The 142283-nt window shown below is 47.9% G+C and overlaps 2 protein-coding genes across 3 annotated transcripts; one reads left to right on the top strand and one right to left on the bottom strand.

The window, feature by feature from the left end:
- Positions 1–23620: 23620 nt before the first annotated feature.
- Positions 23621–24189, bottom strand: LOC109556566 (small ribosomal subunit protein uS9-like). Its single transcript, XM_070786941.1, has one exon. It carries the CDS (start codon positions 24128–24130, stop codon positions 23693–23695), a length of 438 nt encoding a protein of 145 aa, XP_070643042.1. The 5' UTR covers positions 24131–24189; the 3' UTR covers positions 23621–23692.
- Positions 24190–30903: 6714 nt separating this feature from the next.
- COL6A3 (collagen type VI alpha 3 chain) lies at positions 30904–122054 on the top strand. Of its 2 annotated transcripts, XM_019957961.2 has the most exons (45): positions 30969–30985; positions 31240–31471; positions 48666–48783; positions 50182–50799; positions 55719–56321; positions 60311–60895; positions 62945–63544; positions 64845–65417; positions 67489–68097; positions 70623–71228; positions 73032–73646; positions 75899–76498; positions 77125–77462; positions 78504–78582; positions 79985–80130; positions 81452–81544; positions 82053–82106; positions 83135–83206; positions 83962–83988; positions 84079–84123; positions 84242–84295; positions 84744–84806; positions 85796–85861; positions 86294–86347; positions 88590–88625; positions 89225–89287; positions 90011–90073; positions 91310–91372; positions 92234–92296; positions 94197–94247; positions 94443–94478; positions 95079–95141; positions 96163–96225; positions 97463–97495; positions 97580–97616; positions 97727–97738; positions 97839–98332; positions 100179–100275; positions 101203–101901; positions 103096–103198; positions 106218–106777; positions 108477–108740; positions 109787–109885; positions 119750–119914; positions 121252–122054. In XM_019957961.2, exons 3-45 carry the CDS (start codon positions 48696–48698, stop codon positions 121293–121295), a joined length of 9696 nt encoding a protein of 3231 aa, XP_019813520.2. In that variant the 5' UTR covers positions 30969–30985; positions 31240–31471; positions 48666–48695; the 3' UTR covers positions 121296–122054. The 2 variants fall into 2 exon arrangements, with proteins under 2 accessions (XP_070643040.1, XP_019813520.2); XM_070786939.1 differs by lacking the exons at positions 50182–50799; positions 100179–100275; positions 101203–101901; ... (4 more) ...; positions 119750–119914; positions 121252–122054 and having other exon boundaries at positions 30904–30985; positions 97727–97856.
- Positions 122055–142283: the final 20229 nt, after the last annotated feature.

The following is a 142283-nucleotide window of genomic DNA, read 5'->3' as shown; positions in this document are numbered from 1 at the left end:
AAGTCATCACAAACTTGGTGGCTTCAAACAACAGAAACTGATTTCCTTGCAGTTCTAGAGGCCAGAATCTGCCTGCAATGTAGGAGACCTGGGATCGATCCCTGGGTTGGGAAGATCCCCTGGAGAAGGGAATGGCAACCCACTCCAGTATTCTGGCCTGGAGAATCCCATGAGCAGAGGAGCCTGGTGGGCTACAGTCTATGGGGACGCAAAGAGTTGGACACGAATGAGCGACTTCCGCTTTCACTTTCCACTTTCTAGAGGCCAGAAGACCCAAATCCAGGGGTTGGCAGGGCTGCGCTCCTTCCAGAGGCTCTAAGCGGGGAGATGTCCTCCTTTCTTACAGCTTCTGGGGATCCCAGGCGATCCTTTGTTTGTGGTCACGTCACCCGTCCTCTGCACCATTCTCTCCCCCTCTGCCTCTCTCTCTTTAGTCTCTTATAAGGGCGCTGCTCATGGCATTTAGGGCCCATGCAGGAAATCCAGGATGTTATCCTTGTGAAACCCTTAATTACATCTGCAAAGACCTTTTCCCAAATAAGTTCAAATTCTGAGGTCCCTGGAGGTTAGGATAGACCTTCTGGGGGAGCTGCCAGTCAATCTGGGCTTCTCTGGTGGCTCAGTGGTAAAGAATCCTCCTGCCAATCAGGAGACATAAGAGAATGTGGGTTTGCTCCTTGGGTCAGGGAGATCCCCTGAAGGAGGAAATGGCAACCCACTCCAGTATTCTTTCCTAGAAAATCCCATGGACAGAAGAGCCTGGTGGGCTACAGTCCATGGGGTTACAAAGAGTTAGACATGACTGAGTAACTGAACACACACACACACACACACCATTCAAAACCCAGTAACTAAACATCCAACACATCCCTTTTTCCAGGCTTCATCCCTGTAAGACTCTGCAGAGTCTCACCAGAGGAAGACAAGGGACACAGCCACGTGTTGTCCCTCCAGGGGGCCTCTCTGCTATGTGGCACTAAATGGTGTGAAGGAGAGACGTCTTTTAATTTCTATTTGTTTAGTGAGTGTTGACACTCTGTGTGGTGCAGAGCAGGTAGAGGGGCAGACCAGCTTCTCCTGGATATACAGCTACTGCTCCCTTTGTGTGATGCTGGTGCCTGACTCCTTCTCCAGGCTCGCAGACCCTGTCAAGGCTAGACCTTAACATTGGCCTCGCTCCCTCCTGGGCTGGCCTTCCTCTGGGGTTGACCAGTTGTTTGGCCTTGATATCCCCATGGGTCACTCCTTGAACACCCAGACCCCAGTGAGGAAGCATGGGTTCACTGCGGCTCCAAGGGGGGCATTTCAAGAGCAGAGCCTTCCTCCAGAGAAGGGGCTCCGTTCACTCCAGTTCAGTTCAGTCGGTCAGTCGTGTCCGACTCTTTGTGACCGCATGGACTGCAGCATGCCAGGCTTCTCTGTCCATGACCGGTTCCTGGAGTTTACTCAAACTCATGTCCATTGAGTCGGAGATGCCATCTAACCATCTCATCCTCTGAGAAGGGGCTAACATGATAATTTTAGGCTGGGTAGTATGTCAGAAAGAGTCCTTTTAAGGAGGTAAGTACTCCTCAAATTATAGTAATAAATACATACATGAAGTTTAAAAGGAATGGTAGAAATAAAAGAGCAGAAACAGGATAAAGAGAAGGAGTGGGTGAGAGTGGACGAGAAACACTGCATTATTCCTCAGAAGTGCTGACACTTTCTGTTTGGGGCCTGTTGCTTAGTGAGATTCCACAACTGGGGCGTCATTCCTACTGGATTCAGGCTTGTTCAGAAACCTCATGAGACCAACGGCTTCTACTACTTTAATATATGGGTCAGTGGAAAACGGTTGGAAATCTGGTAGCTGGTTAAAATTTCACAGGCCCGGCCCTGTTTGAATAGACACATTTATACTTGAGTTGATGCTCAAATAAATTACACTGAGAAGCGGTAGAAAGTTTGTCAGAAAAAAGTTTTGGAGGGTGGGAGGAGTGGAAGTCTCAGAGACGTGGAGCTGGGTGGGGGGCCACTGGAAGACCACCAGCCCTGCGCTCCCTCCCCCGCCTCAGGTCTCAGGACCCCCGCTGTCTCCCTGCTGTGACGGAGGTCATGACCTAAGCCCTGCAGCGTGTGTTTTGTTTCCAAGAAAACTTGCCCCCAGCTTGAAAAATCCAGATGGACACAGGGTGAGATCTCCAGCTTGTCCTGAAGAGCCGGAAGCCCTGGCCACCAGGGGCTGGCACGCTTGCAGGGCAGAGGCTCCTTTGGCCCCGGTTGCCACCTCGCCTGAACCACACGGTGCTGTAGAAATGGGTGTGAGAGGGCGTTCTGGAGGAGGGCAGTGCCAGAGGGGGGCGGCATCTGGGAATCGCAGACTGGTCCCCGGGAGGTTTGTGCATGGAGGTGGGCGTTCATACGGACAGACAAGCATGCAAACACACACCTGTACGTGTGTTCACGTTTACGTGTGTGTGTGCGATTCTATCACTGGTCTGTCTGTCTGTCCATCTATCCCACAGGTGTAACTGATATACCTGGAGCCGGCCTGGGAGCCTGGGCTCTGGTGTGTGGCCCCCTTGAGGGGAGCAGAGCAGAGACTGATATCCTTAACCCGCTGGTGGGCCAGATGGAACCTCTGGGGAAGGGAGGACAGGGCCAGTCCCCAGCAGCTGGGCCTTGGCCTGAAATCCTTCAGGGCTCCAGAGAGCCATGGAGTCCTTCATCAGCACCTCCCGAGGGGAAACAGCCCAGTAAAGATTCTACAGAACTGGCTTCTGAGAACTATGCACTATGTTTAATTAAACAGTAAGTTGATTAACCTAATATATTTAAATATATTTAGCCGTATAGTATAATTAGGTTATATATATTCTATTGTGTGTTAATGTGTACAATACATGGCATAATATAATCATCAATCACTTATATTCTGATTTTTCCCAAAAGATATTGAGAGGGTATTCCTTACTATGCACACACATACCCTTTTATAGAAAGTATATAAAATAAGAGAAAAGGCCAGATCAGCTGGAAAAAGGGGTTATAAGATAAAGATAGGGAGAGGTAAATTTCTTTTCAAAATTAGTTATAGAAGGAAGTGACTGCATAGCTTCTGAAACAAAATTCTTGAAGTGTCAGTCTGTAGCAAAGGGTCTCAGTGATGCCTTTTTTTGTAGCTGGGCTCTGAAGATGCTGAGAACATGGTAAAAAAAGGCTTTCTGTGGGGCCAGGCTGATGGAGTTCAGGAAGGTGGCTTCTGCCCCTTGGATTTGAGGTGATGGTGGGCTTCAGACTGGAGCTGCTGCTGCTGCTGCTGCTGCTGCTAAGTCGCTTCGGTTGTGTCCGACTCTGTGTGACCCCAAGGACGGCAGCCCACCGGGCTCCCCTGTCCCTGGGATTCTCCAGGCAAGAACACTGGAGTGGGTGGCCATTTCCTTCTCCAGTGCATGAAAGTGAAAAGTGAAAGTGAAGTTGCTCAGTTGTGTCCGACTCTAAGCGGCCCCATGGACTGCAGCCTACCAGGCTCCTCTGTCTATGGGATTTTCCAGGCAAGAGTACTGGAGTGGGGTGCCATTGCCTTCTCCTCAGACTGGAGAGGGAACCACATATCTGTCACCCCTCAGAGAAATTGAAACCGAAAGTGTTAGTTGTTCAGTCCTGTCTGACTCTTTGCGACCCCATGGACTGTAGCCCACCAGGCTTCTCTGTCCGTGGGATTCTCCAGGCAAGAATACTGGTGTGGATAGCCATGCCCTTCTCCAGGGGCTGAACGTGAGCCTCCTGCATTGCAGGCGGATTCTTTATTGTCTGAGTCACCAAGGAAGCCCACCCCTCAGAAGGGACCTCTGAAATCATCTGCTCTCAGGTAGCTTGCAAAATCAGAGAGGAAATAGCTTATTACGACACTGTAAATTCCTTTTATCAATTGGATACTGAAAGTGAGTTTTAAAGACTTGTATACATTTCATCGCATTTTGCCATAACTCACAGCAGAGTTAATGGAATGACATACGTTAAGGTTCCACCGTTGACCTTGTTCGGTTTGGATCCCATAGCTCTTCGCCTCAGTGGACATGAGTTTGAACAAACTCTGGGAAATAGTTAAGGACAGGGAAGGCTGGTGTGCTGCAGTCCCTGGGGTCGCAGAGAGTCGGACATGACCTAGCAACTGAACAGCATACCTCTTTCTGATCATTTTGGCAAAACAGCTTACAGAAAAAATTTTCTCTTCCTAGTAGAACTGACAGGAAGATGGATCATTTCATAAAGGAAGAGCTGCGAGCTTTTGAGGAGGCGAGCTCTCTGTACCACGGGGACTGTAATGAGGAGGAGGTCTTCAATCAGCAGAATAGCAGACGCCGAAAGTGATTCTTGACGTTTGAAAGTTCTTTCTTCTGCGGGATGTCCGGCTCCTCTCTGACCAAGGGCGAGGGCAGCCCCAGGTGGAGGTGCAGAAGGGCTCTGCCTGGATGAGGGCTTCTCACCTCCTCTCTTCTTTCCTCTTCTTTCCCTTTTCTAAGGCTGCTGTGGTATTTTTATTTAAATATCACCATTACAGGCCCAAAGCGTTTCATCATGCAGATCAATTCTAATCACTTTAGACATCCCTAACCTAAAGCAGAAATGTGCGACAGAAATAACCCAACTTATAGATTCATTTTTGGGGGTCTTTTCCTGTGTTTTGCTGTACATAATGTTCTGCCAGGGCTGGAGCTGTGTCATCAGCTCCTAGCATCTGCTGTCAGATAGGAAATGCCTGGTAAATCCTTAAGGATTAACAATACAGTGTTCAGATGCACCCGCCTGAAATTCCTGCTTTCTGGGATTCCTTCTGTGGATGATCTCAGTGGCTCTGGTGTCTGGAGGAGGTGCCAGCTCTCCTCACTCCTTCTGAGGGTTTGGGAAAGGCAGGACACACCCACCTTGGGGTGCAAATCCAGCCTTCTTGGGAGGGAAACAGCGCCCACCTTGGTCCAGCAGATACAGCCTATCAGGGTCCTAACAAGATGAGGGAGGCTTCTAGAAGACACTCTGAGGTCATTGGAAAAGACCCTGATGCTGGGAAAGCCTGAGGGCAGGAGGGGAAGAAGGCAGCAGAGGATGAGAGGGTTGGATGGCATCACTGACATAATGGACATGAGTGTGAGCAAGCTCCAGGAGACAGTGAAGGACAGGGTGGCTTGGTGTGCTGCAGTCCACAGGGTCGCAAAGAGTCAGACTGAACACCAGCAAGCACTGAGGTCTTTGGAGTCACTGCTGGGTTCTAGTGGCCTGATGGGGATGACTGTTCAAGCTTGGTCCCCCTACAGGGCTTCATTCATTGCTTCCTAGGTGATGTGGGGACAGAATGCGTGAGGACAGACAGACGGGGGCTGGGAACATCCGCAGGGGCCATGAGAGTCTTCAAGTGCGGCTGTTGCAGAGACCAGTACTCGAGAACGCAAACACCACTCTCGGAGAGTTGGAGAACTCAGGTTTATGACACCAGCAGGCCCAGAGGAGTTACCACTCCAAGCTCTGAGCCCCGAGCAAAGGGGCCACAGAGTTGTTATACACGGACATGCATGCTTAAGCCGGTTTGCGGGTTTGCAGGGGCTGGGCAATTGCAAAGAGCAGGACAAGGGTGAGTGGGATAAGCTCCAGTTCCTAGTATTGTGAGTCCCTGCTTTCTGAGACTGACGTGATCCAGACTTTGCAAGGAGCAAGCGGAGTTACAGAGGAAGAAGGAGCAGGAAGTCATGTAAAATTTTAACTTCTCTTCACAGCCAGGACAGCAGCACGGCTGTCCTGGGCGCCGTGAGTCACTCACCCCAGGTCCAGCTCATCCCAAGACCTGCCCCTCCCTCACGTTCCTGCTTCGCAGGAACGCTGGTAGTTCTGGGCACCCGCCGCGCAGCTCCAGGGCTCCCCCTCCTCTGTCACTCTTCCTTTTCCCTGGGATGCCTTCTCCCCGCTGCCTCCACACTCAGAAAACTCCTGTACATCCTTCCAGATGAGGTTTAGGCATCCTCTCCAGGAAGGCTTTCCTGACCCTGCCACCTGGGGTGCTCAAGGATGCAGGTCCTAGAAATGACTGAAGTAGGCATGGTGAGTGGCATTGGTGGGGAGCTAGGCTTTGTAAATAAGTTCCAGATGATTCTGAGACGCAGCCCGGCTTATAATCACTGCTCTGCTCCAAGTGTTGAAAGTGAAGCTCGCTCTGTTGTATCCGACTCTTTGCGATCCCATGCACTACAATCCACCAGATTTCCTCTGTCTACGGAATTTTCCAGGCAAGAATACTGGAGTAGGTTGCCATGCCCTTCTCCAGGGGATCTTCCAGACTCAGGGTTCGACCTGGATCGTGTGCATTGCAGGCAGGTTCTTGACCATCTGAGTCACCTGGGAAGCCCAGTCGCTCGCAAGGGCCATGCTACTTATATGCTTATTTTTTGGGGGTAAGCTTCATCAGTTCTTCAAACTTTCTTCCTGGAAATGAACTTTCAACCTCAGATGGTGGATAAGGCACTGCCAAATGAAAATGCCAGGCGTTAAAAATCGGTACCTGGCTGGTTTGACTGTGATGTTCTTGGGGAGGTGAATGGATGGGTGTCAGGTGCCTGCCTCGTGGCTCAGAGCAGCTGCTACACGATGCAGAGTGAGCAATGGACACCACAGGGGTTTTCTCCAGGCAGGGAGTGTCCCACCCTTGGGCATGTGAATCTACACACACAGTCTGCGTGACACCCTTGTGGGCAAGTATTCCCCACCCCTACCTTACAGAGGAGGACCTGAGACTTGAGAAGAGCAGGGCCTGGCTCTAGGTGACTTGGTCCGGCTGGGATTTGGTGCAGACATTCTGGAACACAGCTGGCTCAGGTCTGACTTCTGGAAGCAGAGGCTGAGATGGATTCTCCCACAAGTGACTGACCGAGGGGCGCCCCCAGGGACACGGGCAGGTCTGGAGGATGGGAGCAGGGGATGGGGAGAAAGGCAAGCCGTGTGCAGCCACGCGGGCTCTCACTGCCGCTTTGGGGCACACGTGGAGTCGGTCCTGCCCCATCTGCACCCCTGCCTCGGCCAGTCTTGTGCTTTTGGCCTCGCTCAGGAGCGAGGACAGTGGGGGCACAACTTCCTGGCACTTCTGGAGAGAATCCTGCAGAGAAGCCTGCAGGGAAACGAGAGCCTTTCTCAGCCACACCTGCAGCTGTATAGGGCTGGGCTCCCCTGACATGACAAGGGGTCCCAGGGGCTGGACAGGGAGCCCCAGGTGTGGCTATAAGAGCCCTACCCCTAAACAGGGTGCAGAAGTGTCATCCACCCCACCAGGTCCAAGCCTGGTCAGTGCACTTCTTGAGAGCGGCGTGCTTCTGGGGTTTTCCCTGGGCTCATGCATCTTGAGCAGGGCAGCCATCAGTAGGTCTGATCCCTGGGCATCTCTTTACTGCTGCCGGAGGGCATCCTTCCCTGGAGAGAATAAGGAGGTGACAAGGGATGTGCTGAGGTTGTTGAAGCCCATCCTCTGTGCTGAGGCCCACTTGGTCTGTGTTTTGTGTCTGTAGCCCTTGGCAGGTCCTGGCATGAGCAAGCCCTTGGGAACAGCTTGCTTGTATGAGTGAATGAATGAATGACTAGATGAGTGAGTGAATGATAAGTGAATAAATGAGTGAATGAATGAATGAATGAGTGAATAAATGAATGAATGAGTGAGTGAATGAATGAATGAATGAATGAGTGAATGAGTGAGTGAGTGAATGAATGAGTGAATGAAGCAATGGTGCCTCCAGCGTCATTGCTATCAAGTTCCAGCCAGGAGGCTGCGGGGGAGGGAGACAAGGTCTTGCTTTCAGCCCCTTCTCAGTGTCTGGGCAGGACTGCAGCCCACTCCCCACCCTCCTGCCTGCCCCCCGCCACTCTCAGAACTTGGCTGGCAGATTTCACGTGTGTCTGTGTCTTTTCAAGTGTTCCCTGTGCTTCCTCAGGATGCTCGGCTGCTGGGGGTGAGGAGTGATGGGGAGCTTTGGCATGCCCGGGGCTCAGGGATGGAGGGGTGAGGCAAGGCGAGGGCGGGACAGAGACCCGCGGGCACGGCCATGGTTACCGTTTACAGAAGCCAGGCTGCAGCAGCCAGTGGAAAAAGGATTTCACCATTGCCTGTAAACCGTGAATCAGGGGCTGCCCTTGCTCGCGGCTTCCTCGGTGAGTATCCCATTCATTCTGCCTCTGCAGGGAGGGCTGAGGGGCACCGAGAAGGGTGTGCCCCTGCCACCCTTCCTATGGCCGGCTGCCTGGCAGTCTGTCTGCTCCGCCCGAGATGCCTCATTGAGCCCAGCCCGCCAGGCCCCTCCCGGTCCGTGGCTGCGGCGGGCGGGCCGGAGGGGAGCTGGCCCTCCTTTGCTGGCCTCCACCCTTACTCACTGCCCTGTCATCTTCCGCTGTCCGCACCCACCCGCTGATCGCCTCCCGGTCCTGGGCAGGGGCAGGGAGCCCACCCTCCTCCCTACGGTCCTCCCATCTCCACCCACCCTCCTCTCAAAGGGTGCCTGGCTTTCCCCTCTCTCAGCGCTGTCAGCAAGGTGCTGGGTGTGGAGGGTGGACCGCCTGGGTCCAGGGCACAGAAGTGACCCCCTGGCAGCCCCGCGTTTGAAATGGCAAAGCTTCTTACTTGTTAGATCTGCTAGAACATCCCGTGGCCTTTGAAACGCTTTGACTTAACTCCTCTCAACCACGATCCACAACAACCCTGTCGGACCAGAAAGATGGGAGAATCCTTCTCATGTTACCAGAGAGAAAACTGGAGTTCTGCTGGAGTAACTGGTTCAAGGTCCCACAGCCAGTTGGTGCAGAGCGTCTGCACTGCAAGCCCCCCGGGCAGGCCGGTCGTGCCCCGCCCTGCGCCCTGCCCCTGCTTGTCCGTGCGCGGGACGTGTTGGTCTGTTCTGTCCTGTTCTCCCCCGCCTCCCCCCAGCCTCCAGCTCTAAGCAACCACTAATGTTCTTGTTTCTGCTGATTCTCCTGTTTGGACAACACGTGTAAATGGAATTATGTAGTATGTGGCCTGTGTGACTGGCTTCTCTCCCTTAGTGTAACAGTTTCAGGGTTAATACAGACTGTAGCACAGCTCAGTATTCCATTCTTTTTTAATGCTGAATAATATTCCAGTGTATCGGTATGACACATTTTATCCACGCACTCATCCGTAGGTGGACAGTTGTGTTCTTTCCACTCTCTGGATATTCTGAATAATGCTACCTGTAACACTGTGTGCACGCTGTGGGCGTGTGTACGTATGTTTTTCCTTGTCTGGTATATACTTAGGAGTGGACTTGCTGGCTTCTATGGTGACTCTATGTTTACCCTTTTGAGGAGCTTCCAGGCTGCTTGCCCAAGTGTTCACCAAACTGGTGGACTTTCACACTCCCACCGGTAGTGTGTGAGGGTTCCACTTTCCTCATACTCTCACCCGTACTTACCATCTAAGCTGCCCCAGCAGGTGTGAAGTGGTATCTCGCTGTGGTTTTGAATCGCATTTCCCTGAAGGCTGTGGTGCTGGGTGTCTTTTTATTTTATACACTTATTGGCCCTTTGTATACCTTCTCTGGAGAAATACCTGTGAAAATACTGTTATCTATTTGAAAATACTGGATTGTCTTTTTGTTATTGAATTGTAAGAGCTCATTATACATTCTAGGTACAAATTCCTTACCAGACAAACGACTTGCAAATATTTTCTTCCATTCTGTCTTTTGACTTTCTTGAAGCTTCTGAAGCACAATAATTAAAAAATTTGATGAATTCAGCTTATCTGTTTTTTTCCTTTGAACCCTTGTTCTTTTGATTATATCTAAGGAACCACTACCTAATCCAAAGTCATGAAGATTTAGCTCTAGTTTTTTTTTTTAATCATTTTAGCTTTTAGATTCATTTTGAGTTAATTTTTATATATGATGTATATGATGTAAGATAGGGATCAAATTTAATTCTTTTGAATGCGGATATTCAGTTGTCCTAATGCCAATGATTGAAAAGACTATTCTTTCTCTTTGGAGTTATTTTGGTGCCTTTGATGAAAAGCATTTCAACATGAATGTAAGGGTTTATTTTTGGACCCCATTCTATTCCACTTATCTTTATGTCTACCCTTACGCAGGTCTCATGCCATCTTGATTACCGTTGCTTTGTATGAATAGTGAGCTTTAAAATCGGAAGGAGTGAATCCTCCAGCTTTATCCTCCCCTTTCCAGCTGGTTTTGGCTACTCTGGGTCCCTTGAAGATTTATATGAATTTTAGAAGCAGCTTGTCGATTTCTACAAAGAAGTCAGCTGGAATTCTGATAAGGATTGCACTAGATGGGTTTGGAGAGCAGTACCACCTCAGTATATTGACTCTTTCAATCCACGAATGCAAGATGTCTTTCCATTTATTTAATTCTTCCTTAATTTCTTTCAATAATGTATTGAAGTTTCCAGAGTATAATTTTGTACTCCTTTTGTTTATTTTTTCTAGGTAATTTATTCTGTCTGTTGCTGCTGTTAGGTTGTTTGGTATTTTCTACTTAGATGATCATGTCATCTGTGAAAGACAGTTTTGTTTCTTCCATCTCAGTCTGTGTATTTATTTCCTTTTCTTGTCTTATTAGACTAATATAGACTTCCATTATAATGTTATTAGGAATGGTAAGAGAAGACATCTTGATTTTAGGGGCAAATTGTCCAGTTTTTCATCACTAATTATGATAGCAATAAACTTTCTGTAGCTTCCTTCTATTCCAAATTTGCCAAGAGTTTTTTCCTTCATGAATGGGTGCTGGATTTTACTGAATACTTTTTCTGCATCAGTTGATATGATCATACGATTTTTCTTCTTCAGCCTATGGATTTTCAAATGTTGAACAGACTTGCATTCCTAAAATAAATCTCACTTGATTATAGTGTATAATTCTTTCTACAAATTGTTAGATTCAATTTGCTAATATTTTATTGGTGATTTTTGCATGTATATTCATGAGAGATATTGGTCTCCAGTTTCCCTTTCTTATAATGTCTTTATCTAGTTTTGGTAATAGGGTCAAGCTGGCTTAATGGAATTAGTTCTGAAGTGTTTTCTCTGCCTCTATTTTCTGGAAGAGACTGTGGAGAATCAGCATCATTTCTCCTTAAATGTTTGGTAGAGTTGATCAGTAAAGCCATCTGGAACTACTGTTTTCCTTTCTTTTTTTGTGAAGTTGTCAGCTATTGATTCTGTTTCTTTATTAGATACAGGCTTATTCGGATGATCTGTTTCTCCTGTGTAAACTTTTGTTCTTTGTTTTTCAAGGTTGGTCCATTTCATCTAAGCTGTCAGATTTGTGGGTGGTGGGAAAGAACTTGTTCAAAGTATTCTCTCATTGTTCTTTCAATGTTAGTGGGATCAGTACTGATGGCGTCTCTTTCACTTCTGAGAGTGACAGTTTGTGTATTCTCCCCTTTTGCCTGATTTCCAGCTTCTAACTGGCTAGAAGTTTATTAATTTAATTTATCCTTTTAAAGAAACAGATTTCTGTTTTGACTTACTCTATTATTTTCCTATTTTCAATTTCCTCAAATTCTGCTCTAATTTTTATTCTTTCTTTTCAACTTAAGAAATAAATTAAATTGCTTTTCTTTCTGCAGTTTTTCAAAGTGGACATTTAGATTACTGATTTTAGATGTTTTTTCTTTTCTAATATATGCATTTAATGATACAAATCTTCCTCTAAGCATTGCTTTTCACTGCATTACACAACTTTTTAAGAATTATACTTTATTTTCATATAGTTTAAAATGTTTTTAATTTCCTTTGATACTTCTTTGACCCATTTGTTATTTACAACAGAAATGTGTGTTATCTCTAAATATTTGGAGATTTTTCCAGCTATTTTTCTGTTACTTCAACTTCTGTTAAAGTTTACTTGTATACTTTACTTGATATGATTTCTATTCTTTTAAATCTGCTAAGATGTGCTTTATGGCCCAAAGTATGGTCTATCTTTGTGAATATTCCAGGTGAATACAGACATTGAGAAAAATGTCTATTCTGTTGTTTTTTGATAGAGTATATCATAAATGTTAATTAGACCACAATTATTGATAGTGACATTCAGGTTACCTATGTCTTTAGCTATTTGATTGATTTATTAATTACTGAAAGAGGGCGATTGAAGTCTCCTAGGAGATCTGTTTATTCCTCCCTGAAGTTCTATCAGGTTTTGCCTAATGTGTTCTGATGCGCTGTTGTTAGGCGCATACATGTTAAGGACTGTTGGCTCTTCCTGGAGAAATGACTCCTTTATCATTATGTAATGCCCCTCTTTATTCCTGATCATTTTACTTGCTCTGAAGTCTGCTTTGCCTGAAATTAATATAGCTACTCCAGCTTTCTTTTGATAAATGTTAGCATGGTGTGTCTTTCTCCTATTACAGTCTGTTTATCTCAGTCTTTAAATGTAAACTGGGGCTCTTATAGAAAATATGCAGTTGGATCTTTTTAAAAGATACTTTCTGACAATTTCTGTCTTTACTTGGCACGTTAAGACTATTACCATTTTAAGTGACTACTAACGTAGCTGGATTAATATCTCCTATGTTTATTAAGTGTTTCCTACTTATTGCACTTGGTCTTTATTTCTCTTCTCCCCCCGCCCCACCCTTTTTATGCCTTCTCTGGTTTTCATTGAGAATTTTATATGATTTAATTTTCTTTCCTCCCTTGAAGTGAAGTGAAGTGAAGTCGCTCAGTCGTGTCCCACTCTTTGCGACCCCATGGACTGTAGCCTACCAGGCTCCTCTGTCCATGGGATTTTCCAGGCAAGGGTACTGGAGTGGGGTGCCATTTCCTTCTCCAGGGGATCTTCCCGACCCAGGGATTGAACCCAGGTCTCCCACATTGCAGGCAGAGGCTTTACTGTCTGAGCCACCAGGGATATCATTATACATTTTAAAAAGTACTTAATGGCCTTTCTAGAGTTCACTATACACATTTACAAATCATCGGAGTCCACTTTCAAGCACTACTCTATCGTTCCACAGACAATGAAGATATCTTACAACAGAGTATTCCCAATTTCTCTCCTCAATCCCTTACAACATTGCTGTTATTTAATTTATATCCATAAGCTATAATCACCAAATGTTTTTATTATTACTTTGAGCAGTTAACTATTATATTAAGAATGAGAAAAATTGTTTTGTTTTGCTTACACATTTATTGTTTCTCTGATGATCATCCTTTCTTTATGAATATATATGTTTTTGATATCCCTGCCTTCTTAAACCCAGGGGATGATCACTGGCTGGTACTAGAAGAGCAGTTAAGAAAGTCAGGGTACATTACCATATGTACACCAGACAGTTAATGGGAAGGTGCTGCATAACACAGCGAGCTCAGCCTGGTGCCCTGTGATGACTTAGATGGGTAGGGTGAGCTGGGGGGTGGGAGGGAGGGTCAAAAGGGAGGGGACATACGTATGCTTATGGCTGGTTCATGTTGTTGTATGGCAGAAGCCAACACAATACTGTAAACAATTATCCTCCAATTAAAAAAAGAAAAGCCAGGTACCATGGAGACAGGAATGGGGAGAGCAGTCAGAGCTGACGGAGCAGAGCTTATGAGCTTCAGTGGGACCATGGGGCCAAGCTTGCCTTGTTGGGTGCTTCTGTCCTGGGACATGGGTGAATTAAGGGTACTGACAACCCCCAGAGTCCAGTGGAGCTATTCAGCAGTCTATGCTGAAAATTCGTGCCAAGTCTGGGACAATCTCACAGTTATTTTGGGCTAATGGAAGAAGAGAATTTTGCCCCCAACCCTGTACTTATTCCACTTTTAATTTTTGTACATTAAACTTGGGCTACCTACATGCTCATTATCTTGAATAATTGTGACCCCAAGTAATTTTTCTTAAAAGCTGTTTTTTCCTTAAAAACGTCAAATGCCTTAATTTTGGGTAGGAACCCAGGGCTAGAAAGCTAGGAAGGAAGGCAAAGGAAATTCTTCTTCCCTGTGAGGGTTGTGACTCAGAGTCACTTAGGTGCTGTGGATGACTCAAGGGAAAAACCAGGGTTGGGTTGTTTCGTGAAAGAAAAATCTCATCACAGTGTATCTTCTGACAAAGATTTAAGCCGGGAAAAGCTGTCTCCATTTGGAGGCTAAAGATAGGCAGAATAGAGAAAAACTCAGTGTTCTTTTCAGGAAGCTTGCGGTGAAGGGTGAGAGAATGTAGCAGCCCACAGGGAGACCTGCAGGAAAACGAGAAGGTCATCAAGACGGGCCCTGTGACTCGCAGGGCTGGGGAACTGGAAGGCTGAGTCCCCGCTCCAGCCCTGCAGCCAGGTCTTCCCGTGGCCTGACAAGCCTTTTACTGCCTCAGTTTCCTCATCAGTAAAATACTTTGTATTAGACGCTCTTTCAGGAGATCGTCCATTCTCAGCGCCCCTAGTTCTATGGACTGACGCATTTTCCAGAAGAATTCACTTCTTTAGGTTTGGCAGTGCTGGGTCTTCGGTGCTGTGGGGCTTTCCTCCAGCTGGGGTGAGGGGGGCTCGTCTTGGCTGCTCAGGCTTCTCACTGCGGTGGCTCCTCTTTCTGCAGAGCACGGGCTCCAGGGGCTCAGTAGTTACGGTGCCAGGCTTTAGTTGCTCCGCAGCTTGTGGGGCCTTCCCAGACCAGGGATCAAACACGTGTCTCCTGCATTGGCGGACAGATTCTTTGCCTCTGAGCCACCAGGGAAGCCTTTGGACTGACACATTTTGACATGAGGTGAGGTTTTTTTCCTTTTTCTGTTGAACAGACTCTTGGGATTAAACTGAAGAGCGAGTTGAGAGCAAGGATTTGTCTCCTTTGCTGACTGACAACATCCAATTAAATTGGGAGAAGTGGTTTTGCTTGGCAGTGCATTTGTTTGCATGCTAGGAATTGAGGAAGCTTGATTTTCTGCCAGCTCCGTTGCAGAACTAATCTCAGCAGACATCAAGATGTTTTAAGAGGAGGGAGAAGTAAGAAGTTTTGAGAAAAAGCTATGAACGGAGAAAGAAGCAAAATAGGGGTTAGGGTTGTGGGACTCTGTCTGAGCCTATCTGACCTCCATGTGCCTTTAGAACTAAACTCTGAGTCCAGGTGATGTCTTTCTTCATCTCCCTCCTTGGAAGAATGTGCAGGGACCAATTGCCTGTGTTCAAATTTCTGTCTGCCGTTGATTAAGAAGGGTGAACTTGGAGAAATGTCTTAATGGTTCAAAGCTTCAGTTTTCTCATCTGTAGATGACAATTATGACAGTAACATCTTATGGGGTCTTGGTGAGGTTAGGGTGGCCAGAGCATGTGATGCTCTTGGCACTGGGTCTGCTTGATGCTGGTCATTATCACCCGAGGATGCAGACCTCCCTGCAAGTCACTCAGACCGTACGGGAGATGAGGTTTACCGACCTTGGGCTCCATTGTTCAGAGCCTGGGCCTCCCAACAGAAACCCAAGAGCTAAGCATATGGTGATGAACCAGGCCAAGGACATAAAATTGGACATGTTTAAGGCAAAGAGAAGGCACAGACTGTCTTCCGCCATCTTTGCAGTGCGTAGTGGTTGCAATCAGACTTCTATGCTCGTCTATTAGTCAGCTCTGCTGTTATAACAAACAGTCCCTAAATCTCACGGCTTCTAACCCTGAGTGCTTATCTTTTCATCATGTTGCATAAACTGGCTATGGGTTGGCTCTAAAAGTCCCTGCGTCCTCTAGCTTGGAGAAGCAGCCCCTGTCTTGGACACGCTGGTTTTGTGGCAGATGGAGACAGAGTCACAGGACTGTAGAGACTGGGAGGCATGTCTTCCATATCGTGTTCTCACACACTCCACTGCCCTGAGCAAGTCACTCGGTCTAGCTTGACAGCGGGATGAGAATTAGAATCTGCACAACCTTTTGCTTCTCCAGGGGATCATCCCAGCCCAGGGATTGAACCCAGGTCTCCCGTGTTGCAGGCGGATTCTTTACCAGCTGAGCCACCAGGGAAGCCCGTGCACAAAGTTGGATGCTGTAAATCAATAACTAATGGAGGGAATGCATAACCTTCTGGGGGAAGAGGGTGGCTATTAGGGGAGCAACAATATACTCTACCACAACAGCACACTTTCCTCTTTTTCTTGTAAACAAGGGAAAAGCAGAGAGTACTGGGAATTTCAGATAGACTTTGCATGGTGGAGCGGGTTATTCATTGGATGGAATCCTTACATTAATGCAATGCCTGCTGCTTGCTAAGTGTTTGCTGAATTAAAGAATGACAGTCTTATGGACTCTGTGGGAGAGGGAGAGGGTGGGAAGATTTGGGAGAATGGCATTGAAACATGTAAAATATCATGTATGAAACGAGTTGCCAGTCCAGGTTCGATGCACGATACTGGATGCTTGGGGCTGGTGCACTGGGACGACCCAGAGGGATGGTATGGGGAGGGAGAAGGGAGGAGGGTTCAGGATGGGGAACGCATGTATACCTGTGGCGGATTCATTTTGATATTTGGCAAAACTAATACAATTATGTAAAGTTTAAAAATAAAATAAAAAAAAAAAAAAAAGAATGACACAATGCAGATGTAGCCAAGAGGATCACATGTTGCATTCTTTAACAGCCGTTTTATGTGTGTTGTTTCAAATATTTTGAAACACAGAAGCTACAGTGAATTTCACTGACAAAACAAGGTACATTTGGGGAACATCTTTAAAAATTATCCTTTGACCTTCTTTTCCAAGCGGGAAAAATTCCTTGGAACACAGAAACGGCAGTTCATTTAGAATTAATGGAAACCAGATATTTATAGAAATGTTTAGAAGGATTCGGAACCCTTCCCTAAATAAGCCTTTTGTCTTAGAGGAAAGACTAAAAGCACTTTTTGAAGGCAAAATGGTATGGCACAGCTAGAACGTCTCAGTCCGTGTAAATCTCAGACACGACTTGTAAACAGCACTGTTCTTTCTGGTGTGCAACCGTGCTCCGTAAGGAGTGTTCCACGCCACGCCATACCCCTCCCCTTCGGATCACCAAGGAGGGGGTTTGCTACTGGTTTGTGAAGAGATTGGACTCTGCTTGACAAAACAGGGTCTGTTTTAATCATGGCAGAGACTCAGTTGTAGAAAAATAGATGAGAGAAAAGCTTCAGTTGAACATTCCCCTTGCTCCTGACTCCTATAGTGCAAATCCTTAATGCTGAGACATCAAGACACAGTGAAATGTCCTTTGGTTAAGTTCAGGTTAATACAATAACCTGCTAAGGCTGTGCTGAAGGGAATTGAGATTTGGATTTTAAGAAAGCATGTCAACACTTCTTTTTTTCAATGATGCAAGTGTATATATACATTTATGCCTCAAAGTTTTAAACTTTGAGCCAAAAAATCCACTTCTCCAAATCAAAAATTAGTACTTGGGGACACATAACTCGATGCGGTTGTTAGGAACCCCTCTCAGAGTTTTCTATCCTTTAATCATCTTCAGAAATTTTGGAAACCAAGTATTAAGCCCACAGCTAAGTTATTTGATTTTCTTCCTGATTTTGTTTTTCTTTCTTTTTTTTTAAAAAGGGACAATTAAAAAAATAAACTAAACCCAGAAACTCTCTGTCCTACCCTTTTTGAAACCATCTGAGCTCTTTTTTCCTTTCTTTGGATGTTTGTCTCCGTCTATGTGGAATACTTACACTGTTATTCTCAGCTTTTTCAGCCACAAGTATCTTCTGACTTCTTCCTATTGATAACTTTATTATGTGTTTGGCTTAAACAGTTCTTCCATGTTTGCATTTTTAGGAGAATTACTAATGACCTCTTCTTTGTGGTGCTAGTCTCTGTACCTATGCATATTTCTTCCCCAAGCCTCTTTTGATAGTCATCGAGCACAACATGTATCTATTATCAGCTTCCGAAGTTCCTGAGAACCCCCCTTTTGGATTCCTACCCCTCTTGTTTTGGTCCTGGCTCGTTGATTGCCAGGCTCTGCACGGGTGGTTGTTTTATATAACCCACCTGCTTCCCAGGCGGCACTAGTGGTAAAGAACCTGCCTGCAATGCAGGAGACTAAGAGACACGGGATCGATCCCTGGGTCATGAAGACCCCTGGAGGAAGGCATGGCAGCCCACTCCAGTATTCTTGCCCGGGGAATCCCATGGACAGAGGAGCCTGGCGGGCTATGGTCCATGGGGTCACAAAGAGTCGGAGACGACTGAACGACTAAGCACTCACACCTGGAAATGCCCTTTTCCTGCTTCTTCTGTTAGATTCCCGTCTCTCAGAGCCCTTGTTTTCCACTTTCTGGTTTTCCTTCTCATTTTGGTGGAGCACATCCTTTAGTAGTCTCCTGAGAAAAGGTACTGGAAAATAATTTTCTGAAATCTCGCCTAACGGTGTCCTTACTCTGCCCTTCGTTACTGTTCAGCCTCTCAGTCTGACTCTTTTTGACCTCATGGACTGCAGCACACCAGGCTTCCCCGTCCTTCACGGTCTCCTGGAGTTTGTTCAAACTCTTGTCCTTTGAGTTGATGATGCCATCTGACCACCTCATCCTCTGTGGCCCCTTTGATTAATAGGTGGTTGGATGTGGCATTTTAGGATGGAAATATTTATTTTTAACAGATTTTTGAAGGCATGGCTCCATGGTCTCCTTGTTTTCTGTACAGCTTTTGAGAACGTCTAATAGTTCTTCCTAATTCTTTGTTTAAACCTTCAATCCCCTTTTTCTCTTTTTGATTTTTTGTAAGTTTTTAGACTCTTTTCTTTGTTTGCAGTGCTTTGTGAAATGTGGCAGAGATGTGCCTTGGCAGAGATCCCTTTTCATTCTTTGTTTCATTTATTGTCCAGAAACTCAGACCCTCCAATTCTGGGATTTATTTATTTATTTTTGTATTATTTATTTGCTAATTTCATCCCTATTGTTTTCTGTTCTTTCATTCTGTACTTCTGTTTCTCAGATTTTGGACCTCTTGGGTGAGCCTGTAATTTTCTTGTCTTTCCTGATACTGGCTGAGTTCTATTGAATTTTTTAGTTTTCCTATAGTATTTTTTTTTTTTGCATATTACCACGATTAAGCTAATCAACACATCCATGACCTCACACAGTTCCTTTTTTGTGTGTGTGTGTGGTGAGGACACTTAAGATCTGTTCTCTCAGCAAATTTCAAGTGTCCAAAACAGTTTTATTAACTATTATCACCAGGTTGTTCATTAGAGCCCCCAGAACATATTTAACTTGTAACTGAATTCTTGCCAACATCTCCCCATCTCTCCCAACACTCAGTGTCTGGGCTTTCTTAGAATCCATATATGAGTTACATTTGCTATGTTATTTTTACTTACTACTGATAAACGCTTTCTTATCCACTAAATATTCTCATTTAAGACGTAGCATCCTTTCCTTGTTTCATGGTTGCACTCTCTCTCCGGGAGCTGCTATGAATATCCATCCTTACTCTGTAGAAGAGTTTTCTCTGCTTCCTACATTGTTTCTCTCTCCTGTAAGTTGAATTTAGTTCATCTGTGTTCAGGATGGGGCTTGCTGAATGATGCTTTCCACAGTGGGCTGAAGACCTACCTATTTTTCTGCAGGACCTCCTATGTATCAGCATCTTCTCACCTTTTTCTCTTTGTCCAGTGAGTTTTTCTTTCTGGAGGAAATTTCTGGTTGTCTGTGGGGAGAGTGTAATGGGTTGAACTGTCTTTCCCAAAAATGGTTCGTCCAAGTCCTAACCCCCTGGGCTTCAGAGGTGACCTTATTAGGAAACAGGGCTCAGTTCAGTTCAGTCGCTCAGTCATGTCCGACTCTTTGTGACCCCACGGACTGCAGCATGCCAGGCCTCCCTGTCCATCACCAACTCCTGGAGCTTGCTCAAATTCATGTCCATCGAGTCAGAGATGCCATCCAACCATCTAATCCTCTGTCGTCCCCTTCTCCTTCTGCCTTCAATCTTTCCCAGCATCAGGGTCTTTCCTAATGAGTCAGCTCTTCCTAACAGATGGCCAAACTATTGGAGTTTCAGCTTCAGCATCAGTCCTTCTAAAGAATATTCAGGACTAATCTCCTTTAGGATGGACTGGTTGGATCTCCTTGCAGACCAAGGGACTCTCAAGAGTCTTCTCCAACACCACAGCCCCAAAGCATCAATTCTTCAGTGCCCGGCTTTGACCTCATTAGGAACCAGGCCTGTTGCAGATGTAATTGGTGAAGATGAGGTCACAGAAGAGTCGGGGGACGCTGATCCGGTCTGACGAGCGTCCTTGTAAGAAGACAGAGGCACGCGGGGAGAAGCCCTGTGACGCAGAGACAGAGGTTGGGTGAGGACTGCCTGGGGCACCATCAGCTGAAGGAAGAAAGGGGGTCCCTCTCCCAGGGGTTTCAGAGGCTGCATGGCCCTGCTGACACCTTGATTTTGCACGTTCAGCCTCTAGAACTGAGAGATGAGACCTCTCTCTTGTTTTAAGCCTCCTGTTCGTGGTGCTCTGTCACAGCGGTTCTAGGAAAGTATTCCAGAGGGCACGTGCCAGCTGCTGCTTTCTGTGGAGGCCGAGGGGGCAGGAGAGGGACAGGATGGGACAGTGAGCTGGGGTGGGGGGAAGACGGGGGCTGGAGCGGGCAGGGGACTGGGAGAGGGGAGGAGGTGGGAGGGGGCAGGGGTCCAGAAGAGGACCCGTCCTCTACAAAGTGGGTTCAGGAGGTGGGCTTTATTTAACCCCACATCCTTTCAGGCTAGTTGAGGGTCGCAGGCGTGCATGTGTGCTCAGTTTCTCAGTCTTGCCTGATCTTTGAGGCCCCATGGACTGTAGCCTGCCAGGCTCCTCTGTCCATGGAATTCTCCAGACAAGAATACTGGAGTGGGGTAGCCATTCCCTTCTCCAGGGATCTTCCCGCACTTGGGAAGGAACCTGGATCTCCTGCATTGACAGGTGGATTCTTTACTACTATACGGCCTGGGAAGCCCAGGTGAGGGTCTGGCCCTTGTCCTGTGCTGTGTCTGCGGGTCCCTGGGCCTGGAGTTCATCGCTGTGGGAGGGAACCTCCTGGTTCCTCTGGGGGTGAGAAAGGCATGGCCCTCATGGGGCAGGGCTGTGGAGCCTGTGTCCTTGTCACTCGGACTCCCAACGAATCCTCGTGCTTTCAGCCTCAGCTCACTCTTGAAAAGCAACTGGAACCTCCCCGTCCTGAAAGACCTGCCTCTGCACGCCGGTGTCCAGGTCTCAAGGCCCACAGCCAGAGGTCATGGCTTCCAGGAATCCCTGAGCCCTCCCGGAAGGAGGCGAGGGCGCCCTCTCCTGGCCTCCCCAAGAATTTGCGCCAGGCTCCCTGTAGGTCCCGCCTGGCCTGGAGGGACGCCTTTCTGTCTGATGCATCCTCCCCTCACGGCACTTTTCCACACAATAATCCTCAGTGCGTGTCTGTGGGATAAATGAATCGATCGAGATGACATTGAAGCTAAAATGAGAAGACATTTGACTTTATGCCTAAGGCTAAGACTGTTAAAAAAAAAAAAAAGAACACACACCAATCCACCCATTCTTTACAGATGGAAATTTATATCTCAAAGCTAAGAAGAAAAAAAAAAAGAGTCAAAATTGGGACTCTGGGTAGTCTGATAATTATAAAACCAAACATCCATCTCCTTGCTGGAATTTTTGAATTCCAATCAACTGCAAAAAGTTTCTTGGCCACTCTCACAGTTGGGTTTGCCATCCTTAAAATGAATCGGCAGAGCATGGTTTACAGCTCACAAAATTCTAGGAAGAATGTTATAATTTTAACTGGGCTATTTACACAGATTTTCCTAGAGCCAGCTCAGTGCTGGCAGGCTACCTCTGCTCCATGCATCTTCTCATTCCCCCAAATGGAGGGGGGCTCACATGTTCTCCCAAAGTTATTTAAGCAAGATAAATAGGAAATTCCTCTCGTTAGGCAATTCTTTGCAAGAGCCTGTATTGTCACGAGGTGTTCCCTGAACCATTAGAGTTGAAGACTCGCCTTAGGAAGCAAAGCCCTCCCCCGTGTCTCGCTGGGTGGATGCTTTGGAGAGATCACTGAATGTCTAATTTTCATGGCAGGCGTTTGAGTCCATGTGACACCCTGTGACAACGCCTTCCTGTCTGTTTGATTAGAAAAAGTGGCTCTAAGAAAACTCAAAGAATTAATGGAAAAGGATCTGAAAAATATATATATAAATTTGTTCAGTATATATCTGAACTGCTTTGCAGTAAACCCGAAACTCACACAACATTTAAATCAACGATAATTTAAAAGAGAAATCCAGGGAAATCAAGACAGGGTCCATCTGTACTATAGCAGAAGTGATCATGGAATTGCCGTGGTCATCATTGCGATGGCCAGACTGATCTGCTACTCTTGGACTTAAATTAGCAGGTTGCTATGTGAAGAGTTTTTATTAATGGATCAGGCAAGACTTCTTTGATCACTGATCTTGAGATCCTAATTCAAATTAGCATTAAAAATGAGTAAGTTTCGGCTCACAAGATCAAAGGGAGACTGCAGGTAGGTAGGATGAGACCAGCCCCGGGACAGGCTCGGGGTCTGGACTTCGGGAACCAGGAAGCTGACAGTATGCTTCTCCTCTCCGGGCGGCTTCCTTCCCTCTCGAAGCCTTCCTCCCCACGGCGGCAAACACGGCCCCTCCTGGGATCCGGAGACAGCGGCTCCAGGCCCGACCTGGAAACCCGGGGCCGGAAGCGCGGAGCCCTGTGGCCCGCACCCTCCCTGGATCGACCAGCGGAGGCGGGGCCGGACGGTTCTGCAGGAAGATTGGGGCCCCTTTGAAGCACGTGTGAAAGCAGGCAGGGCCTTTCCCAGAATGACGCCAGGGCCCCGTCTAGACAAATGACAAAGCGGATGTCCTTCCACTATCTGTGTATGTTTTCCTTCATAGCTTGCTATGCTTAATTAATTTTATTTTATTTTTGTATAATTCTTATGAGAGTATAGTTGATTTACAATACTGTGTTAGTTTCAGGTGTACACCAGGGTGAATCAGTTATGCATATACACATCCTCTTCCTTAGATTCTTTTCCCATAGAGGTCATCAGAGAGTAATGAGTAGAGTTCCCTGTGCTATTCAGTAGGTCCTTACTAGTTATCTATTTTATGTATGCGAATGTGTGTGAGTGCTCAGTCGCTCCAGTCGTGCCTGACTCTTTGAGACCCCATGGACTGTGCCCCTCCAGGCTCCTCTGCCCATGGGATTCTCTAGGCAAGAATACTGGAGTGGGTTGCCATGCCCTTCTCCAGGGGCTCTTCCAGACCCAGGGATTGAACCTGGGTCTCCAGCTTTGCAGGCAGATTCTTTACCACTAAGCCACCAGGGTATAGCTGTGTGTGTATCTCAGTCCCAATCGTCCAATTTATCCATTTCCCCTTATCCCCTGGTAACCATAAGTTTGTTTTTCATATCTGTGACTCTACTGTTTTATAAATAAGTTCATTTTTTTTAAGATTCCACACATAAGCGATATCCTATGATATTTGTCTTTCTGTGTCTGACTTACCTGACTCAGTATGACTATCCTTGGATCCATCCATTCCGCTGCGATGGCGTTGTTTTGTTCTTTTTTAATAGATGAATAATATTCCATTGTAGATATCCCCCACATCTTCTTTAGGTAGCTTGCTGTGCTTTTTTTTTTTAAATCCCACAACATTTATTATAAAGGTGCTGTAAAGGGAAACGCTGGGCTTCATGACGGGCTTATCGGTAGGATTTCTGGTAGTGGGCACGGGCACCAGGACCTCCAAACTTCTTGGATTCGCAGCGACGGGGATCGGCTACCAGCAGGGTCCGGTCATACTGGATGAGGATGTCTTTGATCTCCTTCTTGGAAGCCTCATCCACATATTTCTGGTAATAGGCCACCAAGGCTTTGGAGATGGACTGGCGGATGGCGTAAATCTGGGCGACGTGACCACCACCCTTCACTCGGACGCGGATGTCCACAGCAAATCGCTCCTCGCCCAGGAGCAGAACAGGTTCCAGTAGCTTGTATTGCAGCGTGCGCGGTTCGATCATCTCCAGGGGTCGTCCGTTCACCTTGATGAGGCCGTTACCTCGTTTGCAGTGCGCCACGGCTGTGGCAGTCTTCTTACGTCCGAAGACTTGCACCGACTGCAGAGGGCCCTTGGACGGCATGGCTGAAGGCGCAGAGACGAGATCCCCACTGCGCGGCGCCCCAACCGGAAAAGTGCTTGCTGTGCTTTAGTAACCGAAGGTGAGACGTCATTTAGCTTTAGACCCCAAAACTGCTACAACCGCGCGCGTTCTTTGAACAGCAGACTGAGTCAGCGTGGAGGATTGTGCCAATGTGCGCATGCCAAGTGCCCACGGGGAGCTGGGGGAAGGGGCAGCGAGCCCACTGGGTGTTTCTAACCTTGCTCCAGAGCCTGGGATTGGGTGGGGCTGACTCGGGGTGGAGAGTCTGCGTTCGCAGCCGGGGGCAGGGGAGGAGGAAGTAAAGGCTGGAAACCAGGCTGAAGCAAGTGTGGTTGCTCCAGCCCCCAGTGGCCGGCATCGGTGCTGGACCGTGCTGGACACCCCAGGCACGGCTGCACTCGGTCCGCAGAGGAGAAAGCGGAGCCTCACCGCCCAGGCCTGCGGTTATGAGCCGCCGGGAAGTGGCAGGGAAGAACTAGGGCCTCGTTCCAGCCGGGCGGCCCACTTCCCACTAGGCTGCTCACGGAGGCTGAAAACCGGCGCCGGGATGGAACGAGGACTCCCACCATCCTCCAGCCGCGGGGTCAGAGGAAACCTCAAGTCCCCGCCTTGGTTGGACTCACAACCCTTCTTCTCTTGAAACAGTCGAGTTGCCTCTTGGGTTCTTTAAGCCGACTTTGGAATCTCGCATCTCCCCTTTCCCATGGGATGAAACTCCAACCTCACAACAAGCAAACCTATAAACACAATCGCACAGGCAGATGCTTGCTGTGGGCTCTGAATGCGGGAACTCTGCAGGCGAGCAGAGAGCCCTCTCCAGAGTCTCTCCTCCCCTCCCTACCCCGGACTCTGGCTCTTCTAGGAATTTGATTTTTATCTTAAAGGCAGAAATGCCGGTTAACTTTTCTTCCCTGCTCAGTGTTTCCTATGTGTCAGCAAGTGAAGGATTTAATGCCCAGGTTTGTCTGCACACACCCAGATGAACGAAGGGCCCCTCCAGGCTGCTGTGATGGGACAGCCACCTTGACCGTGTGCCCTGACCTGAGACCCTACCCCTCCCCACTCTCACCCAAGGAAGATGGGACTATTTGCCTCTTTGGTGAATGCCCCAGCTGGTGACAATGTGCTTTTCCTTTTATTTTAGGATTATTACAATCTTTTAAGGTCAGGATGTAACTATGCAGAATTGAGATTCTTCCTTTCCCACAATGCTGTCGTCTCCATGTCTGCCGGTCATTTCTCAAATCTATGGATTCCTGTTGAGACAAGGTCTTCGGTCTTGAGCAGTGTCCTGGGGCTAAAGAGTCTGGGTGCTGGCTGCAGTCCAGAGCAGGTCTTTCCAGCGTGGAGGCCAGCGAGGTACCTCTTGACTTGTCAAGAGACCCTGAGCTCAGAGGGCGAGGCCCTGGAGCACACATCTCTGAACTGGAGGCTATGGTCTCCATAGCAGGGGCTTCTGGCTCCCTTCCACTCTGTTAGTGCTACCAGTGCCTGTTATGGGATGCTGGTTGCTATGGCAACAGGGAATGGGCGTGGTAGTAGAGAACTGATCCAAGGGGATTATTGAGGACACCAAATGGAAAAGGGCTTAACTCACATGCACTTACAGAAGCTCTTTCCTGTGAGCTGGTTATGAATCATTCGACCCCTTGCTCCCAAGGCGTCTGTCAGGGTTATTTCTTAAGATTCTCATGAGCTCCCTGGGGCTCCATGTCAACTGTGATGCCAGTTACAATTTCAGGGTCATGCTAGTGGTGTTATGTACATTCTCCTCCCCCTCAGCATGGACTTAAATGAAAAGGAAGAGACGGCATTGGAGGAGAACACATTTCACATTTCTTCTAAAAATGAAATTGAAACCCATTTAAGTGTAGACTTTCACATGTATGGCTGAGACAGAGCAATTCATTGGAAAAACCTGTGTCCCTGTGGGCCGACTCTGTGTGCTCGATAGTGCAATGAAGTCTGCAAAGGGCAGAGAGACTTTATCAGAAAGAAGTGCCAAGAGAGAAGTGCAAGACAAACAACAGAGCCCGCATTCAAGGGAAGAGACTCACAGGCTGAGAGGCCACTAGATACAGAAAAATCTGTGCGTCACTGAGCCAGAGACTGATTGCATGCATATTACATCTACAGTCCCACTTGGGCATAGCGCTATTTCCTTTTCGTTCAGTCGTATAAAATATATAAGCACAGGCTGCTGGAACTGCAAGAAGCTTCAGAGCTGATGTAATACATCTGTACCAGTCGGGGTTTCAGGCAGGAGACAGAAACCGATCTCCTTACTGTGAGCAGAAAGGGATCCATCACGGGGAATGATCAGGAGGGGTCAGCAGCGTGAGCTGGGGCGGGGCCTCCGGGAGTAATTCCCAGGGCCACCCAGCATCGTCTTCTGGTCCATTCTGGGAGGTGGGGAAGTAGGGTGCTGCACTGTGGAGCCCGAGTTTAGGGTCACAGCCTCAATCCAGGGGTAAGGGAAGGAAGACGGGGCAGGGCAGTCCGCAGCCTACTCCACGCCGTGCTGGACTTTGGGGTTTGGCTGTTGCTACTGCCTTCACAGTATGTGGGTGTGTGTCCCTAAGTTGTGTCTGACTCTGTGACCACAGGGACTACATACAGCCCTCCAGGCCCCTCTGTCCATGGGATTTTCCTGGCAAGAATACTGGAGTGGGTTGCCATTCCTTTCCCCTTCTCCAGGGGATCATCCTGACCCAGGGATTGAACCTGGGTCTCCTGCATTGCACTGGCGACCCACTCCAGTACTCTTGCCTGGAAAATCCCATGGACGGAGGAGCCTGGTAGGCTGCAGTCCATGGGGTCGCGAAGAGTCGGACACGACTGAGCGACTTCACTTTCACTTTTCACTTTCATGCACTGGAGGAGGAAATGGCAACCCACTCCAGTGTTCTTGCCTGGAGTATCCCATAGACAGAGGAGCCTGGTGGGCTGCCGTCTATGGGGTCGCACAGAGTCGGGCACGACTGAAGCGACTTAGCAGCAGCAGCAGCTCCTGCATTACAGGCAGAATCTTTACCACTGAGCCACCAGGGAGGCCTATTGTCTTCACTGCTGCTGCTGCTGCTAAGTCGCTTCAGTCGTGTCCGACTCTGTGCGACTCAATAGACGGCAGCCCACCAGGCTTCCCCATCCCTGGGATTCTCTAGGCAAGAACACTGGAGTGGGTTGCCATTTCCTTCTCCAATGCATGAAAGTGAAAAGTGAAAGTGAAGTCGTTCAGTCCTGTCCGACTCTAGCGACCCCATGGACTGCAGTCTACCAGGCTCCTCCATCCATGGGATTTTCTAGGCAAAAGTACTGGAGTGGGGTGCCATTGCCTTCTCCGATTGTCTTCACTACCTCCCTGTCTTCGCTACCTCCCTGTAACTCCCCCTTGGCACCCAGGAAGCTGGGGTCTCCTTTAGACCCACCACACCCATCCCAGCACCTCCGGAAGAGGCAGCTTCCAGCAGCTGGGGATAATCCTCCAAGGAGGGAGCTGTGGCTAGGGTGGCTGTCCTGGCCTCGGAAGGGGTCTGGGAGGGGCTAGAGCCCCATTCTGTACTGGCCGCCAGGGAAAAGACCAGCCTAAGTAGCAGAGAAATCACCCCCTCACCCCCACACCCGTCTGCAGTATCACTCCAGTGCAGCCTCACCTGGAGCTCTAGCTACAGTGGAGCCTGGGAAACGGGGGGTGCAAGTTTCTAACTTGTGCAGAAGGAGAAGGGAGGAGGTACCAGTGTTGGTTCAACATGGCAGTTACGGGGAAACCAGACTGTGAGATTCGGTGACTTCTGAGTTGCCTTGAGGGGCTGCCAGGCCCAGACCCAGGACCGCCGGTGTTGCGGTCAGTGCTGATTTCTGGGATGGTTTTGGGATGGTTTTGTCTTGGAACCAGGTGACAGGAGGAACTGGTCATTTCACCGAGAATCCCAGATCCCAGTGATTCAGTGAGAAAACCATAGGAGCCACAGTGCTGTCTCTGGTGAGTGCCTTGGGAGGATGTGGGAGGTTTTCCACCAAAGGCTGCCAGCTTCCAGAAGTTTCTGTGACCGCGGGCTCTGTTGGCGAGGGTCTAGATTGTCAATGATTAGTTACAGTTAAATATTACGGAGACCTGGTTCTGATTAAGCAGGGGTTTTAGTTTCTTTATCCTGGAGAAGGAAATGGGAACCCACTCCAGTACTCTTGCCTTGAAAATCCCATGGACGGAGGAGCTTGGTGCAGGCTACTATCCATGGGGTTGCAAAGAGTCGGGCACGACTGAGCGACTTCACTTCCGTTTAGTTTCTTTAACGCTTGTTCTAAATGATGCATTGCCATTACTGTTTAAATAATGTTGATAGTCATTCCTAATACCAAGGAATGTATATTCTCTGTGATTCTGAAAAGAAATAGCTGTATTGGTATTTGAAAAAAGGAACCACTTAATAGGGACACAGAGGCCACACTTGTTCTCTAAACCTCTCTGAGGGGCGCTGCTTGGGACAGAAAGTTGTGAGCGAATGTTCCCTTATTTGCAGCCCATGACGTGCCTGGCAGCAGTGGTTCCTGCGGACCCAGCCAGTGAAGTGGCAGCCTGTGTCCTGGTCCATGGGGCCGAGTCCATGCCAGCACCTCGGAGTGGGGACGCTGGTGGGACATGTGCTCTCCTGTGTGGGAACCCTGTCTGCCCACACGTGACGTGGGCCGTGTTGCTCCTGCTCAGAGACCCCGTTCATTTCTTCTTCCCCTGCAGGAGACAGGCAGGGAAGCACCGCAGTCCAGGTCTTCCTCCCCATCCTGACATTCTTCCAGCCGAGCCCCCGGGGGCGTAGAGAAGGGGTGAGCCTTCCGGTGGGTGAGTGAGGGGGCCCCTGAGCTGCAGGAGGACAGTGGGCACCGTCTCTCCTGTACCATCTTCCCTTCCTCCCTAAATTCAGGAAATCGTCTGCAAAGGAGTTAAAGATACGTTGACTCCCCAGACTTGCTCTGGAAGGATCTCCAAGTGAAAAGTATCCTTCAGATGTCTCGCTTTCTTTTTTTAAAAGATTGTTTATTGAAGTATGATTTAAAATGTTAGTTTCAGGTATAGAGCAAAGTGAATCTGATATATATACATATACATATAGCCACTCCTTTTTTTTTTTTAAGGAAAACAGTTCTTTACAAATTTTATTTTTAATTGGAGGATAATTGCTTTACAATATTGTGTTGGTTTCTGCCATGCATCAACATGAATCGGCCTTAGGTATACAGATGTGCCTTCCCTCTTGACGCTGCTTCCCTGTCCCGCCCCTCTAGGTTTGAGCTCCCCAGTCATACAGCAAATTCCCTTTGGCTATCTATTTTACATATGGTAATGTGTCTGTTTCCAAGCTACTCTCTCAAATATCCCATCCTCTCTCCCTCCTCCACAGCGTCCAAAAGTCTGTTCCTCGTGTCTGCATCTCCTTTGCTGCCCTGCAAGTACGAGCATTAGTGCCGCCTTTCTAGATTCCATACATATGAATTAATATACATTATTTGCTTTTCTCTTCCTGATTTACTTCACTGTGTGTAAAAGGCTGTAGGTTCATCCATCTCATTAGAACTGACTCAAATGCGTTCCTTTATATAGTCAAGTAATAATCCATTGTGTATATGCACCACATCTTCTTTATCCACTCATCTGTTGGTGGACATCCAGGTTGCTTCCAGGTTCTAGCATTGTAAATAGTGCTGCGACGAACATTGGGGTAGAGGTGTCCTTTTCAATTACACTTTTCTCAAGCTTTATGCCCGGGGGTGGGATTGCTGGGTCGAACATTGGGGTAGAGGTGTCCTTTTCAATTACGCTTTTCTCAAGCTTTATGCCCGGGGGTGGGATTGCTGGGTCGTATGGTAGTTTTATTCTTAGTTTTTTAAAGGAATCTCCATACTGTTCTCCAGAGTTGCTGTATCAATGTGCATTCCCACCAACAGTGCAAGAGGGTTCCCTTCACTCTTTTGTTTTTAGATTCTTTTCCCATATAGATCATTACAGATTATTGAGAAGAGTTCCCTCTGCTATACAGTAGGTCCTTATTAGTTCTCTATTTCATATATAATCATGTGTATATGTCAGTCCCAATCTCCCAACTTATCACCTCCACCTCCACCCCCTGGTAACAGTAAGTTTGTTTCTGCAGATGTCTCTTGATATTTCACATGACTTTTCAGCAGGGTCACGTGATAGGTGGGCAGTGAGAAGTTTAGGGCTTCCACGGCCAGAATTCTGATCTGAGCTCTGCTACAAAGCCAGGTTCTTCCCATCTGTCAAATGGGACCATAATCTCACTTAAGAAAACATGACCTATATCTATTTCAAAGGTGGGAATGGTCTTGATGCAAGAGATAACACATATCAAAGCACTGTGAACTGTACCAGCTTTGCAGAAACACAGGTTCTTTCTCGAGGGTCTTCCTGTAAATCTGAGCATGATAACACTTCTTGTTCCCCTTGTGTGTGTCCTGGAGTTGGGACCATTAGCTTCATAATCAGAATCATTATATACAGAATGACCAAAAAAAAAAAAAAAAGGATGTAGCCTTTTTTTCTTGCCTTTTCACTGCCAAACTGAGCTTTGGTTAGCCGAATGCCAAGGCAATTTTAATGGCTGGTTTTTTAATATCTGAAAGGGGAGGTTATTAGGAGAAGTCTCAATTCAGAAACTTCAAGAAGAAGTGGGAGGGTGTGGTGAGGGTGGACGGGGGAGACTGCATTTCCTGTTTTCCTTTCAGATGGTGTTGGGAAACACTGCTGGAAAACCATGGAGACCCACGAAAAAAATTCCAGAATTCATTCTCCTTGCGGCCGCCTGGGGCCCAGCCCCAAAGGTGATGAGTAGAAGGGGTGGATTTTTTTTTTTCAAGAGTTGGGGTTTGCAGGCGTCCAGCTCCGGGCTCATGGGGTGAAGACAGCCTTCCGAGGTGACATCAGCTTGTGGTCCAGGCCAGAAGCGACAGAGCAGGAGTCTGGTTTTCATTTACAGTGTTGGGGCAGGCCCGCTGGGGAGGGGGAGAGGAGGGGGCGGAGGAGGGAGGAGGAGGAGCTGGAGGGAGTCTTGACTGTATCCCTGGGCCCCGTCCAGTTTGCAGCTCAGTCCTCCACCAAAGGCCGCTCAGTTCTCCCGCGCGCCAGCCTCCTGTGAAGACCACGAGAGCAGCTTTCCGCCCGCCCAGGGTCCCCTCTCCCTGCCCGGGGTCCCCCCTCTCCTGCAGAAGGGAAACGAGACGCAGCCCGTGGGGGAAAACCATGCGTCAGAATCGCACATAATTGAATATCGAAGCCCAGGGACGCAGGCTTCTCCAGGTTTGCTCAGGGTAAGTGCCCCTTCGACCCTGTTCCCCCGGTTTGGGGTTTGCGGCCAGAGGGAAGGGCTTCAAACCCCACTGGCCGCGTCTCGATGGCTCTCAGGTCCGCGCCCTGAGAGTCCCTTTTCGGTAGGAGCTGTGGTCTCTGGAAGCCGCAGCCGGTTTTTCCTTTCTCCGTGTGTGCCACCTGGGTCTCCCCTGGTGGGGCCGAGGGCTGGGGCTGCCCTGAGTCCTGCAGTGCAGTCTGTCCTGTCCATCCATCTCTGCTTTTCGGGCTCACGGTTTATTTTATTTGATGTTGCCTCCTCCTTTGAAAGCTCAGCTGGAATCTGAGAATCGGCTTTGTTTGCAGAAGTGCCTGTGCAGGGATCCCAGAGCCACTTTGGGGAGACTCTCTCCGAGGTGGCCGTTGGGGGGGCTGGTTGAGCGCCTCTGTCGCCCACTGGGAGACTGGGGTGACTTTGCTGTCCAGGCAAGGGGCAGGTGGAGGCTTCCTCAGCTCTCACCATCAGGGCTCCATCTTTTCAGGAATCTGAACTCACTGTTGGTGCCTTGGTCCCCTCTGGGGTTCCCTAAAGGAGCTGCCAGGGTCAGAGGAGGAGAAGGAATTTGGTGTTTGGGCAGCAGGCCCGGTGGATAAGGCAGGGCCCCTGGGGCCACGAGCTGGCCTGCGTTGCCCAGATGTGTGGTGTGTGCCAAGCCCGGAGGCCCTGGGGCCTGTTTCCCGGCCGGGAGGGTGGGGCCCCGGTCCTCTCGCCCAGGATGCAAAGTGTTCCCTCATTGTCACCAGTCTACTCTGGGGACCTGTGTCAGGGGCTACTGTGTGCGGTGGGCTCCCTGGGAGGGCTCAGCAGAGTCCTGGGGGCTGTAAACAGAGATTGCATTTCACAGCCAGCCCGAGGAGTGAGTTGAGAGGCTGGTCTGGACCCCAAGAACAAACTGCTCTAGACACAGGGGAGTGTCCTCCACCCACTGGGGACTCGGAGGAGCTGGCCCTTGCCAGCCGCTTCTCTTGCTGAACACAGCTAACTCTGAACGAGAACCACTGGGTCCCACAGCTGCAAGGGTGCTTGGACCCCAAAGGGAGAGACAGTTCTCACTCGGGGATCCCCCATCTCTGTAACTTCAAAAAACTGAACAGAAATGACTTTAAAATCAGGTATTTTTTTGGTTCCTAAGCAAAATGTTATTGAAAACCAGCTGATTGTTGGATGCTATTGGAACTCCTGAGCTCTTTAGGTGGGCTAAAGAGAAAGGAAGAGATTCATGGTCGGGAGCGCTGAGGTGTGGTTCCCTGGCTTTAAAGATGTTCCCGGGCTTTGAGATGCTCAGTTACTTGCAGAGGCCATGGCACCAGTAGGTGGCTCAGAGGGCAGTCCAGTCTTTACCATTTCAGGAAGGCAGACAGTCCAACTGTGGAGGTCCCTGAACTAGCTTGCATCGCGATTTGAAACGTGCCATTTGATTCTGTTCTCCCAGAAGAGAATGCCCTCCTGTCATATTCTATGAAAAGTGATGGGGGAATTGGTGTATGCTCCCCAGGGTTCTCCCAGCTAACAGGGAAAGGAGTGCCAGGCGAGAGAGCTGGTCCCCAGAACAGACCTGGGCTTTGCAACCAGAGCAGCTGAGCAGGCTTCCTGCATTCAGGCCACCTCTGGGGATGGGGCCCAGAGGGATGGGACCTGCATTCTGCTCCGTTTCTGCGTGGGCTTTGCTGAGGGTGAAGGCAGAGGGGTGGGAAGGTGTGGGGTGTTTGTAGGAATTCAAGATCTAGGAATGATCATGTGGTCTCGAGCTCTTCTTTGTTGAGGCAAGGGTTTTCCGTTACCATAAGCTGTATTTTTTTTTTTTTTTTCTTTCTCTACTCACGGCAGTGAGAAAATCATTAAGAAGATCCTGGGTGGAGAGGAGGCTTGGGGAAGAGTCTCATCACAGGGTGGTGAGGGTGGCTCTTCTTTTTCCAGTGGGGTAAATGGAGGGTGTTGCCACCCCCAACTTCCTGGGAGGTGGCCAGGGGAAACCTCTAGAATGTTAGCTCTTGGCCCCGGCTCTTCCAGCACTTGGGAGGGTGTGTGCCCCTCCCCACCATGCTTGTGGCCCTTAGCGGGTGGGATATATGGTGAATATCCACACTGGGGGTCTTCAGGATGCTTTCGATAAAGCCAGACAAGCGTCTTTCTGAAGAGGAATTGTTCTTATCTCTGCACCTCCCTTCATTTTCAAAGTGTTGAGGATTCACTGCTTCTCATTCTCTCATCCTAAGTGCCATCTGTGATTCTGTTCCTTAGAACCTAATACATCACTGATGATAAAGTAGAAAGAAACCTCCTCTGTTCAATGGACAATTGATGATGGGTTTGTGGCTCCAAGGAGGCTCCCCATCTGACTTTGATTTTAAAGCCAGCTTGAAATCAGACCTCCTGCCTTTTGAAAGTTAGCAGAGTTTCGCCCTGGAGGCTTCATCCATGCCCTCACTCAACTGGTTAAAGTGGTCTTTGTCATTATCCAGTTTTATGTGAAATTCCACATTTAGGATTTAAAATCCACTGGGAGGTCCTGAATTCGTGGGAGGCTGTCTTGCCCGCATGCTAATCACTTTAGGCAAACGTTTCATTTGAAAAGCAGTCCCTGTCAGTTTCCTTTTTGGAAGGACCCGGGGATCTGTTATCTCTTGGGGAAGAATCTTGGGCGGGTTCCCATCTGAAGGGGACTTTCTGTCCCAGCAGCCTTTCCACCAAAACCTACAGGAGCGAACTTCTCACTGTGTCTTTGCTGTGGACAGCCCGCTGTAACACCCACACCACTGCTACATGAATAGCTGAAGACCCGAGGAGCGACCCGGCATTTAAAAAAATCCCATTAGCAGCTCTCACTAAGGAAAGGAACGCTCACAAATGATTCAGGTTTTCAAGCAGGGAAGCTTAAAAAAGCTCCTGCTTCTTCAGACAGTCTTGGGCTGTCTTTATCCACTTTTCTAGATACGGATTCTCTCTTTCCAAACATCTGGGAGATGATCCTACCCTTTTAAGAAAAAAAACACTCTTTGTCCCCTCTGAACCAGGGGTGATGACCGTCTGAAATTCAGGGAGCACCCACAGCACCCCGATTTACAAAGAGGAGTTCTTCTGGGGAATTTGAAAACGTAATTTTAATACCTTCTGGCCTCATCTGTCTGTTTCGGGAAGGACATGAAAAGGCGAATCAGTGTCTTCCTCCTGGGAAAGCTTTTCCTGAACGTGCATTCTGCTTTCTGTCCCCTAGAGGGCGACGCATCCCTCTGAGCCCTGCGCGGTGCAGGGAGTCTGGGGGTCACAGGCAATCTGTTGAGGTACATCTCAGCAGAGCTCATTGGGTCACTTTGGGACCCACCTAGAGACTGTTTCCATACCTAGTTTAAAAAAAATGTGACTAATATCTGAAGTAAATGTACAGTTAGGATTTTACTATTTTCTTTTGAGGTGAACAGCTGCTTGCGGTGAAGCAGGCTGTATTCTAAAGTACCTTCATCCAGGGGCGTTAACCAAGTAAGAACTTTTAGAGGAAACATGTTACTGGTATCTACTGAGAAAGTTTAAATTAACACGACGGTGTTTCAGAACCCAGTCTGCTGTATCCGGGTAGGATCTTTGAATTTTAGAAATAGAAGGGATGTTAAGACGGAACTAACCCAGTAACTCCCAAACTTTGGCCCATGTGTCTCATATTTCTTTAAGCTTAATAAACCCCATTGTGCTCCAGGGCGGGGAACTCTGGGGTGGGAGGAGGGGACAAAAATGACTAAGACTCCGGCCCTGCCCTCGCCTTAGGGCACATTATTGACTTGGCAGGCTATGGACTTCCGTTTGGCTACTTGAAATATCCCCAAATTACTACCTTAGTGGGTGTTCTGCCCACACCCTTGACACCTCAGATGAAGAAATGGAACCCAGAGAGGTGAATGGCTAGTCTGAGGTCCCAAGAGTATTAGTTGCTCAGTTGTGTCTGACTCTTTGCGACCCCATGGGCTGCAGCCCGCCAGGCTCCTCCGTCTGTGGGATGCTCCAGGCCAGAATACTGGAGTGGGTTGCCATTCACTTCTCTAGGGCATCTTCCCGGTCTAGGTCCCAAAGCAGAATCAGCATTTCCTGGACATGCCCGTGTGCTCTCACAGGTGGGTGTTGAGGACCAGGAATATAGAGAGAGAATATATCTTCAGGAGTGCATTTTGGAGTACCACGAGAAGAAAGGTGCTTTTTTTGGCCATCGGCCAATCTTTTATAGAGTATCATATTTTATTTAGCAGAGAGGTAATTGTTGTTTCAAAAAAAAAATCTGGAAAGAAAAAAAAAAAGGCAGAAAAATAGGGCAAGTATGAAAAGTTCTGCCAAGCCCTCTCCCGAAGGCTGTTAATCTTTCGTTGGGGCCTGGCTGCGTTTCACATCGTGTGATCCTGCTGTTCTCCTGAATTTTAAGATGTTTCATCAAGTACAGAGAAACATCTGCAAGGTAGGTGTGGCTAGGGAAACGTGTGAAAGAAGTGCTTCTGTCCAGTCCCCCTGGTTCGGCCCATATCTTTGGTTTTCACGGACCCAGGGCATCGAGAATCGGCCACTGGAAGGGAGAGCTTGTGCACTGATTTAATCTCAAATGCAGAGCTGAACAGCAGCTGGAGATGACTCAGGTCTCAAGAGAAGCCATTCCAGGAAACGGGTTTTCTCTTCTGCAATCCTCATCAGTTGATTCAGCAGCCCAGAGCCAGCTCAGCTAAGCCCACAGACACCCCCCAGCCAGCACTTGGTGGGCTCTCTGTTTCTCACGGGGGCAGAAGGAAACCCACCAGCGGTCAGAGCCTAGGGCGACAGATGGAAAAGCAGCCGCAGGACCACTGCTGGTTAGAGCATCGGGAGTAGGCCTCATTCTGCACATAAAGCTGGGGAGGCTGGGAGAGATGAACTGACCTTTACTGACTGAGACGGGAATGCAGTAGATTTTTTCCAGGCTATTGTATTAAATCCACAGTGATATTTTATCAGCTGCTTAAATTTAATTAAAAAGAACTATTTAATTATCTGGACTTGGACATGAATCAAATTAGAAAACAAACAAAACTGGTTAAGATTCCCTTACCATCTGAGGACGTTTTAGCCGCTTTGTTTGAACAGTTCTACAATGGAACCCCATGGTTTGGAGAGGCCAGTGGGCCATAGTCCCTGGCCAGGGCAGGCAGGGAGGATATACCGGCACCTGCCCTGGAGCCGACAGCACCGTGTGTCACGTGGCAGGAGTGGAACGGGACGTTCATGCACTTCCTTTTGAAGCGTCTTCTAAGGCATTCTCTTCTCTTATGTTAAATCTGAACTAGTCTCTGCCTAATGCTTATCACTAGCAAGAAAAACCTCACATTTAAAAGGGTAGAAACTTATTTACGTGTGCATCGTGGTGTCTAGTTTTTCCAACCACAGCAAATGCGGAACTTTCTGCTTCGTGTTTATTATCTTGGACCCTAACATATGTCTTTAAATACATTTCTGAATATCTGGGTGGTTAATCTGGAGGTTCTTCAAGGTGCCTTTATAGGGAGAGAAGGAAGGTAGCCCCAGATGGTGCTTGGCAGAGCCTCATGGGACCTCGTTCTGGGAGGAGGTTACCTGTGAGGGCACAGTCCCACCTTTCCTTTCTGGATTGCTCTATTCCAATGTATGAGCTGCTGAACAGACTTTTTTTCCTTTTAACAGATAGGCACTTAAAAATTGAAGTATACTGTTGATTTACATGTTGTGTTTCAGGTATACAGCAAAGTGATTCAGTTATACATACATGTTCTTCTTCAGATTCTTTTCCATTATGTTATTACAAAATACTGAATATAGTTCCCTGAGCATGCATGCTCAGACACTCAGTCGTGTCTGACTCTTAGAGCAACCCTGTAGACTGTAGTCCACCTGGTTCCACTGTCCAAGGGATTTTCCAGGCAAGAATACTGGAGTGGGTTGCCATTTTCTCCTAAAATAGTTCCCTGTGTTATACAGTAAATCCTTTATCTATTTTATATGTGGTGGTGTGTATCTGTTCATCTTAAAACTCCTAATTTGTGCTTTTCTTCCTTGGTAACCATAAGTTTGTTTTCTGTGTCTGTGAGTCTGTTTTGTAAATAAGTTCATTTGTATCATTTTTTAAGATTCCACATATAAGTGATATCATATGTTATTCGTCCTTCTCTGCCTGACTTACTTCACTTAATATGATAATCTTCAGGTCCATTCATGTTGCTGCAGATGACATGATTTCATTCTTTTTTATGACTGAGTAATATTCCATTGGGCATATATACCACATCTTTATCCATTTATCTGTCAATGGACAGATAAAAGTCTACAGATAATAAACGCTGGAGAGGATGTGGAGAAAGGGGGAGCCTCCTACACTGTTGGGAATATAAATTGGTTTGGCCACTATGGAGAACAGCATGGAGTTTCCTTAAAAAGTTAAGAATAGGTCTACCATATGATCCAGCAATTCCATTCCTGGTGTATATCTGGAAAAGACAAAAACTCTAAATTGAAAAGATACACGTACCCCAGTGTTCATAGCAGCACTGTTTACAGTGGCTAAGACGTGAACAGACATTGTTTTACATGACATTACCAGGGAGATCCAGAGGTCTTGAATCTGATACTCAGTGTCTGACAAGGAGCCCAGGCTGACACTCAAGATTAGAAGAGTTAAGTTTTGCTATCACAGGACACACCTTCAGAGCCTGGGTCAAGGAGATGATTGCTTACAGATGTGTATGCGTGGCTAAGATTTTCTTCTGTAGCACAGTTTCATGGAATGGAAATGTGAGATTCAAATTGTAAAATAAATGGTACAAAAGAAGCTTTTGATGCATTTCTTTGGAGGGGGTCTTCTTACAGTTGTTCCAAATTGCTTGCTTTTGAAGTTTCCCCCAAAGCTCTTTCAGTAGCAATAATATGTTAAATTCCCATGTCCTCCCTCCCTAACTGGAGGATCTAATAAATCTCTTTTAGCTTCCTCTCTGGGACCAGAATTTTCCCCAAGATTCAGAGAATAAAGAGAAGAAGAAAGAGAAGAAGGACAAGAAAGAGAGAGAACTAGGGTGCTACAAGCTGGAGACCCCTGGGGTTTAGAGAAATGTGGCTTTTCATCTCACAGCAGATGGCAGGGCTCTCTGGCTGTGGTCTTCCACTATTCCTGCAGCTCCCACGTAAAATGGGACAGTCAGGAGTTAACAGAGTGCTAGAACTTGATAGGAGGCCCAGCCTGGTTTTAAAAAGCAGTGCTTGGAGAAGACTAAATAAATGACTTCAAATTGGGAGCTCTGGATACATTTAAGTCTTTGTTGGAAAATGATTTCCTTGTGTGCATGTGTGTGTCTCTTTCTTAAAAAAGATTTCCAGACATGGAAAATGAAAAAGCTTTTGAGTAGACTTAATGAAAATTAATTTCATGAAATTGCAAAACAGCTTGGGAATGTCATTGGACTCTGAATGCAATTTTGAGTTGAAGGGCCACGGAGGGTAATCTTCATAATGAGAGGTGTCTTTATAAGTTTCAAGTGGACAGCTATGAAAAGGAAAAAGGCATCTCAAATTCTTTGTAGAATGAGACCAGTTAAAAAAAAAAAAAAAGACTTACTAATGCTCAATAGAAAGAGAAAATTGAATGAAGTCCTATGATTGGATCTATTGCCTTTAGGACATAGAATCTATGGCACAAAGCTGCATAACACCCCATCCAACCCAAGGGTCTCAGGCAGCCAATTCTGACTTTTTCATATTTGAGAGAACAGCAGCAGACAAATGAATTCTGTTGATACAGAATCTGTGGTTTGTCACCACCAAAGAAATTAGGTCTGTTCCCACCCCTGCCAAAGAAAAGACATGGTGAGTTTCCTTGAGATTGGGGCCAAGTCTGGCACAGCCTCTTGGCATTTCCTGCCTTTGGGCTTTGGAAACGCAAACCTTCCTTAGGATTCTGGTTCAATCTTGTTTTTAAGTGGCAATGGACAAAACACTTAGTCTCACCTGGGTTCAGTTTCCCAGCTATAAAATGAAGGAAAACACGGCCATTGGACTGTGGGAGGAGGGCATGGGATCCCACCTCTGAGACAAGGGCTTAGCAAATATGACTTGTGCCCTCCTGCCTCTGTTTCTTGGGCATGGGAGGGAGGGTAAAAGAAGGACAATGAAGGGCAGGGAGTGGCTGCCTTGTTCCTCCTTATTAAAATGGGCAAGCTGGGTGATCATTTGGGGAGATGATGTTTGACATCTTTTAATAATCTAAATGAAAAAAAAGTCTCCAAGATGGGTTGCCAAGAACTTCAGTTTTAAAAAGTGGGATGCCAAGACATGATAAACAATAGGAGAGATTTAACTGCAAACAAAAACATGAACAAATATTCAACAGCTGGGCTGGGCATGCTTGAGCCACATGACTGGCTCCTAAGCACTGCAGCAGGATGAATGTGGGGGAGCTGAAGGCATTCTTCCCACCTGGGAATTCAGCTCAGCCCAACATGTGAGCTCATTAATCATCCATGGAGCCTGGAGTCCTTACCATCCGGCAGACATATCTTCTGTCTTTTGCTGTCAGGGCTGGAAGAGCATCTCCCCCCTGCCCTCTCCTCTCCTCCCCTACGTGTCTTCCCCTCTCTTTCCCTTTCTTCAACATCTGGGTAGATTTTAGGGAAGGCAACTCAACCACACTGTACGTATTTTTCATTTCTTTATGTCCCAATGAGAAGCACTTCATTTAGAAGTCTCCTCGACTAGAGATTAAGATCTCCGAGATAAAAATCTTTACATATATTTTTCAATCAATTTAAAGCTCATTTTCCCTAGAGAATAAAGTAAGTGCTAATTAATGCCTCAGAAGATTCCCTGGTGGCTCAGAGGTAATAATCTGCCTGCCAGTGCAGGAGATGTGAATTCAATCCCTGGGAAGATTCCCTGGGGAAGAAAATGGCAACCCACTCCAGTATTCTTGCTGGGATAATCCCAGGGACAGAGGAGCCTGGCAGGCTACATATAGTCCAAGGGGTCTCAGAGTTGCACAGGACTTAGCAACTAAACAACAACAACAAATCAGACTGGACAATTATTTTAGAATTTGTCCACAGAGACCCCACCATTGTTTAAGATATGGCAGAATACATGGGTTCCACGAAGTTAGATCTGATCCTGCTGTAAGATATAGGTCCATGGAATTCTCCAGGCCAGAATACCAGAGTGGGTGGCCTTTCCCTTCTCCAGGGGACCTTCCCAACCCACAGATCAAACCCGGGTCTCCTGTATTGCAGACAGATTCTTTACCAGCTGAGCCACAAGGGAAGCCCAAGATATAAGTAGGGATGGTAAGAACAAGCAAAACCAGCAAAAACCACTCAACACCCAGTTCACCCATGCTCTCTGTCAAGACTGTCTGCAGAGACGCCTGAAGCTGGCCCCATCCCACACCCAGCAGTGGCTGAACAGGTCTTGTCTCATATCTTATTTTTTCTTCATGGATTACACTGTCCAGTGCTTTGCAATGAGGTCCTATACTATTTTCATGCCCTCATTCCAAAACAAAAATACTACTTAAAATCCTGCATCTTGAACTGGACCTCCCAGAAGAGTTGCATCAGATCTTTTTCTTGAAGCAGTGGTGCTTAAACTTCAGGGGGCATTAGAAGAGATGTGGCTAGAATCACAGGTGAGCATGGACCCTGCCCCCCGAGACCCCCACATACACAGAGAATCACAGGTGAGCACGGACCCTGCCCCCCGAGACCCCCACATACACAGAGAATCACAGGTGAGCACGGACCGTGCCCCCCGAGACCCCCCCAGACACAGGTATGATGTGGTACACATTTGCGGGAGGTTCACAAGTCCTTTGAAATCTGTGGATCCATATTAAAAAAAAAAGATTCTTGACCTATTAGAATATTACAAGTTGTCTTCGAAAGCACAGGCTATATTTCTAGAAAGAATCCAGTAAAATGTAAATAATGTAGGTGCACAAGTTTCCCATAAAATAGTTTTCTAGTAGGATGACTGTTGCTGATAAATAAACCCAATGTTCAATTTTAATGGAAAGAATCAGGAATAGCAGATGTACCGCGTACTTTTACATTGCTCTAAAGAAAGAAAGGTATGGCCAGATGGAAAGGTCTGGAAGATTCCCAGGGTTGAGGGCCCTGGGGCAGTGCTGGGACAGCGGCTTGGTGGGCCATCCATAGTGAAGAAAGCAGAGCGACCAGCCGTGCGCGGGTTTCTACGCCGCCTGTGGCGATTGCCCTGAGCACTGAGCAGGACTTGATTACGACTTGGGGACCCTGTGGAACAAAAGCTCCGGATGCTGGGGAAATCCCTTCTTATATCACACAGATCCCTGTCTAACACGTGTCAACTATTTGAAACCAAGAAGACTGGGCCGTATTTCTGGAATGTTACCATTATCCCCACTGGGTGTCACTTCACTGTGGAAAGAAATATGTGCTCTTGATGGCTGGCCTTCTGATCATCTTCAGAACAACTTTTTCTTCTCACTGTTAACACATTTCCAAAAAACAGTTGTATTGACGGGAGGTTTTGTGTCTTCAAGCTCCTAGAATGTGAATCACAGGGTAAGTGTGTCTTATCACAGGTGATATTTTTGGTCAACTTCCCTGGGACATCCAAAGCAACTGCAGGACTTGGAATCCATTCTCTTGTTTACGGTTTTGTCTTTTTCCGTCCCACCAGTTTGGCAGGCTGCACTGGCCTGGGGCCCTCACTCGGCTCTTGCTATTCCTCACAGCTGGCCCCGCTCCTCCCTCTGGGCCTGACCTCAGGAAAACCACGAGGCTGAGCCCGCTGCATCCACAACCTTGAGTGACAGCCCCAGCAAGGGGCTCTGCTCTCCTTGGCCCTCTGTGCTGTCTTGCTACGAGGCCCATCTAGACACCAGTACCCTGCCAAGGCCACGTCTCTAGCCAGAAGACCTTCCTCTGCTGTCATTAGTTCCATTGCTCTAGAATGCAAACATGAGAACCTGAGACCGTCCTTAACATTGTCTTCATCAGCAGTGAGGGACAATGGGATTCCTGAATTATGTATACAATGGACAACCACCAATGGCATCACCCAGTCCACGGCATGTCCATGGCAAGAGGAAAGTCAAGGTAGGAAGATCAAGCAGGTGCAAACGCTTAGGCCTTAAGTGGAGTGGATTTCATAGCTCTGATGACACTATTAACAGTTGGGACAGAAATAACTTTTGTTCCAGGTCTCAGTGTTTATATCAGATTCTTTTTCACTTTCCTGAGATTCAAGTCCTCTTCCCCCAGACTTAACGTTTTGCTGGCAAACACTTCGTTTCTTCTTCCTTTCCAATTGTTTTCTAGTGCCAAGGAAATGTTATGTTATTTAATTATAGGGGCACATACATATGCTTTGAAAAGATGTGTAGTCGTATTGTTTTCTTATTTTAGAGAAAACTTAGCTCTTAAAGATTGGTGGTGGTGGTTTGGTCGCTAAGTTGTGTCTGACTCTTGTGATCCCGTGGACTGCAGCCCACCAGATTCCTCTGTCCATGGGATTTCCCAGGGAAGAACACTGGAATGAGTTGCCATTTCCTTCTCCAGGGGACCCTCCCATCCACGGATCGCACTCGCGCCTCCTGCACTGGCAGTGCAGTCTTCACTGAACCACCAGGGAAGCCCATCGTAAAGACCATCACATCCCAAAAAGGAGATGCCACATTTTCACCATTCCTGTTAAATTGGTGGCTACATTGTAGGTGTACAGTTCTGTTCAGTCCTCAGTCCTGTCTGACTCTTTGTGACCCCATGGTCTGCAGCACGCCAGGCTTCCCTGTCCATCACCAACTCCCGGAGCATACTCAAACTCATGTCCATTGAGTTGGTGATGCCATCCAACCATCTCATCTTCTGTTGTCCCCTTCTCCTCCCACCTTCAGTCTTTTCTAGCATCAGGGTCTTTTCAAATGAGTTGGTTCTTTGCATTAGGTGGCCAAAGTACTGGAGTCTCAGGTTCAGCATCAGTCCTTCCAGTGAATATTCAGAACTGATCTCCTTAAGAATGGACTGGTTGGATCTCCTTGCAGTCCAAGGGACTATCAAGAGTCTTCTCCAACACCACAGCCCAAAAGCATCAATTCTTCGGCACTCAGCCTTCTTTATGGTCCAACTCTCACATCCATACACAACTACTGGAAAAACCATAGCTTTGACTAGACAGACCTTTGTTGGCAAAGTAATGTCTCTGCTTTTTAATATGTTGTCTAAGTTGGTCATAGCTTTTCTTCCAAGGAGCAAGTGTCTTTTAATTTCATGGCTGAAGTCACCATCTGCAGTGATTTTGGAGTCCCCCCAAAATAAAGTCTCTCACTGCTTCCATTATTTCCCCATCTATTTGCCATGAAATGATGGGACCAGATACCATGATCTTAGTTTTCTGAATGTTGAGTTTTAAGCCAGCTTTTTCCCTCTCCTCTTTCACTTTCATGAAGAGGCTCTTTCTTTAGTTCTTATTCACTTCCTGCCATAAGGGTGGTGTCATCTGCATATCTGAGGATATTTGTCCCTGCAATCTTGATTCCAGCTTGTGTTTATTCCAGCCCAGCATTTTGCATGATGTATTTTGCATATAAGTTAAATAAGCAGGGTGACAATATACAGGCTTGATGTACTCCTTTTCCAGTCTGTTGTTTCACGTCCAGTTCTGTTGCTTTTTGACCTGCATACAGATTTCTCAGGAGACAGGTAAGGTAGTCTGGTATTCCCACCTCTTTAAGAATTTTCCAAAGTTTGTTGTGATCCACACAAAGGCTTTGGCGTAGTTAATAAAGCAGATATTTTTCTGGAACTCTCTTGCTTTTTCGATGATCCAACAGATGTTGGCAACTTGATCTCTGGTTCCTCTGCCTTTTCTAAATCCAGCTTGAACATCTGGAAGTTCATGGTTCACTTACTGTTGAAGCCTGTCTTGGAGAATTTTGAGCATTACTTTGCTAGTGTGTGGGATGAGTGCAATTGTGTGGCAGTTTGAGCATTCTTTGGCATTGCCTTTTTTTGGGACTGGAATGAAAACTGACCTTTTCCAGTCCTGTGGCCACTGCTGAGTTTTTCCAAATTTGCTGTCATATTGAGGGCAGCACTTTCACAGCATCCTCTTTTAGGATTTGAAATAGTTCACCTGGCATTCCATCACCTCCACTAACTTTGTTTGCAGTGATGCTTCCTAAGGCCCACTTGACTTCACACTCCAGGATGTCTGGCTCTAGGTGAGTGATCACACCATGGTGATTATCTGGGTCATGAAGATCTTTTTTGTATAGTTCTTCTATATATTCTTGCCACTTCTTCTTAATATCTTCTGCTTCTGTTAGGTCCATACCATTTCTGCCCTTTATTGAGCCCATCTTTGCATGAAATGTCCCTTGGTATCTCTAATTTTCTTGAAGAGATCTCTAGTCTTTCCCATTCTGTTGTTTTCCTCTGTTTCTTTGCACTGATCACTGAGGAAGGCTTTCTTATCTCTCCTTGCTATTCTTTGGAAATCTGCATTCAAATGGGTATATCTTTCCTTTTCTCTTTTGCCTTTAGCTTCTCTTCTTTTCTCAAGCTATTTGTAAGGCCTCCTCAGACAACCAACCATTTTGCCTTTTTGCATTTCTTTTCTTGGGGATGGTCTTGATCACCGCCTCCTGTAGTGTCACAAACCTCCGTCCATAGTTCTCAAGCACTCTGTCTATCAGATCTAATCCCTTGCATCTGTTTGTCACTTCCACTGTATAATTGTAAGAGATTTGATTTAGGTCATACCTGAATGGTCTAGTGGTTTTCCCTACTTTCTTCAATTTAAGTCTGAATTTGGCATTAAGGAGTTCATGATCTGAGCCATATTCAGCTCCCGGTCTTGTTTTTGCTGACTGTATAGAGCTTCTCCATCTTCGCCTGCAAAGAATATAATCAGCCTGATTTCAGTATTGGCCATCTGGTGATGTCCATGTGTAGAGTCTTCTCTTGTGTTGTTGGAAGAGGGTGTTTGCTATGACCAGTGCGTTCTCTTGGCAAAACTCTGTTAGGTGTACAGAATTACCCATAGTTTTTAAAACCACAGGTAACTTCTGTTTTTTTTTTAGGAATTGTAGTAAAACATTCATGGTGTGAATTTTGCAATCTTAATTCTTTTTAAGTGAACAGTACATTCGTGTTATCTATATGTATCTTGTTTACAACTGATCTCCAGAACTTTTTCATCTTGCCAAACTGACACTCTTTACCCATTGGACAATAATTCCCCATTCCCCTCTCCCACCCTCTAGTAACCACCATTCCATCTGTTTCTCATTTCTTGATTATTTCAGATACTGCACGTCAGTGGAATCTATTGGTGATTGACTCGTTTTTGGCATCATGTCCTCAAAGTTCACTCACGTTGTAGCGTGTGACAAAGCTTCTTCCTTTTATCTAAGGCTGAATACTATTTCTTTATATATACATGCCACATTTCTCTATTCATCCATTTACTGATGGGCGTTTCTTTTATTCTATTTCTACCCTGTGACTAGGTGGCACAGTGGTAAAGAGTCCACCTGCCAGTGCAGGAGATGCAAGAGATATAGGTTCGATTCCTGGGTTGGGAATATCCCCTGGAGGAGGAAATGACAACCCATTTCCAGTATTCTTGCCTGGGAAATTCTGTGGACAAAGGAGCCTGGCGGGCTACAGACCAGGGGATCTCAAAGAGTCAAATATGACTGAGTATGCACACATAGCTGTTTCCATCTGCTGGCTATTGTAAATAACGCTGCGTTAAACTTGGGTGTGAACATATCTCTTCAAAATCTTATTTTCAGTTATTTTGGATACATATTCTGGGTACAGAAGTAGGAGTTACGGGTTATATGGTAACTGTACTTTTAACTTTTTGAGGAACCTCCATATAATTTTCTGTAGTGGCTGCAACATTTTGCATTCACACTGACGGTGCCTAAGAGTTCCAGTACTTCTACATTCTCATCAACACTTGTTTACTATCCTTTTTATAGTGGCCACTGCAATGGGTGTGAGATAATATCTCACTGTGGTTTTGATTTTCATTTCTCTGATGCTGAGTATTTTTTCACATTCTCATTGGCCATTTGTATGTCTTCTTTGGAGAAATGTCTATTCAAGTCCTTTATTTTTAAATCAGAGTTTGTTGTTATCATTATAAAGTTGTGGGTGCTCTTTATGTATTCTTGATGTGAACCCCTTATCAGTTATATGGTTTGCAAACATCTTCTCCCATTCTGTAGGTTGCCTATTCACTCTGTTGATTGTTTCCTTTGCTGTGTAAAAGTTTTAAAGTTTGATATAGTACCATTTGGTCTTCTCTCATTTGGGCTTTCCTGGTGGCTCAGTGGTTAAGAATCACCTGCAGTGTAGGAGATGTGGGTTTGATCCCTGCGTCAGGAAGGTCCCCTGGAGAAGGAAATGGCAACCCTTGTTCCCAGTACTCTTGCCTGGGAAATCCCATGGGCAGAGGAGCCTGGTGGGCTACAGTCCAGGGGCTGCAAAGAGCCAGTCATGATTTGGTGACTAAACAACAATATAGAACCATTTGTCCGTCCTTTCTCTTGCTGTCTGTGCTTGTGGTATCATATGGAGAAAATCATTACCAAATTCAATTGTATGAAGATTTTTCTCCTATATTTTCTTCTAAAAGTTTAATAGTCTCAGGTCTTACATTTAGATTTTTAGTCCACTTTGAGTTAGTTCTTTGTAAGTGGTGTGAAGTAAGGATCCAGCTTCCTTGTTTGTTGTTGTTGCATGTGGATGTACAGTTTTCCCAGCATCATGTGTTGAAGACACTGTCCCAGGCTCCTCCTCTCCCCTCCAGGCTGCTTCGTGGCCTTGGGCAGGGTTCTCTGTGCTGTGCAGTGGGTCCCTGTTGGTTGTTCATTTTGAGCATAGCCATGTGCACCTGTCCATCCCCAACTCCTTTATAAGAGTTTTGGTTTGGTTGGTATTTGTTTGCAGTTTGAACATATCTACTTGGAAGAATGAAAAAAAAACATAACCAATAATTTTGATTGGCACACCCCTCTGCTCTAATGCCACTACCCAAGCCTCTGACCAGGGAACCCCTGACAAGACTGGGTAGGGGTAAGAAGAGTCATTGACTCACATGCACAGATGCAGCAAGAACCAGCTTCGGAATCTGTGGGCTTGGTGCAAAGTGAACATGAAGGGTCTTTGCCCTGAAGTTATTAAGACTTTTAAGCAACACCAAACCATTACACCAAGCATGGGTTCCTGTGAGACTGCACAGGTCAGATATCCATGACCTAAGAAAGAGTCAGGGGAAACCAGAGCCTTGGATCAAGGGGAAGAGAAAAGAGGTGACGTCTTGCAAGGGCACCTAAGTGGAGAAGACCTAGGCCTGTTCTTTGGAGGGCTGTAAGGAAAAGCTTAGCCCCTCAAGCTGAGCTCACTGGAGACTGGAGGGTGATGAAGCTGACTTGAAGGTGTCTTGTGGGTGGGGGTGCAGTCAGGTGTGGGGTGGGAAGAAGGTGGTGTTTGCTTGAAGGGAAAAGGGAGGGTGTCACAGGCTACTGGGCCCATCCAGACATGAGCCTGGCTGGCTGGATGGCAAGTTTGCAGGAAGACTACGCTACAAGGCTGTCAGCCCTCAGGATCGGCTTCAGTCTTGCTAATTCAGTATCTCTGGACATGCTCCACTCTGCGACTAGAACTGGGCACACAGCAGGTTTTTATTGGAGGAAAAGTGGTAAATAGTAACGGAGAATAAAGGCAAGATTCGAAACGGTCCCAGCTGCTGTGGTTGTGTTTTTGCGCACAGTGGGATTCGAACAAAGCCCATTCTCTCCATGAAGTGGAGCTTCCCGGTGGGATTCCTGTAGATGTGACTGACAGGCTGGGCATCACCGACCTCCCCTTTGTGCCTCTGGGTGCCCTTCCTCCGCACCCTTTGTCATTCTGCCACATGCTTCATGAGATGCTATGGTTACCTGCCTTAACTTGAGAGAAAAAAGGTTGAACTGCAGAGTTTTTTAGCTATGGCCAAAGTCCTACAGTCACTAGATTCAGAGACTCCGTGTCTCTGTTTAGCTGAAACTATTTTCCATCCAAGGGATAAATCCTTGATTCACTCGTCAGTAACTGGACAGTCAAAACCTGATGGCTCTCATCTCCCGCTTTCTCTCGTAGGTTCTCACGTGGCGCTTAGACACAATCAAAATGAGGAAGCATCGGCATTTGCCCTTAGTGGCCATTCTTTGCCTCTTTTTCTCAGGCTTCTCCTTTACTCGTGGTCAACAACAGCCAGGTAAGATCCAGAATCACCTCTTCATTTTATTAAGAGGGACAGTGTTCTCTGTTTTAGATCTCAGACATCGTGAGCTGGAGAGACAGCTTAGATAGGCTTGAAGACAGAGCCAAGCCATTGATTACAGGGTGTTCATTTATTTTACAGACTTTCTCATCTCCTCTTTATCCAAGTGTGAGAGAGAGACTTTTTTTAACTGAAACTTGGGTTTGCTGTCTTGGCGGTGGGTTGCAAGTGGTTTGTTTTTACATTGGGTGTGAGCAGGAAGTTTGTATTGAAAATATTTTACCATCGGAAGAGCTTTTCCACATTTCTGGCACTGGTTAGTGTCCCAGCACATAAATCCTGGAGAAGACAGTGATTAGAGTGAAAATTAAATTCTCTGAAAAAAAATATGAAGATAAATACTAGTCTGTCTCTCTCATTCTGGACACAGAAAAACATTTTTTATTTAGAATCATAAAATCTTTAAAAAATCAGTTTCCTGAAACTGTGTAAAAATAGATCCTACCTAATCTTATTAAGAACTTGCAGAGTTTTGGAAAAATGAGGAATGGTGTATTTATTATAAGCTTGGAAGGTTTGACTTGGGTCCCTCTCCTTGTCTTGATGGGGTTCTTCCTCCAGATCTGGTAGTTCTTAGCAGGGAGGTGAGGACCACCCCCAATGCCAGGGGAACATGGGTTGGGGCATCAGGTCAGCCCCAGGTAAGTAGAGTCCAGGAGTCTGCCATGCCTAGCCAGCCTGGCCCAGGACAGGAGGGCACTCCCTAGCCACTCACAGCCTGGAACCTGGAGCCTCCTGCTCCTACTTTTGAGAGACCTGGATTCATCTTTGAAAGGGGTGAATACTGTTCAACATCTCAGAGGGCTTAGATGGCTCTGAAACAAGACTTCTTCACTTAAGATGTATTCATGACATTTACTTTTCTTGCAAATTACCCAAAGCATGGGAGACTAGTTCAGGTAAAAAGTAGTATGTTTCAGTATTCCATTTTGCCAAGGCCCCAGACTGAAGAATGAACTTCTAAGGTGATGTTTGGTTATCTGGAGTAGGATATCCTTCCTGTCTGATCAGGTGGGTCTTGGGGTTCAAACTGCCACAAAGAATCATCTAGAGGTAAAGGACACCCCAGGGAATGTTTGTCCCCACACTGGTTCATGTGTGGCAGTCATCGTATATGGAACTTGGGCCAGTGACGGCACCAGCAGCTGCTGAGTCCATGTGTCCAGGTCCCTGTGTCTCAGGTAAGTCAGTGTCCCCACCTGCCTCACACGTGAGGCGTAAATTATTCAGTCACAGCACCGTAGAAACTGAGTGAGCTGAGGAAGGCTTTGCACTGATGGGAGGTCATTTCTTGAACAGGAGAAACATCTAAACCAATGTCTTCTTTTAAAGATGTCAAAAATGGTGCCGCTGCCGATATAATATTTCTAGTGGATTCCTCTTGGAGCATTGGCAAGGAACATTTCCAACTTGTTCGAGAGTTTCTATATGATGTTATAGAATCTTTAGCAGTGGGAGACAATGATTTCCGTTTTGCTCTGGTCCAGTTCAACGGCAACCCACATACCGAGTTCCTGTTCAATACGTATCGTTCTAAACAAGAAGTCCTCTCCCATGTTTCCAACATGTCTTATATTGGGGGCAGCAATCAGACTGGAAAAGGATTAGCATACGTAATGCAGAACCACCTCACTGAGGCTGCCGGAAGCCGGGCCAGTGACGGAGTCCCTCAGGTTATCGTAGTGTTAACCCATGGACACTCGGAGGACGGCCTTGCTCTGCCCTCAGCGGAACTTAAGTCTGCTGATGTTAACGTGTTTGCAATTGGAGTTGAGGATGCAGATGAAGCAGCCTTAAAAGAAATAGCAAGTGAACCGCTCAATATGCATGTTTTCAACCTAGAGAATTATACCTCACTTCATGACATAGTAGGAAACTTAGTGGCCTGTGTGCGTTCATCCATGGCTCCAGAAAGGGCTGGAGGCACAGAGATCCCCAGAGACATCACAGGTAATGGCAACGCCACCAACCTGCTGCCTGCCTCGCTCTTCTTCTGGAGATAAGCTTGGCAACCGCTGGCATTAAGGCAATCCTCTTGCTAAAAGGCGGTGGGGTGGATTAGGGAAGAGATGCCTGTTCACAGGCCTAAAAACAAAGGTTTGAGTATTCTCTGTCGTCCCCTTCCAAAATAGAGCATTTACTCCCTCCAAGATGAGTTTTGCCTTTGAAACAATTAATATTCCAACTCCAAAAAATACACATCCTGATATTATGACCCCACAGGCAGTGCTTCTTGGACAAAAAGCCTCAGCGTGGCTGGGCAGGACTTTGACAAAAGTCCCTCCATTTGTTCCTGGGAAAGAGTCCATTTCCTTTAAAGAAAGCTCAGGGTCTGAAACAGCTCAAGGGAGAGGGGAAGCGGGCATCCACTTCTGGGTCCAGTGAAGCAACACACAGAGCTCCTCTCTTTGACGCTACAGAATTTATTTCAAAGACTTGATGGACTCAGAATCGTGAGAAGCCTTAGAGATTTGTTGTTTAGTTGCTCAGTTGTGTCTGACTCTCTGCGACCCCGAGGACTGCAGCATGCCAGGCTTTCCTGTCCTTCATTATCTCCTGGTGTTTGCTCAAATTCATGTCCATTGAGTCGGTGATGCCATCCAACCATCTCATCCTCTGTTGTCCCCTTTGCCTCCTGCCCTCAATCTTTCCCAGCATCAGGGTCTTTTCCAGTGAGTCGGCTCTTGGAAGCCTTAGAGATGATCCGGTCCCAATCTATTTTGTAGGAATTGAGTCCAGGAGCTGAAGTCACTTATGTGTTGGCTCTGGATGGGGTTTTCTCACTTCTCCTCCTCACTGACACCATCGTTGTACCCACAGAGATGCTTCTGATTCCAGTGGTTCTTGTCAGTGTCCTGATGATGCAAGGACTTTGGATGTGTGTTCATGTCCAGTGACATGCAGAGAACTAACTGTCTGGCAAGTTACTTAACCAGTCACCTGCATTAGCTTTCTTGCCAGTGACTCATAGGGAAGGAATTCCACGTAAATTTCACACATGTTGCAACACTGCAATTTTGACCAATACCCAGGGCTAGGTTTCCTCATCAGCAACAGGCAGGGTGGAGGGAATTCTAGGAGAATGGGCAGAAAGTTAGGCTGCAACCAAGGGCCCCTTAACTGAGATGAGCTCCAGAAGGAGAGATGTGCATCCCCCAGGATGAAGGGAAAGGAGAAGAAAGGGGTTGTGTAGCTAAGATATTGAAGTGGAAAGGGAAGAAGCTGGGAGAGCTCAGCTTGAGCTGGCATCAGTCATTTCAATAAGAGATGACAAAGCGGGAGACACAGTGGTGTTTGGGAGTGTGGAGTAAGCTGAGCTAATTTTGTCCCAGAAGTTGTGCATAAGATGGTTTCCCCAGGGGTTACCTGTGATGTCAGCTTTGACAGGGGTGGAAGGACTCATGGCGCTACCAGTGGGTCTACTTCTAAGACAGGAGTGAGGGACAGTCTGGATAATTTGCATTAAACCTGAAGATCATTCCCTACTTCAAATGATGTGTCTCACCTCTGCGTCGTGACACTCGTGTCAATTCTGCCAGATTATAGGGAAAGGAGGTGGGACTCCGCGAGCACCCCAAACCAAACACTGCAGGTTACAAGGAGATTACAAGATGGCAAGTCTAATGACCTTCTGCATTCGCTACAATGTCCTCAGCATCAGTAATTCACTAATCATTGCATTTCTGAATTCAACTCATCCATGTCAAAATCAATGAAGAGGATTAGGAGCGAAATGGAACATCTTCTCTTTATTGATGTTTTGGCCAATTCAGGATAATGGATGGATGAGTTTGCCTTTATGTTTAACCATTATATAAATGGATAAACAATTAGATTACCACATTAATGCAAAATAAGCCTTGATATCAACATAGTCTCTTTCCACACAGATGACAAAACCTTTGTTTTTATGCCAAGAAAGCATCTCTGTCTTCTAGTGCCCAAGCCACTAGCAGCTCCAGGGTGGAATATTAATCCATTTATATTGTCTTTCTAATTAACTTCACTCTGCAATTTCTCTTGTATCATGTTCCACTGCGTGTTCCACAGCAGAAAAAAAAATTCCTTTCTTAACGTTTTTGGAAAAGGTAGTCAGGAAGCCATTAGGGAGATAGCTAATACGTTAGGGCCATTCCTTTCCATTTTCTATTCACTAGGTAACTTTCCCCCACCAACATACATATGATCATCACTGTTCTTAATGAACTCTACTCAAGCAAGCCCTGAAAGTTGTGCTTTTAAAAATCTCTTCTATAAATGGACAAAGATATAAAAGCTTATACTATAACAAAAGCTAAAAAGGTGACCTACATTCAGTGAGGACGAATTTTCTTTTCTTTACAAAACAGAGATTTAGAAAACTAGCAAAACCTATCTGCGATTTTGTGTTTGCATAGGAAATACAAATATGATCTTTTATATTTTTTCTTGAAAAAAGGAGCATCCCACTAGCTAAAGAAGGCATTGTGTCCACACCCGTGTGCTCAGGAAAAGTGTTTCCAACAATGTTGAAAGCACCTTCAATTTTTCCATGGATGTTTCGAAACTTTTCCATAGAAAATGCCACTGAGGGTGTGATACTAATACATGAGCCTTAAAAGCAGGAAACCAGACAGTTTCATATGTTAAGTGTTAGAGAGATCTGACTCCTCTTAGAGTTAACATTGGTCCCTGGTGTGCCCTGCTGTACACAAGAACCCGTGAACGCGTGTCTGTCTGAGGCTTCGGCTCTCCTGGATAACAGCATGCCCTGTGTGTGTCCCATCACGTGCGTAAGAGAACAACGTTGTTTTTTCAGTGATGACAAATTATCCAACATTTTTCTATGACCTGCTGCTGTTCAGCTTTTTAGAAGACAATGCTCAAGGGTTTTCCCTCAGTGTTTGTTTATCTTATTTATTCTACTGTGAACTGCAATCAAAAAGGAAGTATTAATAAGGAATGAGTCATCCTGCAATTTAGGGGTCATTTTTCTTCTACTGATCTTAGGCTCAGAGTTAGTCCTTCCTGAAAAGGTCTTGCTTTGGTAATTAAGGGGTAAATCTTCCTTTGTCCCTCAGGGTTATTGGCTTAGGTCCGGGCAGTGTTGAGGAATTTTGTGGTATGGTTTGTGGAGGCTGGAACTCCTGGGACAAAGTGAGCCATCACTATAGTCTGCAGTGTAATTCACACTGCTGGAGCCACATCCTCCCAAAGGTCCCTCGGGAACCTTGTGGTTCCACCAAAGAGTAAAATGCTCTGGAATTCTTAGCAAAGGCTAAGTTAGTATCTTATACGATCTTACAAGATATTTCCACACTAGTATCTTTCCCTATGCAAGGAATTCCTCTGCAAAATTGTTGTTAGGGGTTTTATGCCTGTAAGCAGAGAAAAAGACCAGTTCTCATTCCAGTAATCCTAATTCCAGCCATTCCTGGTTCAGTTTACCCAAGCAGAAAGCTTGGACAAGAACATCTCATGAGACAAGAGTTGCATTTTGTTTCCATTTGGAAATAAAAGGAATTTTGCTAGTACCAGGAAGAATTAATTTTACATATAAAATGTTCAGTCATTACAAATATCAGAATGAATGAGTTTACATATAATACAATTATACTCCAAATATAGCTTCTTAAAATCCAAACTATAAATACTGTCTATGCTTACATAAAATCTCTGCCTATTCCTAACACACACTTAAGTTATTAAAAAAACACTTGCTACAATAATTTTGCTTTTCCTATGGTTTAAATCAGGCTGATTTAAACGTTCCAGCTGAGGCTTTGAAATATTCCACCCAGGTTGGTAGTTTATTGATTGCAATTCCTTGCTCAGTGCTTCTGTGAAACCCCCATTCTCAGTCACAGAATGGACGTTTCATGTTTGCCATCGTGAGGAGAAAAGAGGTCTTGGTCAGCCTTTTTATGTCCATTTGTCCAAGCCCAGAGCTAATTCTAACTCTGGGTTGCCTAGATACGCATGGTCCTGTCAGGCACTTGGTCTATGCTAGGTCTAGGATGTCATAAAAATAAGGTTGGATAATTATGTCATGACTGGTTTCATATCACTCTGCTTAACATTGTTCTGCATTTTGTGATTGAATATAGAGGCAAAGGCAAAAATCAATGAAGAAAACATTCATCCCAACCCCAGGTCTGCATTTGAGTTTTACACAATGAAAACATTATTTGAGAAAAAAATTAACCCAAACGTATCGAATATTTTTCAATAAAAACTGGGGATGTCGTTCTTTTCATATTTCCAAAGTGGAAGGTTCATAGCCATTTTGGTTTCTAAAGAAAAGCAAAGCATAAACAATGGTTGCTCGAGGAATCAAGTATTTAACATACTGGGACAATGAGTCACCGAAGCCTAAATCTGAGATTCTGTTTTCTGCTGTGGATTTATTTGGACAAAGAAAATTCTTGTGATCATTTGAGGATTATAACAGAAATGTCCTGAAATTCAAAATCATCTTTCGACCTTTGTTAGTGTAGTCCTTTATTTTCTCCTGTAGGTCAGGTAAGACACAGTTCTGTGCATCTATGGTTCCCTCCAAATTCAGTAGAAAATTTCAGAATATACCCAAGACTTCTCCCAGAAAAGTAAACATGATCTTTTGAAATTTAACTACAAAGATGGTGCAGAGGAAACTTTGCTATTAAATAAATGCCCCTACTGAACACCATCATTTCTGTTAAGAAGCTGCCTCTTATCCATTCAGAATGCAGAACTAAAAGAGAATTTCACGTTCTTTAATCAACATGTGTTTGTTTGTCCATATTTCGTGTTTCTTATTGGTTTCTCAAGAAACATGTCAGAATACCGAACGATGCATGTGATCACTTGTTCTAATGCTTTCACATTTTTTGCATTTCTCTCTTTTAAAGCACAAGACTCTGCTGACATTATTTTCCTTATTGATGGATCAAACAACACCGGAAGTGTCAATTTCGCAGTCATTCTCGACTTCCTTGTAAATCTCCTTGAGAGACTGTCAATTGGAACTCAGCAGATCCGAGTGGGGGTGGTGCAGTATAGCGATGAGCCCAGAACCATGTTCTCCTTGAACAGCTACTCCACCAAGGCTCAGGTTCTGGATGCAGTGAAGGCCCTGGGGTTCATTGGTGGAGAGCTGGCCAATGTTGGCCTTGCCCTGGATTTTGTGGTGGAGAATCACTTCACCCGGGCGGGGGGCAGCCGAGCAGAGGAAGGGGTTCCCCAGGTGCTGGTCCTCATAAGTGCTGGGCCTTCTAGTGATGAGATCCGAGACGGGGTCGTAGCACTGAAGCAGGCTAGCGTTTTCTCGTTTGGCCTCGGAGCCCAGGCCGCCTCCAAGGCAGAGCTTCAGCACATAGCTACCAATGACAACCTGGTGTTTACTGTCCCGGAATTCCGTAGCCTTGGGGACGTCCAGGAACAATTACTGCCGTACATTGTTGGCGTGGCCCAAAGGCACATTGTCTTGCAACCGCCAACCATTGTCACCCAAGGTACGTATGCTTTTCTCACCATCTGTGTGGTAGTGGGTGTTCTGTGTGTGGTTCTGTAGGAGTCAGGCTGGTGCCTTGCAGAATGATTCACCTCGGGAGAACCTGTAAGTACCTATGGTCCAGTCCTTCCTAGATGAGCTAGCTCTTGGATGTGGTGTCTGGGATGGTTGCCGTGTTCCAGAAAACCCCCAAAGATCTGTGAGTGCATGGAAAGCTCTTGGTGGAAGACGAGTTGTCAAGAAAGTGTGCTTTCATGGCTAATTCAACAAACCTGTTACTTTGAGGTTATTCAACACCATCATTCATTCATTCATTCATTTCAGTCGCTCAGTTGTGTCCAACTCTTTGCGACCCCGTGGTGACATCGTTATACCATCTACTTATCAAGAGCTTCCCAGGTGGCTCAGTGGTAAAGAATCCATCTGTCCAGTGCAGGAGACAGGGGAAAGACAGGTTCAATCCCTGGGTGGGAAAGATCCCTGGGAGGAGGAAATGACAACCCTCTCCAGTAGTCTTGTTTATTTAAATGAAACAAGAATTCCATGGAGAATTCCATGGACAGAGGAGCCCGGTGGGCTACAGTTCATGAGGTTGCAAAGTGTCAAATATGACTGCGCGACTGAGCACACACACGCAGGAGTGATCTCCTCTATTGCACTCGTCTGAAAAATGGATCTCAGTGGATCATTGCGATTATGAGAAAGTTACTGCAGGATAACAGGGTTGAGCGCTGAAAGTCAGACTGTTAGACTGTGCTGTCTTCTGAGAACTGTCTCCCCAGAGTCACTTTAGTGACGGGTAGCAGCAGTGGCACTTCTGGAAGTAAGAAATAACAAAGTTCTCACTTGGGGGTCTTTATGGAACTTTTTTTCCCCTCCTCTTGTTGAACTGAAGAGGAATTCTGTTGATGGAGAGATTCTACACTGAGATGGCGGGCCTTTGGCAAAAATGTCCGATTGGAGTCACGTAACAAAATACATTTCACAAATGTGGGAGGGGGGAGGTATATTTCAAAATTTAAGTAAGAACCCAGTGGCTCTTGATGCAGTGGCAGGTAAAAGTCTGACGGACTCAGGTGCACCAGCTCCCTCCACTGGTAACCTCACCTGTCTCAGAGACTGTATTGCCAGTGGTATTAGGCATATTGTTGGGTGGGGTAAATTAAGATTTGGTGCAAAATTACATCCTGAAAATTCTCTTGATATTTCCAGACACCTGTCTGACTGAAATACAGTATGTTAAGGGTTTTCCCTCGGCTGGCATGCTTTTGGAAACAAATGAACAACTTCCATAGGTTTTGTAAATGCTCAGGAAGTGCCACTGCAGCAGACTGGACCTTTGGTACTGGGTCTTACGTTACCCAGCCGCGTGATCCTGGGCAGGCCACACAGCCTCTCTGGGTTCCAGTTTTTTGAACTGATGACAAAGGATGAAAGTTTGCCCAAAGTTGCCCAAGAGTAGCCTTGAGTCACCCTAGATGGTTGCAGAGGAAGACAGCAGCAAGGAAGGGCTGCGGGGACTGGACATTCAAGGCGACTTTGCTTAGGAGCAAGAGAGAGATGACCACTTCCAGGAGAAGTTTCAGGTTCGTTCTTATCCATGGCAATCCAGGCCCTCATCCCAGCTTTCCTTAGCTAACTCTCACTCCACACTTACAAGAACATCTTTAGTCTCTGCAATTCATTTGTAAACATTCTACAAATATTCTTGGCGATCAGGTATGTGCCAGACACCATGCCAAGCGTTGGAGACCCCAGTGCTGGTGGACCAGACTGATGTGGCCGCTGGTTCATTACAGTGAAATGGGGAGACAGATCACAAAAGATGAAAAAACTACTCCCAGAGTATGCCAGAGGAGGACATTAAAGGGGGCTGTCTTGGAAAGAAGGAGGGAGAGAGCTGTAGGAGAGTGCCCAGGGAAGACTGATCAGAGAAACTGCAGGACAGAGCAGAAAAGAAGCAGAGGGAATAAGGTGCTAGGGGAGGTGGTCGGTCCTGCAGTGAGAGGGAGCCTGGCCCCACCCAGAACTGTGGAGAGGAGGTGGGCTGGAGTTCCCTGATGCCTGGGCGCCTGGAGAAACGTTTGGTTTAGGGGGTGAGCATCACCAGCTTGGCTGAGTCTTCCAGGGGCTTCTGTTTTCTCAGTGAAGCTCAGGGTACAGGAGCATCTGCTTTATTGGAGGTTGGGGTCCCTGAGTCACTGCAAAGAGTTGCCCAAGAGTAGCCTTGAGTCACCCTAGGTGGTTGCAGAGGAAGACAGCAGCAAGGAAGGGCTGCAGGGACTGGACATTTGAGGCGACGTTGCTTAGGAGCAAGAGAGAGATGACCACTTCCAGTCCTGGCTTGTGAGGGCAGAAGGGGACTTGACGTCCTGCTGGATGTCAGTCAACAGGGAGCTGAGGGCTACAGCCGACTGGCTACAGGACCTTCAGGGTCACCTCGACAAGGGGGTTGTGCACAAGCCCCAGCAGAACCTTGTGAAAGAGGAGAGACAGAGCTGCTGGGGCCCTGACTCTCACAGCAGAAAGAGGAAGTCCCTTCCTGGAGCAGGGGGGAGGGGAGGAGATGGGATATAGTCAGCCCGGTGACTGGCAGATGAAGGCATCTGCCTTTCTCTGCATCTGTTCACATGTTCATACATCTCAGTGAGGACAGGAAGCTCTGCATTTATGGTTTCAGCACCTGCACCTACAGTATAGACGGGGCATGTGTGACAGTGCGTGTGTTCAGGTGTGCTTAATGTCTGCGTGTGTCTACAGGCACACACATGGTTACCTGCACAGCTGAAATGTGGCTTTTATGTACCTGTGGAGACAGGGAGAGGAAGGAGGCAGGGGATGTGGCTTCACGTGTCTGCAGCCTCCACGGAGAGTTGGAGGACTCGGGATACACTGCTGACACCACAACTTAATGCCAAAGCGGTGGTCCTCACGTGCCTATCCCTCAGTGCTTTGTGTATATGGTACTTTACATGTTTCTTTTAAAGAAGAGACTCTGGACCGATAATGGCAATGCAGTCAAACGTTAAGTAAACTAGGATGTTACACACCATCCACCTGACTGCATGGAGCAAGGAGGCCTCCTCACGTTCAGATAATCATCCAGGAAGCTGCAGACACACCTGCCTCTGCGGGCACCATTTACCATCTTACAAGTCTCAGAAGCCTGCTCCGGTTTCTGGATCAGGTGCTGAGGTCTGATACGAGCCTTGGTTCCCGAGATTCAGGCAAGTTGCCTGAGAGCTGATACAACAGGTGGACACAAGTTCATAGTCACTTTGAGGCAGTGATCTTGTTGAAGCATTTTTGCTTTGTGATTTGTCTTTGAGTTATCCTAACCTTAACACGTAATGTGGGAACTTCACAACACAGGTCTCTTAAATAAAAATACTTCTGGGCCACTTGCTAGTTTTGACACTTATTTCCTTTTGACATTGATTATGATGCTGAATAATTAGTGTTTTTCTCCTTGACTGCAAACATCAAGGCACAGACCAGAGAAAAGAAGGGACTAGGGTGTTGGTGCTCTTCGAGTTTTGTACTTGATGATAGGTGTTTATGAAGTCAAGGTTGTGAAACACAAGGCCCTCTGAGCAGAAAAGGATCACTTCTTTAATTATTTGAGCCATGGCTTCATCCTCGCCTCTAAAGCCCCAGCAATGGATTTCTGGCAGAAAAGAGCTTTCTGCCTTTTTTAGTGACAACATACTAAATACGTGGTGAATAAAACTACACTGATTTTTGAACGATTGTTTTGTAAAGCATACTAAGAGAAGGTAGGGGGGTTGGGGAACCCCACCTGCCAGCAGTTGGGAAGGACACGGCTGTTACTCATGTGTGAGTTAGGATAAATCCCTCAGGGGCTCCCACGGACTTGACATTGGCAAGAACAACTGGAGCTCCCCTTGGGTGGAATTAGCTATGTAGAGGGTCATATTGAACGTGATGGGCCAGGCCATTCCACTTACCTTGTCACGTTGCTACCTACAGTCATTGAAGTCAACAAGAGGGACATAGTTTTCCTGGTGGATGGCTCTTCCAAACTGGGACTGACCAACTTCAATGCAATCCGCGACTTCATTGCCAAGGTCATCCAGAGGCTGGAGATCAGACAGGATCTTATCCAGGTGGCAGTGGCTCAGTATGCAGACACAGTGAGGCCAGAGTTTTATTTCAATACCTACCCCAGCAAGAGGGAGGTCATAAACGCCGTGCGGAAAATGAAGGCTTTGGATGGCTCAGCCTTGTACACGGGCTCCGCTCTGGATTTTGTTCGGAACAACCTGTTCACGGAGGCGGCCGGCTACCGGGCTGCCGAGGGGGTCCCTAAGCTTCTGGTGCTGGTTACAGGCGGTAAGTCCCTAGATGCGGTCAGCCAGCCCGCCCAGGAGCTGAAGAGGAGCGGCATCCTGGCCTTCGCCGTCGGGAACAAGGTGGCTGACCAGGCTGAACTGGAAGAGATCGCTTTCGATTCCTCCCTGGTGTTCACTGCCACCGAGTTCCGACCCGCCCCTTTGCAGGGCGTGCTGCCCGGCTTGCTCGGGCCTCTCAGGACCCTCACTGGAACCACTGAAGGTACGAGGCTGGGGAACCAGACACGCGATCCGGGGAGACACACATGTGATACGGCGGTCTGTAGGGTGGGGGTGGGGAGTCAGACACGTGATAGGGTGGAGACAGGCACGTGATAGGGCGGAGACACACACGTGATAGGGTGGTCTGCAAGGGGTGGGGGTGGGGAGTCAGGCGCGTGATAGGGCTGTCTCCAGGCAGAGCCTTTGGGGAATAAGCAAATTTATTTTGTGTTAGACTAAGATCAGACTCTTAAATGATGGAAACTGAAGTCACCAACTAGATCTACTTTGAGTTTCATCATACCCTGACTTGACAAAGACAGGACTTAAAATGCCCTGTGCTACAACTGTGTGTCATAAACTGTCATAAAGTAAGAACGTGTCACTTAAACTGTAGGACCAGGGGCTATCTGTCTTTGGCCAAAGCTTTTGGCCGAGGCGCTCACTTCTCAGTCCTGACCCCTCATGAGGTCCCAGTGTTCTGTCTGCACTGGTGACTCTGGTCCAGCCCCCCGTCTCCCAACCACCAAGCTGTAGCCTGGCTCCTCCCTTCCCAAGCAGATGGTCCACTTGTAAATGGTCTGAAGCTGACCAGTTGTAGAGCATTCACCCTTTCCTCTCTTGAAGGAATTCCTTCAATGGGGAAGCACAGTAAGGGGATGAGTATGCAGATAAAAAGCAAGTGGTTCTCCAAACCCCTCCTTTATTATGGTTATCAGTGAACAGTTATTTTTAAAGACACAATAGTGATCTATGAGCTTACAAATTGAATGAGTGCAATTCACCGTCCTTAATGAAGATGGATATCACGGAAACAAGCTTCCCCGGCTCACAACCTTTACCACTGGAAGAATGTTCGATGCATGACCCACGGTGCATGAACGCATGCTCACTCATCAAGCACTCTGGTCTTCCAAAAGCCTCCCTCCCTCTCTCTCTCTCATTTCCTTAAAACTTCTAATCTACACTTTCATAGCTGAAGTTCAATTTGATGCAACAAATAGGCTGAAAGTAGTTGTTAGGTTCCAATTTTAGTGAAACATCAGGGAAGAGATGGGAAATAATTTTTTTTTTTCCAGTGGCTTGTGTTGGGGAAAACACTCTGATTTGAGAAATACTTTTGATTCTTCAGGCCTCCCTGATAGCTCAGTTGGTAAAGAATCCGCCTGCAATGTGGAAGACCTAGGTTTCATCCCTGGGTTGGGAAGATCCCCCAGAGAAGGGAAAGGCTACCCACTCCAGTGTCAGGAGAATTCCCTGGACTGTATAATCCATGGGGTCGCAAAGAGTCGGACATGACTGAGCGACTTTCACTTTTATTCTTCATGAAGGCCACCTCGGCCAAGCATAGCAAAGAGTTTCTTTGCATTTTAATGTGTTTCAGTCATCCCGTGATCTCACTCAGGAGGAATCTTCATGGGCACTTGCTGGATTATTGCCTGGCAAGGCCACGACTCCCCGTAGAGGAGTCTCAGTAGAGAATGAAAAATGTACCTTCCTAGGAATGTTTCAAGATGAGAGCAACCTAATTTTATTGCCTTTTTTTTTTTTAGCCTTAGGGAACTCGTGTTCTCAGGTTAACGTGAGCTAACACTTCTAATCTGTCTGTAAGTGAAAATCTCTGTGTAGATGTGTAGGGGGAATCCCTGGGGGACCCAGTCTCGCCCAGGTAAACCTGTCTCTGTCTGTGGCTGTAAACTGACCGATGCTGAAAGACACAGCACCCTTGTAGCTTTCATTTCCGCAGAAGGAACGCTCCGTTTCAAGGACGCTGATCACTGTGGTTGGTTGCAAACATTCTAGCTTTGGCACTGTGTCACTCTGTGACCCAGTTGGGTTTCGTAACCTCGGCTATCAGTACCCCTCACGATCACCAGCCCCCACTGGAGGAAAATATGCAGCCTTCTGCCATATTTTATGAGATGGACGTGCTTGGCCTCACTGGTGTTCTCTGTATTCTACGTGTTGGCATGTGTGCCCATGTGGGCACACATGAGGAAGCCCTCTGTGGTTGTGTGTGTCTCACTGTGTTTTCTGTGCTCCACTGCAGTTCGCGTAAACAAAAGGGATATCATCTTTCTTTTGGATGGATCGTCCAACGTCGGAGAGACCAATTTCCCTTATGTGCGGGACTTTGTCATGAACCTAGTTAACAGCCTTGATGTTGGAAGCGACCACATTCGGGTCGGTCTAGTGCAATTTAGTGACACTCCGGTGACGGAGTTCTCCCTAAACACCTACCCGACCAAGTCAGAGTTGCTAGCTCACCTGAGGCAGATGCAGCTCCAGGGGGGGTCGGTCCTGAACACGGGCGCGGCCCTGAGCTATGTGCATGCCAACCACTTCACCGAAGCTGGCGGCAGCAGGATCCAGGACCACGTGCCGCAGCTGCTACTCCTGCTCACGGCCGGGCAGTCTGAGGACTCCTATTTGCAAGCCGCCAACGCCCTGGCGCGCGCGGGCATCCTGACCTTTTGTGTGGGCACTAGCCAGGCCGATAGGGCGGAGCTTGAGGAGATTGCTTTTAACCCGGGCCTGGTGTATCTCATGGATGATTTCAGCTCCTTGCCAGCTTTGCCTCAACAGCTGATTCAGCCCCTAACCACTTATGTTAGCGGAGGTGTGGAGGAGGTGCCTCTTGCCCAGCCAGGTAAAGCTCTGCGATTGCTCGGGGCTCCCTCTCCCCTACCCCCAGACACCTCTTTGGTGGGCAGGTGGCCCGGGCTGAACTCCAGAGGCTGGCGACGAGCTGTGCAGAGATGATGGGGTCCCTTTGGTTCATGGATTTTTGAAGGGAGGCTCAAGACACTGTACCAGCAAGCTTAGGTCTTCTGTCTAAAGGGTGTTTGTCCTTGAACGTCTAGAAAATCCAGTTTATGTTCTACCCAGGTTATCCCACCCTGGATTCAGAAGCTTTTACTTACTTATTTTTTTTTTTTGCCCCAATGTCTCTGAAGATACTGGCATGCAAATCCGGATGGAAATGGGAGAAAAACAGAGAGAGAAAGCTGGATCCCCTTTTATACATGAGTATACATTGGGAACATTTAAAAGTGGAATTGATTTTCTTGATAGGATGTTTTTATATTCCAAATCTGCTGTATCTAGAAAAATTTTTGTCATAAACCCAACAAAGGCTGTGTCTTTTTGTGATGGTAAAGTGGTTTCCAAAGGCAGCCTAGGTGATGATGATTATGGTGGCAAATTAGTAAGATGATGAGTTATGGACCCTTACTTAAACCAGTTGCTGACATCACGCAGATGGGTAGCTAGATGGAGCCCACTGAAGCCTAATCAAAATAGTTCTAAGAGTGGTTTGAACAGAAAATTATATTCACGTGACACATTGTAGCCCCTGACTGGCTGCTGCTGGGTTTTCTGTAGTCTGACCACAGCAGACTGGAAGTCACTGACAGAGATCCTTACCCACAGAGTCGTGATAGACACTATCTTGGGTTCTAACCCATAACCTCAAATTTAATGGAAAGAGAATCCAAATAGAGCATTGATGACACCTGATTATGTGTCAGTTACACTTGGGTGGATAACCCATAGCAGCCTTTGTCACTAGAGACAGAATTGATTTTTAAGCACAATGTTTTCAGAAGTTGGTAACAATTTGAAAACACCATCTGTTCTCCCAGAATGATTGGCACTGATGCTAGAACAGACCCCCAAGGCCTTTCTCTGGCTTGCAGCGTTGAGGAAGCAGGGCACTAGATTGGGCAAACGGTCCAGTGGTCCCAGCCCTGTGCACAGATGCACTGCTTTGAGAGGGGGCATTTGAATGACAGCTGGTGTGGGTTTTCTCTTCCCTTGCTGGTACAGTGATCATCAGGTGAATTGCCTGAATTCCCATGACTGAAAGCTGGCAGTGCTGGGCTGAGGTCGGTTTGGAGCCTATTGTGTTTTTGTCCCTCACTGTGCCCCACGACCCACTTTTGTTGCAGAGAGCAAGCGAGACATCCTGTTCCTTTTCGACGGCTCAGCCAACCTCATGGGCCAGTTCACTGCCGCCCGTGACTTTCTCTACAAGGTCATCGACGAGCTGGATGTGAAACCTGAGGGGACCCGGGTTGCAGTGGCTCAGTTCAGTGATGATGTCAAGGTGGAGTCCCGTTTTGACCAGCACCAGAATAAGCCTGAGATCCTGAATCTCGTGAAGAGGATGAAGCTCAAGACAGGCAAAGCCCTCAACCTGGGCTACGCCTTGGATTACGCACAGAGGTACATCTTTGTGAAGTCCGCTGGAAGCCGGATTGAGGATGGAGTGCTTCAGTTCCTGGTGCTGCTGGTGGCGGGAAAGTCATCGGACCGGGTGGATACACCCGCACTCAACCTGAAGCAGAGCGGGGTGGTGCCCTTCATCCTCCAGGCGAAAAACGCGGACCCTGCTGAGTTGGAGCTGATCGTACCATCCCCAGCCTTTATTTTGGTTGCGGAGTCCCTTCCTAAGATTGGAGACCTGCAACCACAGATTGTGAACCTCTTAAAATCAGTGCAAAATGGGGCACCGGCACCAGGTAAGGCACAAGACATCTGGTTGCTTCTGCAGTCCAGCTCTCCCCAGCATGAGCTGACTCTAGGCTGCTGGCTCCAGGTCCACAGGTAGAAGCCCTCCTTGGTTTCCAAGAAAGGTCGATAACTTCTGCAGTTGTTCTTTGTTCAGTCCCTAAGTCATGTCCAACTGTTTGTGACCCCATGGGACTGCAGCACGCCAGGCTTCTCTGTCCTTCACTATCCTGGTATTTGCTCAGATTCATGTCCATTGGGTCAGTGAAGCCATCCAACCATCTCATCCTCTTTCACCCCCTTCTCCTTCTGCCTTCAATCTTTCCCAGAACCAGGGTCCTTACCAATGAGTCATCTTTTCACATCAGGTGGCCAAAGTATTGGAGTTTCAGCATCAGTCCTTCCAATGGATATTCAGGGTTGATTTCCTTTAGCATTGACTTGTTTGATTTCCTTGCAATGAAATATGACTTTTTGTTCCCAAGTTGGCTCTCTAACTTCTCTCTAGGGAAAAACAGAAGAATCAGGGTGATCACTTTTAAGGACGTTAGACTGTTTCATCCTAATATGCATTATAAAGATTTAGACATATCAATGATGAAAAATATTTATTTTCCCAAAACCAATACTTTTATTATATGCATAATAAAAGGCATGTAACATGGTTCCATTAGAACTAAGAGTCTTCTTCTTCACATATTTCCCAAATATCTTATTTTAAGTGGAGATCACTGTTATAATTCATTCTCTAGTTTCATTAGAAATAGAAAGCATGAATTGAGGCAGGCGCATTCCCATTATAAATGCTATATTAAAGTTTCTGAGTACTAATCTTCGTTACCATGACTTCATGTTTAACCACTTTCCACTGGGTGATAAAAACGTAGTAACAAGCGTAATTAATTTCACATATAATCCCTTTGATTTGAAAATGCAGAACCTAGAGCCTCTCTTCAATGATGATTGGGCACATTTACTGTTGGTTTTGGGTTGTTAACTGGACATCTGGGTTACATTTCCCTCCCTTGACCTGCTGTGACTTGCAGCAACTCATTTGAAATCTTTCATCTATAAGGTGTGATGGTTATGCAGACTCTGCCAACCCATGTCTCTCCCCGCCCCTCAACATTTCTTCTTGAGTACAGCTTTGAATGTTAACGATACTGTTCAAACATACAAAAATTCTAAAATAAGTTTTGATATTTTTATTATTAATAATTTCCTATGCTGCTTTAAAAAATTATTGTGATTTTTGTTGTTGTTGTTAAGTTGCTCAGTCATGTCTGACTCTTTGTCACTCCATGAACTGCAGCAGGCCAGGCTCCCCTGTCCTTCACCATCTCCTGGAGCTTACTCAAACTCATGTTCATTGAGTCGGTGATGCCATCCAACCATCTCATCCTCTGTCGTCCCCTTCTCCTCCTGCCCTCAATCTTTCCCAGCATCAGGGTCTTTTCTAATGAGTTGGCTCTTTGCATCAGGTGGCCAAAGTATTGAAGCTTCAGCTTCATCATCAGTCCTTTCAATGTTTATTGAGTTGATTTCCTTTAGAATTTAAAGCCACCAAATTTGACTTAAATGACAAATTCAATGGCTTGAAACAGAATGATTTTACTATCTTAAGTTTTAGAGGTCAGAAATCCAAAGCCCATTTTATTGGGCTAAAATCAAGATGTCAACCTTCCTTTTGGAGGTCCTGGCTGATAACCCTTTTTCTGGGGTCTAGAGGCCACCTGCATTCTGTGACCCACAGCCTCTTCCCCTCCATCTGCAGAGCCAGCAGGGTAGCATCCTGTCTTGTCTCTGACCTCTGCTTCCTTCCTTACATCTTCTCTCTCTGACTCTAATCCTCTTCTCTGCCTTTTAGAGGACATGCGGTTGATTACAGTGGATCCACCTGTATAATCCAGTACATATCCCCATGCCCCTGATCCTTAATTTAACCACCCCTGAACATTTTCTTCTGTACAAGTGCCAGGGATTCAGAGTTGGATATCTTTGGGGGCTGTTACTCAGCGTACCACGGTTGGTATGAAATTGTCCCTTTTCTGCCTTGAGTCACAGAGGCGGTCTTCCTTGTAGTTTCAGTTGAAAAGGATGTGGTGTTCCTGATTGATGGCTCCGAGGGTGTCAGGAGCGGCTTCCCACTGCTGAAGGAGTTCGTCCAGAGAGTGGTGGAGAGCCTGGACGTGGGACCAGACCGGGTGCGTGTGGCCGTGGTGCAGTACAGTGACCGGACCAGACCCGAGTTCTACCTGAATTCCTACATGGACCAGCAGAGTGTGGTCGGAGCCATCCGTGGGCTGACCCTGCTGGGCGGGCCGGCCCCCAACACAGGGGCTGCCCTGGAGTTCGTCCTGAGGAACATCCTGGTGGGCTCCGCTGGGAGCCGCATAGCAGAAGGTGTCCCCCAGCTCCTGATTGTCCTCACGGCCGACAGGTCTGGGGATGACGTGAGGGGCCCCTCTGTGGTCCTGAGGAGGGGAGGGGCCGTGCCCATCGGCATCGGCATTGGGAACGCTGACATCACCGAGATGCAGACCCTCTCCTTCGTCCCGGACTTCGCCGTGGTCATCCCCACCTTCCGGCAGCTGGGGACCATCCAACAGGTCATCTCGGAGAGAGTGACCCAGCTCAGCCGCGAGGAACTGAGCAGGCTGCAGGCGTCTGTCACCCCCTTGACGACTCCGGGTAAGGAGCCAATTCTCTGGCACTTCCTTCCTTAAAATATCTGGGGCTATTGGGACTGCGGGTTACAAAGGCCTCTCAGTTTTGTTTCCTCCTCCATGGGGTGTGGAAACTAGGCTTACATGAAGAATTAGGAGCCGCTTGGCCTTGGTGGCCAGAAACGACTTGGGGAGAGGCCGAGAGTCGTGTTTTTAGCCAAATTTAAGTCTCAAAAGAGAAGTGGGCTTGGTTTACAGTTCAGACCCCTAACTCTGCATGAAGGCTTCTGTGCTGATAACTGAAGAGAGGGGCCATCTAGTTGATAAAACTCCCGTGCAATGCCGGGTCCTCGTTACCCTTGGGGGTTCAGCTGGCAGCCTCCGATGGTCAGGGAAGGTGTTCATCCCAGTTGCCTCTGTCAAGCTTGGGCACCGTTTCTGAAATGTTGGTATTCTCAGAGCCCAAGTGTGAAGATGGCGTTTGAATTTGCTCATCGCAGAGAAGGGAGTGTCTGAACTGGCAGGAGGGCCGCCTGGCTCTTCTGACCTCGGCTTATTCTACTTCCTGTTCCGCTTCCCCAGGCTTGATGCAGAAGAAAGGGGGCTTAGATAGGCCCACCCTTCCAAGAAGGCCCACAGAGGAGCTCCTCTCCCTGGGGCCTCGGGTTGGGAGGGCACAGTGGAGAACAGGCACACACAACGTCACCCCTGCGTGGTTCACATGCCTCACAACAGCATCTGCATCCAGGGATGGGGAGGCTGGGGTCGGCAGGCGGGGAGGGAAGAGTGAAAGCAATCGAGAGAAAAGTAGATGCAGGAAACCATTAGGGCGGGTGAGAGAGGGGGCAGCGTCCCCTCGCTGGTGTCCACGCAGAACAGCACTCCCTGTGAGCCTTCCTTGGAATGTTCTACAGGGCTCACCATCCAATAAATTGGGGGAAGCTGTGGGATAAATGCAGTGAGGGTTTTGTTGGCTGTTCCCTAGTTGAAGTGTTTTATGTGTCCCCCATACAATAGGGGAGCACTTTCCAAAACTTGTTTGGCTGCAGGAATCTCTCTCTTTTTTTAGTTTTTATTTTATATTGGAACACCATTGATTTACAATGTTGTGTTTGCTTCAGATGTACTGCGGAGTGATTCAGTCATACATATACATATATCTGATCTTTTTAAAATCCTTTTCCCATTTAGGTTATCACAGCCTACTGAGTAGAGTTCTGTGTGCTCTATAGTAGGTTCTTGTTGGTTATTTTTTTAAATATAGTGGTGCGTATATGTCAACTCCAAACTCCGACTTTATCCCCCACCCCACCCACCACCTTTTTTGTGGTGCATTTGAGGCAGTGGCGCTCCCAGGAAGGCACTTTGGAAATGCTGGTATCGCGTGTGGCAGCTTCTTTAAACATAAGCACGTTTCTACAGCAGTGTGGCTCCTGGTCCGTTTGCTTTCCCCCTCTTCAGGATAACTATTTTCTACCTTTTCCTCATTCTGCTTCATCTACACCTTTCCCTCTTCAGTTAACTCTGAGCTGGTGATCTTGATTTCCATTTCACTGAGAAAGTATAAGTAAAATCAAAGAACATCTCTGCTTCCTCTAACAGTCTGCCTCCTCCCTATTCAAGAGTGCCTCCTGCAACTCTCCTGTCTCCTGCATCATTGATTCTCCGATGTACTGTATAGATCCTTTCATGATATGTACGCAGTGCCTTTTCTTCTCTCGTAAAAACCCTCTGGATGCCCTGCTCTCCCCTTCAGGAGGGTCCCGGTCTCCTTTTTTTTTTAATTAAAAAAAATTAATTTACTTCTTTTAATTAAATTGTATAATTTATACAATACTGTGTGGTTTTTGCCATACACTGACATGAATCAGCCACGGGTGTACATGAGTTCCCCGTCCTGAACCCCCCTCCCACCTCCCTCCCATCCCATCCCTCTGGGTTGTCCCCATGCACCGGCTTTGAGTGCCCTGTTTCATGCATCGAACTTGGACTGGCGATCTAGTTCACATATGGTAATATACGTGTTTCAGTATTATTCTCTCAAATCATCCCACCCTGGTCTCCTTTATAAGCATCATCTTCACTGCCTATAGTTCTCTCTGAACTCACCCTAGCCTGTTGTTAGCTCTCTCTGCTCCACAGAAAGTGTGCTGGGCAAAGCCCCTCCATCTGGCAAATCCCAGTGGTCAGTGTTGGGTGCTGTTACGCTTGACCCATGAGTGCCATCTGTCACAGCGGTGACCCCCTCCCTCCTAGAATGCCATGCTCCCTCGGTCCAGATTCGGCTCTTGTGTGTCTAGGTTCTTCCTCCTGCAGAGTCATCCTTCCTTATCCTCTGCTGGTTCTTCCTCTTCTCTCTTCCTCTTCTTCTCTTCATCACTGAATTCCCCAGGATCCTCTCCTGGGACTGGTGTTTTAACTTGAATAGTCTGAATTAGGACGCCTCGCCTGCCAGGTGGCAATTCTGTGACAAACTGGGAGGCGGCTCATTCGACACAAAGGCTCTGGTGCCAGTGGAGCTGAAGCCCTGTGATAACATTTGATTCACAGTGGTCAGCGGCAAGAGGGACGTGGTCTTTCTCATCGATGGGTCCCAGAGTGCTGGCCCCGAGTTCCAGTACATCCGAACGCTCATCGAGAGGCTGGTGGACTACCTGGATGTGGGCTTCGACACGACCCGGGTGGCGGTCATCCAGTTCAGCGATGACCCCAGGGTGGAGTTCCTGTTGAACGTCCACTCCAGCAAGGACGAGGTGCAGAACGCCGTGCGGCGGCTGCGGCCCAAAGGTGGGAGGCAGGTCAACGTTGGGGGTGCCCTGGAGTACGTGGCCAGGAACATCTTCAAGAGGCCCCTGGGGAGCCGGATTGAGGAGGGTGTCCCTCAGTTCCTGGTCCTCATTTCCTCCGGGAAGTCGGATGATGAGGTGGAGGACTCGGCCATAGAGCTCAAGCAGTTTGGCGTGGCGCCACTCACGATCGCCAGGAACGTGGACCAGGAAGAGCTGGTGAAGATCTCGCTGAGCCCCGAGTACGTGTTCTCAGTGAACACCTTCCGGGAGCTCCCCAGCCTGGAGCAGAAACTGCTGACACCGCTCACCACCCTGACTGCCGGGCAGATACAGCAGCTCCTGGCCAGCACGCGCTACCCGCCTCCAGGTGAGACTGGGTGTTGGCTATTGCTCTTTTGTTGTATCTTCTAAAAAAAAAAAATATATGTATATATATATATACACACACACACACACATATGCTGCTGCTGCTAAGTCGCTTCAGTTGTGTCAACTCTGTGCGACTCCGTAGACGGCAGTCCACTAGGCTCCCCCGTCCCTGGGATTCTCCAGGCAAGAACACTGGAGTGGGTTGCCATTTCCTTCTCCAATGCATGAAAGTGAAAAGTGAAAGTGAAGTCGCTCAGTCGTGTCTGACTCTTAGTGACCCCATGGACTGCGGCCCACCAGGGTCCTCCGTCCATGGGATTTTCCAGGCAAGAGTGCTGGAGTGGAGATATATATATATATATATATATATATATATATATATGGGCTCAAAGGCCATGGTGCTCACAAGTAAAGCTAAGATAACAGACACCTGTGATGGAACCAGTTGGGACTGTGGCTTGTTGCAGGGAAGAAGGGCATCAGGAAGGCTGACGGCAGGATTTGAATTTGCCAAAGACGGTTTTGTGGAAGGCTTGAGGAAATGGGACTTTGCCCTGGACTGGATGTTGTTGAGAAGGGGGAGTAGTCCTTTGACTGGGTATCTTACTAACTCTCATGGCGTAAGTTGTAACTGGTAGAGAAACAGTGGTCACACCTGTGATCCAAGATGGGGGGCGGTATTTGGTTATTTTGTCTTCTTTTTGTCAGTGTTCAGACACAGAAAGAGCATGGCTTTCCCTGATGTTGTTGTTCTGTGAAATCTTTTGTGTTCCACTGGAGAATCCAGGGCCTGGCTGTGTGTGCTGGGGCAGCTTTTCTGTTTTCAACAAAAAATGGTTCTGTTCCACGACTTCCTCAGCTTTCGCTGTGCTGTTTTTCCACTAGAAGTGGCCAGTGTGTTACGAGGCAAAAGGTTGAATTTGTTGAGAGGCAAGATGTGAGCTATTTAATAAATGACATCCAGGAAGTACCTAGAAATCCAATTAATAGGAAGGTATGGTTTATCTTTCCTGAAAAGTGAAAACGTTAGTGGCTTAGTCATGTGACCGCATGGACTGTAGCCCACTAAACTCCTCTGTCCATGGAATTCTCCAGGCAAGAATACTAGAGTGGGTTGACATTTCCTTCTTCAGGGGTTCTTCCCACCCAGGGATCAAACCTAGATCTCCTGGGGTCTTCTTTACTATCTGAGCCACCAGGGTTCCTTATCTTTCCTAGGACTTTTGTTTGTTTAGTGAAAAAACTGATTCATGCAAAGAAGACAGGGAATAATAGCTAAAATGAAAACTTTGTATAAATGCTAGAGATAAGTGAGGAAAAAGAAATACTGTGAATCAAACACCCTGGGAGAGAGTTGGGTTTCTCCTGGCTGTCACTAGCTAAGTGGTGGCCTTTGTCCTCAGCTGTCTCTCTTTTCTTGTGTAATAATAAGAGATGTTGGTCTGGGTGATCTCAGTCTCTGCTGGTAGTAACAGGTCATGATTCATAGATTATGGTCACCCAGGATTTGTTTCTAAGCGCTATTGATTTTGAAAGAAGTTGTAACCCAGACTGCAAAGCCACCATTAAACTCAGAAAGGGGAAGTTTTGGAGAACTAACAATATTTCAAGAAGCAGAAATTGTTTTGATGCAAAAGGCCCAATATGTAATGGTTGATAGAAAACCTGGGAGATAAAGACACGCACATTGGCTGATAGTTTTCACGTTAATTAGCGTGATGGTGTAATGGAGTGCGAAGTTCAGAAATGAAACCAGATGCGCGCCAGTCCTGTGCTGAGCTTTCCTTTTCCTCACCCGCAGCTGTGGAGAGCGATGCTGCGGACATTGTCTTCCTCATCGACAGCTCTGATGGCGTGAAGCCGGATGGCATCGCACACATCCGGGACTTTGTTATCAGGATCGTGCGGAGACTCAACGTCGGTCCCAACAAAGTGAGAATTGGGGTCCTGCAGTTCAGCAACGACGTCTTCCCAGAATTTCAACTAAAGACCTATAAATCCCAGGCCAGCGTGCTGGATGCCATACGTCGCCTGAGGTTCAAAGGGGGGTCTCCTCTCAACACTGGCAAGGCTCTGGAATTCGTGGCGAGGAATTACTTTGTCAAGTCTGCCGGGAGCCGGATAGAAGATGGGGTGCCCCAACACCTGGTTCTATTTCTGGGTGGAAAATCCCAGGATGATATTTCCAGGTATTCCCAGGTGATAAAATCTGCAGGAATTGCGAGCTTAGGGGTTGGAGACCGAAATATTGACAGAACAGAGCTGCAGACCATCACCAGCGATCCCAGGCTTGTCTTCACGGTGCGGGAGTTCAGAGACCTCCCCAGCATAGAAGAAAGGATGGTGAATTCCTTTGGGTCCTCCGGGGTCACCCCTGCACCTCCGGGAGTGGACACACCCTCTCCTTCAAGGCCAGGTATGTGCTTGGGCCCTGGGACTACAAAGTGGTTATTATTTTATTTTTATTCAGTTTTAATTGAAGGGTAATTGCTTTATAATATTGAGTTGGTTTTTGCCATGTATCAACATGAATCAGCCATAGGTATACCCACAGCCCCTCCTTCTGGAACCTCCCTCCCACCTCCCACCCCGTCCCACCCTTCTGGGGTGTCACAGAGCACCGATTTGAGCTCCCTGCGTCATACAGCAAATTCCCACTGGCTATGCATTTTGCATATGGTAATGTATTTGTTTGCTGCTCTCCATTTGTCCCATCCTCTTCTTCCTCTGCCCCGTGTCCCTCTGTTCTCTGTGTCTGTCGCCATTGCTGCCCTCCAAATAGGTTCATCAGCACCATCGTTCTAGATTCCACGTATATGCATTAGTATATGACATTTATTTTTTTTACTTTCTGGCTTACTTCACTGTGTATAATAGGCTGTAGGTTCATCCATCTCATTAGAACTGGCTCACATGTGTTCCTTTTTATGGCTGCGTAATATTCCATCGTATATACATACCACAGCTTCTTTATCCATTCATCTGTCAATGAACATCTGGGTTGCTTCCATGTCCTAGCTATTGTAAATAGTGCTGTGATGAACATTGAGGTAACATATGTCCTTTTCAATTATGGTTTTCTCAGGGTATATGCCCAGTAGTGGGATTACTGGGTCGTATGGTAGTTTTATTCCTAGTTTTGTAAGGAATCTCCATACTCTTCTCCATAGTGGGTGCATTAATTTACATTTCTACCAACCATGCAAGAGAGTTCCTTTTCCTCCACACCCTCTCTAGCATTTATTGTTTGTAGATTTTTTGATGGTGGCCATTCTGAGGGAACACGAACTATTTTTTAATTGAAAAAAAGCAATCAGCATTCATTTTAATGATTTTCTTCTCTCAGATTTGTGGCAGTGATACTGTTAGAAATTAAATGTTTTTTTAGTTGCTAAGTCATGCCTGAGTCTTTGTGACCCCCCCCCACCCCCCGCCATGGACTGTAGCCTGCCAGGGTCCTCTGTCCATGGGATTTCCCAGGCAAGAATACTGGAGTATGGTGCCATTTTCTTCTCCTGGGGATCCCCACTCAGGGATCGAACCCAAGTCTCCTGCATTGGCAAGTTTATTCTTTATCACTGAGCCATCTGGGAAGTCCCTAGAAATTAAATACAAGAAGAATAACTCAGTTGAAATTGTAGGAGGAATAGAAGGAACCATTTCAGAAAGCAAAAGGTCCTTGCTTCTTCCATGAGTTTCCATGAGACTAGCTGTAGCCCTATTGAGATGCTCTGTAATAGTGCATCGAGGGTTAGCCACAGACTCATTGGCTCTCAGAATAAAGTGGCACCATTGAAGTTGTCCAGTCCATGCCCCTCCAAACATGATTGAAAGGCAGCCTCTGTCCTAGGTGGGACAGAGGCAACCCTCCTTCCTTGGGCTGAGTGCACCTCCCTGGGGGAATTGAGAGCTGTCCACCTATAGCTTTGACCTCATGCTCCTGAATCTGACCTTGGGTGCTGCCAAGAGCAAGTTGGGTTCCTCCACCAACCCATGTCTTTCTCAGCTCCTCCGCAGGTGATGGCCATGCAGACATCTGGAGCAAACGATTAGGGTTGCTTTTCCATGAGGCATCACATTCCACTTAGCTCTTTCATATCCTCCTTCTGTGCTGCTGGTGGGACATTCCACACTGCCCTGGATCTCCCTTCTCTCAATTCCATTCTCAAATCTTGGTTAGAATTGGGAAATTCTCTCCAACAAAGCACTGGCATGCTGTCTAGCAGTCCTCCGAAGGTGCATGCGGTCTGCTTCCTGTTTCCCAGTCTTTCTCCAGCCTTCCCTCGCCTTGCCTCTAGGACATGTCCCCCCTACTGCCAGACACTGTCCTTTCTTTTGACCAGGGAGAAAGACCCCAGTGGCATAAACACTTGATGCCATGGACTGGTGAATCCGTGGCATAACCCCATTTAGCATGGGATAACTGGGGATCTGCTGAGTCCTCACAGCTCCTTTCCTTTCACTTAGATAATTTATCATTTATCTTCTTGTTTTGGGCATGATGGTTTGAGAGCTGTGAATCTGGTAACTATAGAGTCATGGACTAGAGCCGAGGTGTTCACGGTGAATGAATGACAGGAAGGCCTTATTTTAATCATTTTCTGCTTGGTGATTTTGTTCTGGGTATGGAAATTGAATTTCCCCTTTTCTCATTGTCATCAACTTTAGAGAAGAAGAAAGCCGACATTGTGTTCCTGCTGGATGGTTCCATCAATTTCCGGAGAGACAGTTTCCAGGAAGTGCTCCGTTTTGTGTCAGAAATTGTGGACACGGTTTATGAAGGGGGCGACTCCATCCAGGTGGGGCTGGTCCAATACAACTCTGACCCCACCGACGAGTTCTTCCTGAAGGACTTCCCCACCAAGCAGCAGATTATCGACGCCATAAACAAGGTGGTCTACAAAGGGGGGAGGCACGCGAACACCAAGGTGGGCCTGGAGCACCTGCGGCGGAACCACTTCGTGCCCGAGGCGGGCAGCCGCCTGGACCAGAGGGTCCCGCAGATCGCCTTTGTGATCACGGGGGGCAAGTCGGTGGAGGACGCTCAGGAGGCAAGCATGGCGCTCACGCAGAGAGGCGTCAAGGTGTTTGCGGTGGGCGTAAGGAACATCGACTCGGAGGAGGTTGGGAAGATAGCGTCCAACAGCGCCACGGCCTTCCGGGTGGGGAACGTCCAGGAGCTGTCGGAACTGAGCGAGCAGGTTTTGGAAACTCTGCACGATGCAATGCATGAGACCTTATGTCCAGGCGTGACTGACGTTTCCAAAGGTAACGTCCTTTAGGTGCATATATTCAATCTTGTCTTTTCAATGCTGGCACGTTATCTGGTTGCCCAGATGCCCAGTGCTGGCCTTGGGTCTCCTGCAGCACCTGCTGCTTCTGGGACTGACTTACATCCATGTGGTTGGGTCCTGGTTGTCACCTGCCTCTGAGATAGGATGTGTTTCCTGGATAGGAGTGGACGTCTGTCTTTTCTTGCTCTTACCAGATTTACCCGTCCTGTCTAATCCTCTAAATAATTCAGACTGATTGATGTCTATTTCAATTTGTAGGTTCCTTAGATTATTTGAGACCAGAGTGTTTGAATTCTCAAGTGTGTTTAATCTAAAGCCGACACTTGGGATGCATCTAGACACTGGCTATATTCTGTGCTAGGGCTGATTAAGTCCCCAAAGCCAACATACTAAAATGCCAACAGTTTTGGTTCCTAAGAGTCAGTATGCATTTTCCCGGTGAGAGAGGCAGATCCAGTTGCTTCTCAGAGTTCGTACACAGACGATCTCATCTTGCCCTTGAGTGAGCGTGTTCCCTGTCCGCGTCCCCAGCTGTGCCTGTACGTTGAAAGTGTCTCAGCAGCTTGACTTTGAGCTCATGGCCTGCTTCTCCCTTTATAGCCTGTAACTTGGATGTGATTCTGGGCTTCGATGGTTCAGGAGATCAGAATGTCTTTGTGGCTCAGAAGGGCCTCGAGCCCAAGGTGGACACCATCCTGAGGAGAATCAGTCAGATGCAGAAGATCAGCTGCAGCGGCAGCCAGCTGCCCACCGTGCGGGTGTCTGTGGTGGCCCTCACGCCCTCGGGCCCCGTCGAGGCCTTTGACTTTGCTGAGTACCAGCCGGAGCTGTTTGAGAAGTTCCAGAACATGCGTGCCCAGCACCCCTACGTCCTCACTGCGGACACGCTGAAGCTCTACCAGAACAAGTTCCGGCAGGCCTCGATGGACAACGTGAAGGTCAGGGCGGCCGCCGCGTTTCTACTTCCTGTGTCACCTCTCAGTTTTACTGACGCCCTGAAAGCCCCATCCCCAAACTGTTCTTCTGTGGATGTTCTTCATGTTTGGTGGGGTTGGTGGTGCCTGTGTATAAGAGTCCTTTATCATCAACTGAGCTGAAATGAAATATCTTTGTTTTACTAAAGCTCTTAAAAAAAAACAAAACTTGAAAATCAGTAATTAAGCTTGAATGAGTTGAATTTGTGACTAATGCATGTTTAACCATAGCCCTGCCCTTTAAATATGTTATGTTCTCTATTTGTATATAATTTTATCTCTCTTTCTATGTTTGTACACACACACACACACACATCAGTTCTCCAGGGCTGCCATAACAGAGCTCCGCAGGCGGGGTGGCTTAAACAACAGTAATTTGTTCTCTCGCAGCCTGGGAGGCTGGAGGTCTGGGATCGGGGGGAGGCAGGGTAGTTTTTTGGGAGGTCTCTCAACTGGGCTTGGAGACGGCGTTGTCTCTTCTGTCTCCATGTGGTTTCCCCTCTCTGTGTCTGTGTCCCATCACCTCTTCTTAGAAGGACACTGGCCACATTGGATGAGAGCCCACTCTGATGACCTCATTTACTTCATTGCCTCTTTAAAAGCCCTGTTGCCACATACAGTCACACTCTGAAGCCCTGAGGGTTAGGACTTCAAACTGTGACTTTCAGAGGGACGCAGTCCAGCCCATAACACACATGCACACCCCTTCCCCCCACACACATGTGAAGCTACGTCCCCTAAATAAAGAGGATGAGATAAAATTTTTATTTCCATTGTTGCTGGTGCTTTTTAATAAATCAAGCCCTGCAACATACCCATTTATTTTATATCCCATCTATTGCACAGTATCAAGGAACTATGAATAGGGGGTAATTGGTTTTCAACCTTGGCCCCCTGTTTCCTCCACCGTGAAGTGAAAGATTTTAACTGGCTAATGTTCCTTGCAAGGGTCTGTGATGTTTCTTTTTAATTTCAGCTGGGTTTTCACACATCTTTTATCTTCAGGTGGTCATTCATTTTACCGATGGAGTGGATGGGGATCTGGCTGATTTACAAAGAGCATCAGAGGAACTCCGACAAGAAGGTGGGTTCTGGGGGGTTTCTACAAATGGGAAGCAGGTGCACTGCTGGGCTGGAGAGTTTGCTAACAGACCCTGTGGGGCAGCGGCTTGTCCTGCGGGCACCTCTGTCCAGCATCTTGGTCCTCTTTCACCTGCCTGAGGCCATGGGATGAACCAGCAAGTACCCCTCACATAGACCAAAGTCCTGATACAGACCCCATGGTGTCCTAGGCTCATTCATGTGGTACAACATCTAGAAAGCTTGATGCTTTTGCAAAATAACATGAAGTTTTGATTCATTTGGCTGTATCGTTTAACTTAGGAATTACTGTGTTTTGGGTTTGTAGTTATCACAGCTCAAAAATAGTATAATGTTAGGCAAAGTTAACATAAAATAATGAAAGTATACTTCCCAAATTTATTGTGACTGGTTTGCAGTGGTACCTGTTACCAGATGTACTGTTTGATCATTTGCTTTGGAATTTGATAGCACTGACGATCGAAAAAGTAAGTGCTAACGTCAGAGGTTTAAGAAGAATTTATGGAAGCATGACTTAGCTCAGGAATGTTCAGCTTATTAGCTTGCTCCTCCAGAGCAATGGAGAGGAAGCTCCTGTCATCTGATTTTGGAGGCGTGGGATTTCAGCCTTCCCACGGCACATCTGTGTTAGGTGGGACCGGAACTTGAGCATTTATGTGTGTCATAAAGGACAGTGTCGATTCCTGTAGTCACGTCCATCAGTGCGCTTTTTGACACCTTGGGAACAATTGCTCAGAGGAGTACAGAGTTCTAGTATTGCAGCTCTGCAGAACAGCCAATAGTGTGATTACATGTGTGTCAGTTAAAGGTCAACTTTTATTTATTTGTTTTATTATTTTTAACTGGAGGATAATTGTCTTACAGTGTTGTATAGGTTTCTGCTGTACACCACCACGAGACCAGTCATGTCATATACATATTCCCTCCCTCTTGAGCCTCCCTTTCCCTTCCCATCCACCCCTTCAGGTCATCACAGAGCGCCAGGCGGGGCTCCCTGTGTTATACAACAGCTTCCCACTAGTTATTAATATCTATTTTACACGTGAGAGTGTGTGTATCAGTGCTGCTTTCTCAGTTCGTCACACCCTCTCCTTCCCTTGCTGTGTTTGTAAGTCCATTCTCTATGTCTGTATGTCTCCATTCCTTCTCTGCAGATAGGTTCATCAGGGCCATTTTTCTAGATTCCATATATGCGTGTTAATATACGATATCTGTGTTACTCTTTTTGACGTACTTCCCTCTGTGTAACAGGCTCCAGGCTCATCCACCTCACTACAAAGCCAAATGTTTATACTGAAGTTTTCTTTAAAAAATAGAGGTGGGAGGAAAGCGCTGTGTTTCTTGAACGCCCACGTGAGCAGTCTTAAGTGGACCTGTCCCCGCAGGTGTCCGAGCTCTGATCTTGGTGGGCCTCGAACGCGTCGCCAACTTGGAGCAGCTCATGCAGCTGGAGTTCGGGCGAGGGTTCACGTACAACCGGCCCCTGAGGCTGAACTTGCTGGACCTGGACTACGAACTAGCCGAGCAGCTTGTGAGTGTTTTGTGTGTCTACATGTTGGTCTAGATGCCGCAGGTTGGGGCATCCCAGGATAATACAGTCCGTTATCACCAGGCAAATGGAGGAGAGACTCCTGGGTGGGCAGTTTAACTCATCTGATTCACTAGGGACCTGCTTTGTTGCCACCACACGAGTCCTCGGAAGGGAGCTCTCTGAGGACTGGAAAGACAGCCACCTGGGAGACGGGTGTCCAGGCAGCGTTGCCTCAGAGTGGCCTCTACGTCGTGAACGAGGCGTTTTCCCCTTTATAAGACGGCTGAGAAGACATAACATTGAGATCGACCCGCTCCAAGCCAAAAACAGGGAAGACAAGAGTAGGCAGGAAAGAGAGATCATCTCTGGGTGGAAAGGGGCTTCTGTCGCCTTCTCTTCTAGTTTTCTTTGCTGCAAATGAGGACAGACCATGAGGCTTCCTAATCCCCCTGAGTTCAACCTCTCAGCTGGTGGGTTTAACTCCTGGGCTAGGGGTGAGCCTGGGGGTTTTGGGGTGTGGGCCTGAGTGTTCAACTCAGAGACTCTTTGGCGGAGGCAGCAGTGAACTGCAGAATTCAGTGACTCTGCCCATTCTTTCCTTCCTGCCTTCTTCCTAGGACCGGAGTTAGGATTTTTTTTTTTTTTTTTGAGTGGAAGGAGGTTAGTGGACAAATTTTGGACTTGGGAGAGCGTGAAAATTCTAGGAAATTCACTACAAGCAAATGCATTGACCCTCATGAGTTCAGCAGGTGGAAATATGTCCTGGGTGTGCGCTTTCCCACATGAGGCCAGGGGCTGGGCTGGGAGGTCGTGTCCAGGGTGTCTGATGGATGTTGGAGGCCTTGGTGACCAGAGGTTGGGGTGCTCATGGCTCAGGCAGGGACCCCACCCCATGGCCACTCCTAGGCCTTCTCTCAAGGCAGGTACCCTGTTCTGTGACTCTGCCCAGGGCTCAGGGAAAGACATTTGGTCTGCTCTAAAACCCTCTTCCATCCTGGACGTCTGCAAGGGTTTGTTAGGCTTTGCTTTTTGCAGCTTAAAAATGTCTATGTTATACTTAGCAACTGAAGCTTGACTATCTATGCTGGAAACTTTAGAAGTAAGGCCCAGCCTTAGGTGAATATTTTATGAATAGGATGTATTATCTTTGGTGGCTCTTCAGACTCTGTTTGTGACATCCCATAGCATGCTGAAGGCTAAGTCTTCGAGGAAATGCCACTGGGAGTGATGTCATTTCTTGCTGTGAATGCCACATTCCTCAGACTTACGATTTTTTCCTAGGCAGTTACTGAGGGGTGAACTTTGCCTTTTGTCTCGGTAGGACAACATTGCTGAGAAAGCCTGCTGTGGGATTCCCTGCAAATGCTCTGGACAAAGAGGAGACCGAGGGCCCATAGGCAGCATCGGGCCAAAGGTAGGTGGCTTTACCCTCTTTTTCACCTGAGACTAGCTTCAGAGCTGGCACTGCTCCGGCTGAGAGATTTCTCCACTGTCGCAGCAGGGAGATGGAGGGGAAGGAACAGGAATAGCTGTGCTGTAGGACGGGGGGTCTGAGGGGCAGACCCTTCCCCGTGTCTGCTCCTGCTTCCCTTTCCATAGGGTTCAGTTCTGCATTGTAGCTTTATTTTATAAAACCATGTTGAGACCAGGGGCATCATTGACTGGCAGCCTCACTATGATGGTCAGCACGATTCTTTGCATTTGCTTCTAAGTTACAGGACTTCACACAGTATTTCTTGGTAGATCAAGAACCTTAAAGATCCTGATAGAATAATTGCACTGAAATAATGTGTAGAAAGCTGTCACGTTCAAGGGACACCTAACACATGGCTCTACTGCGTGAAGGAGGATCAGGGAGATGCTTAGGTAGGAAACAAAGAAAACCACAGCTCTTAACCAAGGAACTGGTGACTTTGTTCTAGGGCATTCCTGGAGAAGATGGCTACCGAGGTTATCCTGGTGACGAAGGTGGACCTGTAAGTCAACGTTGCTTTATTCCTTAAGTCTTTATTCCCTCCTTGTTCCTTACATGTTGGGACTGAATTGTGGAGTTCATCTGTTTCATTTCCGATCTTTTCCACTGGGAAAACCATGAATTCCTATCTGTCTTAACAACTCGACTCGGAGCTCTGTGCTACAGGAACTGGTCTGATGCATGTGGGTATGAAGTGTAGGTCTTCACTTGTTCCATCTCAGAAGGGGGACAGAGTGGCTTTGGAGACAGAGGGCCACTGGGGATACCAAACCCAGCATCTACCAAATTCAGATACCCAGGCGAGAGGCGAGGGGGGTGGATTGGGGTGCAGGAGAAACCTTGGCAGGATTTTAGGGGTGGCACCCTTTGAGAGGAGTCTCCCCGAGGGCGGTTGGGTTATCAGGAGCCGAGGCGTCCAGTGGGGGTGGGTGGAATCTGCAGCAGGGCCTTTGGGAAGCAGAACCTGTCCCAGAAGTGACTTGAGAGGTTTTTGAGAACCGACAAGGCCCAGCCTTGGGATGGAGATAGAGAGCTCCTGGTGGGGATAGAGAGGTCCTGGGGTGGGGATAGAGAGCTCCTGGTGGGGATAGAGAGCCCCAGTGGGAGGGCTGGAAGGTCGTCCCAGGAAGGACAAAGGTCTGGAAGGACTGGAAGCCACCAAGGTCCCATCAGCAGAGCTGGGTGTCAGCGCTGGGCCTGGACCTCACTGGAGAACTGAAACCAGGGACCACACTGAGGAGCAGCCAGCCTGAGGGCCCTCCACGGGGCCAGTCCTCACCAGATGGAGCCCCCCAGGGCCTGCTCGTCCTCCACCCGCCAGGAGGTGCCCTGTGCTGCTGACTGCCCCAGACCGTCTCCCTCCGGGGCAGGGAGCTGCAGGTTCCAGGCCCAGTGCAGCGAGGCTGGAGGCCCGCCTGGCACGTCACCCATCAGCCCCGCCTAATGCAAGCCCTCCTCAAGGATGCCCGCTCGGTGGGCACACTCGACAAGAAGTTCCAACCTGCAGATCCCCTTTGTATCTCCCCACAGGGTGAACGCGGTCCTCCTGGCGTGAACGGCACTCAAGGTTTCCAGGGCTGCCCCGGGCAGAGAGGAGTCAAGGTAGAGTGTGGGTGCCCCTCGGTGTGGGGAGGGGACCCCTGCAGCCCCGCACGTGTGCAGAGGGAGACAGCTCCTCCCAGAGCCTTCTGGGGGAGGAAGATGCCCGCCCGGCTTCTCTGCTCAGCGCTGGGCAGCCAGTGGCCTCGCATGGAGGCGGCCCCGGGCCTGGCGGGTTCAGGAGCACAGGCCACGTTGGGAGGGGAACCTGAGGTTGGAGAGACAAGTTGCCTGTGGCAATGTGAAGCGACCAGCAGGTACTGACAGGACAGAGAGAACCTGGGCTGGGCAGAGAGAGGGCCAGTGCCGAGTCTGTAAAGCCCTGCACCTGGGGGGAGTGAGGGAAATGGGGGGCGGAGCTCGAGAGAGGCCTCCCGCGCTGGAAGTTTCTGTGTGTGAAATACTTGGATCAAGGGCAGATGAATCTTCTCCATCTGCTGGAGTTTGGGAGCCCGTGTCAAAGGACCGGCCCCCATGCTGCGGTGCTACCAAGGGCCTCCTCGGAGCTCCTGCCCCTGGCCTCAGTGCCCCTGCTCCCGGGGGGCCAACAACACCCACGTACTCAGGTCCAGGCAGGTTAGCCTTATAATCCCCTTGTGATGGAGAGAAAGCTATCCCAACAGGTGAATCTCTAACACTGAATTTTTAAAGCCCGTGCTTCGTGTTGGGGACGGGGGAGGTCAGCCCTTAGCCTGCTCTGGCCTACCCTCTCCAGCCTCCAGGAAGGAGCTCACTTTCCTTCTTCCCTTCCCTTCCAGGGCTCTCGTGGATTCCCGGGAGAGAAGGTACTTCAGCCTGGTTTTCTTTGTATGTTTAAAACTTTCCCGGTATTCTGCCAGATTTTGCACTCACTCGTGTGTCTTGTCCCCTGACAGGGTGAATTAGGAGAAATTGGACTGGATGGTCTTGATGGTGAAGATGTAAGTGAGTTTCCACTCTTAAGTCCAAACCGCTTGGGCCTGAAGATGCTGGTGACTGATCCATCAGCCTACGGCAGACATTGCGCCAGGAGTGACATTTTATTGTTGTCTTTGGCAGGGCGACAAAGGGCTGCCCGGTACTTCTGGAGAGAAAGGGAGTCCAGGAAGGAGGGTAAGCATATGTCTAGAGTGTGGCTGTCCTGGAAAAGCGACAAATATTTCACTCAACGATGATTTCTTTTACTTGTGTATAAGACCGCTTCCTCTGGGCAGCCTTCCCTGACCTCCTCTTGGGGTGCGTTCTTGGCATCTCCTAGGTCCCCTGTCAGTCATGACATGTTTATGTTGTCTTTTCTTGTTTGGAGAGTATGTCCCATGGGGCAAGACCTGAGTGTGTTTTGTTGAAATAAGTCCCCACCGCCTGATGCAGCGCAGGTCCCCATAAGTACTTGGGGGTTACCTGAAATGCTTGGGGATAGTTTTACCTTTGTGGCAGATGCGTAAATGGTAAATGCTGCAACATTGTTCAGTTTAAGATCTGTGGTGGGACGAACGCAATTTTGAGGGCGAGATGAAAATGCAAGACTGATTCTCAGGCTCTGCTTGTGGTTCTTATTTAGGGCGACAAAGGACCCAAAGGCGACAAAGGGGAGAGAGGCGATGTCGGGATCAGAGGCGACCCGGTAAGGACGCTGCTCTTCTTCACTCATACGGGACTTGAGCCTGGGGAAGGGGGTGTGGGGAGAAGGGATCAGAGGCGACCCGGTAGGGACTTGAGCCTGGGGAAGGGGGTGTGGGGAGAAGGGATCAGAGGCGACCCGGTAAGGACGCGGCTCTTCATCACTGACGCGAGACTTGAGCCTGGGGAAGGGGTGTGGGGAGGACCGGTAAGGGGCGCGGCTCTTCATCACTCATACGGGACTTGAGCCTGGGGAAGGGGTGTGGGATGCCGGGATCGACCCGGTAAGGGGCGCTGCTCTTCATCACTGACTCGAGACTTGAGCCTGGGGAAGGGGTGTGGGATGTCGGGATCAGAGGCGACCAGGTAAGGGACGCTGGCTCTTCATCACTGATACGAGACTTGAGCCTGGGGAAAGGGGTGTGGGGAGAAGCGGATTGAAAGGAAGGATTTCACTGTTGAAATTGCTTTAAAGCATGCTGGCAAAATATGTGGTTTGTCCTTTTCTTAGAATTTTGGGGTGGCTAGATATGTCTCTATTCTCTAACTGCAAGATAATTCTTTGCAAAGCCTTTCCTATTAAGACCCAAGAAGCTTCCCTAAAGTGTGGTCTTGGGATGCTTTAAGTTTGGGTTAGAGAAAGAGAAGCGTTTACAGCTTTTCCTGTTTTATGGGGCTATAAAACCTGTCAGCAAGTGACCACCACTGGGCCAGCCTCTTGGGGTCCAGACAGGATGAGGCAAGTGTGAACCTGGCCCCCGTCCTCCCCAGGAGAAGGAACAGGGAGGAAGAGCCATCATCCCCCACCCCATTTGGGGCTCAGAGCGATTGCTGACCCCACAGCAAGCTCTGTCGGGTGGGATGGGCATTACCTGAACGGGATGTGGCTGAAGCACTGAGTTGCAGACGTCACTGCAATTTTCTTGGTCCCTGGTCCCCCGCAGCAGTGGCTTTCTGCATACGTGACTTATTCCCCACCTGTGCTCTTTTCAGGGCAATTCAGGACAGGACAGCCAGCAGAGAGGAGCCAAAGGAGAAACCGGAGACATCGGCCCCGTGGTACAGTGCTCTGCACACCTAGACCCTCCCTGCGCTGTGGGCCCGGGGGGCTAGCCTCGTCCTGGGTCATTGCCAGCCCTGGGGGCTGTGGATGGGGGCCTTGAGGCTGTGGGTGCATAAGGTCGAGGTCAGGAGCAGAGAGCCTGGAAGCCAGCATGCGTGCTTGAGAAGGGGTCTCCGAGGGGAACCCAAACAGCCCCTCCCAAGAGGGGCTTCTTCTGGGCGGAGTTTGTGCCACCCCTAGATGTTTCCAGAAAGTACACGTCAAGCCAAAGCCTCGTGGGGGGCAGAGGGCACCTGTGTCTGAGGTATCCCTGGCATGGGCGACCGGCCCTCTCTGTATGCACCCCGTCCCCCGGCGTCTTGGGCAGAATTTGAGTTACACAGTCTTCTTTGTGGAGAATCTTACATCAGTTTTCTTTCCCATGCCAGGGTCTCCCTGGGAGAGACGGGGTGTCTGGAGGGCCTGGAGAACCCGGGAAGAGCGTGAGTGTCTCCTGGGGCTTGGGGTGGGGGGGACTTTGAAATATTTGCCTAACTCTGCCAGACTTCCTACTCAGAGCTACTGAGCAACTTTTTATTGGGGGAATTAAGGGATTTTGGAAGCCACCTGTTGCTGCTTCTACATACCCTTTGTCATTATCATTTACTCTTGACCCATCCCGAGTCTGCTTCCCTCCCCTCCCAAAACAGACCAAAGGGTTAAGTCACTCAGTCCTGTCCGGTTTTAGGGACCCCAGGGACTGTAGCCTGCCAGGGCCCCCTGTCCATGGGATTCTCCAGGCAAGAGAGAATCTCCCACTGGAGTGGGTTGCCATGCCCTTCTCCAAAACAGACCAAACAGACACTTTAAAAAGTAATAACTTTGCTGCTTTTGACTATTCGGCCAGGCTTTATCCCACTGAATAATTAAAAAATCCAAACAGAAATACAGAAAGAGTGAGGGGATTAGGGGTAGGGAGGCAGACGGGGTGTATGTTTATTTTGTTTGATAATTGTTTGTTGTTCTTCTGCTGCTGTAAGTCAAGCAGTGAATCCAGAGCCAGATTTCCAGTGAAATGCTTCTCACAGCTGCTTTTCCAAGGCATTTCAGAAATGCCTGTTGCAGACCACTCACTGCCTCGTCTTTGTCTTAAAGAATTGCTGAGGTCAGAGGGGGATGGATGATCATTGAGAAGCCATTTGAATGCTTCCAGGGCCCAGGGGGTACCCGGAGCTTGGACCCTCTAGCTGGAAGAAGATGGTCCAGAAGCTTGTGAATCCTTAGTCAGTTCAGGGTGCTGGTGGGTGCCTGAGACAGGTGTTTGCTCAGCATTTTGCTGGGGATGGTGGTGGGGGGGTTGAGACCGGGGCCCCCTCTGCTGTGTCCCCTGGGGAAGTCACACGCTGCGGGATCCACAGTTGGATCACCCAAGGGTGTCTGCTGACGGCGGCTTTTAAAAGAAACAACTCTTACCTGTAAGCAGATGATACGCTATGGGCATCACCTTACTTTTAACGTTCAGCAGAAAACTTAAATTTTGAAAACTGCTCTCTTAGAAGGCTCGAGTGTAATTTTTGAGTAATACTGTTGATCTATACAATGGTAAGCAGTGAGGAAACACTCTACTGTTGGGCTGTCCAGCTCTGTGAACAGAGGCAAAACTTGTTTCCATGATGAGCACAGAACTCAGTTGTATTTCTAAGCATGGATAGAAACTTGGGGTTTGAGTTCTGTGTGGTCAAGTTGGGACTTGTTTTGGGAGCTCCCCAAGTGAGGCTCACACTGAGATGAAAGATGTCCTCTCCTGGGCTGCCTCCTGTCCCGTGAGGCCCGAGCACAGGTGACCTCCGGTAATACTCAGGGATGACTGTGAGGAGTGAGCAGATTGTGCCCTGTGGAGGCCTGGCTGCACCTCTCCCACCTGTCCATGGTTCGTCCCTAGACGGAGGCTCAGGTCTTCGCTAGAGGAGCTGCCATTGCAGTGAGTCACGGCAGAGCGGTGGCCCCAGAATATCACCGCGCTGGTCCATGGCAGGCAGTGGGCGTGCTTCTTGGGTTGAGGAAGCAGACGGGCCATGCCCGTCACAGGCTGGCTGATGACAGGCTCTGGAATTCCACCTCCTAACCTCGCAAAGATGTGTCCAGGATGGGTGCCCACCCCAAACCTTTCCACCAAAAAGGAAGAAGTCACAAGGCGGGAGTTCTTGGAGCACGCGCAAGCGTGGCACGGTTATTTGCACTAAGGTTCGCTTCTGGAGCGTCGGGGAAGATGCTGCCAAGTCTTGGGCTCAAACCGAGACAGCCGGGCTTTTAGGTCAGTGCACATGCACTCCGGACACGTTACTTAGCCGAGTGTGTGTTATAGTTGGCCAGGACAGTGTGGAGAGTCTGGGGCTTCCTTCCATTATAATTGCCATCTTACCTCTCCCTCCAGTTAGGAAAATGCAAGAAAAATAGCCAGGTCGGCATTCCTGTTTTCTTGAAACTGGCTGGGGCCACGTAGCCCGAGGACTCCTTGTTTTGCTTGGCAGGTCTGAAGTCACTCTCAAATCTTCCATTTAGATGATTGACAAGGGCAGCGTGGGAGCACAGCTTTCCCTCGGGGAGGGCTGGCGGGTGGGGAAGGTGTCACTTGGTGAGAGTTTCCTGCGGGCCAGTAGGCACAGCGTCTGGCTCCCAGCGGGTGTGGTGAAGGTGCCCAGTCTCCCCCTGCCTCCCCCTCACAGTTATGTGGTTTCTCCCCAGGGTGGCTTTGGCCGAAGGGGACCAGCGGGAGCTAAGGTAAAGCCTCTACGCCGCCGTCTCCTTGATGTCATCTCCGTATAACTCACCGGGGGCTTCCAGGGGCTGGCCCTCCCGTCCCACCCAGAGGGGGGGACTCTCTCTTTCACCATCGAGGCTTGTGGCTCCAACAGCAGCTTTCCTACCATCTCCTTGAATTTAGCCTTTTCTGCAAAGGCTTGGGAAAATCTTGATGATGCAGTGAGAATGATTATCAGAATGAAAGTGGCTGTGGGAACGGGGGATGGAGGAGAGGGGACGGAAAAGAGGCAGGAGGCCGTGTCCTGGATATCTCCTGCTGGGGATGTGCCCACTTACTGGTCTCAGTGGCTCTGCCTCTCAGCTGTCTCTGTGAGACACGTGTGGGCCGAAATAGCTTCATGTCATGAAGTCATCTTGAGGAAAAGGTGAGATGAGCGGGGCAATCAATTCTAAGGGTGCCAAGTGACAACTGGCTCCGTGTGTCCAATGCCTCTCCCTGGAGCTGCAGTGTTACTTCTGACCCCCCGCAACCACTGGGACAGTTCCCTGCACCCTCCTCCAGATGTGACCGGAGCACAGATGGCTGACCTCTCCCTGCCTCTTCTCTCCTCTCAAAGGGCAACCAGGGCGGCCCCGGCCAGCAGGGCCCTGTAGGAGAGCAGGGGACCAGAGGCGCACAGGTCAGTACCCCGGCATGCCTGCGTATCCTGTGATACGTTCCCAAATGTCTCGCTGTTGTTGTTTAGTAGCTAAGTCGTGTCCGACTCTCGGCGACCCCATGGACTGTGGCCCACCAGGCTCCTCTGTCTGTGGGATTCTCCAGGCAAGAATACTGGAGTGGATTGCCATTTCCTCCTCCAGGGGATCTTCCCAACCCAGAGATCAAACCTGCGTCTCTTGCATTTCCTGCATTGGCAGGTGGATTCTTTACCACTGAGCCACGTCTTGCCGTGTATTTTTTTTTAATTGAGGTGACAATCAGTTTGCAAAATTGAACACAAAATTTAATCTTTTGAAGGGGCACTGAGAGCATTCCCAGCGTTGCCCAAGCAGCATCTCTATCAGGTTTCAAAGCATGATTATTGTCCCTCAAGGAGACACTGTGCCCGTTAAGCAGTCATGCTGCATCCCGCCCTCCCAGCTCCTGGCAACCACCAATTCCCTTTCTGCCTTGGTGGACTGGCATCTTCGGAACCTTTTATACAAACAGAAGCATTTACCAGGTGGCCTTTTGTGTCTGGCTTCCTTCACTCAACGTTGCGTTTTTGAGGTTTATCCACGATGTGGCCTGCGCCAGGGAGCCGTTCCTTCCTGTGCAGAGTAACCTCCCGTTGTGTGGGTCCTGTGGTGGTCGTGGTGGGTCACCTCCACGCAGCGCTTACGTGGGCATCTTACTTCTCCAGGGTCCGCCTGGTCCCACCGGTCCTCCAGGCCTGATTGGTGAACAGGGCATTCCCGGACCTCGGGTAAGTCTGGCTTGGACCTTGAGTAAGTCCGTCTTGACCCCTCTTTCGCTAAATAGCCAGCATGGATAGCCCGTGTTTCGTGGGTGGTAGGACCCCTCAGCCCAACACTTTCGTAACACAGACCTCAGTTCTCATAGCAACTGGCTCATCCACCCTGAGGAAGTTAGATATTGTTTTTCTTGGGGCTTTTTGGGCTAAGTCCCAGTGGACATAAGCTGGGTGGGTATCCCTCACTGCAGAAGTCTTAGGGTGGACTCAGGAAGTCAGATGAATCTACTAAGATGCTCAGATTACACCGTACTGCTGGAAATTATTTCTGTGCTTTGATATTCTGTGTAAGGAAATTCTCCTACCCTTAAGTGTGATGTGGAAGGTGGTCCTTAAACTTGCCACCACGGCAGACGTCAGCATCTGTCTCAGCTGTTAGCGATGATGAGCAGAAGCAAGTTGGTGTAGCTGAGGCTGGCCTGGCTGCCCTCACACCCACACTGTGGTGTCCCTGGGGTCTGCTGTGATCCTGAGGGAGCCATCCTACTGTTTGTTAGAGAAAATAGTCATGACTAACAAAGCAACGAAGAACTGACCCCAGGCTATGTAAACGCCCAGAAGTGTTTTACAGGGGCAGCAGGAACTTCGTGAGAACCGCTATTTGCTTGGGAAGTCTTTCCTCAATTTGAAATCTGATAGATACCTATTTTTAAAGCTTGTGTTTTCTCTAACATATATTTAAGCTCTGATTAGTCAATTCTTTTTTGATGATGCAGAGGTGAGGTGAAACTCTTCAAATAGCAAGCAATACGAACAGCCAACACCACCTGGATTTGCTGGGCCTGGCAGGGTCATTTCTGCCTTGCATTTTGAGGGCTGTGTCCCTTTGTTGATGTATTCTCACTCGATGTTCGAGTGAAGTCAGGTGCTTGTGGGGAGGTGTGGAAAGCGAGAGGAGGGAATGCCACATACAGCTGCATGTTTGTCCCTAGTTGGTAACTCAGGAGGTGACCGTTAATTCCTGGGATGTGTGCACACATGTGAAAAGAGGTCACGCTCAAATTTTAGGTTGGCACAGGCCCTCTCCATGCACGTTTGCACGGGGCCTCCAGGGCTGGAAGTGGCAGAGAGCTGCAGGTTCTGACCTCCATGCAGAGGCAGAGTGGGGGCCGCAGGAGGTGGGATTCGGACCCTTTGGCTTTGGAGGGGTGGGTGTCTCACTGCCTGTCTCCCCTCCTCCTGCTCTAGGGAGGCGGGGGAACCGCAGGTGCTCCTGGAGAACGCGGCAGAACCGGGCCCCTGGGAAGAAAGGTTTGTCTGGACAAGGGCAATGCGTGTTTCTGGAGGCCAAGCCGCCCCTCCCCCAAATACCCCATCCTGACTCCCTCGTCTGTCAGTCTGTCCAGCTGCTTGGTGTGCACATCCTTCTCCTCCCCTCTGGTCTCTTCCACCCGCCGCCCCCGCTGACAGCAGCTGGGCCGGGGGGATCACTGTCCCCGCCTCGAGGGTGTGCATGGGCTGTGAGCAGTGGATTGGTGTGTATTCACATAGCTAGGACACCAGCCACTGCTGGCCTGCTGCATCTTTCCAAGTCTGGGCTCGTGAGGATGGTTCAGGGAGCCCAGGGCACGTCGGCAGCCCTCAGGACTGCCTCCAGACGCTCTGAGTGTTCTCCAGATGGGCCGGCAGCCTCGCTGGCCGCACGCAGCTGGTCCAAGGGCCCCAGAGCCCGGCGGCTTTGGGTAACAGCAGCTTGCTGGATGCAGGCTGACGGTCTGTAAGCCCCGGGAAGAGCTGCTGTCCTTCGTTTGAGACGCAGCATTTCTCAGGGAGAGCAGTGAGTTCAGGCAACTCAGACTCACCTCTCTGCCCCGGGTGTGGCCTCGGGGTTTCACTGCTGACCCCACGCAGCCCTCTTTCCTGTGCCTGCCTCTCTCTCCTCCCCGGCAGCCTGTCCCCTTGCTGTGATGAGGGAAAGAACAAGCATGGAAGCCTGCCTGGATTCTCTTCCAGGAGTTCACGCATGAGCCCTGCAATGTAAAAAACTCACTAACCTCAAAATCTAAAAGGTGAAGCTGGCAGCTTGTGACAACCTGCCAGTGACATCACCCAGAGCAAGCGCAGTCCTGAAACCACAGTTTGAGTCGTCTCAGCCCTGTTTCTCATGTCTAGGGTGAGCCCGGAGATCCAGGACCTAAGGGGAGCATCGGGAACCGGGGTCCTCGTGGGGAGACGGTAAGGTCGCCACGTGCATGGGGCCCTGGCTTCTGTCGACTCTGCTGAGATGCTCGGGGAGCAGGGAGTTGGGCCTTGGGCTGGGCTGGGCTTTGTCATTGCCGCTTAGGTTGGTTCCACGCAGAGACAAGCTGCTTCTTATGTTACTGGGGATGTGATTGAAAATAGTGAAACTTGGTGCTTATGAGTTTCAAAATACTTCTTATTTCATTGGAGGGATAGTGAATAAAGGTAGTTTTTCTAGATTTTTTTTTCCTTAGGAGTGAATGTGGCGGTGTCTTGACCCTCGAACCACCTTCATTTCAGGACTTGCAAATGCTTTTCAAGTCCAACTAGATGGAGCTTTTCTGTAAAGAAATAAATGTCCTTGGTTTAAAATGGAGTGAGCTTTGATAAGATCTCAGTTCAGACTGAAACAGTTTGTTTTGAATGAGATATGAACGTGAAAGTGTTAGTTGCTCACTCCTGTCCGACTCTTTGCGACCCCATGGACTATAGCCTGCCAGGCTCCTCTTGCCATAGAATTATCCAGGCAAGAAGACTGGAGTGGGTTGCCATTTCCTTCTCCAGGGGACCTTCCTAACCCAGGGATCAAACCCGGGTCTGCTGCATTGGCAGCCAGATTCTTTACCATCTGAGCCACCAGGGAAGGAATGAGATATCCCAGAATGGAAATTCTTACTTTGAGAATTCATTTTAAAAATATTTAAAAATCCTCTAAGTGCTTACTTACAATAATGTTGTAACATATATTTCTATCTAGGGAAAAAAAATATCTCCAGGACATTGGGGAGTTTCCTAAGATGAGTTATGACACCTAAATACTACATACATGGGCCAGGTTGATTTGACCCGTGATCCCAAAGCTTGACATTATTATTCTTGTGTTTGTAATTTCTCTATAGTGAATGGCAGTTTAAAAATCCGTTGCTATTACTTCGTCTCAGAAGCAGAGGGGAAAAATAAGATCAAACTTTAAAAACTACTCAAATCATTGAAAAAAAATCTCTTCTTGTTTCTGTTTCTGTTAATTTGGGGCAACAACTCTTTAGTTGTTTAAAACTGTAAATTAACTAAGGAGCATGTTCTGCATGTGTTTTAGAGGTATTATTGTATATTTCAAGTACATTCTTCTGATTCTTTTGGAATAATGAACAGTGTCCAGTTCAGAGAGCCCCCCAGGAGAGAGTGACAGGGACAAATCTCTGAGTATAGGGAGACGGGTTTTGGGAAGAAAGGAAATCTAGAGGTGTGACCTGGAAGGAAGGGAAGGAGCGCCCAGGAGAGGGGAGCAGGGGCTGAGCAGAGAAGACTCAGGAAGGTGTAGGTTGAGCCCCGTGTTCTTTCTTTGAAGTAGAATCAAAGACTCATGGGGCTTCCCTGGTGGCTCAGTGGTAAAGAATTTGCTTGTCACTGCAGGGGATTCGAGTTCAGCCCCTGGGTTGGGAAGATCCCCTGGGGAGGAAATGGCAACCCACTCCAGTATTCTTGCCTGGGAAATCCCATGGACAGAGAAGCTTGTGGGCTACAGTCCTTGGGGTTGAAAAAGAGTCGGACGTGACTTAGCAACTAAACCAACAACAACGAAGACTCATAGATCCATAGGTCAAGGTGACCTTCAAGAGTCCTGTCGACTCTTAAGATTCCCTGGCTCCATGACGCTTTGCTTCTCCATCCAAACAGCATCGTTACCAATAGCTTGTAGCAGTTTTTCACATTGTAGTCCACGAAGCTCACCCGCCTATAGACACGGTCTAGTTCACACTGAAGGGTGGGTGGGTGTAGGAACTTTCCCTGAACTATACCCTGATCTGACGCACTGCTCAGGGCTTTAGACAGAGAAGGTCGTGGAGCGCCTGACATGGGCCCCTGCAGCAATGCTGTCTTTCCGTTCTTTCAGGGAGATGATGGGCGAGATGGAGTTGGCAGCGAAGGTCGCATAGGCAAGAAGGTATGTATCTGCCGAGGAGTCTGGAACTCTGACATGTTGTAGTTTTAAAGATTTATCTCACAAAATTTAATCGTAACATGGTGAACTTTTTCTCTTGGTGACACTGGATCTATTTCTGTTCTGCTTGAGAATAATTTATGTTAGATGATTTTAAGCTGGGACCCAAATATTGAGTCATTTATTTATCTTTTATAGGGAGAAAGAGGATTCCCTGGATACCCAGGTCCAAAGGTAAGCATTCCCCTAGTGGGTAAACATCTTCATTGTTTTGAATGAGTCTGATGGGAGCACGGCTGAAGGTCACTGTATCTTGGGTCCAGTTGTGGGTCAGACACTAACTGAGTGACCCTGGGAAAGACCCAGCTTCTCTAAGACCTTCCTTCATCAGTCAGATAAAGATGACAATATGCACTTGGCATGGCCCTTGTGAGGATTAAATAATGACACTGCAATAAAATATAAACCTTAAGATGCTATAATCTATACACATGGATGTGTGCATGCTGAGTCGATTCAGTCATGTCTGACTCTGTGTGACCCCATGGATAGCAGCCCACCAGGCTCCTCCGTCCACAGGATTCTCTAGGCAAGAACATTGGAGTGGGTTGCCATTTCCTTCTCCAGTAATCTATATAATGCTGTCATTAATGTGAATTCTAAGTTCAATAATGTTAGACTAAGTCTATACTGGTAACTCAGTGGAAAAGTCCATCAAAGTCCAGCCAAATCCATTTGGCTTCCCTGGGTAGTGTGATTCGGAGGTCCCCAGGGACCCTCAGTTGGACTTGCCACTCCAGAGCTTAATGTGCTGCTTCCTGGCTGTCTTCCCAGGGCAATCCTGGTGAGCCAGGGACAGACGGACCACCGGGACCCAAAGGCATCAGAGGCCGAAGGGTAAGTTTGCCTGCCCCTTGGCCGAAGGTGGAGAGCCAGAACCTTCGTGGCGGCAGGCCTGAACCCTGAAGACTCCATTGCTTCTTTCAGAGTTACCCTTCTTCACCTGTGACCCGGCTGGAGATTGTGGGGGGTGGGAGTAGAGGAGCCCTAACCCTGGGCTGACGTCCTCCTGACCCCCTGCAGCTGTGTCGGTGCTGTCTCCCTTTGGTTATGCTCCCCTGCAGGGAGGCCTGGAGGGCCCCCTCCTCTGATACATCTCGAGGGTCACTAGTCCACGGTGCACTCCATGCATGGCACCAGGGGACTCAGAATGAGTGATGTTGAAAGTCTGTGTGGACACAGTCATTGGTCATGCCCATTGGATGTTGCAGACACGATTTCATGAGACACACAAAGTGCTCACCAGGGTTCCAGGCTCGGGTCGAGCAAGGCTGAGACCCTGTATTCCCTCGTCTCCCCATTGTGCTAAGGCTCCTCTTTCTTAAGCTACTTTTTGTTGTGTGTTTTTCTCCCTAGAGGATATTTACTCATCCTCTAAAATTGCACTGAGTCTTGAATTAGCAATTTGTGACCTAGAAACAGGGAAAGGCGTCTAACAGGTATTTTTAGCTTAAAATCCAGTTAAATTCATCATCATCATCCAGTTAATTTGCTCAGTGAGGACATTCAAACTAGATCATATACTACTCACGATGGAGTCTGAAAACACTGGATTGGTTCTCTACATTTGAAGAGTGAGCTCACGATCTGTCAGTTCCTGATTTCTTGCACATCCATTGTGGTCTTATTAAAGGTTCCAGCATCCTCTCCCCTTGACCTGCCAGAGAACAGAGTTTGGGGAGATGCACTCTGTTTTGCTAGGGCCACTTGTCCCCACACTGAAGGCCTCTTGAAATGAAAGATTCCTCTTGGTGATGGGGAACGTCGGACAAGATCACATCTACCACCCCGTCCAACTGTAGGAACTGAGAATTCTCCCTTTTCTGTCACAACTGAGCCATGTGTATTCTGCTTCTAGGGAAACTCGGGACCTCCAGGGATAGCTGGACAGAAGGGAGACCCCGGTTACCCAGGGCCATCTGTAAGTACCTACCCATTCCCAGTCGAGCTGCCTGAGGGCTGGGAGCCTTACACGTGGTCCTTGAAGACTTTCCACTGTCTCCTTTCCTTACGAAAGAGTTGTCTGCATTTTTGTTGTTTATTTGGCTTTTAACCAGTTCCCTTTTTGATATCACAATGAAGAAAAGAGTTTTTGAATTTTAGAGTACCAAGACAATGGTAAAGCAAATTTCATGCGAAATTCTGTAATCCAGGGTGTATTGTAAGTTGCCTTTAAAATTTCCTAGTGTAGGTTTTGAGGTTTGTGTAGAGGGCAAAGAAAAGTAAACACATCTAAATACCTCTTGATTGCATCTTGAGGAAGTTTAGTAGAGATCTCGGTTTGGAGGAGACTCCCTTTGGGCTATAAAGTCCCCAAGGGGTTCATAGTTGAAACTCCACTAGTGACCTGCCACCTGGAACCGTGAGGGCGACCTTCTCCAGCCCTTAAACATCCTTCATTACAAACGTCTTTGTTTCCTTGCTTGAATTTCTCCTGGTACTGTCTTCTGACATTGAAATTGATGAAGTTCAAAGAAGAGTGGGGAAGATAAGGCAGGAAGGAAAATAATCCCTGAAAGAACATGTTTAAGGGTTGGGCTGGTTGAACCAGGAGAAGAAGGCAGAGTCAGGGGTTTAACTGAGGGGAGCATTTAATGGGCGATGGTTAGTCCAGTGACGGTGAGAGGCGAGCAGGCACAGCTGGACGGAAAGATGCTGGCTAGCCCACGAGAGGACAGCCTGACCCTCGGCAGCCACACACTGGGATGAGATGTCGAGGGCAGCCGTGGGTGTATCCTGGGGGTGGAATCCAGCCAGGATGCTTGGACCTGGAGCCTCACAGTAGCTCTCTTGACTTCCGGGTGTCCCTCCTGCGACAGGACGTGGGAAGCTAGGGGCAGAGTCGGGGGGGAAGGCAGATCTGTTCTCCTTGGGGAAGTGGCATTTAGACTCAAGCTCGAATGTGTGGTTTACCCTGATTGGTGATGAGCATCCTGGTTTTCAGGACGCAGGGCTGATAACCTCAACTGGAGATACTTCTGTCTCTCTTTCGCTCCTGGAGCAGTTAAGTCAAATTTAGAGGGAGAGCCTGTGAACGATCAAGGCCGGCCAGGGACCACCTCACTTCCTCTGGTGTGCATCCATGGGCCCGGGCTCTTCCTCTGCGGGACGCTCCACACCTGCACGTGTGCGAGGTCTCGCCCGTCCTTGTTTTGCAGGGTTACAAAGGCAGCAGAGGCGACTCAATGGACGTAAGTTGCATGCGTGCTGCATGAGCCCTTGCCCTGTGAGCCTCCTGTCCGCCTTCTTACGTCTTCTCTCCTTCCCTTTTTTAGCAATGTGCGCTGGTCCAGAGCATCAAAGATAAATGCCGTAAGTACGCTATTTTCTGCTGTCTGCACCGCGGTTTTATTCTTGTGTGTGGAATCTTGCATGTGGAAGCCCAGTGGACGTGGCTTTCATGCTCCTCTGTTCTTTTCCAGCTTGCTGTTACGGTAAGTTATCTCGATGACTGGATTTCCTTCTGAGGGAAGCAGAAGTCCCCTTTTCTGGTAAGTAGTGTGTCTGTGAACCTCCCTCCCCCACTTCCCACAGGGCCCCTGGAGTGCCCCGTCTTCCCGACGGAGCTGGCTTTCGCCTTGGACACCTCAGAGGGGGTCACCCAGGACAGGTTCAGCCAGATGAGGGAGGTGGTCCTCAAGATTCTGGACGACCTGACCATCGCCGAGAGCAACTGCCCGAGGGGGGCCCGCGTGGCCGTGGTCACTTACAACAACGAGGTTACCACGGAGATCCGCTTTGCCGACTCCAAGAAGAAGTCCGTCCTCCTGGACAAGATCAAGAACCTGCAGGTGTCGCTGACCTCCAAGCAGCAGAGCCTGGAAACCGCCATGTCCTTTGTGGCCAGAAACACGTTTAAGCGTGTGCGGAGCGGGTTCCTGATGAGGAAGGTGGCGGTGTTCTTCAGCAACAAGCCCACGAGGGCGACCCCGCAGCTCCGGGAGGCTGTGCTCAAGCTCTCAGATGCTGGGATCACACCCTTGTTCCTCACAAGCCAGGAGGACCGGCAGCTGATCAATGCCCTACAGGTCTGTGTTCCGGGCATCCTGGGCTCTGAGAAGGCACTCGGGCACTTCCGTGCCCAAATCTGGGGCCAGTTTGCACCCTATAGCTTCTCAAAGTGTCTAGATGAGGCTGGTATCTAAGCTGGGATTTCTGGAACATCCTGATGGCTCTGGACATCCAAGTGCCTGTGACTTATTCCCACCGGGTCCCTCCTTGAATCTTGGAAGAGACGCTCCCAGGCTGACCCTGGGAGCCCTCCCTCCCCTAGGGACATCAGCGAGCCAACCCCCAGAATGCATCCCTATTCAGGCGTTTCTCAGCCATTGTTAATTGCCATCTAACAATTAAACAAGTCATTTAAACAAATAACACGGAAGCTTTAGCTTCTGCCTGTGAAACAGCTAAGCACTCCCTTGTCATTTGCTTAAATAACTTGTATAATTGTTATAATGATAGATAATATATAAAATAATTAATCAATTATTGATCCATCAATAATGATCAATCAATCAATATATAAAATCAGTTGATCAGTTGATCAATTTAATTAGTCTTTGCTCAATGCCAATCCTGGTTGTGCTGTCCAGGATGGGTGAATGATGGTCAAGAAGGGAAACAGCGGGACCAGGATCTTGGCTCTAGTTTTAATTCAGTCACCTTCTGGCTTCAAGTCACTGAGAGTAACATGGCCCTCCCCTTTATCTCTCTGTAGCTCAGGTTTCTCAGCTCCAGAGGGGTGAACTGGTCTCTAACATCTTCCTTTCCAAACCAAGTAGTCTATGGTTTTATCACTGCCACATCAGCCAGGGAGAGTTGGGTCACTGGTGCCGTCTCTCAGGGTTTGTTCTGCCAAACTTCAGGCCAGTTTGAGCACCAGGTATTGGGTTGGGTCTCTGCCTTTGGTTTACCAGCTGTATGTTCCTATCAGGGTCTCATGTATGTACATCTCCCCTTATGAGGGCCAAGTGATCCAGAACCTTGCATGTTCCTTTTTACCTGTTTGTTTATTGGCCTCACTGGGTCTTTGCTGCTGTGCACGGGCTCTCTCCAGTTGCAGTGCTTGGGCTTCTCACTGCAGTGGCTTCTCTTGTTGCAAAGCACGGGCTCTAGGTGCACAGGCTCAGTAGTTGTGGCACACAGGTTTCGTTGCCCTGAGGCATGTGGGATCTTCCTGGTCCAGGGATTGAACCTGAGGCCCCCTGCACTGGCAGGCGGATTCTTAACCGTTGGACCGCTAGGGAAGTGCCACCACGCATGTTTCTCAAAAGGATAGTTTCAGGCAGTCAGTTATTCATGCATTCAATTATTCACAAAATAAATCATTACTGATGGTGTGTCAGAGACTGTGATTGGCAGGACTTTTAAAATCTTCTGGAAGTGATTGCTTGTTTTGTTGTTAAATCCCTTTCTGGACCTGGGCACATGAAAGAGGGATGGAGCCAATGTTGGCTAGTTGCTATTATTGTTGCTAGAAATAACAGTTAACATTGAGGACCCTGCTGTTTGCTGGAGACTATACCAGGCACTTAAGCTTCATTACCTAATTTAATCCTCCAAATAACTTCATGGGAATCTACCATTAATCCCAGATTGCAGCAGAGGAAACTGAATTCCAGAGAAGTTAAATAGCTTTGCTTCAGGTCCAGCAGAGAGTGCAGGAGAGGGGTTTGAACTCCAGCTCATCTCGTTGGAAGAAAACCTGTGCTTTTCTATTATAATCAGTGCCTTCCTTCCTAACCCCACTTCCTAAGAAAGAGAAGCTATTGGGGGGTTATTTAATTGATGTGACTCTAATGTTTTCTTCAGCTGTATTCTCAAATGGTAACGTCCAGTATATTCCTCCTGAACATTTCTTTTTGTTTAAACCAGATCAATAACACAGCGGTGGGACATGCCCTTGTCCTTCCTGCTGGCGGAGACCTCACAGACTTCTTGAAGAATGTCCTGACGTGTCACGTCTGCTTGGGTAAGGTGCTTCTCCAAGAGGAAAGCCTGTCCAGCGGCAATTGCAAAACACACCATCCACAGGGGGACACTGAGTGAATAATCACCATCTGTACAAAAAGCCTGAGTTAAACGAAGATTCACGTGGCCCTGTATTTACCGGTGTAAATGCTGCATATGTACTTTCCATGCCTGAAGCGGACTCGCCCCAAACAGAGCCTGTCTCTGTTAGGAGAGCGTTGGGTTCCATAGGTAATAAAGGAGTAAGTGGGCTCTGCTTCTGTTTTGACCTTGGAGTCCAGAAATTAATAATCTGGCTTTGTGACTTTCTGGAAAACACTCTTCAAGGAGTGGCAGAGAAGTAAGGTGTTTTTCTTCCCTTCTCCGCCCTTCTGACTCTTGCATTATGCCAAAAGTGTTCATTGCTTAGTCGTGTCTGACTCTTTTTGACCCCATGGACTATAGCCTGCCAAGATCCTCTGTCCATGGGATTCTCCAGGCAAGAATACTGGAGTAGGTTGCTATGCCCTTGTCCAGGATCTTCCTGACCCGGGGATCGAACCCAAAGCCATATTAAAAAGGATTTTAGCTTGCTGATTAGTTTCCCCTGGTAAGTGTTAATGCTAAGTCACTTCAGCCGTGTCCGACTCTGTGCAACCCCATAGACGGCAGCCCACCAGGCTCCCCGTCCCTGGGATTCTCCAGGCAAGAACACTGGAGTGGGTTGCCATTTCCCTCTCCAGTGCAGGAAAGTGAAAAGTGACGGTGAAGTCGCTCAGTTGTAAGTGTTAGGTGATGAAAACTGAAATCTGGCCACGATAATGTCAGCAAGGTATACATAGTTGTACATTATGTGACAATTTTAATGACCCCAGACCCTCTGCAGACTGACGTGCAGTTTCTCACTCTGAGAGTGACAGAATAAACAGGCTGCCATGCTTCTTTCTAGACATCTGCAACATTGACCCATCCTGTGGATTCGGCAGCTGGAGGCCTTCCTTCAGGGACCGGAGGGCAGCAGGCAGTGATGTGGACATCGACATGGCTTTCATCTTAGATAGCTCCGAGTCCACCACCCCGTTCCAGTTCAACGAGATGAGGAAGTACATCGAGTACCTGGTCCGACAGCTGGATGTGAGCCCAGACCCCAAGGCCTCCCAGCACTTTGCCCGCGTGGCGGTGGTGCAGCATGCGCCCTACGAGGCGGTGGACAACGCCAGTGTGCCGCCTGTGAAGGTGGAGTTCTCCCTGACCGACTACGGCTCCAAAGAGAAGCTGCTGGCCTTCCTTGGCAGCAGGATGACCCAGCTGCAGGGGACCAGGGCTTTGGGCCGCGCCATCGACTACACCATTGAGAACATCTTCGAAAGTGCTCCCAACCCCCGGGACCTGAAGATCGTGGTGCTGATGCTGACGGGCGAGGTGCAGAAGCAGCAGCTGGAGGAGGCCCAGAGAGCCATCCTACAGGCCAAGTGCAAAGGCTACTTCTTCGTGATCCTGGGCATTGGCAGGAAGGTGAATGTCAAGGAGCTGTACAGCTCTGCCAGCGAGCCCAACGACGTCTTCTTCAAGCTAGTGGACAAGTCGACCGAGCTCAACGAGGAGCCCCTAATGCGCTTCGGGAGGCTGCTGCCATCCTTCGTCAGCAGTGAGTCCTGTGTGCCCTTGGTTTGGGAATGATAGCTGGTGTGCCCACGTCGACCTGTCCATTCGTTCAGCCGGTGTCTATTGGCATCTCCCACGTCCCAGACACACTGGTAGGAGCTGGGGTTGCAGTGGACATAGATGGGAATCCTGCCTTCTTCCACTTGTTTGTTCAACCGGACTTGACTGGGCTTCTCCCAGCCACAGGCTGTGCTCCTGGGGGCCAATGGTCGAGGTGGGCACGGGGGTCAAGTGCACATTTATTACGCCCGACCCTAAGCATGCTGGTCACACTGAAGTGTGTCCCCTGGGGGACCAGGGAAGCTTCTAGAAGGAGCAGAGTTGATCTGATCTCACCCCCCAATCCCACACTTGGCTGCTTCCAAGCCTTTGCTGTTGTGGCTCTCGCTCGTTGAAATGCTCTCCACCCTGCTTTAGCAGTGAACCCACGTTCATCTTCAGAAATTCCCTCCATGTGCCCCTTCTCACTGGGGTGCTCCCCACGCCCAAGGCTTGAGCATCATTAATCTGGATGCTGTACTTACTGCATCTGTTACATGGCCTCTTGTCATTCATTCCTGGATCTGTGGTCCCCGTAGACCACACGTCCTGGGGGAGGTGTAGCATTCACCACTGCCTTGTCCAGAGTCAGCACAGGAACGTCTTACAAACAAGGGAGCTTTATAAAGTATACTCTGCACCACCCCACCCCACCCCCCATAAAATTTTAGGGAAAAAAAATGTAAAGCAAAGCTGGGCTGGCAAGTTCACGCAGGGGTCACTATTTCTGTCTTCAGAAGTTTAAAAACAGAAGCTTCCTTAAATAGCATTGAGAAAATGTTGACAGTAATGTCAGCATTGTAAATGTTGATTCTAATCTGACGTTCAAGAGCTTGGAGCTTACTTAGCTCTGCACTTGATTTCTCCTCTATTCCTGTCTTCCTGCACACTGAGTAAATGTCACCTTTAACCTAATCACCCAAATATCGCCAAATAGAAGATACTGATTTAAGGTGCTTTATGGACTGAGGACCGTTACGCTTCATGTTTCAAATCACTGGATTTAGATCATCTGGAAGAATGAATTGATTCAACAAGTGTTTATGGACTACCTACTGTGTGATCCATTTAACTCCTTAGCAGAGTAATTTTAATTTGCGTGTGGTTCACATGCACTTAAATTTTTTTTTCCCTCTAGGTAAAGATGCTTTCTACCTGTCCCCAGATATCAGGAAACAGTGTGATTGGTTCCAAGCAGACCAACCGGCAAAGAATCTCGTGCAGTTTGGTTACAAACAAATGTAAGTGATGATAAGAAGTGTCTCAGAAGCGAGAGTGCTAGAGGGCACGCACAGGTCCTTTAGCCAAAACATAACTTTATGGGGTGAGGATGCTGAAATCCAGAAAATGGGACTTCCCAGAGGTCACGTGGAGCATTTCCGGAGAAGAATCTGTCGTCTCCATTGGTTTTTGCTGTGTAACGAACTACCTGAAGCTTAGTGACTGACAATAACAACTGTTTAATTTGCAATTCTGTGGGCTGGCGGGTTTTGTTTGGGCTCAGCTGGGCAGTTCTTCTGGCCTCGAAGGGGCTCACTTAACATGCTTGTGATCAGCTGCTGGTCGGCTGTGGACTGATGGTCTGGGGTGGTCTGACATGGGTCACTTGTCTCTGCTCTGTGTGGCAAGCCTGGATTTGTACCCAGGGAGACTGGGCAGGGTTCCAAGAGAGATGAAAGTGGGCAAGCCCCGCTGAGGTCCAGGCTGGAACTGGCGCACTGTTCCCTATGCTCTGCTCCACTGGCCAAAGCCAGCCTTGCTAGATTCAAGAGTAGTGAGCTGGACCTGTTGGGGAGACCTGCCACATCACATTGTTAAGAGCATGGGTACAGAGAAAGGTGGGCCTTTGGGCCATATGTCCCAGCAATCTAACCAGTGTGCAATGATTTCCTATAGAAGGATTAGACACATGAAGCAAAAAATGGACTCCAGTCTTCTTAAAAGGATTAATGCTGTACTAGCATAGGTGATGGTGGTTACTGAAGGAGGCGACATGTATGATCTCCTGGACAGAGCATGAGGGGGTTGAGAGGTGGGTAGGGCTGCGGTGCTCACAGTGATGCTGGCCACTTGGCACATGCTCTGTGGTCTTATGTCCAGTGCTGTTGTTGATGTCAAATCCAGGAACAGAGAGGAGAGCAGTATGGCTGTGTGATGGGGGGACTGCAAAAGGGGGGCATGGTGACAGGAACTGGGGCCAAGCACTGTGCCAGCAATTCATGCCCTCCAAGAGAGGATGGAGTGTCACACTCTGGGGAAAAGGCAGGTTTTGGCTGTTGAGTCCAAATGAGATGCAGATTCGGGTTAGCCTTGCAAAGTGACTTCTTGGCTTCTCCTAGCTGACCCCCCCAGGTGGCCTCTTCCTACCACCCTTACGTACTTCTCTCTGCATCCCTTAACTCCTTCAGCTCTTGCCTCTGTCCTCACAGGGAGCCTATATGTCAGCCTCAGTTCAGTTCAATCACTCAGTCATGTCTGACTCTTTGAAACCCCATGGACTGCAGCATGCCAGGCTTCCCTGTCCATCACCAACTCCCAAATCTTGCTCAAACTCATGTCCATCGAGTTGGTGATACCATCCAACCATCTCATCCTCTGTCGTCCCCTTCTCCTCCTGCCTTCAATCTTTCCCAGCATTGGGGTCTTTTCTAATGAGTCAGCTCTTCGCATCAGGTGGCCAAAGTATTGGAGTTTCAGTTTCAGCATCAGTCCTTCCAGTGAATATTCAGGACTGATCACCTTAGGATAGACTGGTTGGATCTCCTTGCAGGCCAAGGGACTCTTAAGAGTCTTCTCCAACACCACAGTTCAAAAGCGTCAATTCTACATCACTCAGTCTTCTTTATAGTCCAACTCTCACATCCATACATGACCACTGGAAAAACCATAGCTTTGACTAGACAGACCTTTGTCAGCAAAGTAATGTCTCTGCTTTTTAACATGCTGAGTAGGTTTGAAATAGCTTTTCTTCCAAGGAGAAAGTGTCTGCAGTGATTTTGGAGCCCCCAAAATAAAGTCTGTCACTGTTTTCATTGTTTCCCCATCTATTTGCCATGAAGTGATGGGACCAGATGCCATGATCTTGGTTTTCTGAATGTTGAGTTTTAAGCCAACTTTTTCTCTCTCCTCTTTCACTTTCATCAAGAGGCTCTTTAGTTCCTCTTCATTTTCTGCCATAAGGGTAAAAGTGTGGTAAGCCTGGTAAGTTGAAAATCATTCCTAATCCAACAGTGACCCTCCTCTGGTGCTGTGATGCTCATCCTGCTAGATTTGGGTCCACAGGTTCTATTTTTCTAGCCTTTTAATATGATCTGTCTAATTTCCCTTGAATATTCCATCACGTTGGCTCAACTTTATCTTTAGGAAAACAGAATGAACAAAACAACGTAGGGTTTGAAGTTTTATGATATCAACTTGAACAGAATATACTGTATATGCCATATAGCATGACACTTCTATAAAACAATAACAATCATCTCAGCATAAGAAACAAACAAAACTGGGTCTGTGCTGTTGTGTCTGCTGGTTATGTTGTTATTCTTTTTAAGGATTCAGAATAAATTAATAAATTGTGAGAGAAACAACTACACACACAGAAATTAGTACAAACAAAAATACACAGTGAGTACTGGGACTGAACTTATATGTCGACCTCATAGTTTTCCAGCTCAACACGGCATCTTGCTGCGTGGATACCTTCTTACAATGAGAGTAGCTGTTAAATGAGCTTAGTTTTTGGAGTGTGTTTTTCAGTTGGTCAGTTTTTAGTCTGTTGTTAGTCTGTTGTTAGTTGCTAAGTCATGCCTAACTCTTTCTGACCCCATGGATTGTAACATGCCAGGCTTCTCGGTGCTCCACTGTCTCCTGGAATTTAGAGTATTATTTAAATATTATTTTATTTTTTATTATTCATTATTGGTAAGTATTATTATAATGACAATATTTATTTTTGTTTCTTTACTCTCTCCCTGGTTTTACTTTATACATTGAAAATAAGATGACAAGTATATTTATAGTACAATTGAAGTTTCACTTCTAATAATTCTATTTTTTATATGCTGTTAAATGTCTTTTCTGTGGCACAGATCCTAAAAGGACACATTTAGTATATGTAATATTGTATGTAATATATATAAACTACTGCATGTGTTTTGCTGAGAGAGCAAATTTTACATAGCACATGGAATTATGTCTTTGTCTGTTTTAAATGGCAGGAGAAAATATGTACAAGTCAAAATAACATTTAATATATTTTAACAGAAATGTTCCTAATAACGTTACTTCAAGTCCTACATCTAAACTGGTGACCACAACGAAGCCGGTGATCACCACCACCAAACCGATCACAGTGGTGAACCTGCCAGCCTCAAAGCCAGCTGCCACGAGACCTGTGGATGAGAGACCCGCAGCTGGGAGATCCGTGGCCACCAAGATGGACAGTGCCAGGCCCGTGGCCACCAAGACCGAGGCCACCAAACCCGTGGCCACCAAGACCGAGGCCACCAAGACTGAAGCTGCCAAACCTGTGGTCACCAAGGCTGAGGCTGCAAAACCCACGGCCACCAAGACTGAAGCCACTAAGACCGAGGCTGCAAAGCTCATGGCCACCAAGACCGAGGCCACCAAACCTGTGGCTGCCAGGCCCGAGGCGGCAAAGACAGCCACAGCCAGACCTGCAGCAGCCGCGAAGCCTGCAGCAGCCAAACCTGCCCCTGCCAGACCCCCCACTGCTGCCAGATCCATGGCCACGAGGTCCGAGGCCCCCAGGCCCCAGGCAGTCAAACTGGCTGCCAGCAGGCCCGGCGCTGCTAAGCCCGTGGGTAAGAAAGCCACCAGCTTGTGCTCTTCTCATTTATTGTGTCCAGGGCTTGTCCCCGGAGCCTGTTACAAGGCAAACCAGACACAGTCCTTGATCTGGGATCTGAGATCTAGATGCAGTATCTTGTAAGGTGTTGCTCTGAGCATAGAATTACCAGAACATTGCTTATTTTCTGTATTCAAAAGCAATCTTTCTCTCCCCTGCCGCGCACCCTGCAAGGCTGATGAGTTCCATGCAAAGAGCAAGTGAAATAAATCCCCCTGCCTTTGCTGCCTGTTCTCCCACACTCCCCACCCCAACTCCAAGCCCGCACCAGGGGAGCTCGGGAGTGACCCATTCTCTCCGGGATGTAGCATGTGGCCAGCCCCCAGCCCAGCTGGAGATGCTGTTGTCTTAGGCTAAAGGGAGAAGTTCTAAGCCGATGTAGAGTTTTAGACCCCGCCGCGGGAGTGGGAGAAGGATAAAGCCTGTTGTCAGCACTTAGGCAGTGAAAAAGATGTTTCTAGGCTTTAGTTCTGGAGCTAGACCTCCCTCCCTCAGACTGTGACCCCCAAAGTTCTGGATGGAGCTTTGCGGTTACAAGCCTTGTCCCCGCTGTGAAGCTCATAGCCGCAGAAAGGAAGCCCAGGCTTTGTGCTCTGCTTACCTTGTGCCATTTTGTTCAGCAAAGAGGAAGGTTAGAGCCAGACCATCCGTCTGTCCCTGCAGGCTGGACGGCATGCTGGTACTGCCCCGGGGAAGAGTACATTCCAGGCTGGATTTGATGATCAGGGGCAGGTGGGCTTCACGGGACTCAGACTGTGCTGTTTTATTTTTCCCTCAGAGAAGACGCTTAGAAGTTCCTTTGGAGTCACAAACTGAGTTGAAAAGTGAAGGCAGGATGTTTGTGCTCCTGAAAAAGTGGACATTGTCTTCATTTTATGAACAGAGAGAGAGCAGGGATTCCTTCAAAGAATTTCAGGTCATGCCCTGAAGTTCCATGATGTGTATTTAATAGACTAAATTATGGGGCTTATTCTGTCTTGAAGATTTCAGATTAAGCACGCTGGACTGTGCATTTTCAAAGTATCTTCTTAATTAGATTTTCAACAGGAAAAAAAAAAAGGTAGTGTTATACCTGGTAGATGAATGATGAGATTTTTGATTAATGTGAATTTCACATTTCGCATATGCTGGTAGTTACATCAGTCTTTCTCAGGAGCTTAAATGAGAAATTACTCCTCTGCCTCCCCTAAGCTTCAGATCAACTGTCTACTGGTACATATCTTTAAGATTTCACCTTTGGCCTATATGTTACAGTCATTTAGGGTTTTACTTTTTATCAATTAATTTTTTAAAGATTTTTTTTTTATGAAGATCATTTTAAAAACTGTGCATCTATTTAATTTTGTCTGTGCTGGGTCTGCGTTGATGCCAGGGCTATTCTCTAGTTGCAGTGGGCAGGGCTCCCCTTGGGTTATGGTGCACGGTTCTTAGCACCATGGCTTCTCTTGTGCAGAGCGTGGGCTCTAGGCGCACGGCCTCCAGGAGTTGCGATGCACCAGTTTAGCAGCCCCTTGGCATGTGGGATCTTCCTGGACCAGGGATCGAACCTGTGTCTCTTGCACTGACAGGCAGATTCTTATCCACTGTGCTACCAGGGAAGCCCCTAGGGTCGTATATTGTATCTCATGCTCTCTACACTCTGCTCTATTCCGCAGTGAAGGCACCTCGCGAGATCCATGTGTCTGAGGTCACAGAGAACAGCGCCAAGCTGCACTGGGAGAGGCCCGAGCCCCCCAGCCCTTACTTATACAACCTCACCGTCACCTCGGCCCACGATCAGGCCGTGGTTCTGAAGCAGAACCTCACTGTCACGGACCGCGTCATCGGGGGCCTGCTCCCCGGGCAGACTTACCACGTTACGGTGACCTGCTCCCTGAGGTCTCAGGTCAGAGCCATCTACCAAGGCAGCTTCAGCACGAGTAAGTGCAGGGTCGCCTTAAGGACAGTCGGTACCCCTCTCTGCACAGGGTATCAAATGGGGTGGTCAAGGGAACAATTCCGATTCACTGGACCTTGTCCTGAAAAACAGCAACAAGGTTGCAATGAGATCCTGCACATCCTGGTTGTACCGAAGTTGATAAATTAACAAAACGGAAACTGGGCAACTACTGTGAACTATTACCCTGCCTTTGGGGTCCTGGGCTACTTGATGGAGGAAACCTGATCCATGGGGCCCGAGTGTAGCTACTTCCCAGGGAGGAAGAAATATGCCTGCGGAACCTGGCTGGGTCTCAGCCACCCACCGTGCCTGAGCGTCGGAAGCACGTTTCCGTGTTCAGTGAACGGAAAACACCCTGAGTCACCCTCCGTAGGGAGTAACCAGGGAGCCCTTGGAGTTGCGCCATCCCAGGACCGCGGGACGTCCGCAGCCCTGCAGAAAGGGCACCGGCGTGCCCCTCCCCTGGGCCCGCAGTATCCTGCCCTGCCCTCTGCTATGTGGGCCCCGTGGTTCCTGTGCTGCCCCGGGGTTTGCCCATGCATGCTTTCCCGGTCTCTGTTCAGTACTCATGCCCCACCCTCCAAGTTCTCCTGGACCGCCCCCTTAACCCCAACTCTTCTCCACCCCTGCTGCTCCTGGGACGTGGAAGGGGAGGCTCCCACTCTTTTCTCCTGGGCCAGTGTCATTCACATCAAGGAACCATGAGTGAGGATGGGTAGTTCTCATCTGTTACCATGCAATGCAGAAAGATATGAATCCAAAGACCATTCAGCCCCAGGGCTCTGTTTCCTAGGACAGAAACAGCAGAAGTTATGTGGAAACTGTGAGGACCTGTTCCAAGTTCAGAGGTTTTCTCTGTTTGCTTGTTGAGATGAATCAGATATGTAGACAATTAGATAGGAGTTGTGTGTGTAGAGACTTCTTGGGGCTCTGTGTTTCAGTGGCCCACCATGATCCAGAAAATCAAGCCTGCCTCAGTCTCTTACTTTTCTGAGTTACTTACTAGGGGTGAATCTTCTTTTTCAGAGAAAATTCAGCCTCCACCTCCACAAACAGAGCGATCAGCCTCTAGTGCAACCATCAACCTAGTGGTGAGCGCAGACCGGTTGGCTGGGAGTAAAGCAGGTGAGCCGCTGAAAATCTTAGGTGTGTTGCAGCACTAAGAAAGCATTCTTGGGACTACGCTGGCGTGTCCAGTGGTTAAGACTCCGTCTTGCCATGGCAGGGGGCATGAGTCTGATCCCTGGGTTGGGAAGCTAAGATCCCATGTGCTATGTGGCGAGGCCAAACGTTAAAAACAAAAGCAGAGCTAAAAGCAGAACTCCACGGCCCATTCACACTTAAAAGGAGAAAGTCCAGTAAATTATACTATTAAAAAAAAAAAAGAATTCTTCCAAACAGTTTAATCTGCTGGGGTTCTAATTCTCAGACCAGGAGGGACTTGTATGGGGAATGTTCCAAAGTGGCTCTCTGTGGTCCATCCTGGTCTTAACTTCCATATTCCAAGTTCCAAATGGTGGCTTACCTTGCCGGTCCCAAGGTTCTTAGAAAAAGCTGACCGAGGGCAGCTTTGGGGGACTGTAGCCAGGACTCAGGAGTCCCTTAGTCATTTCCCCGGTGCCTCGTCTTGGGACTTGAGTTTATTTGTGGTCTGTGATGCAGCACAGCATAGGGTTTCATCCACTCAGTGATTTAATTTAGTAAGAAACGACTCAGAAGAACACGAGACAGCTCAGTTTGGAATCCATGAAATTCGGGGGTTTGGAAGTGACTCACGGGATTGATGCTCTGGTCCCAGTTCCTCAGCATATACCCTGGCTTAATCTAGCCTGCCCTTCTCTTGGGCCTGAGCCGAGCATGTGCATGTTCTATGTGAAATCTGTGACAAGTTAGATGTGTTTCTGGAAGTGACAGCTGTTTGTTGTTTTTGTTCCTGGGCAGTGGAACTCTGGGCGACCCATAACCTCTCCTCCAGGGGAACGTGAGCTGTGATTGTTGATCTGTGGGAAACCAGTTATTGAAATGGCCAATATGCTTTGCTTAAGAGTATTCTGCCAAAGATATTGGTATTAATTCCACAGTCAAAATTCCATGGGATTTAGATATCTTTTTGGTTTATAGACCCCAAAGCAAAGGGTTTCCACTAATTATGGGGACGGTTTGTTAGTTTTGAAATTAATATGTTGGCTCCAGAGGGTGAGATAGTTAGATAGCATCACTGACTCAATGGACATGAATCTGAGCAAACTCTGGGAGATGGTGAAGGACAGGGAAGCCTGGCGTGCTGCAGTCCATGGGGTCACAAAGAGTTGGACAGGATTTAGCCACTGAACAACAACCTATTGGCCCCAGTCAGGAGGAGGGAGGTGTATTTCTTTACAGAGTTTGTTTCTGTTATGGATTAGGGCGAAAGGCATTTCCTGGGTGCTGAGCCACTTTTGTGGATCCTGGATGTTCAAGCAGCTACGCTTTCCCACTCTGTCCTGTATCATCAGAAGCAGCGGCACGCTCATTTTTTGAGCTGTGAGGATTCCCCATTTTACTCTTTCCACTGCAAGTTTTAAAATGATCCTTGTTTCTCCACCTCACCCTTTTTGTAGCGTCTGTATCCTAGCTCTGCTGCTGCTGCTGCTGCTGCTGAGTCGCTTCAGTCGTGTCCAACCCTGTGCGACCCCAGAGACAGCAGCCCACCAGGCTCCCCCGTCCCTGGGATTCTCCAGGCAGGAACACTGGAGTGGGTTGCCATTTCCTCCTCCAATGCATGAAAGTGAAGTCGCTCAGTCGTGTCCGACTCTTAGCGATCTCATGAACTGCAGCCCACCAGGCTCCTCCGTCCATGGGATTTTCCAGGCAAGAGTACTGGAGTGGGATGCCATTGCCATCCTAGCTCACCTGCGTTTAAATGAAACTGGGTGGCTTCCTCCTCCACACCTCCATCTCCTTGGGCCTGCTTGGAAATATAGGACTTGGTTCTTTTAGTTGTTTCTGGAGGAGTCTTGTCTGTTACTAGAGTAGTATTTTATTCCGCTGATGGACTTTCCCCCTGTCCATGTATACATGTGTATATCTACATCTGTATTTTCATATTTATCTATCATCTCTTAATTCAGCCATAACCCATAATGACTTTTGACATAAGGAGTTATTACAGAGAAGATAATAAAGTCAATACAGGAACTATGAAACGGTTACATACTTAGATGTTTAATGAGGGTCAGCAAACCAACTACTTATAAAGCTGCAAAACGTTTCAAAATAGTTTATATTTGGAAACAAGTTTAGGAATTGGTCTGTGATAGAGGTTGTTATTCAGCTGCTAAGTTGTGTCCGACTCTTTGCAACCCCACAAACAGAAGCACGCCAGGCTCCTCTGTCTCCACTGTCCCCCGGAGTTTGCTCAAGTGTGTCCATTGAGTCGGTGATGCCATCCAGCCGTCTCATCCTCTATTGCCCCTTCTCCTGCCCTCAGTCTTTCCCAGCGTCAGAGAGCCAGGTGTGTTTCAGGCTCCTCTGGCCTTTCCAAGTTCTTTCCTGACATAAATGTATGGGAATAACTCAGAAATTCATGTTACATTGGGTAATTAAGTTTCAACTTCTTAAGAGTTGTGTTAAAAAACTATAAAAACTTTCAATGTTATGACTTTTAACTTAGACTAAAAGAATGGCAGTAAGGATGTGGCATGATAGTTTGAGATGTAGGAGGAAATTGAAGTCTCAATGCCTCGGGTTTTTTTTTTTTGAAATATATTATTGAAGTATATATATTTGGAGTCATTGAAGTATAGTTGAATTACAGTTTACAATGTTGGGTTGGTTTCTGATGTACAGCAAAGTGACTCAGATATACATATATATTCTTTTTCATATGGATTATTATATGACATTGAACATAGTTCCCTGTGCTAAACAGAAGGGTCTTGCTTATCTATTTTATGTGTAGTAGTTTGGATCTGCTAATCTCAAACTCCTAATCTCTCTCTCCTCCCTTGCCTCCTTTCCCCTTTGATGCCCATCGGGTTTGTAGGCTTCTTTTCTATGTCTGTCTGTAAGTCTCTGTTTCATAAGTTCATTTGTATCATACTTTAGATTCCACATATAAATGATATCAAACGGTATTTCTATTTCTCTGACTTAATTCACTTAGTAAGATCATCTCTTGGAGAAGGCAATGGCACCCCACTCCAGCACTCTTGCCTGGAGAATCCCATGGGTGTAAGAGCCTGGTGGGCGGCAGTCCATGGGGTTGCTAAGAGTCGGACACGACTGAGCGACTTCACTTTCCCTTTTCACTTTCATGCATTGGAGAAGGACATGGCAACCCACTCCAGTGTTCTTGCCTGGAAAATCCCAGGGACGGGGAGCCTGGTGGGCTGCCGTCTGTGGGGTCGCACAGAGTCGGACACGACTGAAGCGCCTGAGCAGCAGCAGCAGCAGCAGCAGGACCATCTCTAGGTCCGTCCACGCTGCTGCGAATGGCACTCTTTCATTCTTTTTTTTGTGGCTGAGCCGTATGACATGGTGCGCATACCCCACATCTTCTGTATCCATTTCTCTGCTGATGGACACTTAGGTTACTTCCATGTCCTGGCTATCGTAAATAGTGCTGCCGTGAACATTGAGGGGCATGTATCTTTTCAAATTAGAGTTTTTCCAACCCCTTTGATTTCTGCTCATAATCAAGGGACCATGGATCAGCTTTTGTCTCTGCTCTGGGGGTTTTCTGCAGCCCGTAGCCCACCCAGCATGGTGCTTGAGTTCAGAGAAGCCGTAAGGGACTCACTAGGATTTCACCAAAGATGGGGTCAGGACTGATGACATTCTGATTTCAGAGTCCCTGAGATCGGTGCATGTTGTTGCCACTTGTTGGTAACTTCATAGAGTGTGGGGAATGTGAAACTTCTAGAAAATTTGATGCTTCATTGAGAGAAAATAATTGGGAATAAATTGCACAGTGAGATTTGGGGATGTGTTTGGTCTTCTTATGTGTGGTCCAGAAGGGATAAGAATATATAAACAGTGTTGAGTTAATATAAACAACACAGTCTTTAAATAGGCATCTTGCTGGGCTGTCTTGTTTTTTAAGACTGAGTCACAGATTCAGAAGTAGGAAGGTATTCTCAGTCCACACCTTCAACGCTTAGGTCTCCTCTCTTCACGTGACAGAGAGAAAAGAGATGTTAAAACCGGGGCTTGTGTGTCTTTCAAGGTGACGACTGGTAGTTAGATTTGTATGAACCCAAAACCTTTCTCCTTCCTTCTGACCTGTACAGAACCCTCAGCCCCAGGACCCGAGTGCTGTTTCTCGTGTGTGTGTGTGCACAAGTATGTATATTTCCCCCCAGTGATTCAGGTCAGTCTGAAAGTATAAATTACTTGCTCTTCTTAACAAGGTTCTGCATAACTGATCTCTAGCCCACAAGTAACAAAACAGTGCTGTGCCTGGAGAAGTCACTTAGCAAACATTTGCTCGTGAACATATGGAGTTACACGCACACACACATACACATACCCCGTCTTGAAAGCTCTTCTTGAATTAATTGGGTATTTACTTTAGAATGTATAAATTCAAAATGCATAAACAGATCAGGAGATGAAAGCTTGCTTTCCTCCCTCCCAATGCCTCCCTTCCCTCTCTCCCATATAATTAAGATGTTTTAGAAACTTCCTCAGGGGGTAAAACATTTTAACAATATTCATGTTTTGGCAGAAAGAAAAAAGAATAACAACAAATCATCGTTTATAAGTAACTTTACAAGTACAGTAACTGTATTCTTCCTCCGTAGTTGTATGTGTATTTCACATCTGAGTGTCAATTGCCACAATATGCATTCTTTCTGCAAACCTGTATTTTCTAGGCAATGCAGGCAAGTATCAGTTTTAACGCCAGCATTTTTATGTGAACATGAATACAGGTTGATTCTTTTTGTTTTTTGCAGCTCCAGTTCACTAGAAACGTGGTTTGTGCTCGCAGAGATGTGGCCCTTTCTTGTATAGTAAATGCTAGACACTTTTGTCTGTGTGCCTTTTTTACCTCATGAATAAAAGATTTCCTAGGTTTTGATTCTGTCTTTAGGAACTGAATTTTGTCATAGTTAGCCACTCTGGGTTTGGGGAGCATGGTGACCAGTGTTTGAATCTGTGCAGGAATCTGTGGGCCAGAATCCTGTGAAATGAACAAGTGTCTGATCCGTGGCATCCAGTGACGGGGAGGAAGACTGGACAGTACTAATACCTGAGTTTTCGTTGGCGTTTGTTAATGTTCACCGCTTTGGAAATGCACATTTGATAGGTACTTCTTTACCAGAAGTGTGACACAGGCCCAGAACGTGAGGACACCCTAGCGAAAGGATTCTTTGTCTCCCCTGATGAGGCCTGGCCCTGTTTTGCATGGAGTGTGAGCTGTGGCATCAGTGTGAGGTGGAATGTGAGTAAGGCAGCAGTGTGAGACGAAGGTTGACCACAGCAGCAGACCGATAGCATCAGGATTCCAGGCTTTGCAGTCCTACACGATGCATAAATAAGTATTTACTTATTTATTTTTAGCTGTGCTGGGTCTTCGTTGCTATGCGTGGGCTTTCTCTACTTGCGGCACGTGGGGGTCTATCCTTCTTTGCGATGTGTGGGCTGCTCGTTGCGGTGGCTTCTCTTGTTGCGGAGCACAGGCTCTAGGTGTGTGGCCTTCAGGAGTTGTGGTGCATGGGTTTAGTTGCTCCGTGGTACATGCAACTTTCACCGACTGTGGACTGAATCCAGGTCCCTTGACTGGCAGGCAGATTCTTAACCACTGGACCACCAGGGAAGCCCCATGATTCCATTTTAAATGGTTAATCCTTTTTTTTTTTCCTCAACAAAATATAACAAGCCCTGTGAAAAGAGAAAAAATCCCCGCCCACTTTTTGCTTTTCTCAGCATCTAAAAGAAACACACCCACTTTTCTGGGATGCATTTGCTGCCTGAAAATGGCATTTAGTAGCAATTAAATGTATCTTCCAGTGATCATCACAGTCTTAAAGCACAGACTACGATAGGTGTTTCTGTAGTGTGCTTCATTCCTGCTGGTTTGGAGGATACTGCATTTGTATTATGTTTCTGTCACCATCTCTCTCTTGTTTCTCTTATTTTTGGCTGAAGAAGCCTTGGAGATATATTTTATATGCATATGATTAGTAAAGCAAAGATTCTGAAGGTTTCAAACAGCAAAAAAAAAAAAAAAAAAAAGACCTCAGAAAATTTGCTTTTTTAGTGTTATAGAATGAATCCTAAACTATTGACCTACCTATGTATGAAGAGATGTTTCGGTGCAAAAGGGAGTCAAATAACTAACAAAATCTGTAGCATTCATTTTAGTTACTCTAGAAATTAGCAGTCTGTAGAAATGACCATGCTTTGTCTGAGCAGGCATTTCTGGGTCAGTTACACAGCTCAGAAGGAAATAAGTTCACCAATGTTTTGCCTCCTTTATTGATTCTAAGATGCACAGATTTTCCCACCGTAGTACTTCCAAAATGGAAATGTGACTTGAAGTTGATGACATGTTGTGTCTTATTGGCAGCATTTTCTCTTACTTAGCGGAATATAAAACAATAATGCATCATAAAATTAAGGTATCTTAGATTTGATGAAATCCAGTATTTGTGTGTTCTACCATGAATATATAGTGTTGGCTGCCATAAAATGATGTGATGTGGAAAATATATGATTTTATGTTGATAATAATTTAAAGAACAAGCTTAACCCCACAAACTGAGGTACGTTAAATAGCTACAAACACTTTCTCTCCTTGGTTGAAGAGACATAGCCATCTTCAAGGCAGTGTGTTTATTGCTGCGTGAGAAGGTAGCTAAGTTAGCTACCATGTTTAAATCATGAGGGGTCCCCAAGGGCATTTGGCATTTTTTTTACTGTGAAGCATAAAAGTCTTATGAAATGATACTTTATTGGTTAAGACCTGAAACTACATTTAACATACAGCTACAAATACATTTAAAATAAAGTCAAAAATGCAGAAAATATTTCCTTGGTAATTCTGAGTCAGTAATCAAAATATAGACGTGGGAAAGTTTTATTTATTCCAGCCAGTTGTATCTGCTTCAGAGGTTTGGAAGCGCTTCACATCATGTCAACAGTGTCTGGTCCGAAGGCAATTAAACCTTCTTGTTTTGAAGCCATTAAACTAATAAGGAACATAATTGCACGTATTTATATCTGTACCATAAACACTTTCCACTCCTCTTAAGCCCCACAATTTTGCTTAAGAAAGTACTGAAATATTGATAACTTGCTGGCTTGGAAAATGTCAAAGATGATGCCTTTAAAAATGCTACTTTTAGACACTGTAGAAATCTCAACTGATAAAAGACAAGAATTTCCAATTTAACATGTTTTCAGTTTTAGATACCTTTTTCTAGTAATAAAACAATAGATACTCATTGTGAAGAATTCAGAACATACCGAAAAATGTTAGAATATAAAACCTCCCATTTTGATGCTTGAGAACCTACTGTGGATCTCCACTCAGTGCTCTGTGGTGACCTAAATGGGAAGGAAATTAAAAAAAAAGAGATATATATAATCTATGGCTTCCCTGGTGGCTTAGATGGTAAAGGATCCACCTGCAATGCCAGAGACTTGGGTTTGATCCCTGGGTTGGGAAGATCCCCTGGAGAAAGGAAAGGCTACTCTACTGGAGTGAGTAGAGAAGAGGAAAGAGAAAAGGAAAGGCTACTCTACTGGCCTGGAGAATCCCATGGACTGTATAGTCTATGGGGTCACAAAGAGTCAGACACGACTGAGTGACTTTCACTTTCATACTTTTCAGGGTTTGATCTCTGGGTAGGAAGATCCCCTAGAGAAGGAAAGGGCTACCCACTCCAGTATACTTGCCCAGAAATCCCGTGGACAGAGCACCCTGGCAGGTGTCATGTCCATGGGGTTGCAAAAGAGTCAGACGCAACAAATATGTGTACTATAGTGGACTCACTTTGCTGTACAGTAGAAACTAACGCAACATTGCAGAGCAACTATACTCCGATACAATTTAATTTAAAGAAACGGAGAATCCCAGGATTTTGTCTTTAGATACTACTGAGGCCCATGTTAATTTATTTCTCTTGGTTCTTCAAGTGTCTGTGTGTCCAGAGTGGTCGTGTCCTGATAGCTCATTAGTAAACCTTACAGGTCTTGGCAGTGACTCCTGCTGGAATAAAGGATGTAGAATGCAAGAGCTGTGGTTTAGTGCTGGAGAGCAAAGGTGAAGATCAAAGGAAACTGGAAAAGCCAGTGGGTCAGGGAACACTGTCCTACTGCAGGGCTGCCTGCAGGCTGGGCATCCTCGGGTCTGCTTCAGAAAGCACAGTGCAGTAGGACCTAAAGAGAGAAACACGGTTGGCCAGGACGGGAATGCACTTTGAATAAACAACGTGGAACCGACCTGGGCCCCTGGGGGATGCTGTAGGGAAGAAAGAGGAGGGGATGAGGTGACCATTCGGCCAGGTTCCCACACTAATGGGGACCCACTGCTAAACAAGGGATGTGTGTTTGTGGCTGAATGGTCTTACTTTGCTCAGTCCCCTCTTTCCTTAAAACCAGGCCTTCTGCCCCAGTGCTGGCACTTATAAGAGGAGGAACATTGGTTTTGTGAGTTATCATCACTTTATCCCGGCCTCCTCAGGTCTTCAAAAAGCTCTGGGTAGCATTGCTGGCCTTCTGGGCCTCTGAAAAGTCTGCAACTCAGAGATGCTGTAATTGTGGGGCCACCTTCCTCCTGCAGGGGTGATAGCCTCCCCAAAGTCACCAGGCAGTGTCTTAGACCAATTCTGAGCTTCAATCCTGTGCCTGTAAGTCTGGTCCCTTGTGGCTGACCCAAGCTTTGGTTTTCTATCTGAAGACCCAGGTCTTTCCTTTAACTTCTTAGTATCAACCAGCATTTGCAGAAGCTCACCACCCCTGCCACCCCTGCAGCTGGGGAGAAGGCCCCCAGAGATGTGAGCCTGGTGTGTGTGTGTGTGTGGAGAGGGGAGCAGTGATTCACACATGTAGTTACATAAACAAGTAGCGTTGTCCACTCCACGGGCTTTGTTTTACGTTTCTCAAATTTTCAGATAACAGTTGATATTAATATTAATGCGTCTCTCTCCCAGCCCGATCTAGAGTTTGCCAAAAAAACTCTGTAAACAGAAGTTTTACTGTGTGTGAACTATAGACTTTTCTCTCCAGGCATGGTGGAAAATGTAGCTTTCACTCTGCAGCTGGGCTGTATCAGAAGCATGCATTTAAAATGCATTCAAAACATAAAAGACTTCCTTAACTGGCAAAAGAATGCTTCTCTGTCTTCAAAATAGCTTTACTAGGTGACATTTTCGCTGTTGTGAGTTTTACATCAGTGTTAGCACTTCTTTTGGCTTGTAAACTTTGGCTGGTCACAAAGTTAGTAGCTACACACACACTTGTATGCATATACGCACATACTCATAAAGGATTTTCTTTTCCCACTTTGACTTTTGTTTTTCATCAACTTGGCTTGTAGTGAAATGGAGAGTCTTGTTTTTGAACAATGTTCTGACAGAATTTAATTGCTATTTTGCCAAGGAGTAGAAAACTCCAAGGTTTTAAAATTTAAGTTGCTTCTCTGGGGGTTGAGCATTGAAAGAAATGTAGACTAACTGACTCAGTGATTGGAAAGGGGAAAACAAGTTCATTTCATCTGAAATCATCCGATAATAGTTGCCAACATTTGAGATTCCAAGTACAGTCTGTGAAGCCCTTTTATTGATAGGACTGTATTTATTGCTCTCGAAGCTGTAGGTGATTATTATGTCCCCCTGACAGTATGGATATCGAGGCTCTGGGGGGTAAAGGAATTTTTCCTTCTGGAAACGCTTCTGCTTTCTTTCTCTGACAGCACTGAGATTAGACCTTCAGCTCCTCCTGCGAGGAGCAGAGTCACTTACACATCCGCATTAATCATCTTTCCCCATCTTGTTCCTCAAGATATATGTAAGTTGCCAAAGGACGGCGGAACTTGCAGAGAGTTTGTATTAAAGTGGTACTATGATTCCGTAACTGAAAACTGCGCCCGATTCTGGTATGGAGGCTGCGGTGGAAACGAAAACAGATTTAATTCGCAGGATGAATGTGAAAAGGTTTGCCCTCCTGGTAAGTGATTCTGATCTTGTGTTCGTGGTTTTTGTAGATAAAGGATCCAGGCCAAGCATTCATCTTTTAAAGATGTTTAATGATAATGATGCTGATAGATTTGAAAAAGAAGGTAAACTGGATTTTCGGATGAGGAAGTTGTACAAATAAAATACATAGTATTCATTTTCTGAGTTATTATTATCTCCTAAAAGCGTTTTTGCCAATGAGGAAACATGGCTAACCACTCCTCACCCTTTGGAAATATTCCTAAGCTGCTGGGACTTCCCTGGCAGTCCCGTGGTTAAGACTCCATGCTTCCACTGCAGAGGCTGTGGGTTCAACCCCTGTTTGGGGAACTGAGATCCCACATGCCACCCTGGTGGCTAAAAAAAAAAAAAAAGAAATATTACTAGGTTTCTGGTATTCATAAATATTGTAACAGAAATGATTATTGGGAAAATAATGTAATGAAAAATTAATAATAGCCTCTATATAGTCTGTGTGCCAAGTCGCTTCAGTCGTGTCTGACTCTGTGTGACGCTATGGACTGGAGCCCACCAGGCTCCTCTGTCCATGGGATTCTCCAGGCAAAAGTACTGGAGTGCATTGCCGTGCCCTCCTCCAGGGGATTTTCCCGACCCAGGGATGGAACCCACGTCTCTTACATCCTGGTATTGACAGGCAGGTTCTTTTCCACTAGTGCCATCTGGAAGCGCCTATACATATAGTCTGCGCTAAGTCCCTTCAGTCATGTATGACTCTCTGCGGCCCCATGGACTGCAGCCCACCAGGCTCCTCTGTCCATGAGATTCTCCAGGCAAGAATACTGGAGCGGGTTGCCGTGCCCTCCTCCAGGGAATCTTCCCGACCCGGGGATCAAACCTGGGTCTCTTTTGTCTCCTGAACTGGCAGGCGGGTTCTTTACCACTAGCACCACCGGGGGAGGCTCTGTATAGTCTATTCATCTTTAGATAATCCTGCTTCCTCTAAATAATAAAGTTGACAGCAAGGCCATCTGATAGCTCTATCGTGTTAGGCAAGTTGATTGATAATAAAGTCACAACAACTACACAGGGAGTCTGGGGCCAGCGCCGAACGGGAGTGTTGGATTTGCTTAACGGCCAGGCGGGTGATACCAGGAGATAGAAAGGGCTCAGAGGACACAGAGAACCCCGAAGTCCAAGCTAGGAAACTCCAGGGAGCCGTTGAAGGAAACGAGCTGACGAGTGAGATTGATGGTGAAAGCCAGAGGCCATGGACCATTTTCATGAGAAACACGATATTCTTGCGGGTCAATCATGTGACTTTCCCCCCTCTTCTGCCCTTCCATCCTCACCCCCTCCCCACCCCTCCAGTGCCCATCAAGCAGCCCGGAGTTATCGCCGCGATGGGGACCTAGGCGTGGCCGACCAGCGACACATACCTCTTGAAGAAGAAGGAGTCAGCCATCGCCGTTGTCTTTGTAGGAGCTCTGGGTGTAGATTCCCTCGCACTGTACCGTCTCATGCTTTGATTTACACCCGGACTTGGGAGGAAGCCTCTGCCGCGTAACCTATCAATATGGTGCTACATGTGTCTGTGGACCTGACCCTCTTCGTCTCCGGGCGATTCCATCGTACACCCTGAACGTTAAGTAACCCACTGCTGGCGTTTATGTGAACGTTCCCGTAGACTCAACTTCCCTCTGGAGTTTCACGTTATGCCTCTTTCAGGCAAGTGTAAGATCTAGAAAATAAGCCCCTGACTTCACAGCTACCCTGTATACTTCTGCTTGGTTCGTTTTCTCGCCTCTTTATTAAGCATGACTTTAGATGGAAAGCCTGTGTATGGAGAAGAAACAAGAATCCAGCTTTTTCATCCCCCCCGCCCCCAATCTCCTGAAGTAGATTTCAAGCTGATTTTCTTTTTCTAAAGCTTCTAACAAACTAGTTAGAAGGAAGCAAAATCCCTTAACCTTGGCGCACTGTTGTGGGACCAACGCCTTAATTAAAGAATGAAAAGAAAGTCACGATAGAGAAGATTTGTTGGCGTTCCTCTAATGTGTGTGTGTTAAAAAAAAAAAAATTTTTTTTTTGTGCGGGGGGGGGTTAATTTTAATTTTAAAATTTTTAGGAAATTTATACAAAGAAACTTTTTAATAAAGTATATTGAAAGTGTGGGTTTGGCGTTCTTGGTTGCGTTGTTTCTATATAGCATCTGTCGTCAGAATCTCCCCAGGCCGGGAGAACTGGGCCCTGTCCAGGTGCATAGTCTTGCACACCACCCTCTGATGTCCAGTGAAGGGCAAAGGTGCTCTATCTGACAGAGCGTGGGAGACCCGGGGGGTCCAGCCCACCTGCCCTCCAGTGCTCCATGACCAGGTGGATCACAGTCTTTGCTTAGGGCCCCTGGAGTCTCCCTGGCCTGGCCTTCACGCCCCACTCTGACTTGTAGCTGTGTCCCAGAGACGTGGCCTCCCCCACTGCCTCTTTGATAACCGTTTCATGGGGGCTCTGTTTGCTTCCATCCAGAGGCTGAGAAGTGGGAGGCCTCTGGCCCAGGACTCCCCAGCCCCTTTCCGGAGTCTTAGACAGACCATAAAGTATCTTTTTCCTTTAAAGACCCCCTTTCTCTTTCCTTCAGAAATAACACAAGAAACAAAGAAATACATATTTAGGCGTTACCTCAATTCCACTTAGGAAGGAAAGCGAATTTCTGTGATGAAGTACAAGGACCCAGGCAAGGGCCTTTGGTAGAGCTCCTTGGGTGGGGACAGAACTGCTTTATGTAAGACGGGGGACGGTCTGTCAGTTACTCTGTTGATGGAGGTGAGAGAGGACGAGTCAGCGCTTGTCACGAGCCACGGAGATGGGTGGGGAGAGACTGGGTGGTCACAAAGACCCCTCACTCCTTGTGATTTCCACCCAGATCTTTAGGTGCAATTTCTAAATTCACCAACGCACTCAAAGCGACCACATTTGCCTAGCACCTGGAGGAAGAACTGAGTTTTGTCCCTGAGTACATCTGCCAGAGCAGGTAGACCAAGAGTCAGGGATGGAGGGGAGGACCATGTGGACAGAGGAGAGCCCTGCTGGAATCTGCAGGAATTCGGGGGAGGACTTGGCACTTCACAATCCATGACTCTGGGGATTTGAGTTTACCTGCAACTTGCTGGGGCAGAGAGCCCAGGTGACCATCAAGGCAACTTTGGGGGCGATTGCAAAGCTTTGAGGACTCCCAAGAAGCTCTCATGGTTGGGGGGGGCCCTGGACCACCCCTGCCCTCTAGGGCACACTGCCTGCCTCCCCATCTTTGTAAGGCCCTCCATCCTCTCCCAGTTGTGGAGTCTGGAAGTCCAAAATCAAGGTGTTGACAGGGCCGTGCTGCCTCAGAAGCCCACAGCGCAATCCTTCCTTGCTTTTTCCTACTTTCTGGTGACTCCTTGGTTTGTAGGCACGTGAGTCCCATCTCTGCCTCTGTCCTCACATGGCCATCTTCTTATAAAGACGCCAGTTACGTGGGACTAGCACGTGTGTGTGCTAGGTTGCTTCAGTTGTGTCTGACTCTTTGCCACCCTATGGACTCTAGCCTGCCAGATCCTCTGTCTGCGGGATCTTCCAGGCAAGAATACTAGAGTTGGTTGCCTTTTCCTTCTGAGATCTTCCTGACCCTGGACCTGAACCCGGGTCTCTTAGCGTCTCCTGCATTGGCAGGCGGGTTTTTACCACTAGCACCACCTGGTAAACCCACACGAGACCAGGGTGTATAGCCTCATCTCACCTAACTATATCTGCAATGGCCCTATTTCCAGATAAGGTCAGATCCTGAGGTCCTGAGGGTTAGGACCTCAGCATATCTTTTTTTGGAGGGTGGAAAGAAAGACAGTGAAGTCGCTCAGTCGTGTCCGGCTTTTTGCGACCCCATGGAATGTAACCCACCAGGCTCCTCCATCCATGGAATTTTCTAGGCAAGAATACTTGAGTGGGTTGCCATTTCCTTCTTCAGGGGATCTTCTCGACCCAGGGATTGAACTTGGGTCTCCCGCATTGCGGGTAGGTGCTTTACCATCTGGTGGATGGCTGGGGGACACAATTTAAGCCATCTCACATCCCACAGAGGTGGGCTCCAATTCCAGCTCCCACCTCTGATGTAGAGGCCCTGCCAACAGGAGGGCAGCAGCTGCAGTGAAGAGTGAGTCTTGTTTCTTATCAGAGTGAGTCAGTTTCTTATCAGCCCTGGCTACTGAAACAGTGGCTGCGGGATCCTCAGGCCACTCCTATTCATTGCACACTCGCATCCCGGATGCTGCTCAGAGCCTTTCCCCTGTGGTCCAGCGCTGGCTGGTCACCTGGCCCCAGTGACCGGAGCGGAGAAGCCCTCGGCTTGTTTCCGCCCCACTTCCTCTTTACTCTCCACACTGGAGGGGTTTTCTGGGCTGGAGCTCTGTCCTGGGCTCCAGAGGTGAACTTCCCTGTTGGTCTCTGTTGTTCTCTCTCACCATTCCCCCCCACCCTGGTCTCCCTTCTGCTGTGGGGTCCCCTGCTGACTCTGTCTTGGGGTATAGGTTGTCAGTTCTCTGGAGGAAGCTGGGGAGCCCGCTCCTGGGCAGTCTGGCTTCTGTGAACCTCCTCTTCCTCCCCCACAACCCCCTCCTGGGGATCACCTTCCCCACAGACCCTCAGCACTGGTGTCTTTAAGCAGGAATGAAACCTCCTGACGAGCAGTGGCAGCCAGGTGGCTTGGGTCCAGCCAGATTTTCAGGTCACTTAATCTACAAGAGATTTGCATGACCTTGCCACACTGACTGCCACATCCTTCCTTTCATTCAGCCAGGGGTCAGGGTCCTAGGGCCCAGAGGTCCGGCCCATGGTCAGTTGAGATCTGGTCTCTGGCCCCTGACTTGGTGGTGGTGGAAAGGAATGATCAGACCCTGGTATCCAGCCCTGGGTGTTTCTCTTAGGGCTTTTGGATGGGAGCTGGTCCCCATCAGCAGGGATGGGGCTGGTCCCTGTGGACAGGTGGATGTCCTTTCCCGATGCCACTGAAGTGGGTCCGTTCCTTCCCGCCCCGCCCCCAGGAGGTGAAGGAAGAGCACGATGTCTTCATAAGCACATTGTTGTCCCCGAAAGGCCCCTGACCCCTCCCCTGGCCCTCATCTATGCCATCAGCGACTGGGGCTACCCTGCAGTCGCTCTGAGCGGGGCCCCCAGCCATCAACTCTGGGAAACAGGGTCCACCGGGCACTTGACACCAGCCTCTTGCAGGAACCTGAGGAGTGAAGCGCTCTGAGCCCCAGACCCCTAGTGCAGGCTGAACACTGCTCCGCCCACACCCCTGGATGTCCCAGGAGTGAGCCTTGGCACCCCAAGTCACCCCACGAGTGTGTGAGCTGGCATCAGCACGCGTTAGTGGCAGGCTCCTTGAGGGGACGGGAGAAAGCTCGTCACGTGTCCATGGTTTGACTTCACAGGCACGCTCTTGAACAAGTTGCCTTAGCCCCAGAGTTCTCCTCCCCCAGCCACCACTGCAAGTCTCCCCTCCCCTTCCCTCCTCCAGCTGCTTAAAATCCCCTCCACCCTCACAGCGGTTTTCAGATCTTCCTCTTGGTGGGAAGGAATGCTTAGACCGAGAAAAGCAAAACCCGAGAGACGGCGGAGTGGTGGACCTCTTGTTTCCTGCACGGTACACATGGGGTCTGTTCACCCATCGCATTAAAAACAATCAACTTTACATAAGGTAAAATGCATCCCCTTCTGTGTGTGGCTTGATGAGTTCTCACAAACGAGTGCACGCAGGCAACCCTCACCACGTGCATGGTGGTCATTACTCCCACAATCCCACCCGGCAGCATGTATGTGTAAATGAACAGCAGTTAAAGTGTTCCTGACTTTTCTCCCAGTAAATTTGCAAGTAGAGATTTATCCCAAGGAAACTGTCAGAGATGCACAAAAATTTATGTTCGAGGATATGGCATTAGGTGCAATGACAAAAATGTATTAGAGATTATCAAAATGGCCAAGAAGAAAAGGATGCTTAATCAACAAAAGAAAAATACAGCCATTAAATATGTCGTAATGCAGGTAAATGGTCCTTGCAATTAATCAATTGATGTATATGATACAATGTTAAAAAATATAAAGATCTGTATATTTAATATGATACTTTCATATACATGTGTACGTGCACACATGTGTACTTCTCTTTGGTGAGAAAAAAATAAAAAATACAACAAAATTTAAGCAGTGGTTATTTCTGGCGTGGCGATTTAATGTTCTTTAAATGTTTCTACACTTAAATTTTTTTCTAAAATAAACATGTATTACTCTTATCAAGCAGTTATTTTAAAATGGAAGATATTTTTATATACAAATGACACTATTTGAAAATTTTAATTGTTTTATAATCTGTGTTGTATGGACGTCCTTAACCACCTATCATCATTCTTTCTTTTGTTCCATAAGTGCTTACTGAACGTGTATCATGTGCTAGACCAGGTCTAGGCACTAGAAATGCAATTCTGTTGGAACTGACCTAGTTGGGGGAACCAGACAATACAAATGCAGCTATAAAATGTGAGGAGGTGGGAAGAGAGGAGGAGAAAAATAGCCATGGCCACCTTTCCGATTCCCGTGGTGCCATTAGCATGTAGGGATGCCCAGGAAGAGAAAACGTGGTCTTTGGGAGAGCTTAAATCAGGCCGCACACATCACTGCAGCCACACCTCACACTCACACCAGGGACGCTCAGATGTGCAGAATCAGGCCCAGCTGGAGGGAGAGCTGCCGTCCTGGGGACCCCATTCAGCCACCAGATGTGTGCCCTACTCAGCTGTGGCACTTTCCCTTCCCAACGTCCAGACCTCATCTTGAAGCTGCATTTTACCCCAAAATTAGTTATAAAAAGAAGTAGAACAATCATGAATGGGTTCAGTTATCCCAGATTTTCAGTCTCACATGAAGATCCCATTTTCACATAATTCTGCCTTGTTAGTGGAGACAATTAGCTAATTAATTCATATGACAGCTGAGCATATTGTATGTGTTCCTCTGGGCTTTTAGGGTGAAGTAGAGAACAGACCAGACAGGATCCCTCACCACACAGGGCTTATGTCCTCCTGGCGGGAGACACACAGAATGCAAGGACCAAGATGAAGAAGGATCAGTTCAGCTCAGTCACTCAGTCGTGTCCGACTCTTTGCGACCCCATGGACTGCAGCACGCCAGGCCTCCCTGTCCATCAACTCCCAGAGCTTACTCAAACTCATGTCCATTGAATGGGTGATGCCATCTAACCATCTCATCCTCTGTTGTCCCCTTCTCCTCCTGCCCTCAATCTTTCCCAGCATCAGGGTCTTTTCCAATGAATCAGTTCTTCATATCAGGTGGCCAAAGTATTGGAGTTTCAGCTTCAGCATCAGTCCTGCCAATGAATATTCAGGACTGATTTCCTTTAGGATGTGAAATTTTGTTGCTGAACCACAAAAGATGCTGGGATTCTTGGCCTCCGGAGGAGAAGAATTCATTCAGTCAGGGGCCAGAGATGAGGCTTGATCACTCAGAGCTTTTGTGTCATAAAGTTTTATTAAAGTATAAAAGATATAGAGAAAGCTTCTGACATAATCAGAAGGGGGCAGAAAGAGTGCCCCATTGCTAGTGTTAGTAGTGGAGTTATATACCTTTTAATTAGCTATTACAATGAATCTACCAGACCACCTGACCTGCCTCTTGAGAAATCTGTATGCAGGTCAGGAAGCAACAGTTAGAACTGGACATGGAACAAGACTGGTTCCAAATAGGAAAAGGAGTACATCAAGGCTGTATATTGTCACCGTGCTTATTTAACTTCTATGCAGAGTACATCATGAGAAACCCTGGGCTGGAAGAAGCACAAGCTGGAATCAAGATTGCTGGGAGAAATATCAATAACCTCAGATATGCAGATGACACCACCCTTATGGGAGAAAGTGAAGAGGAACTCAAAAGCCTCTTGATGAAAGTGAAAGTGGAGAGTGAAAAAGTTGGCTTAAAGCTCAACATTCAGAAAACGAAGATCATGGCATCTGATCCCATCACTTCATGGGAAATAGATGGGGAAACAGTGGAAACAGTGTCAGACTTTATTTTTGGGGGCTCCCAAATCACTGCAGATGGTGACTGCAGCCATGAAATTAAAAGACACTTACTCCTTGGAAGGAAAGTTATGACCTACCTAGATAGCATATTCAAAAGCAGAAACATTACTTTGCCAACAAAGGTCCATCTAGTCAAGGCTATGGTTTTTCCAGTGGTCATGTATGGATGTGAGAGTTGGACTGTGAAGAAAGCTGAGTGCCAAAGAATTGATGCGTTTGAACTGTGGTGTTGGAGAAGACTCTTGAGAGTCCCTTGGACTGCAAGGAGATCCAACCAGTCCATTCTAAAGAGATCAGTCCTGGGTGTTCATTGGAAGGACTGATGCTAAAGCTGAAACTCCAATATTTTGGCCACCTCATGAGAAGAGTTGACTCATTGGAAAGGACTCTGATGCTGGGAGGGATTGGGGGCAGGAGAAGGGGACGACAGAGGATGAGATGGCTAGACGGCATCACCGACTTGATGCACATGAGTTTGAGTGAACTCCCAGAGTTGGTGTTGGACAGGGAGGCCTGGCGTGCTGCAGTTCATGGGGTCGCAAAGAGTCAGACACGACTGAGCGACTGAACTGAACTGAATCCTTAGTACAGAGTTTAAACTGAGTTGTTTGTTTTGTAATCATCAGTTCCAGGCTTAAAGATAAAAACGTTTTATGTGACTAAGGAATGTAGAGGGAAAAAAAAATGTTTGTCCTTTCCTCCTCCTCGAGAATTCCAGACCCCTCTCTCCTTGGGGACCCCCGGACTTCTTATCAACCTGCCTAAGAATTGACTCTCAGATGGACTGGTTAGATCTCCTTGCAGTCCAAAGGACTCTCAAGAGTCATCTCCAATGCTGCAGTTCACGGGCATCAATTCTTCGGCACTCAGCTTTCCTTATGAAGATGTATATGCAGAATCTAAAACAAATGATACAAGTGAACTTATCTACAAAACAGACATAGAGTCAGATATGTAAAAACCATCTGGTTACCAGAGAGTGAACGGGGGATGGGCTGGGAGACTGGTATTGACATACACACGAATGTATATAAAATAGGTAAATTATAAGGACCTACTGTATAGCACAGGGAACTCTACTCATTGGGAAAAGAATCTAAAAAAGTGGATGTATGCATATGTGTAACTGATTAACTTAGGTGTTCAGCAGAAACCAGTGCAACATTTTAAATCAACTATATTCCAATGAATATTTTTTAAAAAAGAAGCAAAACGTGGACTTGATTTTGCAGGAGGTGACCAGGCTGTGGGGCAGGAGGCAGGTAGTGCTGTGCTGGGGTGGCTGCCATGTTTCAGGAGTGGGAACACCATGGGCCTCATTGAGAAGTAGACGGAAAAACACCTGACAGCCAAGGGGGTAACTGAGGAGAGAGTTTGGGGCAGGCAGGGCTGTGAGAGCAAAGGGTGTGCATCAGATGGAGGAGAATGCCATGAGCTGGGCTGTGTTGCATGAGAGCAAGGGGCTGGGGGACCCTTGGGAGCCCAGATCACCCGACTAGTGACATGGAGCCATTGTTCAGCAGCTCCATCCAGGGACTGACAGCAAGGTCCTTGACCTCTACAGGATCCACTGGTTGCCATGTGTAGACCAGACATGAGGTCAATGAGGGGCTGACACCAGTGATGGGGTGGCGATATTGTGGTGAGGCTGCGGCAGAAATTCACATGAGAGGCGGTGGTGACAAGGACCGAGCAACAGCAGACAGAATGAAGGGGGAACTCCAGGGACACTGATCTAAAATACGAAAGAATTGATAGTGGCGTGGAACTACAACCAGCCCCCCGCTGTTAGATCATCCGTCCTGACTTTGGTTCAGCAAAGTGTGGTCCCAGCTGCAGGACTTCTGCCTGGAGACAGATGTGGACCTCTTTCTGAAAACCGTTCTTTGCTAGACTGTACCGTGGACTCCAGCCTCACTCCTGAGCTGTGCCTCTGATTCGAGTGTCTATCTAGTGCTTTCTGGGGCAGCTGCAGACAACCTCCAGCCTGGCTGTGTGGATGGAGGTGGCTCACCGTGAAAGAGCACCTGTTTAGAATTTTGTGAGCAAGAACTAAACTTCGACTGGGGTGATGTGCTGAGGTTTGGGGCTGTTCTAGAAGACAGTACAGCCTTAATGAACACAATTGACTTCTGTCCAGCAGCAGCTATGTATCAGGCTTCACACACATTATCCCAGGGCCTGTTGTCTGGTGGTGGTCACTATACTAGCTGTCCAGTTGATGAAACAGAAGGTCAGAGTGGTCCAGGTCACCCAGCTATGACCTAATAAAGGCTGCATCTGACAAAGTCTTTGTGACCCAGAAGTCCTCCCCGAGTTCCCAAAGATGTGCTGGTTCCCAGGGGACCTTTACTCTCTTTATCCAGAGGCTCTTTGGCAGGAAGTTGGTCCAAGTTCTGACTCCACGTCTTCTTCCAGCACAAAGTTTGCCCTTCTCAGCTCACTTTTCAAGACCTTCTGTAACTCTCAGTGGAAAGAAATTCTCTCTATCCTTCCCTTTTCCTTTAATGACAGTTTTCCCATCATTCTTTTCCATTATTCAGAGCTGCTCTGGCTCAAGAAGGACTCAGAGAAGCTGGATATTCTGGTCTTGTGCCTGGTTCTCTGGGGCTGGGTCACTGGGACATCTGTTTGGACGGTACTATTAGCACATTTCAATCATTTCATCAACTTGACTGCATTTGGGAATATAAGTGCCTCCCCCACCACCTTTAGAACTGTCTATATAGTTAAAAAAAAAAGTCACAAAGAGTATGACTGGGTGCCCGTCTTTCTGTAGGAAGCCAAGATCCCGAACCCTTGAGATCAATTTGAAATTCTCCCCTACAGCAATTCAGTTTCAGGGAATGGTTCAGATTTTGCTGCCAAATTTCCCTTGTTGTCAGATTTCCAGCTGGACCTGGCTGTCTGTCAGGAGTCAGGTTCTCTGAGTCCAGCCGTCCGGGCGTGGCTTCCGGAGAAGATGGGTGCTGCTGATGGTGCCAAGCCACGGGGCTCTGGTCCAGGGGGTGTCCAGGGGTCCACGCCTGCTCCAGTTGTGGTTCAGGCCTCTGGTCTTTGATGCTGCCTGTGCCTTCTGCCTCCACCTGGAGCCGAAGTGCTGTCCTTCACGCCATCAGATTCTCAGGGAGGTCTTCTTGTTTGTTTGGAATCCCAGCTTCAGATTTGGACCATCCTTCAGAGATCCTGCAGCCCAGCCTGGAGCCAGTTCAGAGATCCCTTTCCATACTATTCCTGACTCTGCAACCCCAGGGTGGGCATGCAACTGCCCAAGAGTGAAACACTGGAGAAAGAGTATTTAAAAATCCAGTCATGACAGCCCAAGACACTTGGTAGCTGGTGATGGGAAACAAACAAAGTAGAAAGGACCTCTGTGCATAATTGGGACACTGCCCAAGTAAGACTCAACCTGGAAAATAGATAGGATTTTCCTGCCTGAAGTCAGAGGTGTCTGTGAAAACCTTCAGGCCGCTGGTACAAAAAGTCATCTAGTGGAAAGGATTTGGGTAGCTGCAGGGCGAACCAGCCAAGCATGTTTGAATTCCAGAGGAATTCTAAAGTTCCAGCGTCCACACGGATTTTCCAGGAGATGTTAGAAACAGAAATTAGAAGATGTTAGAAACAAGGCTGAAAAGTTGGGGAACCTCTATATACGTGAGGAGAAAAAAAAACAAAACTCTGTTTTTAAAGATTCAAATTAGAGAAGCTGAGCTGGATGGCAGCTCTGGCTTAAGGATTTGCTAGGTCATTTGTGGAACAGTCCTGGCGTGGGTTCTTCTAAAAACAGACCCTAAGTTTTGGCTGCAAGTCGCTTATGTGGGAAGGTAGGTGAGAAACACAGATGTGGGCCTTGAGAAGCAAGACAGAAAAGTCGAACAAAAGCGTGTCAATCTGAGCAGGTCACTGCTGTGGTTGCAGTGGGGGTGGGTGGTGGGGCTGCAGCCCGCCGGGGCCCGGGCAGGAGGTGGGGAGAAGGTGACGGAGAAGGGGAGCTGGTGCTTATCTCCTGGTGCACCTCCTTTTTCGTGGGGCTACTGTGGGGCGGGGAGGAGGGTTGTTAAGGCCCAGCTGTTCCAGGCTCCCTGCCCACACTGTTAGAAACAATTCTCAGCCCAAGAGACTGGGAATTGTGGAAGCAGAGAGCTGTCAATGTGCCTGCAAACACCATGTCGCTGCCTGTGCGCTCAGAGGTGGGCTGCGGAATGTGGCATAAACAACACAGCTACCTGCCCGTTTGGACGTGAATCCACGGGAACGGAGGTGCAGACATAAAACCCAGCTGATGAGAGAGTGCTGTCTGGAGAGGACAAAGACACTGCACATCTGGTTACTCCAGTGGAGAGAGAGGAGGAGATTCACTGACTCAGTAGATAATCTGAGCTCCTACTGTAAGCCCACTGTATGCCCAGCAGACGGGGACTGGCAACCTGCTTTGGTAAAGGACCAGCCTGTGTCCTGTGGTTCCCCCTGACCTGCCGTGGTGTGAATTTTGGCTGTGCCTCTGGTTGCTTAGCTCCCTGGGTCCTGTCCTTTTTTGAAACCAGACCTGGTTTTCCAGTCTTCCCTTTGTGTCTATCAGCTACTCAGCATCCTCCCAAGAAAATAATTTTCTGCAGGTTTAAGCAGAGAAGTTTCTATCGCTACTTAGAACCTAGACTGGTACACACTCCATCATTCAATCACATGTTTCACAAATGTTTGTTGAGCACCTAACGGGCCAGGTATTGTATGAGGCACTGGGATACGGGGTGAAAAATACACATACCCCACTTGCATGGATCTGATGTCGCAGGGGGGATGGGCAGATCTCACAGTAAACGAGGATGTACCTGCAGGCAGAGGGCATCTGATGAGCTTTTGGGTGGTTAAGGCAAGTCCTTCTGAGGAGTTGATTTATAAGTTAAACCCCAAAGGCAGGAGGGAGCTAGGCACAGGGAGACCTGAAGGAGGAGGAATCCGGGTTGGGAGGAGAGCTGGGTCAAGGGCTCTGCTGAGTTTGACATGCTGAGTCTGGCGTGTTGGAGAAAGAGAGAGATCGCTGGAGGGGCTGGAGCACACGGGAGGGGGTGGTTAGGAAATGCAGCCCTGGAGCAGACGGAGGACGCGGAGAAAAGAGGGTGTGTTTGGACTTCTTTGAATCAGTAAGTCAATAAGCAGAGTCAGAAAGACTTGCTACGAATCAGACACAGGGCTAAGGAAAGGGAGTTAAATGGTTGATGCCTTTTACTGAGACGAGAAACAAATGAGGGATAAATGGTGTTCTTGGGGCGCCATTTGCTTCTTTTTACAAATGAGTGGTGGAATCAAGGATTCCCTCGTGGGCTTTGTCACGTGGGATCCTGTTGAATTTTCAAGTCAACAGTATAAGAAGGGCGACTGAAGTTCAGGGCAGTGTCTGGGACCGGAGGCATGGATCGGGCACTTTGGGGGAATATATGATACAAAGAAAGTCACAGATTTTCTAGACAACTCTAGACACATCTAGGATTCCCTGGTGGCTCAGATGGTAAAGCGTCCACCTGCAATGCGGGAGACCCAAGTTCAATCCCTGGGTCAGGAAGATCCCCTGGGCAAGGAAATAGCAACCCACTCCAATACTCTTGCCTAGGAAATTCCATGGATGGAGGAGCGTGGTGGGCTACAGTCCATGGGGTCACAAAGAGTCAGACATGACTGAACAACTTCACTTTCACTTTTCTAGACACATCAGAGTACAACTACCAAAAGTCAAAGAATAAGACATAATTTTAAAAGTAACCAAGTAAAATGGTGTAGGCTTCCCGGATGGCTCAGCAGTGATCTGCCTACAGTGCGGGAGACATAGGAGATGCAGGCTTGATCCCTGAGTCAGGAAAATCCCCTGGAGGAGAGTATGGCAGCCAACTCCAGTACTCTTGCCTGAAAAATCCCGTGGACAGAGGAGCCTGGGGGCCTACAGTCCATGGGGTCGCAAAGAGTCAGGCACGACTGAGTGACTAAGCCCATGATGCTTTAAGTCACAAGTCCAGATGAGATACCCTAGTCTGTGAGTGTAGACAGAGAAGGGAAAGCAGCTTAGGATAGACTTCTCAGCAAACTTAGAGATTAGGGGTTGAGCAAAGGAAAAGGACCCAGCTAAAGAGTCTGAGAAGGAGCAGCTGGAGCAGTTAGAAGACAAGCAGGAGAGAAGGCTATCTTGGAGAGAATGGAAGGAAACTCTTTCAAGAAAAGAGTGTGTGCGGCTGTGTTGAGTGCTGCTGAGATGAGGGCAGGGAGGTCTCGAGAAGGTTTGCACAGTTGCTGACCTATGTGTGAGGTGCCCTCTGCAGCCAGGAACGGAAACCCTGTCTCACACTGGCTTTGCCTGTAAAGACAATTTTTCATTCCCACCTCACAGAAAATCCAGAGCGTGCGCTGCGGGGTCCGTCGGTTAGATGGTTGACTGATGTCATCAAGGACCAGGTGCTTTTCATCGCTCTGTGCTGTTTTCAGTATGGGCTCTACCTTTACGCTGGTATCGCGATGGTCCCATTTGGACCTGGCAGTATTTACAGGAACAGGAGGCCCGTCTCTTTCTGTGGCTCTCTCAAGAGGGATGGTGTGTTTCCTAGCAGCTTCCCAGCAGGCACCCCTGGAACTCTGACGTTTAGAATGGGCTCAGGTGGCCTTTTCTGGGGGGTACTTCCCAGGTGGTAAAGAATCCACCTGCCGATGCCGGAGACGCTGGAGATGTAGATCTGATTTCTGGGTCAAGAAGGTCCCCTGGAGCAGGAAATGGCAACTCACTCCAGGATTCTTGCCTAGAGAATTCTATGGACAGAGGAGCCTGGCGGGCTACAGTCCATGGGGTCACAAAGAGTCAGACATGACTTAGCGACTGAGCATGCACGACCTTTCCTAATCTGAACGCTGGCATGATAACTCTTAGACAAACGAGCCCACCTCCATCTGGGCCCAGGGCGAGAAGGTCAGTGGGATTCTGGTCAGGGGGCTGGGGGCTGGCTGTATCCATTGCTGTATGTGCATAGGTTTCTGTATGTGTGTGTCTGTGACATAGTGACATGTGCCATGTAAAAAACGGTGTGTCCTTCCCCCAGGGGTGTAAGCTTTATTCAAAGGGAAAAACCAAACAGCAGAAACAAAACTTTATAGTGTTTGTTAAAGAGCACTCGAACCAGTGGGGCTAACTGACACTTCGTGTCTACTGTGGTCCCTCCCTGCGGTCGCTCTCTGTGGTCCAGGAAAAGCCGAGATGTCAACTCAACTGCTTCAGTGAGGCACCTGCTGTGTTGCATCTCAACCTGGATGACGGTGGCCCTTGCCTGACACTCCCGCCCATGCCTAATTCCCCACCTTCTCAATTTTTCTGGTTTCCTTCACTCATCCCAGGGCCAGCACTATGCTTGTAACCCATGGCAGTGCTTGGAAAACAGCAATTAAAAAAAGACTTTGATTTGTCCGCCTTTGTTTGTTTGTTTGTTTGTTTTTGCACTTTCATGGGCAAAAGAGAGATTCAATGTTTGAGTGCTTGGCCTTTGTTTACATATAATAGCTTGTCGAATTTCCCACCCCATCAAGGGAATTTAGGCTACTTGTGATAAGACACAACTTTGGAATAATAAAAATAAGGATTAACCATTTCCACAAGCAAAAAACGTGTGCATGCTTTCTACTATTTAGAGTAAGGGTGTCAAATTAGAGTACATACTAATTCTGTTCCATTCTATTCTACTCTGCTCATTGTATTCTATGTTAAAATATATTCAGAAAACCGTTTCCTTCTGTGGGATCACCCTGGGAAAGGTTGGAGTAAGTCCCGGTCTGTTTAGCATCAAATTTGAACCAAACGGCCAAACAGCTTTGGTTTGTAAAGTAAATGTCTGAGGGGAATTTATATGAGTGGGTCTCTAGTCTTGCCGCAGATGAATCACACTGGGATAGTCTTTCCTCCGATGACCAGAATGTAATGTATATCAGCTCAAATCCTTGCCTTTATTTGAGTTTCAAAATAAAAACCCCTTTTCACTGAAAGGACGCTCACACTCAGGCTCTTGTCGGTTTCCTTGTCCCTGAAGAGCCCTCTAGGATGGAAATTCGCCGGCCGCTTGGGGTCCATGCTCCGGTCCCTGTGGCCGTCAGATTGGACATTCTCCTGCCTTTTAAGGAAACGCACAGCTGCTGGGAGCGGGCCAGCCTGCACACCCGGATCCCATTGCCTGCCGTTAACAGCAGAGCCTCGCCAGCGTGGCAGAGAGGAGGCTAAAAATAGCAGGCAGGGTGCAGCAGTCTTCCCCACCACGGCCGCTCTCGTCTGCTGTGAAAATATAGGAACCGTCTGCTGGGTCTCTCTGGGCCTCTGTGCTTCCCTTATTTGGCAGAAGTTGCAATGCCGACCCCAGCCCAAATTAATTTTTGCTTTCAGAGAGGAGCCCCACCAGCCTGGGGCTTTCAGGCCAGGCCCTCTTGTGATTGCCCTGACACCCAGGCTCACGCTTTCCTGGTGGGCCCAGGGTCCCCACCCTTCAGAGTGGACAGAACGGGACGGTGCAGAGGAGAGGTGTCAGCAACCAGAGCAGGCTCCCTGATGCACCAGAGACCCGCCCCCGTCTTAGCGCCCGAGTCTGGAGCTCATGCAGTGTGTGGGGTGGGTGGCCTCTCAGACCCAAATCTTTCAAGGGCCTGGCAGACTTCCTAGATGAGCAAGGCTGGGGAAGGGACTGCTAAGGGCTTGTGGTACAGCGTGGGGAGAGGTCCATCAGATGGGCATTCAGGTTTAGTCAATGTCCCCCAGGCACACCAGGCCCTCGGGCCACCAGTTTGCAGTCTCAGGTGCTGCGCGGAAATTCACTGATGCTGTGTCTGGTCTGCAGCAATGCAGAGCTCTGAGCTGTGGCCTGGAAGTAAAACCCAGCTTGACCTCAGAATCACTGGATGTGACCCCCAACAGAAGATTAGAGCAAATGATAAGGTCTGCAGGTCTGATGGTAAATACATGCCTGACTGTGAGAGTTGCCAGGGTTGTCTGAAGAGCCATTGTGTCCAGCAAGGGTGTTTCCAGGAAGAGTAAACAGAATCTGTGATACAATGCAGGGGGTGTCCTGAATGTGCTGGGCACTCAGGGTCACGAGGAAAGAGGAGGCTGACCTGTCTTGTGAGCCAAACGCTCAAGATGTTATCATAAATGAAGTGCCTGGAGGAAGAAGCTTCTGGAAGAGAAGCTCAGACCAACTCCTTCTTCTCACTCCAGCCTCGGGGATTTGGCCGTTTCTGGGCATTGTCGTATCTGGTAATGACAAAATCCAGACAATGTTAAGAACAGTCATGCTGGCATGCCTGAGGGTGTGTGTGAGCCCGGCAACTCTTTTGATGTGCGGTACCAGACACTTCGGGCCGGGGCTTGTGTGTGCCCCACCCAGATGGACTCTGTTAATCACTGGGAAAACGGTACAGTTGGCCTCTGTCTGCTCGAGTAGGGGAGACAGACACGCACACAACAATCAGAGGGCAAATGAACTTATCCTCAAAACAGAAGCAGAATCACAGGCGTAGAAATCAAACTTACGGTTCCCGGGGCAGGGAAGTGAAGGGGAGGGATAACTGGGAGATTGGGATTGACATATGCACACTACTATATGTAAATTAGATAACTAATAAGGACCTACGGTACAGTTCTACTCTACTCAACACTCTGTAACGGCTATATGGAAAAGAATCTGAAAAGGAGGGAGTACATGTATGGATTTCCCTGGTGGCTCAGTGGTAAAGAACCTGTCTGCAGTGCAGGAAATAAGGGTTCAGTCTCTGCGTTGGGAAGATCCTCTGGAGAAGGAAATGAAAATCCACTCCAGCATTCTTGCCTGAAAAGTCCTATGGACAGAGGAGCCTGGCGAGCTACAGTCCACGAAGTCATAAAAGAGTAAGATACAACTTAGCAACTAAACAACAACAGGTATGACTGATTCACTTTGCTCTCACCTGAAACTAACACAGCGTTGCAAACCAGCTGTACCCCAATAACGTTTGTTTCAAAGACTGCAGTGCGATACAGCAAGAGCTTGGATAGAGGGATGCCCGAGGCAGGGCCACCACTGCCAAATGAGCCTGCGAAAGCCCGCAGGGGTGAAAAAAATGAAAACTCTCGGCCCCGCCTCTTAAATAGCTTTAGAGGCCTATGTACAGACAAGGAAACATGATCTTTGCTCCAGTGGAGTGAGGATGAGGGGAGTCCCTGAGCACGATGGCTTGGTGGTTTTGGAGAGAAGCAAGTGTTCAGGAGACATGAATTTTGTTACTGCTGGACCTGCCTGAGATGGTAGAGATGATGCTGGAGTGAAAGCCCGCCCACGGGTCTTCAAGGGCCTTACTTGTCATGCAAAAGGCTTGTGCTTAATACCTTGAAGTCAGAGGGACATTGACAGGCAAAGGACACAATTGTATCTCAGCGCAGCTGGACAATCTCCTTCCACTTTCTGTCGTTATGAACTGTTGAGTTTATGTCAAGGGGAACAGGGAGGTTGGAAAGGAGCCTATTAGCAGCTCTTGTTTTGTAGGCAGGGCACTGGAGGCTGAGAGAAGATTTGAGCCACATAGCTGCTGGTGGACAAATTGGCCTTTGAATTCAACATGGCCTGAACGTCTTTGTTCATGGCCTTGACTTCTTTGTCTGTTTTCCTTTTGGCCTATTTATTGTTCTGTTTGAAAGATTACTTAATAAATGATTTTCACAAATATTGTACATTTTTAAAGTGCATACCATTTTCCTTTTGTTTACAAGACCTTACATTTTTCTGAACTAATATCTGCTTCCTTGGTGGCTCAGACGGTAAAGAATCGACCTGCAATGCAAGTGACCAGGGTCGGGATGACCCCCTGGGGGAAATGGCAATCCACTCCAGTGGTCTTGCCTGGGGAAGCCCATGGACAGAGGAGTCTGGTGGGCTACAGTCCATGCAGTTGCAAAGAGCTGAACATGACTGAAAATTCATATCTAATGTCCCCCCCCGCCGCCTCCGCAACAATAAACTTTTTCTCTGCTACCAGCCTTCCAAATGCAATCTCTATCTCCGGTTAAACAACGGTGTGGGAGATGCAGCTTGACCATCTGCACAGGCCCTGGACCCCTTCTCTGACAACTGCCCTGTATCTCCTACCAGACAGTGTCAGAAGTCATGTCTCACTCAAGGAACCACAGCAAAGGGCGAAATCCCCAGGTCAGCTGTTAATCCACAGAAGTGAGCTTTCACAGTCCCTAGGCAGTCAGGAGACCTGGGTTCCATCCCTGAGTTGGGAAGATCACCTGGAGAAGGGAACGGCTACCCACTCCAGTATTCTGGCCTGAATTCCAGACTGTATAGCCCATGGGGTCATAAAGAGTCCTACATGACTTTCACTTTTTGGGGGCTTCCCTGGTGGCTCAGCTGGTCAAGAATCCACCTGTAATGCAGGAGTCTTGGGTTCGATCCCTGGGTTGGGAAGATCCCATGGAGAAGGGAAAGGCTACCCACTCCAGTATTCTGGCCTGGAGAATTCCATGGACTACATAGTCCATGGTGTCGCAAAGAGTAGGACACGACTGAGCGGCTTTCACTCACTCCCTCACTCAGGCATTGGGGTCTTAAGAGTGGCTGGCCTGGGGATGCCAGGCTGTGGCACAGACATCATGGGCACCACCTGCTGAAACTGAGAGGTGGCTCACCAAGGGTCTGTAGCCAGGGAAACCTCAGTGATTGTGAACGGAGGCCTCAGGTTCCTCAGCTTCTCAGGTCATCCTTGGGCACAAAAAGCAAGTGGCTGACCCCAGCTCTAAGTGGCCTGAGCAAGAATAAAGAGGCCTCTGTACATGGGCGCACAGCAGCGGTACCGCTACAGCATCACGTGGCACCAGCCCCGGCCTCGCCCCCGCTGGCCGGATGCCCAGGCCAGCTGCTCGTCTCCCTCTTTCCTTCAGGCAGAACACAGGAGAAGTGGCCATTGGTGCCTTGCTCATCTTCTGCTTCTCAATTCTGACCCCCAGAGGTTTGGTTTCTTTTCCTTCTGGTAGGGTCTGGAAGAGTGCCTTATTTGGTTGAAACATGCAGGGTTAGGAGTATTGACTGAGGCTGCTTGTAAGTTTCACAAGCCACCCAGAAGCCCTTCTGCAGAAGCTCTGGACTGGCTGGTACATGAGGGTGCTTTATCCTTCACTGCAGCCTGCAATCATCTCCCACGTGCTCTCTACATCACCTAATTAAGATTCTCCATCCTCCACTTCGTCCCTGCTTCCCAAACTTTGCCCCTGAGCCTTCTGAATCACCGCTGCCATCAGCAAACTCCCCTTACATCAATAAATTTTTCAGAGTGATCTTTTCCCCTTCCTATTTGCCTTGCTTGAGAACTAGCTTTCCGCCCCCTGGGAATGCCATCTGCCTCGGCCCTTTGAAGGGTTTTGCCTTGAAGCCCATTGGTGCCGGTGCCAGAGGGTGGGTGTGCCATCTTGCTTCCATCATCACCTCCCAGAGCCGTTACTGCCCCGCACCCCCACCCCGGCCCCGTGAAAACTCTTGCCTCCCAGTGGTTTGCCGTCATCTGCCCGCCTCCTTATCACTGTCTTCATTGCCGTCTCCTCCATCACAAGAAGTGTGACCATTCTCAGAGATGGCAGAGTTGGTCCCCAAGACATGTCCCAATAAATAACCTTTCTGCACCCAAATCTCCATCTCAGGGGCTGGTTTGTTGCCCCTGACCCGTGGCAGGAAGGATGTACCCCGTGGCTGCATACCACTAGAGGCCTGGTGAGCGGCGTCTGAATTTCTCAGTGAAATGCTCTATCTGTAATATATTGTCTCCTATGAGCCCCAAACTTTTGAATAGTTAGTTGGTTAGTGTTAGTTGCTTGGTCGTGTCTGACTCTTTGTGATCCCATGGACTGTAGCCCGCCAGGATTACTGTATCCTGCCATGGGATTTCCCAGGCAAGAACACTAGAGTGGGTAGCCATTCCCTTCTCCAGGAGATCTTCCCGACCCAGGGATTGAACCCTGATCTCCTGCATTGCAGGCAGAGTCTTTACTGTCTGAGCCACCAAAAAGGGACTTTAACTCAAATTTGGTTGTGGACCCAAGGCAAAGTCATACCACGCAGACGGGAAAAGATCAAAACTGAAGGTCACTGGGCAAAGAAAACAGACGTTTGGGTCTCAGTAATTTTTGTGGATAACTTTGTTCCTAAGTATCCCACGAGTCTTCGGGAGCCAGGGTCTGGATTAGCTAGTGTGTCCCTCAGGACCCACAGGACCTCTTACCCAGTGCATCTGCCTGGATGGAGAGTGAATGTGTGGATGCTGGCCGCTTGGCAGTGAAGGCTGTTAGGACGTCTCTTGGGACCCCCGTGGCCATGTGCCAATGTCCTGCTGAGGGCAAAATGGCTTCAGCCTCCAGGCGTCCAGCTCCCGAACCCATGCTTGAATAAGGCAGGGAGCCACACATTCGCTTGGATGCCAGCTCGAGGGCCCTGCCTGGTCTCCCCTCTAAACAGAGGCAGGGGGTCCATGTAGACCACCTGAAGGGTCCTTTCACCTTCGTCAAGCGAAGCATTGGAATTCAAACTGCCGTCTCATTCCAACACTGTCTTTCTGCCCGTTTCAACTTTATTCCCTAATCATTCGTCTTTCTATTGTTTTTTACTTTCTTCCTCTTGAATCATTTTAAAACTTTGTGTCATCTTTTAATCCTCTTTAATAGCTTCTTGGGTGTTCGGGATCTCAGTTTACGCGGCTTCATTTTTCCTTTTCGAATGTGCAAGCTTCTTAGGTTGTTTACTTATGCTTTTCATTTCTTCCAAAATTAAACTTTGTGAACTTCAGGCCTTGGATCTTCTAAATTTATTTTTACTGCTATTCGCTTATTTTCTTTGAAGGCTTTTGAGTTTATCATAAGACAGACACAGGGAGCCAGCATACAGGGACCAGCTGTGGTTCAACAGTCAGTCTTCCCCAAATTGTCCATGGACGTGAGGGAATTGCGAGGAGCCAGGATGAGCCCCCTGGTGGATGGCATCACCACAGAGTTCTCATGGAGTTTGGAGTCGTCCATGCGCTCTTGACAATGTAGAGACTCTCCTTTGGAAATAGCTCTTGCCATGGTACTAAGCGCAAGGTCCCCAATTATGAACCAGACGCTACCCGACCCACCAGCCACCCGCCTAGCCACGTGTGCTCAGCGCCACTCCATCATTCAGTGGAAGGTCCAGGTCAGAGCGAGCAGGGTCTGCAGACCCCAGGACCTGGCCTGAGCAAGTAGCTCGCATTCCCACTTCTGTGACA

Source organism: Bos indicus, chromosome 3 (genome assembly GCF_029378745.1).
Source record: "Bos indicus isolate NIAB-ARS_2022 breed Sahiwal x Tharparkar chromosome 3, NIAB-ARS_B.indTharparkar_mat_pri_1.0, whole genome shotgun sequence".
In the NCBI taxonomy this organism is placed as follows: domain Eukaryota; kingdom Metazoa; phylum Chordata; class Mammalia; order Artiodactyla; family Bovidae; genus Bos; species Bos indicus.
Note: the sequence above shows the minus strand (reverse complement) of the source record. Positions and strands in the feature narration are given on the sequence as shown.

Excerpts from the sequence above, each read along its gene's own strand:
- COL6A3 (XM_019957961.2), top strand. The coding sequence starts at position 48,696 with ATGAGGAAGCATCGGCATTTGCCCTTAGTGGCCATTCTTTGCCTCTTT. Across the intron at positions 100,276-101,202 it reads GACGTGTCACGTCTGCTTGG|ACATCTGCAACATTGACCCA; the intron begins GTAAGGTGCTTC and ends GCTTCTTTCTAG. Across the intron at positions 103,199-106,217 it reads CAGTTTGGTTACAAACAAAT|AAATGTTCCTAATAACGTTA; the intron begins GTAAGTGATGAT and ends ATATTTTAACAG.
- LOC109556566 (XM_070786941.1), bottom strand. The coding sequence starts at position 24,130 with ATGCCGTCCAAGGGCCCTCTGCAGTCGGTGCAAGTCTTCGGACGTAAG.